The 144,179-nt window shown below is 38.8% G+C and overlaps 1 protein-coding gene across 1 annotated transcript; it reads right to left on the bottom strand.

Moving 5' to 3' along the window:
• Nucleotides 1-64,259: 64,259 nt before the first annotated feature.
• Nucleotides 64,260-116,852, bottom strand: LOC104226822 (uncharacterized). Its single transcript, XM_070163531.1, has 25 exons — nucleotides 116,763-116,852; nucleotides 113,219-113,370; nucleotides 109,763-110,002; nucleotides 106,679-106,825; nucleotides 105,955-106,033; nucleotides 91,783-91,966; nucleotides 87,713-87,778; nucleotides 81,081-81,311; nucleotides 80,097-80,303; nucleotides 79,600-79,940; nucleotides 79,422-79,455; nucleotides 79,114-79,303; nucleotides 78,864-79,057; nucleotides 78,427-78,795; nucleotides 77,663-78,251; nucleotides 77,020-77,600; nucleotides 75,988-76,972; nucleotides 74,730-74,781; nucleotides 68,244-68,343; nucleotides 67,437-67,572; nucleotides 66,961-67,016; nucleotides 66,583-66,882; nucleotides 66,369-66,491; nucleotides 65,507-66,196; nucleotides 64,260-64,652 (listed from the first exon to the last, which is right to left on the bottom strand). Exons 2-25 carry the CDS (start codon nucleotides 113,346-113,348, stop codon nucleotides 64,479-64,481), a joined length of 6,198 nt encoding a protein of 2,065 aa, XP_070019632.1. The 5' UTR covers nucleotides 113,349-113,370; nucleotides 116,763-116,852; the 3' UTR covers nucleotides 64,260-64,478.
• Nucleotides 116,853-144,179: the final 27,327 nt, after the last annotated feature.

The raw sequence follows: 144,179 nt of genomic DNA, 5'->3' as shown, positions 1-144,179 counted from the left end.
CCGCCTAATCCGATCGCATGTGTCGTCACCATTTGTGAGAGATAAAGATTCAAGTTTCAAACTTCAAAATTAACAAATCCACACAATAAGAATTCAAGAAATCAAAGTTTCTTAATAGGTTAGAAGCCTCTCGAAGATAAGTACAAATGTCTTTTTACCGATCCACAAGACTCTACTAAACTTGCTCATGACTTGTGAGACCTAAGCAGTGTAGGGCTCTGATACCAACTTTTTACGACCCAAAATCCAAAAGTCATGATGGCACCTAACCTAGCCCGCTAGGTAAGCCAACAATCACATGATTAACAATGAAAATGAAATAGCACAGTCTAATGACTCAATAGAAGAAGAATACCATAAAATATCTAAAAATAAAGTCAAATTGCTACTACAACCAATCCCAAAATCTGGTCTAAACAAATACACGAGCACTACTGAATAACAAGGTACGAAATAATTCCTCTATTACAATTGTCTGAACATGAAATTCACTACCAGCGAGTGTTCTTACCATGCTTCGTCTTCCCAGATTTCTACATGCAATTCTTCGGGTTATCAGGGGCAGTAGTTTCATCATAGGAGAGGTTGTTTCGAGTACGGGGACTTGAGACATCTCAAGAGGGATTGCGCTAGACTATTGAGTAGGGTTCCACAATAGAGTTCTCGGTCAATGATACCAGAACCAGTAGCTACACCACCCGCTCAACCATCTCGGGGTGGGGCATAGGAAGCTAGAGGTCGCCCTAGAAAGGGAGGCCAATCAGGTGGCGGATAGGATCAATGTTGTGCTTTCCCTTTTAGGCCAGAGGTCGTTTCTTCAGACACAGTGATCATAGGTATTGTCTCAGTATGCCATAGGGATGCTTTCACATTATTTGACCCTGGTTCCACTTATTCATATGTGTCATCATATTTTGCTCGTTATTTGGATATGTTCCGTGAGTCCTTAGTTTTGCTTATTCATGTATCTATGTCGGTGGGTGATTCTATTATTATGGACTGTGTGTGTCGATCATGTGTGTTGGCTATTGGAGGATTGGAGACTATATTTGATCTCTTAATGCTTAGTATGGTTGATGTCGATGTGATTCTGGGCATGGATTGGTTATCCCCAAATCATTCTATTTTTGATTGTCATGGTAAGACAGTAATGTTGGTGATGTCGTGGTTACCTAGGATCAAGTGGAGAGCTTATCTGGACTATCTTCCAAGTAGGATGATTTCATACCTAAAGGTCTAATAGATGGTTGGGAAGGGGTGTTTGTCATATTTGGATTTTGTAAGGAATATTGATGTTGATACTCCTTGTCACACCTCCTTTTTACTACACCCCGTAAAGGGTATAAATACAAGGGAGTTTTTCCAATTGAAGGACAATCGAAACGGGATTATTTATGTTAAATTCAGAGTCGCAACTTGGGAGATTTATGGCGTCCCAAGTCACCGTTTTAAAATCCCAAATCGAGGAACGGTTGACTCTGTAATACAGTCCGCGAATACAAAAATCTGGGTAAGGAATTCTGTTAACCCGAGAGAAGGTGTTAGGCATTCCCGAGTTCCGTGGTTCTAGCACGGTCGCTTTGATTATACTTGGCTTATTAAAATTGTTTAGTTACTGATTTTTAAAAAAATCCTATGTGCATTTACTTTCAACGCTTTTTAATTAAGAAAATTATTTTGAAACTGGTTATGCGCACGTATACCCCATTTGTTTGACGCGTCAAAAATCATGTCACACGAACGTGTCCACAATTAATAACGTTTTATTAATGTTAAGAAAATTGGGCCGAAGTTGCGTATATTCCGATTTTGCTTTTAGAATAGTAATTATGTTACACGAACATGTACGCAATCACGATAGTATTTTATTAAGATTAAGATTGTTTTGCTCAACATTGCGCGAACACATACGTTGGTCTTGATTTTGAAACCCGTAATCATGCCACACGCAACAGAAAAAGTTATTAAAAGGTTTTACGCCTATCAAGTTCTTTCTCAACCTATTCATTCTTAGAGTTTAGCCCAATAGACTTCTCTTTATTTCAATATCTACCAGATTAGATCACAAAAACAAACCAAATAATCATTCTAACAGGCACATCATGAGGTATTGAATTTAGAAGCTCTTTGTGATCAAATCACTTTGAAACTGCCTAGGAGGAATTAACAGCATATTGAGATTTGAGACCAAGAGAAGTCCGTATCGTTAAGCGTACGAAATCATTAGCCTGATTACTAAAGCTCAAGATTTTTTGCATCAATATGTAGTACATTAGATATGAGCAAGAATCAAAAATATATTTTCTTCCTATTAATTAGCAACCATCAAATTAAAGGGCCATAATTATTCGCCCAATTGGTATGGTAATCCCTTTTAAAGAAATAACTCAATTGATTTGTAACATTGGGGAACTGGGCTAATCTTAAAACGAAATTATACCAACCCCAACTAAAAGTGAAGAACCTTGTTTTGAAGTAAATAAAAGAAAACTTATGCAGCAGGGCCTATCACTTTCATTTCTTATTAATTTTAAAATTCTGGGCCCAAATTGAGCCCAAGCAGAAGGCCCAAATTCTTTTAAAGCCTCAGAACCAACACCAATTAGACTCGACATCGAGTCTGTATCGTGATCCAGTGATGGCTGAGCAACAAAAGTTCATAATGAACCTAAACAGCTAGTCACAACATACAAACACCTCCAAGATTCTAAAATAGAAAACAATTAAGGATCCAATTCTTGAGAAACTATACATAATATGATTCTAAATTTTCAAGGCCCTAAATTAACTTGAAATGCTGATATTTGAACCTTAACTAAACCTCACGTTGACAAAACTTGTAGAATTTAAAACAACCAAATCTGCTCAATTGACATACAAGCAACAATAGATAACCAGTGAATTATTTTCAACATAACTAAAATAACTTGAATTTCCCCTAACACTGATAGTCACCAAACCAGTACATTAGAATTTGGTTCTCTCATGAATTCCAGAAAATCATACTAAAGCTTTCAATATAATCCTTAGACATTTCAAACCCATTCAGGAGCAAATGTAAACACAGAACATGCTTGCAAAATACTTCGAACCATACTGATCTCAAATAAGAATCATACGTACATGTCCAGTTACCTATACATACAACTATTGAACATACACAACAAAATCATATATACATGTCCAATTACCCATTCATATAACTACTGGACATACACATCATTAAATGTGTAAATGATAGCTTAGATAACATCTAAAACTACATATCTATTACAGAATATTAAAGCAGTATGAGAAATAGGGAAAATTAAGTTCAAATGTAGCCTGCATCCAATTAGTATTCCACCTGATTTACATATTCAACAATCAATCATTATTCAAGAGCTAAAAAGGTACCTGAGATTGAAGGGACAAAGAAATTAAGATGGATCAGCAATTTTTAAAACAGCAGAAATCGACAGCAGCAACAACATAGCCCAAATTCAGCAAATGAAACCAGAAAATTGATTTACAATCCAATGGAACAGTAGTCTTTAACACAATTTGATCAAAACCTTCTCAAAAACTAGTATCAAATCAACTCAAATCCCATCACTGAACATTATTGTTTCCAGAGCTTAAAAGAATCAGGAATTACTGAGGCTCAATGGTACAGTAGAGAGTTTTCAGCTGATTGATTGGATTCTTTTTTCTAAAAAAAATCTGTATTTTTCAATACTTTCAGAATATTAGAATGTTCTTCTCCTCTCTGTCAGAATGTTCTCCTATGTGTTTCAGAGTACCAGGCTTTCTCTTCTATATCTCCATGTGTGTTGATTTTTAGCCCCTTTAAATAGGCATTCAGCTTAGTGCCTTCTCCATTACCAATTCACTTTTTAATTTCTTTAATCATCCACTCAACTGTCCACTCAATTATACACTCAATTATCCACTCCATTAGTGCAATCCTAACCCTACTATCCACTAGAAACTTCTTTAATTAGGCAAACACTTGAATTAAACTTACATTAATCAATCGATTATTATACATATTTAACTAAAATCAAGCTAATCCTTAATTTAACTGACCAAATTATGACACGAGATACGATTTCTAAATTCTAAACAAACTGACCACACAAACTTATGAAACCAAAAACAAATTTACAAAACATTCTGAAAAACAAAACAACGAATAGAAGATAGCTTATACGAGAAGATTGGTTGAGTTTTCAATTGAAATCGACCGGAGAAAAAAAAAAGATGGGGAAAGACAAATAATAGAATAATAATAACGAAAATAAATAAAAACTAGGAAAGAACTCACCGGCTAAACTTGAATTTACCCTTGATACTCTGACTCACCCCAAACTGATGCTAATCATTTGTTCTTTATCAAGAACAAATGAACAACATCAGTTTTGTAGTGAATCGATCTTCTAATCACGAAAAACTAGAGGCTTGGATCGATGCATGTCATCAGGTTCAACGGAAACTGATTTTGAACTTTTAAGGTTCGAACTTAGATTTAAAATTCGACGGGTTCCGGTCAGATTCGAATGAAACCAATGATGGATTTGGTATGAGGGAGTTATGGGGGTTATGTGGTGTTGATTTGGGGTCGATTGGGTAAGCTAAGGTTCAGGGATTTTGGGACCGGACAGCTTCGATTGTAGATTCGAGAAGTACTAGGGTGATTCGAGGGAAACTAACTACAGATTAGGGACGAGGGGACGTAGAGGGTCTTGTGGTGTTATTTTCAGGTGGGTAGGAGCCGGCGCCGCCACCGGAAGGTGGTGGGGAAGGGTGGCGGCTACTAGGGTTACTCGTCTCTGAAGAGACGACGTGAGACAAGTGAGAGGAGGGGGGTGTTTTGAGGGGGGTGGGGTCTGTTTGGACAAATATATATTGGGGGTGACGTTAAATCCAGGCCGTTCGATCAAACGAGATCAACGGCTTGGATTATTTGATTAATTTGAACGGTGTCATTTGTTAGGGTTAGACGTTGGATCGGGTTCAGGGGGAAACGGTTCAGGGTCGGGTTAAACGGGTAATGGGTTAAGTCCTGGCCGTTGGATGTGGGGAATGGACGGTTGAGATTGGTTGACACTGAAACGACGTCGTTTGAGTCGTCTTTGAGGTCTGAATTGAATGGACCGGGTATGGCATGGGTTTGGGCTGGTTTTGGTTGGGTATTAGGTGTGTTTGATTTGGGCTTGGGGATTAAATTGAATTGGCCCAAGAATTCTTTTCCCTTTCTTTTCGAATTAATTCCCCTTTTTCTTGTATTATTTTTTCAAAAATTAAAATCCTAAATTAATTTATAAAACCAAAATTAATCTTAAAAATACTAATTAACTCTAAGATAATTATCACGAATAATTAAATACTAAATTAAAAGAAAATCACACAATTTGATCAAAAATACAAAAATATGTTATTTTTTGTGAATTTTTATTTTTGTAAAACACCTAATTATTAATTAATTCCAAAAGATGTAAAAAATCAAATCTTAAATGCAAATGCTATATATTTTTTGTATTTTTAATGCATTAGTTAAACATGCATACAAATATATGCAAACAATCAGGAAAATCACACAATAATTCCTAAAACTAACACATAATTAAAGAAAAAACCTAATTTTGGGAATTATTTGAGAGTAATTCGTTTGAGGCAAAATCAAGTGCTCACAGCTGCCCCTCTTTGTCCAGAAACACGAAGAGTTTCCGTGCAAAGATAAAGTGAGCAGATACGAGCGATTTTTGTCTGTTTGAATACTCCGTGGGAAGCATTTTTTTGAAAGATTTGACTGAACCTCTGCTTCAAACGTTTCCTACATATCCTTGGCTATAAAGGAATCAGGTCAATGTAGTTCGGGAAGTTTTGGTAGCTGGGACTACCATGAAGCTACGGTTTTACTGTTGCTGCTGTTGTTGCTGCTGACACTGCCAACTGTCGCACCTCTTTTTTCCGCGCCCGCGAGGGTGCAGGGAGTTTTCTCCAATTAAAGGACAGTCGAAACGGGATTTGTTTGTTTGTTTCAGAGTCGCCACTTGGAATTTTAAGGCATTCCAAGTCACCAATTTTAATCCCTGAATCGAGGAGAATATGACTCTGTTTATTATTCTGCGAACCAGAAATCCCGAGTAAGGAATTCTGTTAATCCGGAAGAAGGTGTTAGGCATTTCCGAATTCCGTGGTTCTAGCACGGTCGCTTAACTATTTTTATTCTTGGCTTAATTATCTCGATTTTACATTTTTAATTGCATGATTTTGTTATCGCTTATGTTTAGATTGTTTACAATTAAAGACCCTTCTTCAAATCGAATCACGCATACATGTATTCGTTTTATATATTATATATTTTTTAACGTGAAAAATCGTGTCACGCGTACGTATACACAATGATATTGATAATATAATAATAATTTTTTTTTTCAAAATTTTTTATTATAAAAAAAACTTAAGTTCGAAATTGTGCTTAAAATAAAATTAAGAACGTTCGTCGCTCTTGTATAGTTAAATATTGAACCGCACATCTCGAGTTATATGAAATTAATATTGATATTCTCCGAAGAGCCCCTTTTTTATTAAATGTTCGTTCGAAGTTGCGCGAACGCATAATCCGAATTGCTTTTAGAAATATAATCAGGTTACGCGAACGCATCCCTAATCACGCAAAATATTCTTAATAGTAGTATAGATTTTCCATAAATTGTTGAATGTTAACCGCAAATTATATTTTTTGCGTAAGAATTATATTTCTCCAAGCCATTCAAATTTAAAAGGGTAAAAATAAACGTGGGATTAATAATACCATTTTTCCGTAAATACAATATATGCATACCCAAAAAGTGAATTGCATATAAAACTAGGAAAAAGAATTAATTTGATAAACAAACTAATAGTTTTCGAAGAAATTATATCTCCTTCTCATCTACTTGTTTTTAGTCCAAAGTTATAATTATTCGGTTAATTTGCTTATGATGACAGATAAAATCAAACCAATTTTTATTCTCGGCCTACGCATTCTATTTATAGTCACTAAATGTACCTTTGGTAAGAATTATTGACATTATTTTTTATACATTATTTTTAAGAAGTGAATTAAAATAGGAGGACCCTTTGTTGGTAAGAAAGAGAATTATTCTACAAGTTGATTCAATAAAATGACATCACATGCAACGTAGTGGAACGTCCGAACCATTCATCATATTCCAAAATCATAAACGAGACGGATTATATCAATTCACATTTCTACCATGGCTATTCACATAACCGTTATTATGCCATATCTGATCGAAATACCATTAACATTATCTAGCCTTAAACAAAATCTGATATTTGACAAAATAGGCTAATAATATAATTTTTGATATTTCTACACTATTCTTTACTTAGCTAATGACATCCCAAGATAAAATTAATGGCCAACTTTCTGCCATGTTCCCTATTTTGACAATTCAAATCATGACTTCACTTAATGAAAAATTCCGAAATAGATGATATTATTACAACACTTAAACGAACTTTAAGAGGTAACAATTATCTTATATTCATTACGCCAAACGTACTACTATATTAATCAACTGAAACAAAAACCAAATTTTTAACTAATGAACTTGAACGAATGGAAAACAGAATTATAATTCCCGAACTTCATTAATTTGTCATGTTGAAGCTTTTCGTGACATGAATTTACAGATATGTACCTGATATTGGAAGCAAAAGAAAATGAAGATGAGAATCAGCAGCAGTAATAACAGTACAACAGCAACAACTGCCCAGCAACAGTAACAACCCAGTAACAGACCGGTGGAGTAGTAATCCCAAAAACAAAAGCTTTAAGCTTTAAATGTAACAACAACCATTAATACTAATTTCAAACAAAGAAAGAAAGCAGTAGATTTTTTAGTTTTTATTTTTATTTTGAAAGCTTAAATATTTTTCGGAATTTTTCTCTCTTCTATTCTCTGTCCGTTTTTTTCTCTCTATCTGTATGTGTTTTCTGTCTCGTATCTCTCTCTATTGTTCTTCTTTCTTATTTCAAGACTTCATATATATAACCCATCCCATAAATCTTTCAATTAATTAAAATCAATACTTTTTCTCTACCCAACCCATTATCTTCCCACTCATCCCCATTACATTAAATAAACATATCACACCACCCCATTTCATTTTGTCCCCCATGCCTAACATAAAATAATGCAAGATTCCCCCTTTAAATTAAATCTTGTCCCCCCTTTATATTAAATAACCATATCACAACCCACCCCATTTTATTTTGTCCCCCATGCTTCATATAAACAATTACAAAATGTACAATTCCTAAACTACCCCTCTGACCCTATTGCAAATTACTATTTTACCCCCGAAAGTACTATAAATTACCAAACTACCCATCAGCTATAACACATCAATTAATCAAACTTAACCAAAATATAGACAATATGATCAATTTCTAACAATGTTCAAACAACAATATGAACACGGATGAACATCATAACAACAATATCACATGAACACGATTTTAACAACATTTCAACAACAAATCACATGAACACAAATTGAACAACAAAGAACAACTAAAATTTGATTGAACAATATTTTAGCAACAAACAATCCTATTTTCGGATTCAACAACAACAACAAACAAGTATATTTAGATTTCTAAATTCAATAATATTGAACTTAAAATCAACTACTCTAACAACATTACAACAAACAATTCCTATCTTAAACTTAAACAAGATTATGAGACAAATTCAAGAGATAATCATAAATGATAAACAAAAAATCAAACTATACACATTTCGGATTCAAGATCAAACAAACATAATATGAACATGAATTAAATCTAAAAATAAAAACGATGGATTCAAATGATTAAAACCAACATACTTCCCTTATTACAACTAAATTCTTTTAGGCAAATGACAAAACAAAACCTAAGAAGAAACAATTATGAACTTAAGCTTGAACTTAACAATATTAACAATTTCCGGAAAATACATAAAATACATGAAACAAATTGAAGAAACAATTAATTAAACTTCAATTTGTATCTAACTAATATTAAACTAACAAATATTCATTTAAACAATAATACAAACATGAAATAAACATGAAAACAACTAATTAAACTTCTATTTTGAAATCTGAAAATTAATTTTAACAAAGCACATGAACATGAACAAACTAGAAAAAATGATTTCAACGATAAACAACGAACAAAACAAGAATCAAATATTTAACGATTTTAACTTTTAGAAATATAAAAACGAAATATGGACAAAATAAAACTCAAAAACAACTAACCGGAGATGAATCAACGAAGAACTTTGATTGTAAACAAATCTGTCCGAGCCTCGACCAAAGCTCGAACAAATGACGACGAAGACGAAGAGAAGATGAAGCAGCCCGTAGCTACTGCCGCGACGAGCAGCAGCAGCAGTCCGTCCAACACCTACTGCGACGAGCAGCAGCAGCACGACGTCGAGACAGCAGCAGCGGCGGCAACAGGCAGCAGCAGCGGCGGCGACAGGCAGCAGCAGCGGCGGCGACAGGCAGCAGCACAACGCGGACAGCCATGGACGACGACATGGTCGACGTCGAAGCTCGTCCATGGCTGTGTTCGTTTGGTTGTTTGGTTAAGACAGAAGCAGCAGCGACGGGGCTTCGAACAACAGAAGGAACAAACAACGGGCTGGTCGACGCACAAGCAGAAGCAACTGGTGGCGACGACGGACTGTTTTGCCGGAGAAGATGAAGCTCGACCAAACGACGACGAACTAGAGCAACAATGGTGGACGAAGAAGATGAAGTGCTTGGGCAGCAGCTGTTTGGACGATGAGGGTGTGTCGAAGAAGAAGGTAAAGGGCAGCCATGGATGCTTGGTTGGAGCTTTGGAGGAAGAAGAAGAAGATAGGAGAGGGGGGGGGGGCGGATGGTTTAGATTTTAGGGTTTTCTTCTTTTAGTTTTTGTTTTGTTTTGTAAAATGTAAGACAAAAGGGGTTTGGGTCTTTTGGGTTATGGACTGGATCGACCCAGTTTGAAATGGACTGGGTCGTAGGGAAGATTGGGCCATTTTTTGGGCCTATGGCTTGAAATCGAAGAAGAGGCCCAATTCCGACTTTCTTTATATTTTCGCTCTTTTTCTTCTTTTATTTCTCTAAAACTAAATTATAAAAATACTTAAACTATTATTAAGAATTAAATTAAGTTATAAAAGCGCAAATTAACTCCCAATAACAATTAACGTACAATTAAGTAATAATTAAGCATAAAGTTGTATATTTGGACATTAAATGCTAAAAATACAAACGATGCCTATTTTTGTAATTTTTAATTTTTTGTAAACAAATTTAATTAGTAACAATTATAGAATTAAATCCTACATGCAAATGCGATATATTTTTGTATTTTTTTATTAATTTAACAAATAAACAAACACAGACAAATACAAATAATTATCCAAAATATCACAAAATCTCACAAAATTTCACACCAAGGAAAATCATTTTATTTTGAATTTTTTGGGAGTAATTCTCATATAGGGCAAAAATCACGTGCTTACAGCTGCCCCTCTTTGCCCGAAGACACGAAGGGTTTTCGTGCAAAGATAAAGCGAGCGATTTTTGCCCATTCGAGTACTCCGTTGAAGCATTTTTTTGAAAAAGATTTGACCGAACCTTTGCTTCAAAGGTTTCCTACATATCCTGGGCTAAACAGGAATCAGGCCAATGTAGTTCGGGAAATTTTGGTAGCTGGGACTACCGTTGGACTGCAATGTTACTGTTGTTGCATGCTATTACTACTGCTTACCGATCTCCTTGTTACACCGTGCTTAAAAGAAAACAAGAAGCTAAGCTATACTGCAATTTTTCTTGTTGCCTTGCTTTCTTGTCTGCTTGCATTTTTTCCGGTGCTTTTCTTCTTTTTGACACATGCACTTGAGTTTGTGCTGTGACCTCTTGTTGCAACCTTCTGTTTCCCGGTGCCGGGGAATTTTATTGTTTCCTGCTGGGGATTCCTATTGTAACCCTCTGTTTTATTGTCCTCTGACTTGATCTTGAAATGTATGCCTCTGTTATCTGGGCGGGCTCCCAACTTCAATACTTGAAAATTAAAGACTTGAAATGTATGCCTCTGTTATCTGGGCGGGCTCCCAAGTTCAATGCTTGAAATGTAAAGACTGCAATGTATGCCTCTATTGTCTGGGCGGGCTCCCAACTTCAACGCTTGAAATATAAAGACTGAAATGTATGCCTCTGTTATCTGGGCGGGCTCCCAACTTCAATGCTTGAAATGTAAAGACTGAAATGTATGCCTCTGTTCTATGGGCGGGCTCCCAACTTCAACAACTGAAATGTAAAGACTGAAATGTATGCCTCTGTTATCTGGGCGGGCTCCCCACATCAACAACAACTTTTAAAAATAAGCGTCATTCTTCTCTTCAGGCGGGCTCCTGACTTCAACAACAACTTTGAAAATATTCGACATTCCTCTCTTCAGGCGGGCTCCTGACTTCAACAACAACTTTTAAAAACGCCTTTCCTCTCTTCAGGCGGGCTCCTGACTTCAACCAATACATCGCCATTTCCTTTCTTTTATTTCAACAACTTTTAAAAATGCCTTTCCTCTCTTCAGGCGGGCTCCTGACTTCAACAACAACTTTGAAAATAATCGCCATTCCTCTCTTCAGGCGGGCTTCTGACTTCAACAACAACTTTGAAAATAATCGCCATTCCTCTCTTCAGGCGGGCTCCTGACTTCAACCGATAAATCGCCATTCTATTCTTCAGGGGGCTCCTGATTTCAACAACTTTTAAAAATGCCTTTCCTCTCTTCAGGCGGGCTCCTGACTTCAACAACAACTTTAAAAATAATCGCCATTCCATTCTTCAGGGGGCTCCTGACTTCAACCGATAAATCGCCATTCTATTCTTCAGGGGGGCTCCTGATTTCAACCAATGAATCGCCATTCTATTCTTCAGGGGGGCTCCTGACTTCAACCATTTTTTCAAAAGTGTCATTCCTTTCTTTGGCTGGCACAATTTTAACAACCTTTTTTTTTTTAAAAAAAATGTCTTTCCTTTCTTCAGGCGGGCTCCTGATTTCAACCAATAAATCGCCATTCAATTCTTCAGGGGGGCTCCTGACTTCAACCATTTTTTTTTCAATTCAAACTTCTTCTTTTTTTCAAATTATCCTAGGAGAAAATTCATCAGACTAGGATTTGATATCTTATCTTAGGAGAAAGATTCATCGGACTAAGATTTGATATCTTATCTTGGGAGAAAAATTTCATCGGACCAAGATTGTGACTCTAGGAGATAAATCGTCAGACTAGGTCCATTTTGTTGTGATCTTAGGAGAAAGATTCATCCGACTAAGATTTTATTATATTATCTTGGGAGAAAAATTTCATCAGACCAAGATTTTGACTCTAGGAGATAAATCGTCAGACTAGGTCCATTTTGTTGTGATCTTAGGAGAAAGATTCATCCGACTAAGATTTTATTATATTATCTTGGGAGAAAAATTTCATCAGACCAAGATTTTGACTCTAGGAGATAAATCGTCAGACTAGGTCCATTTTGTTGTGATCTTAGGAGAAAGATTCATCCGACTAAGATTTTATTATATTATCTTGGGAGAAAAATTTCATCAGACCAAGATTTTGACTCTAGGAGATAAATCGTCAGACTAGGTCCATTTTGTTGTGATCTTAGGAGAAAGATTCATCCGACTAAGATTTTATTATATTATCTTGGGAGAAAAATTTCATCAGACCAAGATTTTGACTCTAGGAGATAAATCGTCAGACTAGGTCCATTTTGTTGTGATCTTAGGAGAAAGATTCATCCGACTAAGATTTTATTATATTATCTTGGGAGAAAAATTTCATCAGACCAAGATTTTGACTCTAGGAGATAAATCGTCAGACTAGGTCCATTTTGTTGTGATCTTAGGAGAAAGATTCATCCGACTAAGATTTTATTATATTATCTTGGGAGAAAAATTTCATCAGACCAAGATTTTGACTCTAGGAGATAAATCGTCAGACTAGGTCCATTTTGTTGTGATCTTAGGAGAAAGATTCATCCGACTAAGATTTTATTATATTATCTTGGGAGAAAAATTTCATCAGACCAAGATTTTGACTCTAGGAGATAAATCGTCAGACTAGGTCCATTTTGTTGTGATCTTAGGAGAAAGATTCATCCGACTAAGATTTTATTATATTATCTTGGCTTTTTCCTTTGCGCTGCTTTGTTCTTGCTTGCTGGGGATAATACCACTGTGGGAGTCTTCTTTCTTCCCCTCCTTCTTGGGATAACGTTGTTGAGGATAACGCTGCTGGGGAATTTTATCCCTTCAAATCGATGCTTCATTCTTATGGAAGCTGCTGGGGATGATAATGGCTTTTGTTTTTCTGAGCACAAGTGTCATCCCTTTGTTATGTCTGCTGGGGAACAACTTCTCCATTGAAACTTATTATATTGGGGCAACACTGGTTCAAAGACCACTTCCCTTGAGACTGGTGTTATTTTTATTCTTCCTCGAATGGGTTGGAAAATTTTCTGCCCCAGTTTTACAATCTCCCTTATGGCATGCATTTTCCGACATCAATGCCATTTCTTTTACTTGTTTCAAACCAAAAAAAATTTGTTAGTTTAAAACCCGGTGGTTGGTTGTGATACTCCTACTGGGATGGTTCTCCCTTTCTCCTTCCTTGCTCTGCATCCCACAACTTGTTGGGGATGATATTATTTGCTGGGGATAATCCTTTTCTGCTGGGGACATCCCTCTTCTTTCGTGGCATGGCTCGGAAACTTGCATTTTCCCGACCTTTTAGTCTCGCATGAATTTCCTAAATCATGCTTATCGCTCTCCTTGTTTTGTCCACGGGCTTTGGCCTTGAGGTTTAATAACCTTTGATTTCGGCAAGGATATCCCTCTTGACACTCGTCAATCCTTTTGTCAATTCCCTTTTGCTGGGGATATCTTTCTTGACACTGGCCTTGTGCTCGTTCCTTGCTGACTATACCAATTGGATGTACTAGCCATATCTCATCTTGCATAATTTGAAAGCTGATGGCCTATTTTGAAGTCATTTCCCACTGGTTCTGACCAAACAGACTCTACTGGGGAATTTTCTATGAAAGGAGAAAGATAAAAAGGAACAGAATAAAAGACAAAGGAAAAAGATGACTCTTTAACAAAAGAAATTATAAATAAAAACCTATCAAACGCAGACACCGACTCTAATGGTCATGACATGCATATGTGGCCTATCCTCCGTCGTCAATCGTCTTTCAAGATCTTCCCTTGACTATCCTCCATCTGATTCCCAATCTTATTCGACTTGTAGTGCCCAAAAGGTTTTCACCATCAAGTCTCTCTCATTTTGGTTTTTCTCTCAGCTTTCATCGCCTTATGGTGTCCGTGAAGATTTTCACCGATAAGACTCTCTCATTTGTATCACTTTCCAGCTGGGGATTTGGAGTGTTGCCGGTATGACTCTCTCTGCTGGAGATTAGAGTCCTTTCTGCTGTGGAACAGAATGTTATGTTCGCCGGTAAGACTCTCATTTGTCTGACTTGGCATCTTTTGCAGACTGATCAGAAGGTCTTTCTTTGGACCGTAATGTGGGTTTTTTGGATAGGCTTAGAAAGAAAGGGTATTAAAGGCTCAAAAACAAATCAATTTGGGGTTCAAAATTACAACCTTCGGAACCAATTTTGCTTCCCACAAGCGCAACCCTTGCCCCAGTTTCTTGCTTGGGGATTATTTATTTATAATTAATTAATTAATTATTTTTTTTACTTTTTATTACACCATGCACACCATGCACACTATGCACACTGTGCACCCTATGACCGAGCCGTGAAGCGCCTACGTATCCTCTTTGAGGAATCAGGTAAAACGTAGTTCCCAATTCCTCTTTTTCATTTGACTTTCTTTTGTTTTTTTTTCATTTTTCTTTTTCTTTTTCGTTTTTCTTTTTTTTTTTCATTTTTTCTTTACCTTCCAGGCTCGTATTTCCTAGTCATTGCTATTGATTCCGAACGAGGGGTATGAAAGAAAATAAATAAGGCTCAAAAGGGGTAACGAAGGATAAAGTGTTTAGGTAGCAGAATAAAATGCCTTCGTCATTCCAGTCTTCAAAACATGCCAAGTGCAAACAACACAATTGAACATAGATTTATAGTCTCTTCCGATGGTGCTGGACTTGACAATTATGTTAAACACTTGCTTTTTCATTTGTCATTTCTAAAGCACTGCTGGGCGACACTCTCACTCTCATGCACGACCCTCATGCCAATTTGGCGAATCTTGCATTTAACGGTTTTCTTTATGTTTTACTTGCCCCAGTTCCACATGACTCGGGCTTCAAATAATCTCAAACTGTTCTTATTTCCCTTAAATGCTTTGATCACCTTCCCAGGGTTTTATGATTAACTTTTAAGATTAGGCCCAAACTGTGTGCGCATGTCATGTCCCTAGAACCGGCATTGAACAAGAATGACAAAAGGACCAAACAAAAAAGATGACTGAAAATAATAAAAGACCTGCTTTTGTATTAGACTACCGGTGAAATGGTTTGAATAACAAAACAAAAACAAACCGGAATAAAATCCTAAAACAACCTGGACAAAATTTAAACAAACTGATATGACAAAATGGAAAGATAAGAAGGTTTGACACAAGACAATATCCGGATTACAACCTTAAGAATAATCCGGACAACAGAAATGACAACAAAATAAGCCACCACAAGCTTCTCTCTTGCTAACCAAGGAACGGAGCGTCCTCCCATTTTATCAAAGTTGGCATCTTTAGCCACTGAGCTTTGCAGTATTGTCCAGACCATTTCCAACTTCGATATCATTATCATCAGTTAGCGGCTTTCCGGGATGACTCTAAAATCCCATGTTACCAGGTATCCTCCCCATAAAGTGTGCATCATGATGTGCAGGTAAAGGATTCTGCGCGATATTCTGGGTGTCATTACCTTGGATCACAATCAGATTTTCCTGGATCATCCTTTCTATTTCTTTTTTCAAATCCCGACAACTTTCAACATTGTGCCCCTGGGCATTGGAATGGTATTCACACCTTTTAGAAGGGTCAAAGCTTCTTGCACGTGTGTCCAGATGATTTGGAGGAATAGATGCAATCATGTCGTGATGCTTTAACCTCTCAAATAAGCTTTCATAGGACTCTCCTATTGGTGTAAAATTATCTTTCAACCTTCGTTCCCCTTTATACTTCTGGCTTGGATGTGGGTTATAGGGCACCTGAAAGTTATGTGGAGGCTTCTGGAGATTTTGTGACGCTCGTGCTCGCCTTCTGGGGCGTTTTGGTGGCCGGGCAACATACTGAGGTGGAACAATAGAGTGTTGTGGGTTCTGAGGGGGATAATATTGCTCAGGGGATTCATAGATAACTTTAGGAGGCTGCTCATACCTTCGAGATGTTCTCCTAGGACCTCTTCTTGACCCTGATGTCATCATGATTTCTTCAATCTTCTCATTTGTGTCGCAAAAATTATCAGACTCAACCCGGACAGCGTGAGTTGCAGCTTTAAAAACTGCTTGACTCATAATTTTTCCTGTCTTAAGACCATTCTCTATTATTTCTCCCATTTTGATTGCTTCCGAGAAGGATTTGCCAACTGCGGACATCATGTTCTGAAAGTAATCTGGCTCTTGCGCTTGAAGGAAGACAGTTATTAGCTCGTGGTCATCCATGGGTGGCTTAACTCGAGCTGCTTGCTCTCTCCATTTAATGGCATATTCCCTGAAACTTTCACTTGGTTTCTTTTTCAGGTTTGAAAGGGAAATGCGGTCTGGGGCAATGTCGACGCTGTATTGGAACTGTTTGACAAATGATTGTGCCATGTCGTCCCAGACATACCAGCGAGACGTGTCTTGATCCATAAACCATTCGGAAGCTACTCCCGTAAGGCTTTCCACAAAATAAGCCATCAACAATTCTTCATTTCTTCCCGCACCTCTCAGTTGATTGCAATACCTTTTCAGGTGGGCAATGGGATCTCCATGTCCATCGTACTTTTCAAATTTGGGAGTCTTGAAACCAGGCGGCAAGTGGACATCGGGGAACATACATAGATCTTTGAAGGCAACACTCTTTTGACCAGACAACCCTTGCTTGTTTTTCAACCATTGTTCTAAGTTTTTCACTCTTTGGGTCATTTCTTCTTGTACCATCTTTCGGGCAGGCTCTTCAATCTTTGCAGGAAGATCAAACGAGTACGGGTGGTACTTAGGAGAGTGGTACTGCTCTTGTTGTGTCGCAAATTGTGACTCATGACGAGGCTGTCCTTGCCCACTGGCCCATGTTTGACACACTCCGGTCATTTACTGTTTCAGTATTCTATTTTTTCCGGCACAGTAGACTCTTGTTGAACCCTCTGAACAAACCGACCAACTCAACTTTCTTCACAATTCAAAACAAAACATGTTAGAATGGACTCAGTCGGTTCTTATTAATAGTAGCAACATCTTTTTTTTCGATTTTTTTTTCTCATTTTTTTGTTGTTGTGGTCGAATCTTATGGAGATTGCCTACGTATCATGACCCCGTATGAATCAGACCTTGCGTAGTTCGGACCAATAAAAGATAAGCAATACTAATCATTTTTTTTCAATTTTCATATTGGGTTTCAAAGGTTTAAAAATGACCTACAAACTTGAAAATCAAACGACCCACATATTATAATCAAAAGTTTTACAAACTCCAAAACAAACGGCCAGCTTCCTTTCTCCGTTTGACAAATGCAACCAAACGGTTATTTTTGCAAATGTGACCCCTTTCAAATCTCACATGAATTTTGAGGCCGGGGAGGATTATTTTATGACACTTTACACACTTGTCCGTTCTTTTACGAAAATAACCTTTCGACAACTGAAAGATACTCTAAGGCTATTTTGGCAAGAACGGTTTAAGACGCGACCGAAGCTGGCTCGACTTATTTTGACTAAAAATCCACACGGTATTCACCTGACCGTTGACTCTTTATTTATTTTATTTTTTAATTAATTTTTTTTTCAAATTACAATAAAAAACCGGGTGTTGCAAACACGGCCCTTCAGCGCCTCGGGGACGAAGATTTTTTTAAGGCTGTGTGGGTCAACTGGATCAAAAAATCCTAAATATGACCCAAAAGGTGGCTGTTTATGCAAAGTCAGCCTTCCGGCGTCCCTTTTGGGAACATTCGGTTATGTCTTGATAAAACAGCGTCACCCGACTTCTTTATGACAAAATTAAAATTTGACATATATTTTTTTTGTTTATTTATTGGTTTTTGGCTATTTTAGCAAAAAGGGGGGTTGGACCCGATGAGGGTTGCCTACGTATCTCACATCCGGTGAGAATCAAACCCGCGTAGTTCGGGCAGGTCATGAATAAAGTAAATAAACTAATTTTAAATAATTTTTTTTTTGAATTTGTAAAAGAACTGCTTTAAAAGAAGAAATGAAATATATATATATATATATATATATATATATATATATATATATATATATATATATATATATATATATTTTTTGATTTTTGATTGATTTTCTTTTTGAAAGAAAGACTTCTAAGAATTCCTTTTCTTTTGATTTGGACTTTGAGGATTTCAAAAGTAAAAGGAAGATATTTTTTTGTTTTTTCTTATTCTAAGAAGAAAGAAAATATTTTTTTGGAATTTTACCTTTAATAAAAGAAATGCTTTCTAAAAAAATATTTTTTTTGAATTTTGAATTTTCTTTTCAATTTTTAAAGAAGAAGGAAAATATTTTCGAATTTGTTTTATTTTATTATATATATATATATATATATATATATATATATATTTTTTTTTAATAATTAAAAAGACTTTCTTAAAGAAGTCAATAATGGAAAATATTTTTTGGATTTTTTGTTTTGAAAATTGGGAGTCTAAAAAAAACTTTTCTAGACTTTGGCAGGACAAATATTTTTGCAACAAATAAAGATATATATATATTTTTTGGAAATAAAGAAAAACTTTTTGGATTTATATATATATATATATATATTTGCAACAAATAATAAAACCACTTTCAACGCGATTCTTTTTATTTTATTATTTTTATTTTTATTTTGGTATCTAAACAAATAAATAAATAAAAACTCATTTTAACAACAAGACTCTTTTTCATTTTCATTTTTTATGGCAAGACAAACAATTTTTTTTTTAATTTGTTTTTTTTTAAAAAAAAACAAGACAGAACAACGACTCTTTTTTTTTTCTATTTTTCCTTTGCTTTTAATAAAACAAACTAATAAAACATTTTTTTTCATTTTCTCAAAATTTCGGCAGAGTTTTGACAGTTATTTGGGCATTGGTTTTTTTTTTCCAAAAATAAACAATCAATTCCCTAACCGCTATTTTCTTTTTTTTTCAATTTTAAAATATTATTCATGATATTCAAAAGTCAGTCAACACACAAATCCGGATCAAATAAATGCGCAAGTAGCAGCAAGTAAGATGCATCAGGATGGTCATTTTTTTTGGTACACCTGTCCTAGACAGACCCAACCCCTGTGTTGAGTCTCCAAAGTCAAATGCACGTGATGCAAACAATCGCTCCTACTAGGGATCCGGCATGAAGCTGAGTTATTCTAAGTGAAAAAACCTGAGGCAGATTGTTCTAGACCTGGCTTACCCAAACGGACAGTTTGAGCCGAAGTGGGGGCAACGTACCGGGAGCACGAAAGTCTACCCGGCCTAGTTACTTGTCCCAACTTCGTCTTATTTGGTATGACTTTAACAGAAAGGTGGGTCACGCGCACGTGTGCACCATAAATTTAGAAGACTCAGAAAGAAGGGGGTTTCGTAGCAGTTGTATATATTCATAATTCAAATAATATTAAAGCGGTAAAAGTGTCATTTAGCACATTGGGCATATATCATGTAAAAAAATCAGATAATAAATAAAGCCAACTATAACAATTATTTTAAGCTCGAATTCGTGAACCCTGAACCAGTGGTTCTGGGTTTTGATCCCCAGCAGAGTCGCCAGAGCTGTCGCACCTCCTTTTTCCGCGCCCGCGAGGGTGCAGGGAGTTTTCTCCAATTAAAGGACAGTCGAAACGGGATTTGTTTGTTTGTTTCAGAGTCGCCACTTGGGAATTTTAAGGCGTCCCAAGTCACCAATTTTAATCCCTGAATCGAGGAGAATATGACTCTGTTTATTATTCTGCGAACCAGAAATCCTGAGTAAGGAATTCTGTTAATCCGGAAGAAGGTGTTAGGCATTTCCGAATTCCGTGGTTCTAGCACGGTCGCTTAACTGTTTTTATTCTTGGCTTAATTATCTCGATTTTACATTTTTTATTGCATGATTTTGTTATCGCTTCTGTTTAGATTGTTTATAATTAAAGACCCTTCTTCGAATCGAATCACGCATACGTGTATCCGTTTTATATATTATATATATTTTAACGTGAAAAATCGTGTCACGCGTACGTATACACAATGATATTGATAATATAATAATAATTATTTTTTTTTCGAAATTTTTTATTATAAAAAAAACTTAAGTTCGAAATTGTGCTTAAAATAAAATTAAGAACGTTCGTCGCTCTTGTATAATTAAATATTGAACCGCACATCTCGAGTTATATGAAATTAATATTGATATTCTCCGAAGAGCCCCCTTTTTATTAAATGTTCGTTCGAAGTTGCGCGAACGCATAATCCGAATTGCTTTTAGAAATATAATCAGGTTACGCGAACGCATCCCTAATCACGCAAAATATTCTTAATAGTAGTATAGATTTTCCATAAATTGTTGAATGTTAACCGCAAATTATATTTTTTGCGTAAGAATTATATTTCTCCAAGCCATTCAAATTTAAAAGGGTAAAAATAAACGTGGGATTAATAATACCATTTTTCCGTAAATACAATATATGCATACCCAAAAAGTGAATTGCATATAAAACTAGGAAAAAGAATTAATTTGATAAACAAACTAATAGTTTTCGAAGAAATTATATCTCCTTCTCATCTACTTGTTTTTAGTCCAAAGTTATAATTATTCGGTTAATTTGCTTATGATGACAGATAAAATCAAACCAATTTTTATTCTCGGCCTACGCATTCTATTTATAGTCACTAAATGTACCTTTGGTAAGAATTATTGACATTATTTTTTATACATTATTTTTAAGAAGTGAATTAAAATAGGAGGACCCTTTGTTGGTAAGAAAGAGAATTATTCTACAAGTTGATTCAATAAAATGACATCACATGCAACGTAGTGGAACGTCCGAACCATTCATCATATTCCAAAATCATAAACGAGACGGATTATATCAATTCACATTTCTACCATGGCTATTCACATAACCGTTATTATGCCATATCTGATCGAAATACCATTAACATTATCTAGCCTTAAACAAAATCTGATATTTGACAAAATAGGCTAATAATATAATTTTTGATATTTCTACACTATTCTTTACTTAGCTAATGACATCCCAAGATAAAATTAATGGCCAACTTTCTGCCATGTTCCCTATTTTGACAATTCAAATATAATTATACTAATGGAAAATTCCGAAATAGATGATATTATTACAACACTTAAACGAATTTTAAGAGGTAACAATTATCTTATATTCATTACGCCAAACGTACTACTATATTAATCAACTGAAACAAAAACCAAATTTTTAACTAATGAACTTGAACGAATGGAAAACAGAATTATAATTCCCGAACTTCATTAATTTGTCATGTTGAAGCTTTTCGTGACATGAATTTACAGATATGTACCTGATATTGGAAGCAAAAGAAAATGAAGATGAGAATCAGCAGCAGTAATAACAGTACAACAGCAACAACTGCCCAGCAACAGTAACAACCCAGTAACAGACCGGTGGAGTAGTAATCCCAAAAACAAAAGCTTTAAGCTTTAAATGAAACAACAACCATTAATACTAATTTCAAACAAAGAAAGAAAGCAGTAGATTTTTTAGTTTTTATTTTTATTTTGAAAGCTTAAATATTTTTCGGAATTTTTCTCTCTTCTATTCTCTGTCCGTTTTTTTCTCTCTATCTGTATGTGTTTTCTGTCTCGTATCTCTCTCTATTGTTCTTCTTTCTTATTTCAAGACTTCATATATATAACTCATCCCATAAATCTTTCAATTAATTAAAATCAATACTTTTTCTCTACCCAACCCATTATCTTCCCACTCATCCCCATTACATTAAATAAACATATCACACCACCCCATTTCATTTTGTCCCCCATGCCTAACATAAAATAATGCAAGATTCCCCCTTTAAATTAAATCTTGTCCCCCCTTTATATTAAATAACCATATCACAACCCACCCCATTTTATTTTGTCCCCCATGCTTCATATAAACAATTACAAAATGTACAATTCCTAAACTACCCCTCTGACCCTATTGCAAATTACTATTTTACCCCCGAAAGTACTATAAATTACCAAACTACCCATCAGCTATAACACATCAATTAATCAAACTTAACCAAAATATAGACAATATGATCAATTTCTAACAATGTTCAAACAACAATATGAACACGGATGAACATCATAACAACAATATCACATGAACACGATTTTAACAACATTTCAACAACAAATCACATGAACACAAATTGAACAACAAAGAACAACTAAAATTTGATTGAACAATATTTTAGCAACAAACAATCCTATTTTCGGATTCAACAACTACAACAAACAAGTATATTTAGATTTCTAACTTCAATAATATTGAACTTAAAATCAACTACTCTAACAACATTACAACAAACAATTCCTATCTTAAACTTAAACAAGATTATGAGACAAATTCAAGAGATAATCATAAATGATAAACAAAAAATCAAACTATACACATTTCGGATTCAAGATCAAACAAACATAATATGAACATGAATTAAATCTAAAAATAAAAACGATGGATTCAAATGATTAAAACCAACATACTTCCCTTATTACAACTAAATTCTTTTAGGCAAATGACAAAACAAAACCTAAGAAGAAACAATTATGAACTTAAGCTTGAACTTAACAATATTAACAATTTCCGGAAAATACATAAAATACATGAAACAAATTGAAGAAACAATTAATTAAACTTCAATTTGTATCTAACTAATATTAAACTAACAAATATTCATTTAAACAATAATACAAACATGAAATAAACATGAAAACAACTAATTAAACTTCTATTTTGAAATCTGAAAATTAATTTTAACAAAGCACATGAACATGAACAAACTAGAAAAAATGATTTCAACGATAAACAACGAACAAAACAAGAATCAAATATTTAACGATTTTAACTTTTAGAAATATAAAAACGAAATATGGACAAAATAAAACTCAAAAACAACTAACCGGAGATGAATCAACGAAGAACTTTGATTGTAAACAAATCTGTCCGAGCCTCGACCAAAGCTCGAACAAATGACGACGAAGACGAAGAGAAGATGAAGTATCCCGTAGCTACTGCCGCGACGAGCAGCAGCAGCAGTCCGTCCAACACCTGCTGCGACGAGCAGCAGCAGCACGACGTCGAGACAGCAGCAGCGGCGGCGACAGGCGGCAGCAGCGGCGGCGATAGGCAGCAGCACAGCGCGGACAGCCATGGACGACGACATGGTCGACGTCGAAGCTCGTCCATGGCTGTGTTCGTTTGGTTGTTTGGTTGAGACAGAAGCAGCAACGACGGGGCTTCGAACAACAGAAGGAACAAACAACGGGCTGGTCGACGCACAAGCAGAAGCAACTGGTGGCGACGACGGACTGTTTTGCCGGAGAAGATGAAGCTCGACCAAACGACGACGAACTAGAGCAACAATGGTGGACGAAGAAGATGAAGTGCTTGGGCAGCAGCTGTTTGGACGATGAGGGTGTGTCGAAGAAGAAGGTAAAGGGCAGCCATGGATGCTTGGTTGGAGCTTTGGAGGAAGAAGAAGAAGATATGAGAGGGGGGGGGGCGGATGGTTTAGATTTTAGGGTTTTCTTCTTTTAGTTTTTGTTTTGTTTTGTAAAATGTAAGACAAAAGGGGTTTGGGTCTTTTGGGTTATAGACTGGGTCGACCCAGTTTGAAATGGACTGGGTCGTAGGGAAGATTGGGCCATTTTTTGGGCCTATGGCTTGAAATCGAAGAAGAGGCCCAATTCCGACTTTCTTTATATTTTCGCTCTTTTTCTTCTTTTATTTCTCTAAAACTAAATTATAAAAATACTTAAACTATTATTAAGAATTAAATTAAGTTATAAAAGGGCAAATTAACTCCCAATAACAATTAACGCACAATTAAGTAATAATTAAGCATAAAATTGTATATTTGGACATTAAATGCTAAAAATGCAAACGATGCCTATTTTTGTAAGTTTTTAATTTTTTGTAAACAAATTTAATTAGTAACAATTATAGAATTAAATCCTATATGCAAATGCGATATATTTTTGTATTTTTTTATTAATTTAACAAATAAACAAACACAGACAAATACAAATAATTATCCAAAATATCACAAAATCTCACAAAATTTCACACCAAGGAAAATCATTTTATTTTGAATTTTTTGGGAGTAATTCTCATATAGGGCAAAAATCACGTGCTTACACCTACTGACCTCCTTATTACACCATGACAAAAATGAAGAAGCTAGACTAAGCTATAATCTATGCTTTACAAAGATTTATTTTCAAACTTGATTTTGTGACTGACGTTGCTTCGTTGACTTGTATTTTCCTTAGAAGTTCCTTTGTGGCTGACTTGAATGGTATTTTTTTTAAAATGTTTTCCCTTCTTCTCCAGGCGGGCACCTGATTGCTGAACCTTTTAAATGTCTTCCTTTGACTATTGTTTCCTTTCCTCTGTTTTCTAGGCGGGCTCCTGATTATTTGAAATTTGAATTGCTTCTTCCCTTTGTTCTCCAGGCGGGCTCCTAACTACTTAAAATTTGAATTGTATTCCCTTGTTCTCCAGGTGAGATCCTGATTGTTGTCCCTTGTTCTCCAGGCGGGCTCCTGGTTGCTGAAACTTGAATTGTATTCCTTTGCTCTCCAGGTGGGCGCCTGATTTCAACAAAATAGACAAAAGCAAAGAAACATTTCTGTCCCAGTTTGGTAGATGAGCATATATATGAGTGTAAACTAAATCATGTTACCAAATATCAGTAAGAACTTGAAAGCTAGGTCCCATTATCCAGGGGGGTCCTGACAACTCTTAACTAAATGACAATTTCAAAGCTAAATTATATCTACTGAAGGTATGTCTTATGCTAAATCTTGTTATCCAAACCAGTTTTAAACTACGTCCCATTATTCAGGAGGGTCCTGACAATCAAAAATCAAGTCTTATCTTAAGGGTGACAATTTTATGACCAAATTATACTCTCTTATAACAACACTTACTTATCTAGTGGAATGCTTAAAGTCATGTCCCCTTACTCAGGTGGGTCCTGAAAACTCTTATGCGGACTTTGAAGCCAACTTATATTTCTTTTGGTGCACATTTGTCCTATATTTACTACTTATTATCGTTTTAGGGTTTAACCTAGGTCCCATTTTCCAAGAGGGTCCTGAAATTTCGAATTGAGTCTTATCTTGAGAATGAAAACTTCATACCAATTTATATATTCACGAAGTAGAGCTTATGCTAGATCTTGTACTCATGAATGTTTTGAATTAAAGCTAAGTCCTATTATCCAGGAGGGTCCTGACATTTTCAAGTTAAATCCCATTATGCGGGAGGGTCCTGAGAATCTAAAATCAACTCTTATCTTAAGAGTGACAATTTTAAGCGAAATTATACCTCTTTATGGCAGAACTTATGCTACATCTTGCTATTTAATGGAATTTCTTAAGTTACGACCCATTATTCAGGAGGGTCCTGAAAACTTGCAATTAAATTGGTGGAAAAAGATGGTGTTTCTTCTTGAGGGAAAAAAGGTGGAAAAAGATGGTGTTTCTACTTGGGGGGGAGGGGGGGAAGGTGGAAAATTATGGTGTTTCTACTTGGGGAAAAAAGGTGGAAAAAAGATGGTGTTTTTTTTCTTTGTTATTATTATTTTTTTTATTTTTTTTCAGCCCGAAAGACTGGGGCTATGAGGGTCTCCCAAATTTTGCTAAATTCCGAGGCCTCTGGGGGTAATGTCCAAAATGTATCTCAAACATGCAAATTTCGGAGTTCCACTTATAATCCTTTGGGGTGCATTTGCGCTAAATTCTGCTACTCATGATTGTTTTGAATTTTAAACTAAGTCCCATTTCCAGGAGGGTCCTGAGAATTCTGTGATCAAACCTGCATGGTACTTGTTTTCCTTACAGGATGCTTCCTGAAGCCAATTCCATCTTTGCCCCTGTTTCAAATCAAAGAAAATCTTGTCAGTTTAAAACGTGGCAGTTAGTTGTGTCATTCTTGCTGGGGGTGGTTTTCTCTTTGCCATGCTTTGCTTCGTCCGACTGCCTTGAACTGGTCGAAAGTATTGTTTTGACCTCATGACTGATCCTTAACTGCAGGATCCCCAACTATTATTTTTCACTTCTGACCCTTTTATTTCTAACCATACATCTCTCATGACATTACTGAACCATTCCACCGATTTAACCTTTGCTTACACCCTAGGTCCCACTTTTCATCATACTATCTCCATCATGTCCTAGCCATATTTTGCTTTGTGCAATTTTGAATCTGGTAGTACACTTTGACATTCCTTCTTATTTGTTGGAATAAGGCTAACCTTGGAAGAGCTTTAGAGGAGTAAAAATTAACAACAATGAAATGCGACGATTTTGAGAATTAAGAATAAAGAAGAAAATCCAAATTTGGATGAATGTTGGAGATAGGAAAAATGAAGTTATTTGAGTGGAGTCACTGGCACCAATGATCATGGTATGCATTTTGGATTAATCAGCCCAGTCTATTTAACCAATCTCCTTTCCAATTGTTTTACTTTAGTCTCCAAGATTTCCACAACCCAATTTTACTTTCCGCCAACTTACGGACCTTGTTCGACTTGCAGTGCCCTGAAGGGTTTTCACCGACAAACCTCTCTCATTCGTTTGTTCCTCAATTCCTTGTCGCCTTATGGTGCCCGCCAAGGTTTTCACCGATAAGACTCTTATTTTTACTTTCTCTCAGCTTTCGTCGCCTCATGGTGCCCGTGAAGGTTTTCACCGATAAGATTTTCTCATTTTCATTACTTTTCCTGCTTGGACCAGAGTGTTATCCTGATATGAATCACCTCTATTTGCTCAACTTGGCATCTCTCGAAGACTGATCGGAAGGTCTTTCTTTGGACCGTAATGTGGGCTTTTGGATGGGGTTAGAAAGAAAGGGTATCAAAGGCTCAAAACAATTTGACATGGGTTTAAAATTACAACTCTTGGAATCACATTTCTTATTACAAGTACAACTTCTGCCCCAGTTTCTTGCTTGGGAATCTTATGATATTTTATTTTACTATGACCGAGCCGTGAGGCTTCCTACGTATCCTTAACAGGAATCAGGTCAAACGTAGTTCACACCATGAATTTCCTTGTTGTTATACTTTTTTTGTTTTTCTCTTTTTCTTTTCTTTCTTTTTCTCATTTTTTTTGTTATTGATTCCAAAGGAGGGGTATGAAAGAAATAAATAAAGATCAAAAGGGGGAACAAAGGGTAAAGTGTTTAGATAGCAGAACGAATTGCCTTCGTCATTTCAATCTTCGAAACAATGCCCGGTACAAACAATCAACAATTATAACAAAGAAATCATACATAATATCTCTTGACTGCATCGGAATTGATGGCCATGTCTATCCATTTTCCTTCGATATCTGTTAAACATAGAGCACCATTGGACAATACTCTGGTTACAATAAATGGCCTTTTCCAATTCGGGGCAAACTGTTAAACATACATAATACTCTAGTTGCTTTGTACCCCTTTTCCTTTTCACCCCAAGCCAACCGTTCTTGGATTTTGTCATCAAAGGCTTGAACGTGCGGTTTTTTTATGGGCCTTCTAGGATCAGGTTCTGGTGCATCATCCACAGGGGATCTTTTCTCAAACCACCTAGCATAACCCGGATTTATCTCGCCTTTCGCAGGATCTGGAACTTGGGTATCATCTTTCAAGTATCGACAACCATTCCAAATTTGCTGGATTAAAGCCTCAGGGAGAGTGGCTTCGGGGTGTAGCTCAATCACTTGCACACTCAAATCTTCATCATCAGGCACCACTTGGTATCTCCCTAGCTGTCTTAGAACTCTCTGTGGCGCATACGGCTAGACGCTTCTTAAACCCAACAGCAGCAAATAACTCTTTAAGGTTGACATGTGTATCACCCCTCTTACCGAGAGCCATCCCAAAGTCCACTCAATTTGACTTGCCATTAAAGATCTTAAATGGGATATCCATGCTTCCACCCCTTCTGGAGATTTATAATATTTTATTCTTTCTTCATAACTCTCGATAAAATTGTCCTTGCTTGGACCATACTGCATGAACTTGGGTGATGTCGGAGATGTTCAGTCAACCACATTTGCAACAAAATATTGCACCCTTCGAAGAATTTTGCCCCGGATTTACACAAAGTCAACGCCCGATAAATGTCTGAGAGAATGATCGGGGCAAGAGTGTGATGTTCTTTGGTAGTAAGGACTTGTACGACTCTGGCTATGCGAATATCAATCGTCCACTCTTTGTTTGGGAAGACCATGATTCCCAAAAAAGCCACCATGAAAGCAAAGCGATGGTGAATCTGCCAGGTGTCCTTGTTTTGTTTGTTAGTAAGGCCCTTTTCATGAATTTCAAATCCATCCAACTTTCTGAACCTTGAATATAGGAAGTTGAAAGAACAACACCCTTTGACAACGTTGCTTTTTCTGATTTGATTACTGATATTCAGAAGACTGATATTCAGAAGACCAAAGAATCGGTGTACTGAGGGAGCCTTTGGGAATATAAGATTCTGGTTTCTCAAATCTCCATCAAAACCGGAATATCCAGCTATTTCTTCTAATGTGGGAATAAGCTCGAAATCAGAGAAGCGAAAGACATTGTGAACAGGGTCCCAAAAAGTCACTAGTGTCGTAATAATCATCGCGTGGTTTAACTTTCATAATATCTGTGAAAGCTCCCAAATACTTAATGATCCATTTCTGACCATCTCCTCCTAACTCATACCACCACATCTCAAGCCGAAATAGAAACTCATCTACATCTGTGAACGGTGGGTTCTGGATGGTGCTCATTTTGTACCTATGAGTGATTTTAATTTAAAAAACCAAGATCAAGACTCATTTCGAAAAAATCATTAATATTTCTAAAAAAAATTCATATAAAAAACACTTCAATGAAGAAGATTTAAAGGCTGTGTTTGCTAACCGACAAAAAAAAAGTTTTGAAAAAAAACGACCAAAGGCGGCTGTTCTTGCAAAAACAGCCTTCCGGCGCCCTTTTGGGGACATACGGCATATTTTGGAAAAGAATGGCATCGCCTTACTTATGAAAACACAATGACATTTATATACCCACATTTTTATTTATTTATTATCTATTAATTTTTATTATTTTTTTAAAATAGTTGGGCCCGATGTGGGTTGCCTACGTATCTCACACCCGGCGAGAATCAAACTTACGTAGTTCGTAATAATAAAACTATTTTTAAAAGAAACACAACATTTCCTTCTCTCTTTTTTTCAAAATTTCGACAGAATTTCAAAATATTTTGGAAATTATTTTTTTTCGAAAAAACAGCCAATTTTCTTTCTCGGTTCTCACATTGATTTTCCTTTTCTAACTTTTTCCTATAAGCTGGTCAACATGCAAATCCGAAACAAATGAATGCACAAGTAGCAAGTAAGATGCATCAGGATGGTCTTTTCATTTCGGGTACACCTGTCCTAGACAGACCCAACCCCTGTGTTGAGTCTCCGAAGTCAAATGCACATGATGCAAACAAACGTTCCTATTACGGATCCGGCATGAAGCTGAGTTATTCTAAGTGTAAAACCTGGGGTATACTGTTCTAGACCTGGCTTACCCAAGCGGACAACTTGAGCCGAAGTGGGGGCAACGTACCGAGAGCACGAAAGTCTACCCGGCCTAGTTACTTGGCCCAACTTCGTTCTATTTGGTATGACTTCTAACAGAAAGGTGGGCCACACGCACGTATGCACCATAAATTCAGAAGACTCAGAAAGAAGAAGGGTTTCGTAACAGTTTATATATACAGTTCAGATAATATCAAAGCGGTAAAAAGCAAATTTTCGCATATTAAGCACAAACGTGTGAACAAAACTAGATAAAAAAAATAAAGCCAAATATAACAATTATTTTAAGCTCAAATTCTTGAACCCTGAACCAGAGATTCTGGGTTCGGTCCCCACCAGAGTCGCCAGAGCTATCACACCTCCTTTTTACTACACCCTGTAAAGGGTATAAATACAAGGGAGTTTTTTCAATTGAAGGACAATCGAAACGGGATTATTTACGTTAAATTCAGAGTCGCCACTTGGGAGATTTATGGCGTCCCAAGTCACCGGTTTAAAATCCCGAATCGAGGAACGGTTGACTCTGTAATACAGTCCGCGAATACAGAAATTTGGGTAAGGAATTTTGTTAACTCGGGAGAAGGTGTTAGGCATTCTCGAGTTCCGTGGTTCTAGCACGGTCGCTTTGATCATACTTGGCTTATTAAAATTGTTTAGTTACTGATTTTTTAAAAAAAACTATGTGCATTTACCTTTCAACGATTTTTAATCAAGAAAATTATCTTGAAACAGGTTACGCGCACGTATACCCCATTTGTTTGACGCGTCAAAAATCATGTCACACGAACGTGTCCACAATTAATAACGTTTTATTAATGTTAAGAAAATTGGGCCGAAGTTGCGCATATTCCGATTTTGCTTTTAGAATAGTAATTATGTTACACGAACATGTACGCAATCATGATAGTATTTTATTAAGATTAAGATTGGTTTGCTCAACATTGCGCGAACGCATACGTTGGTCTTGATTCTGGAACCTGTAATCATGCCACACGCAACAGAAAAAGTTATTAAAAGGTTTTACGCCTATCAAGTTCTTTCTCAACCTATTCATTCTTAGAGTTTAGCCCAATAGACTTCTCTTTATTTCAATATCTACTAGATTAGCTCACAAAAACAAACCAAATAATCATTCTAACAGGCACATCATGAGGTATTGAATTTAGAAGCTCTTTGTGATCAAATCACTTTGAAACTGCCTAGGAGGAATTAACAGCATATTGAGGTTTGAGACCAAGAGAAGTCTGTATCGTTAAGCGTACGAAATCATTAGCCTGATTACTAAAGCTCAAGATTTTTTGCATCAACATGTAGTACTTTATATATGAGCAAGAATCAAAAATATATTTTCTTCCTACTAATTAGCAACCATCAAATTAAAGGGACATAATTATTCGCCCAATTGGTATGGCAATCACTTTTAAAGAAACTAACACAATTGATTTGTAACATTGGGGAACTGGGCCAATCTTAAAACAAAATTGTACCAACCCCAACTAACAGTGAAGACCCTGTTTTGAAGTAAATAAAAGAAAACTTATGCAGCAGGGCCTATCACTTTCATTTCTTATTAATTTTAAAATTCTGGGCCCAAATTGAGCCCAAGCAGAAGGCCCAAATTCTTTTAAAGCCTCAGAACCAACACCAATTAGACTCGACATCGAGTCTGTATCGTGATCCAGTGATGGCTGAGCAGCAGAAGTTCAGAATGAACCTAAACAGCTAGTCACAACATACAAACACCTCCAAGATTCTGAAATAGAAAACAATTAAGGATCCAATTCTTGAGAAACTATACAGCATATGATTCTAAATTTTCAAGGCCCTAAATTAACTTGAAATGCTGATATTTGAACCTTAACTAAACCTCACGTTGACAAAACTTGTAGAATATAAAACAACCAAATCTACTCAATTGACATACAAGCAACAATAGATAACCAGTGAATTATTTTCAACATAACTAAAATAACTTGAATTTCCCCTAACACTGATAGTCACCAAACCAGTACATTAGAATCTGGTTCTCTCATGAATTCCAGAAAATCATACTAAAGCTTTCAATATAATCCTTAGACATTTCAAACCCATTCAGGAGCAAATGTAAACACAGAACATGCTTGCAAAATACTTCGAACCATACTGATCTCAAATAAGAATCATACGTACATGTCTAGTTACCTATACATACAACTATTGAACATACACAACAGAATCCTATATACATGTCCAATTACCCATTCGTATAACTACTGAACATACACATCATTAAATGTGCAAATGATAGCTTAGATAACATCTAAAACTACATATCTATTACAGAATATTAAAGTTGTATGAGAAAAGGGGGAAATTAAGTTCAAATGCAGCCTGCATCCAATTAGTATTCCACCTGATTTACATGTTTACAATCAATCATTATTCAAGAGCTAAGAAGGTACCTGAGATTGAAGGGACAAAGAAATTAAGAAGGATCAACATTTTTTAAAACAGCAGAAATCGACAGCAGCAACAACATAGCCCAAATTCAGCAAATGAAACCAGAAAATTGATTTACAATCCAATGAAACAGTAGTCTTTAACACAATTTGATCAAAACCTTCTCAAAAACTAGTATCAAATCAACTCAAATCCCATCACTGAACATTATTGTTTCCAGAGCTTAAAAGAATCAGGAATTACTGAGGTTCAATGGTACAGTAGAGAGTTTTCAGCTGATTGATTGGATTCTTATTTCTAAAAAAAATCTGTATTTTTCAATACTTTCAGAATATCAGAATGCTCTTCTCCTCTCTGTCAGAATGTTCTCCTATGTGTTTCAGAGTACCAGGCTCTCTCTTCTATATCTCCCTGTGTGTTGATGTTTAGCTCCTTTAAATAGGCATTCAGCTTAGTGCCTTCTCCATTACCAATTGAATTTTTCATTTCTTTAATCATCTACTCAATTGTCCACTCAATTATACACTCAATTATCCACTCCATTAGTGCAATCCTAACCCTACTATGTACTAGAAACTTCTTTAATTAGGTAAACACTTGAATTAAACTTACATTAATCAGTCGATTATTATACATATTTAACTAAAATCAAGCTAATCCTTAATTTAACTGACCAAATTATGACACGAGATATGATTTCTAAATTCTAAACAAACTGATCACACGAACTTATGAAACCAAAAACAAATTTACCAAACATTCTGAAAAACAAAACAACGAATAGAAGATAGCTTATACCAGAAGATTGGTTGAGTTTTCATTTGAAATCGACCGGAGAAAAAAAAGATGGGGAAAGACAAATAATAGAATAATAATAACGAAAATAAATAAAAACTAGGAAATAACTCACCAGGTTCAAAGGAAACTGATTTTGAACTTTTAAGGTTCGAACTTAGATTTAAAATTGGACGGGTTCCGGTCAGATTCGAAGGAAACCAATGATGGATTTGGTATGAGGGAGTTATGGGGGTTATGTGGTGTTGATTTGTGGTCGATTGGGTAAGCTAGGGTTCAGGGATTTTGGGACCGGACATCTTCGATTAAATATTCGAGAAGTACTTGGGTGATTCGAGGGAAACTAACTACAGATTGGGGACGAGGGGGCGTAGAGGGTTTTGGGGTGTTATTTTCAGGTGGGTAGGAGCTGGCGCCACCACCGAAAGGTGGTGTGGACGGGTGGCGGCTACTAGGGTTACTCGTCTCTGAAGAGACGACGTGAGACGAGTGAGAGGAGGGGGGTGTTCTAAGGGGGGTGGGGTCTGTTTGGACAAATATATACTAGGGGTGACGTTAAATCCAGGCCGTTCGATCAAACGAGATCAACGGCTTGGATTATTTGATTAATTTGAATGATGTCATTTGTTAGGGTCAGACGCTGGATAGGGTTCAGGGGAAAACGGTTCAGGGTCGGGTTAAACGGGTAATGGGTTAAGTCTTGGCCGTTGGATGTGGGGAATGGACGGTTGAGATTGGTTGACACTGAAACGACGTCGTTTGAGTCGTCTTTGAGGTCTGAATTGAATGGACCGGGTATGGCATGGGTTTGGGCTGGTTTTGGTTAGGTATTAGGTGTGTTTGATTTGGGCTTGGGGATTAAATTGAATTGGCCCAAGAATTCTTTTCCCTTTCTTTTCGAATTAATTCCCCTTTTTCTTGTATTATTTTTTCAAAAATTAAAATCCTAAATTAATTTATAAAACCAAAATTAATCTTAAAAATACTAATTAACTCTAAGATAATTATCACGAATAATTAAATACTAAATTAAAAGAAAATCACACAATTTGATCAAAAATACAAAAATATGTTATTTTTTGTGAATTTTTATTTTTGTAAAACACCTAATTATTAATTAATTCCAAAAGATGTAAAAAATCAAATCTTAAATGCAAATGCTATATATTTTTTGTATTTTTAATGCATTAGTTAAACATGCATACAAATATATGCAAACAATCAGGAAAATCACACAATAATTCCTAAAAATAACACATAATTAAAGAAAAGACCTAATTTTGGGAATTATTTTGGAGTAATTCGTATGAGGCAAAAATTAAGTGCTCACAGCTGCCCCTCTTTGTCCGAAAACACGAAGAGTTTTCGTGCAAAGATAAAGTGAGCGGATACGAGCGATTTTTGTCTGTTTGAATACTCCGTGGGAAGCATTTTTTTGAAAGATTTGACCGAACCTCTGCTTCAAAGGTTTCCTACATATCCTTGGCTATAAAGGAATCAGGTCAATGTAGTTTAGGAAGTTTTGGTAGCTGGGACTAGCATGAAGCTACGGTTTTACTGTTACTGCTGTTGCTGTTGCTGATACTGCCTACTGACCTCCTTATTATACCATGACAAAAATGAAGAAGCTAGACTAAGCTATAATCTATTCTTTACAAAGATTTATTTTCAAACTTGATCTTGTGACTGACGTTGCTTCGTTGACTTGTATTTTCCTTAGAAGTTCCTTTGTGGCTGACTTGAATGGTATTTTTTTGAAATGCTTTCCCTTCTTCTCCAGGCAAGCACCTGATTGCTGAACCTTTTAAATATCTTCCTTTGACTATTGTTTCCTTTCCTCTGTTTTCCAGGCGGGATCCTGATTATTTGAAATTTGAATTGCTTCTTCCCTTCTTCTCCAGGCGAACTCCTGACTACTTGAAATTTGAATTGTATTCCCTTGTTCTCCAGGTGGGCTCCTGATTGCTGAGACTCGAAATGTATTCCCTTGTTCTCCAGGCGGGCTCCTGATTGCTGAAACTTAAATTATATTCCTTTGCTCTCCAGGTGGGCGCATGATTTCAACTAAATAGACAAAAGCAAAGAAAAATTTCTGCCCCAGTTTAGTAGATGGGCATATATATGAGTGTAAACTAAATCATGTTACCAAATATCAGTAAGAACTTGAAAGCTAGGTCCCATTATCCAGGGGGGTCCTGACAACTCTTAACTAAATGATAATTTCAAAGCTAAATTATATCTACTGAATGTATGTCTTATGCTAAATCTTGTTATCCAAACCAGTTTTAAACTACGTCCCATTATTCAGGAGGGTCCTGACAATCAAAAATCAAGTCTTATCTTAAGGGTGACAATTTTATGACCAAATTATACTCTCTTATAACAACACTTACTTATCTAGTGGAATGCTTAAAGTCATGTCCCCTTACTCAGGTGGGTCCTGAAAACTCTTATGCGGACTTTGAAGCCAACTTATATTTCTTTTGGTGCACATTTTTCCTATATTTACTACTTATGATCGTTTTAGGGTTTAACCTAGGTCCCATTTTCCAGGAGGGTCCTGAAATTTCGAATTGAGTCTTATCTTAAGAATGAAAACTTCATACCAATTTATATATTCACGAAGTAGAGCTTATGCTAGATCTTGTACTCATGAATGTTTTGAATTAAAGCTAAGTCCCATTATCCAGGAGGGTCCTGACATTTTCAAGTTAAATCCCATTATGCGGGAGGGTCCTGAGAATCTAAAATCAACTCTTATCTTAAGAGTGACAATTTTAAGCGAAATTATACCTCTTTATGGCAGAACTTACGCTACATCTTGCTATTTAATGGAATTTCTTAAGTTACGACCCATTATTCAGGAGGGTCCTGAAAACTTACAATTAAATTGGGGGGAAAAGGTGGAAAAAGATGGTGTTTCTTCTTGGGCGGAAAAAGGTAGAAAACGATGGTGTTTCTACTTGGGGGGGGGAAGGTGGAAAAAAGATGGTATTTCTACTTGGGGGGGAAAGGTGGAAAAAAGATGGTGTTTTTTTTTCTTTGTTATTATTATTTTATTTTTATTTTTTTCAGCCCGAGAGACCGGGGCTATGAGGGTCTCCCAAATTTTGCTGAATTCCGAGGCCTCTGGGTAATGTCCAAAATGTATCTCAAACATGCAAACTTCGGAGTTCCACTTATAATCCTTTGGGGTGCATTTGCGCTAAATTCTGCTACTCATGATTGTTTTGAATTTTAAACTAAGTCCCATTTTTCAGGAGGGTCCTGAGAATTCTGTGATCAAACCTGCATGGTACTTGTTTTCCTTACAGGATGCTTCCTGAAGCCAATGCCATCTTTGCTCCTATTTCAAATCAAAGAAAATCTTGTCAGTTTAAAACGTGGCAGTTAGGTGTGGCATTCTTGCTGGGGGTGGTTTTCTCTTTGCCATGCTTTGCTTCGTCCGACTGCCTTGAACTGGTCAAAAGGACTGTTTTGACCTCATGACTGATTCTTAACTGCAGGATCCCCAACTGTTGTTTTTCACTTCTGACCCTTTTATTTGTAACCATACATCTCTCATGACATTACTGAACCATTCCACCGATTTAACCTTTGCTTACACCCTAGGTCCCATTTTTCATCATACTATCTCCAGCATGTCCTAGCCGTATTTTGCTTTGTGCAATTTTGAATCTGGTAGTACACTTTGACATTCCTTCTTATTTGTTGGAACAAGGCAAACCTTGGAAGAGCTTTAGAGGAGTAAAAATTAATAGCAATGAAATGCGACGATTTTGAGAATTAAGAATAAAGAAGAAAATCCAAATTTGGATGACTGTTGGAGATAGGAAAAAGGAAGTTATCTGAGTGGAGTCACTGGCACCAATGATCATGGTATGCATTTTGGATTAATCAGCCCAGTCTATTTAACCAATCTCCTTTCCAATTGTTTTACTTTAGTCTCCAAGATTTCCACAACCCAATTTTACTTTCTGTCAACTTATGGACCTTGTTCGACTGCAGTGCCCTGAAGGGTTTTCACCGACAAACCTCTCTCATTCGTTTTTTCTTCAGTTCCTTGTCGCCTTATGGTGCCTGCCAAGGCTTTCACCGATAAGACTCTCTTATTTTTACTTTCTCTCAGCTTTCGTCGCCTCATGGTGCCCGTGAAGGTTTTCACCAATAAGATTTTCTCATTTTCATTACTTTTCCTGCTTGGACCAGAGTGTTATCCTGATATGAATCACCTCTATTTGCTCAACTTGGCCTCTCTCGAAGACTGATCGGAAGGTCTTTCTTTGGACCGTAATGTGGGCTTTTGGATGGGGTTAGAAAGAAAGGGAATCAAAGGCTCAAAACAATTTGACATGGGTTTAAAATTACAACTCTTGGAATCACATTTCTCATTACAAGTACAACTTCTGCCCCAGTTTTTTGCTTGGGGATCTTTTGATATTTTATTTTACTATGACCGAGCCGTGAGGCTACCTACGTATCCTTAACAGGAATCAGGTCAAACGAAGTTCACACCATGAATTTCCTTGTTGTTATACTTTTTTTGTTTTTCTCTTTTTCTTTTCTTTCTTTTTCTCTTTTTTTGTTATTAATTCCAAAGGAGGGGTATGAAAGAAATAAATAAAGATCAAAAGGGGGAACAAAAGGTAAAGTGTTTAGATAGCAGAACGAATTGCCTTTGTCATTTTAATCTTTGAAACAATGCCCGGTACAAATAATTAACAATTATAACAAAGAAATCATACATAATATCTCTTGACTGCATCGGAATTGATTCCATGTCTATGTATTTTCCTTCAATATCTGTTAAACATAGAGCACCATTGGACAATACTCTGGTTACAATAAATGGCCCTTGCCAATTCGGGGCGAACTTGCCTTTTGCTTCAACCTGATGGGGAAGGATACGTTTCAACACTTGCTGACCCACTTCAAACTTTCGAGGACGCACCCTTTTGTTGTATGCTCTTGCCATTCTCTTTTGATATAACTGACCATGACACACTGCTGCCAATCTTTTTTCATCAATCAAGTTCAACTGCTCCAAACGGGTTTTGACCCACTTATCATCATCAATCTTAGCCTCAGCGACAATCCGAAGGGAAGGGATTTCAACTTCTACAGGTATTACTACTTCAGTGTCATATACCAACAAATAAGGAGTTGCACCTACCGAAGTACGGACAGTAGTGCGATATCCCAACAACGCAAATGGTAATTTTTTGTGCCATTGTCTCGAACCTTCTACCATTTTCCGAAGTATCTTCTTTATGTTTTTGTTGGCTGCCTCGACTGCTCCATTCGCCTTGGGACGATATGGGGTAGAATTGCGATGTGTAATCTTAAACTGTTGACATACCTCTTCCATCAAGTTACTGTTAAGATTAGCACCATTATCTGTGATGATCACCTTTGGGATTCCGAATCGACAGATGATATTTGAGTGAACAAAATCGACCACTGCTTTCTTGGTCACCGATTTGAAAGTTTTGGCCTCAACCCACTTGGTGAAATAATCAATGGCTACCAGAATGAACTTGTGCCCGTTGGATGATGCTGGTTCAATTGGTCCAATGACATCCATGCCCCAAGCAACAAGGGCCACGGTGCCGACATTGTGTGTAATTCAGATGGTGGAGAATGAATCAAATCTCCGTGTATCTGGCACTGATGACATTTGCGCACAAAATTGATACAATCTCATTCCATGGTAAGACAATAATAGCCTGCTCGGAGAATTTTCTTTGCCAACACATATCCGCTCATATGTGGTCCACAAACTCCCGAATGTACTTCGAACATGACAGTCGTAGCTTTTCTAGCATCTATGCATCTTAATAATCCAAGGTCTGGTGTTCTCTTATACAAAACTCCTCCACTTAAGAAGAATCCATTTGCCAATCGTCGAATTGTTCTCTTTTGATCCCCCGTGGCTTGCACTGGATATATCCTCATTCTGATGTACTCCTTGATATCGTGGAACCATGGTTCGCTATCAAGTTCTTCTTCAATCATGTTATAGTAAGCATGCTGATCTCGGACTTGAATATGCAGAGGATCGACATAAGCTTTGTCCGGATGGTGCAACATTGATGCCAGGGTAGCCAAAGCATCGGCGACCTCATTATGGACCCTTGGAATATGCCTGAACTCCACTGATCGAAACTGTTGATAAAGATCATGCAAGCATTGTCGGTACGGTATGAGCTTCAAATCTCGCGTTTCCCATTCTCCTTGAATTTGATGTACTAGAAGATTCGAGTCTCCCAAGACCAAGACTTCCTGGATATCCATGTCTGCAGGTAGCCTTAGACCCAAAATACAAGCTTCATACTCAGCCATATTGTTGGTGCAATAAAACCGAAGCTGAGCCGTAACAGGATAGTGATGCCCTATTTCAGAAATAAGCACAACTCCTATTCTAACTCCTTTCATGTTGGCAGCCCCATCAAAGAAAAGTTTCCAGCCTGGTTTTTCAATTTGCTCCAGTTCATCGATATGCATCACTTCTTCATCGGGAAAATAAGTTCTCAATGGCTCGTAATCTTCATCGACCGGGTTTTTGGCTAAATGATCGGCCAATGCTAGGGATTTCATCGCAGTCCGAGTCACATAGATGATGTCAAACTCTGTGAGCAATATCTACCACTTCGCAAGTCTTCCTGTCGGCATAGGCTTTTGAAAGATATACTTCAACGGATCCAAGCGCGAAATGAGGTAAGTAGTGTAGGATGACAAATAATGTTTCAATTTCTGAGCCACCCAAGTTAGGGCACAACATGTCCTTTCCAGATGAGTGTACTTAACCTCATAAGTTGTGAACTTCTTGCTAAGATAATGGATGGCCTGTTCCTTTCTGCCGGTGATGTCATGCTGCCCCAATACACAGCCAAATGAATTTTCCAAAACTGTCAAGTAAAGAATCAAAGGTCTTCCTGGTTCTGGCGGAACCAGCATGGGTGGGTTTGACAAGTATCCTTTTATCTTATCAAATGCTTCTTGACACTCATCAGTCCACTTAACCGCAGCATCCTTCTTCAGCAATTTGAAAATAGGCTCACAAGTTGTCGTGAGCTGAGCAATAAACCTGCTGATGTAGTTCAACCTCCCTAACAGACTCATCACTTCAGTCTTGTTCCTCGGAGGTGGCAATTCTTGGATGGCTTTGATCTTTGATGGGTCCAACTCGATGCCTCGTCGGCTGACTATGAATCCCAACAGCTTTCCGGATGGAACACCAAATGCGCACTTGGCAGGGTTAAGCTTGAGGTTGTACCTGCGAAGTCTCAGGAAGAATTTCCTCAAATCCCCAACATGGTAGGCTTGACGCTTTGACTTTATGATCACATCATCCACGTATACCTCAATCTCCTTATGTATCATATCATGAAACACAGTAGTCATTGCTCTCATGTAAGTTGCCTTGGCGTTCTTCAAACCAAATGGCATTACCCGGTAGCAATAAGTTCCCCATGGCGTGATGAATGCCGTCTTTTCTATATCTTCTTCATCCATTAGAATCTGATGATACCCGGCATAGCAATCCACAAAAGATCCTATCTCATGTTTGGCACAATTATCGATCAAAATGTGGATATTGGGTAGTGGGAAGTTGTCCTTCGGACTTGCTTTGTTGAGATTGCGGTAATCGACACATACTCTAATCTTGCCATCTTTCTTTGGCACAGGCACGACATTAGCCAACCAAACAGGATATCGAGTGACCCGAATGACCTTTGCATCCAACTGTTTGGTGATTTCTTCTTTAATTTTCACACTCATATCAGTTTTGAATTTCCTCAATTTTTGCTTGATGGGAGGAAACACTAGATCAGTGAGCAATTTGTGAACCACTAAATAAGTGCTCAAACCCGGCATGTCGTCATATGACCATGCAAAAACATTTTTGAATTTGATGAGTGCTTTGATTAACTCTTCCCAGATCTTTGGCTCGAGGTGGACACTTATTTTAGTCTCTCGGATATTATCTGTGTCTCCTAAATTGACGGTTTCTGTATCAGTCAGGTTGGGTTTGGGTTTTTCTTCGAAGTGAATTAACTCCTTACTAATCTCTTCGAAGGCCTCATCCTCATCGTATTCTGATTCATAATCACAATCTACTTCTTGAACTATTATTTCGGAATCAGATTAATTTTTAAGACTGGGCTGAGGATTCCTTATGCATGCCATATCATTAGAGCCAACGTAAAAAGAACTGTACAGAAAAGAAAAGAAAAACAAAAGAAAAACTATCAGGAATGAATAAAGAAAGGGAAACTGCATTTCATTGAATGATGAAAGATAACAAGGTTTGCACACTTTAAACAGACTAAAAGATAAAAATCTGGATTACAACCCTGGAATGATCCAGACAAACTAAAGGAAAATCAAAATAAACTACCAAGACTCCTTTCGAATGGGGAGAGGAGTGGATTTCCAAATATTAAGCTTTGTTTCTGGCCCAACGAATTGAATTTCTGCGTTGCTAGGACCTTCACCACTTTCCACCATGTTCACACCGTCAAACAACTTTTCAAATCTTTCAATTAACTCCTCGTCAGGATTAATCATAGAATTGGGAATTGTTGCTGCTGGGCGACTTCTGGTACCGAACTTGACAAATGATTTGGAAAGACGTCGGACTGGCTTTGGAAGGACCCATGCCTTCTGTTTTAGCTTTCTGGCCTTTCTTATGTCTGCGGCAGTGGGCTTGAATCCCAAACCAAATGTTCCCAAGTTTTCGGGAAGAGACACCGGCTATATGATGCCTTGCAAAGATGAGCCCAAACCTTTACTGAGTACAAAACCATTCTTCAGCATCTCATAGGCTACCATGACTGATGCGGCGGTTATCTTTGGTTTTGGAATGTATTTCCCCTCCGGAACTTTCTCTATCAACATCGTATCAGAAACCTGGTAGACCCATGGTCCCTGGTCATCTTCCACTTCAATGACTGGTACAATGGCATTGCTGCGAGCACATAAACTGTATTTCCCATGCACAACTATTTCTTGTCTATCCCATTCAAATTTGACTACTTGGTGTAGTGTTGATGGGACTGCTTTAGCGGCGTGGATCCATGGTCGACCCAACAGTAAATTATAGGAAACAGCTATATCCAGCACCTGAAACTCCATTGTGAACTCAACTGGCCCTATCGTCAGTTCTAGCACTATGTCCCCAACTGAATCTTTACCTCCGCCGTCAGATCCCCGCATGCAAATACTGTTCTTATGGTCCTCTCATCTTCTATTTTCAACTTGCTTAGAGTGGAGAGAGGAAAGATGTTTGCGCTTGACCCATTGTCAACCAATACCCGGGTCACCACAGAGTTCTCACATTTTAATGTGAGGTAAAGAGCTTTGTTGTGCTCAGTACCTTCTACAGGCAATTCATTATCGGAAAATGTGACTCTGTTTACTTCGAAGATTTTGTTGGCTATTTTTTCTAAGTGATTTACGGAGATCTTATCAGGAACGTGTGCCTTATTCAAGATCTTCATTAAAGCTTGATGGTGCTCATCCGAATGGATCAATAATGACAATAGGGAAATTTGAGCAGGCGTCTTTCTTAATTGTTCCACGATAGAGTAGTCCTGTAGCTTCATCTTCCTGAAGAATTCTTCTGCTTCTTCTTCAGTTACGGCTTTCTTTACTAGCGCTGGATTATTTTTAGCTCTTCTTAACTCCTCGGGAGTAAAACACCTTCCCGAGCGAGTCAAACCATGTACTTCACCGATTTCTTCTTTGACTTCCTTCCCTTTGTACATCACCGTTACTTGTTCGTAATTCCATTGAATAGCCTTGTTGTTGATTATTGGTAACTGGGTTGCTGGCTTGATAATAACCCGATCTACGCGGGCTCCTTCCACGATTATGATGGGTTTGTTGGCCGCTCCCGGTACAATCACCTTCACCCCTTCTTGTTTCGTTGCAACTTTGCTTAAAAGCCCCTTCTCAACTACCACAGATGGCTCAACACTCTTTTGCTCTACTTGAGCACCAACTTCTCATCTGCTGATTATTCATCTATCTTGACTCCACTAGACCGAATCATCATGACGGTCTGTGATGGCTTCTTGGGTTCTCCCTCCGCATGCACTGTTTCGATCATATTTGCCTCCTGATGGGTTGGCATCGGATTCCTGTTGATATTGGGTGCTTCGGGAGCTCGAACTTCAATTATATTGGTATCAATAAGCTCCTGTATCGCACTTTTCAAATGCCAGCATTTTTTTGTATCATGACCCGGTGTACCAGAACAATACTCATAGCTGACAGTATAGTCAAGATTCTTTGGAGGAGGATTTGGCAGTTTGGACTGTATCGGCCTTAGCATATCTAGCTGTTTTAGCCTGTGGAACAGACTAGTGTATGATTCTCCCAAAGGAGTAAAGGTTTTCTTTTTCTGCGACCTTTCACCCTTGAATGCTTGACTAGGCCTGAAACTTGGTCCGGGAGTGTTTTGGTAGGCTTGTGGATGTGGATAAGTATTTGGTAGGACAGGAGCACGCCATTGAGTGTGGGCAGGAGGTTTGTTGTATGCTTGTATATGGTGGACGGAAAAATGAGGTTCTGGTGGGGGATAGTAATGTTGGGGTGGATTGTGGTGATAAGTTTGTTGGTGGGGTCGAGGTTGATTGTAGTGGTAAGGTGAACCTCTGGATCCGGACCAAGTTCCTGAATTAACCATTGCTGCTTCCTCTCTTTTCTTCTTCCCAATCCCTCCTATGCCGCCCTAAATAGCCTGAGTAGTCGCTTTGATAGCCGAATAGCTCATGATTTTATTCAACTTGAGGCCTTCTTCTACCATGCCCCCCATCTTTACTACTTCGTTGAATGACTTTCCCACAGCTGAGACCAAATGGCCATAGTAAGTAGGTTCCAAAGCCTGTAGGAAGTAATCTACCATCTCACTTTCCTTCATTGGGGGATCTACTCTTGTTGCTTGCTCCCTCCATCGGAAACCATATTCTCTGAAGCTTTCACTGTGCTTCTTTTCAAGTTTAGTCAAGGACAGTCGATCTGGAATGATCTCAAGATTGTATTGGAAGTGACAAGCAAATGCTTGCGCCAGATCATCCCATGTGTACCATCTCCCATGGTCATGGCGGGTATACCATTCCAATGCTGATCCACTCAATCTCTGACTGAAATAAGCCATTAATAATTTATCTTTTCCTCCAGCTCCCCTCATCTTGCTGCAAAAACCCCTCAAGTGGGCTACTGGATCGTCGTGCCCGTTGTATAGATCGAACTTGGGCATCTTGAAACCTGCTGGTAATTGCACATTCGGGAACAGACATAGGTCCTTGTAGGCCACAATTACTTTCCCTCCCAACCCCCGCATGTCTCTGAATGATTGTTCTAAGCTTTTAACTTTCCTGAACATCTCCTCCTATTCGGTATTTTTGACTGGTTTATCAGCTTCTATCGGGAGGTCAAAGTGAGGAGTATAGGAAAGGGTTTCTAGAGCTTTGAAAGTGGGCTCCGAGGGGTAGTATTGGTTGTCCTGGGCCTGGAACATAGGCTCGCTAGGAGATTTGTGGAGTGTAGCTGGTGGAGATGCTACGAATATAGGAGTTACTAGTGGAGGAGGGTATGGAATTGGTTTAGGGGGTGGAGATTGTGGTGTATGATAAGTGGTGCCCCGGTAGTGTTGGTAAATGGGAAAGCTGGGGGATAGATCAGTGGTAGGATGATCCTAAGTTTGAGCTGGTGGTGGAGTGAAGGTAGGGTTAGCCGGGTAGGCGGATGGTGGTTGTCCTTTAGCCCAGGCCTGATACATTTTGGCCATTTGTCGTTTTAATTTGTACATCTCTTCTTTTATGGCGTTAACGTCCAACTCTTCTCCCTCAATGACACTAGTGTCTACATCTGGGATAGACATGATTATTTCTCCTTTGGATCTGGTTTAGTAGGGGTGAGTTGCCAGTATGCTTAGGTGTACTAACTGCGAATTCTGATAACAACAACCAAACTTGTTAGTGATAAAAGTTTTAACAAATAAACAACCACACATATGGATGCAATGCACCTAGGCAATTAGTCATTTCTACCATGTATTTGCTCGGTTGCTTGTGTCATCCTAGCTTTTCCTGGCCTTTCCCTTTTATTGTCACTCACGCCTATCTTTTATTTCCCTCCCCTTTTTCATTTTATTCCTTTCTTTTGGTTGTGGTCGAATCTTATGAAGATTGCCTACGTATCATAACCCTGCATGAATCAGACCGAGCATAGTTTTGGTGGAAACAATTATTATTACTTTTATTTATTTTAACAAATGAAACAATATAAAGACAGAAATGACATTACATTTGGACAACACTTTAAGAAAATGGTTTAAAAGACTCAACATGGACTTAAACTAAAACATGACTATTATATGAAAAGTTCCAACAACTATGACTACGCTTCACTCCACAATCTTTTGCTTTTAATCACTGGAACATCTGCTCACGGTGGGGCTTAACCCGGCTGACCTCCTAGTGTACGGTACATCCTCTCTAACTCCATTGCAAGATGACGGGCAAAAGTAGGTGCATGCTCTAGAAACCTCTCATAATCCATCCCTTGGCAGTTCATATAACTTTGAGAGGTGTAAACAGCCAAATCATGGATTTGTGCTCTGAAGTACTGGAGATTCTGGTCTTGGTTTTGTAGCTGTTGTTGGCGAGTGGTGGCTATATCTCTTATGTGGCCTTCACGATCTAAAGCCGACTCCAATTGAGCCCGAAGTCTGGCCTGATCGAGTCTTGCCTGTGCTCTCTCCCTATCAATATGTGCGTGCTGATGTTCTCTATTGTACCTTCTCATTTCTTCCAACTGTGCATGGAGTTGAGCTTCTGAATGTATCCAATGGTCCTTCTCTCTCTCTCGAATTGAGCCATTTCTTCTTCAAATCTCATTACTTGGCGTTCCTCACTAGATTTGGAATCCTCATTTAACTGTATGATTTTTTCCTTAGCTTTGTCTAACGCCTTTTCAGTCTTTGTCAATATGGAGTCATAATCTTGCATTTTTTCCATCAGATTGGCAATGATTTTTTGATCTTTCCAACTTCTCACTGGAGCTTCAGAGGCTTTCTTCATCTGTTGAAACTGAGCGCGGAGAGTTTTATTCTCGCTAATCAGAATCTTCTTTTCACCTTCTGTTTCTTGTGATAGTAAGTCTTTCTCCAAATTGAGGTTCCTCAGGCTTTCTTCTAAGGCATGAATAGTTGCTTTGTACCCCTTTTCCTTTTCACCCCAAGCCAACCGTTCTTGGATTTTGTCATCAAAGGCTTGAACATGCGGTCTTTTTATGGGCCTTCTAGGATCAGGTTCTGGTGCATCATCCACACGGGATCTTTTCTCAAACCACCTAGCATAACCCGGATTTATCTCGCCTTTCGCAGGATCTGGAACTTGGGTATCATCTTTCAAGTGTCGACAACCATTCCAAATTTGCTGGATTAAAGACTCAGGGAGAGTGGCTTCGGGGTGTAGCTTAATCACTTGCACACTCAAATCTTAATCATCAGGCACCACTTGGTATCTCCCTAGATGTCTTAGAACTCTCTGTGGCGCATACGGCTGGACGCTTCTTAAACCCAACAGCAGCAAATAACTCTTTAAGGTTGACATGTGTATCACCTCTCTTACCGGGAGCCATCCCAAAGTCTACTCAATTTGACTTGCCATTAAAGATCTTAAATGGGATATCCATGCTTCCACCCCTTCTGGAGATTTATAATCCTTTATTCTTTCTTCATAACTCTCGATAAAATTGTCCTTGCTTGGACCATACTGCATGAACTTGGGTGATGTCGGAGATGTTCAGTCAACCACATTTGCAACAAAATATTGCACCCTTCGAAGAATTTTGCCCCGGATTTACACAAAGTCAACGCCCGATAAATGTCTAAGAGAATGATCGGGGCAAGAGTGTGATGTTCTTTGGTAGTGAGGACTTGTACGACTCTGGCTATGCGAATATCAATCGTTCGCTATTTGTTTGGGAAGACCATGATTCTCAGAAAAGCCACCATGAAAGTGAAGCGACGGTGAATCTGCCAGGTGTCCTTGTTTTGTTTATTAGTAAGGCCCTTTTCATGAATTTCAAATCCATCCGGCTTTCCGAACCTTGAATATAGGAAGTTGAAAGAACAACACCCTTTGACAACGTTGCTTTTTTGATTTGATTACTGATATTCAGAAGACCAAAGAATCGGTGTACTGAGGGAGCCTTTGGGAATATAAGATTCTGGCTTCTCAAATCTCCATCAAAACCGGAATATCCAGCTATTTCTTCTAATGTGGGAGTAAGCTCGAAATCAGAGAAGCGAAAGACATTGTGAACAGGGTCACAAAAAGTCACTAGTGCCGTAATCAAATCATCGCGTGGTTTAACTTTCATAATATCTGTGAGAGCTCAATACTTAATGACCCATTTCTGACCATCTCCTCCTAACTCATACCACCACATCTGAAGCCGAAATAGAAACTCATCTACATCTGTGAACGGTGGGTTCTGGATGGTGCTCATTTTGTACCTATGAGTGATTTTAATTTAAAAAACCAAGATCAAGACTCATTTCGAAAAAATCATTAATATTTCTAAAAAAAATTCATATAAAAAACACTTCAATGAAGAAGATTTAAAGGCTGTGTTTGCTAACCGACAAAAAAAAAGTTTTGAAAAAAAAACGACCAAAGGCGGCTGTTCTTGCAAAAACAGCCTTCTGGCGCCCTTTTGGGGACATTCGGCATATTTTGGACAAGAATGGCATCGCCTTACTTATGAAAACACAATGACATTTATGTACACACATTTTTATTTATTTATTATCTATCTATTTTTATTTTTTTTTAAAATAGTTGGGCCCGATGTGGGTTGCCTACGTATCTCACACCCGGCGAGAATCAAACTTACGTAGTTCGTATAATAAAACTATTTTTAAAAGAAACACAACATTTCCTTCTCTCTTTTTTCAAAATTTCGACAGAATTTCAAAATATTTTGGAAATTATTTTTTTTCGAAAAAACAACCAATTTTCTTTCTCGGTTCTCACATTAATTTTCTTTTTCTAACTTTTTCCTATAAGCTGGTTAACATGAAAATCCAAAACAAATGAATGCACAAGTAGCAAGTAAGATGCATCAGGATGGTCTTTTCATTTCGGGTACACCTGTCCTAGATAGACCCAATCCCTGTGTTGCGTCTCCGAAGTCAAATGCACATGATGCATACAAACGTTCCTACTAGGGATCCGGCATGAAGCTGAGTTATTCTAAGTGTAAAACCTGGGGTATACTGTTCTAGACCTGGCTTACCCAAGCGGACGGCTTGAGCCGAAGTGGGGGCAACGTACCGGGAGCAAGAAAGTCTACCCGGCCTAGTTACTTGGCCCAACTTCGTTCTATTTGGTATGACTTCTAACAGAAAGGTGGGCCACGCGCACGTGTGCACCATAAATTCAGAAGACTCAGAAAGAAGAAGGGTTTCATAACAGTTTATATATACAATTCAGATAATATCAAAGCGGTAAAAAGCAAAATTTCGCATATTAAGCACAAACGTGTGAACAAAACTAGATAAAAACAAATAAAGCCAAATATAACAATTATTCTAAGCTCAAATTCTTGAACCCTGAACCAAAGATTCTGGGTTCGGTCCCCAGCAGAGTCTCTAGAGCTGTCACACCTCCTTTTTACTACACCCCGTAAAGGGTATAAATACAAGGGAGTTTTTCCAATTGAAGGACAATCGAAACGGGATTATTTACGTTAAATTCAGAGTCGTCACTTGGGAGATTTATGGTGTCCCAAGTCATCGGTTTAAAATCCCGAATCGAGGAACGGTTGACTCTGTAATACAGTCCGCGAATACAAAACTTTGGGTAAGGAATTCTATTAACCCGGGAGAAGGTGTTAGGCATTCCCGAGTTCCGTGGTTCTAGCACGGTCGCTTTGATCATACTTGGCTTAATAAAATTGTTTAGTTACTGATTTTTAAAAAAAACCTATGTGCATTTACCTTTCAACGCTTTTTAATCAAGAAAATTATCTTGAAACTGGTTACGCGCACGTATACCCCATTTGTTTGATGCGCCAAAAATCATGTCACGCGAACGTGTCCACAATTAATAACGTTTTATTAATGTTAAGAAAATTGGGCCGAAGTTGCGCATATTCCGATTTTGCTTTTAGAATAGTAATTATGTTACACAAACATGTACGCAATCACGATAGTATTTTATTAAGATTAAGATTGTTTCGCTCAACATTGCGCGAACGCATACGTTGGTCTTGATTCTGGAACCCGTAATCGTGCCACACGCAACAGAAAAAGTTATTAAAAGGTTTTACGCCTATCAAGTTCTTTCTCGACCTATTCATTCATAGAGTTTAGCCCAATAGACTTCTCTTTATTTCAATATCTACCAGATTAGCTCACAAAAACAAACCAAATAATCATTCTAACAGGCACATCATGCGGTATTGAATTTAAAAGCTCTTTGTGATCAAATCACTTTGAAACTGCCTAGGAGGAATTAACAACATATTGAGATTTGAGACCAAGAGAAGTCCGTATCGTTAAGCGTACGAAATCATTAGCCTAATTACTAAAGCTCAAGATTTTTTGCATCAATATGTAGTACTTTAGATATGAGCAAGAAGCAAAAATATATTTTCTTCCTACTAATTAGCAACCATCAAATTAAAGGGCCATAATTATTTGCCCAATTGGTATGGTAATCCCTTTTAAAGAAACTAACACAATTGATTTGTAACATTGGGGAACTGGGCCAATCTTAAAACGAAATTGTACCAACCTCAACTAACAGTGAAGAACCCTGTTTTGAAGTAAATAAAAGAAAACTTATGCAGCAGGGCCTATCACTTTCATTTCTTATTAATTTTAAAATTCTGGGCCCAAATTGAGCCCAAGCAGAAGGCCCAAATTCTTTTAAAGCCTCAGAACCAACACCAATTAGACTCGACATCGAGTCTGTATCGTGATCCAGTGATGGCTGAGCAGCAAAAGTTCAGAATGAACCTAAACAGCTAGTCACAACATACAAACACCTCCAAGATTCTGAAATAGAAAACAATTAAGGATCCAATTCTTGAGAAACTATACAGCATATGATTCTAAATTTTCAAGGCCCTAAATTAACTTGAAATGCTGATATTTGAACCTTAACTAAACCTCACGTTGACAAAACTTGTAGAATATAAAACAACCAAATCTACTCAATTGACATACAAGCAACAATAGATAACCAGTAAATTATTTTCAACATAACTAAAACAACTTGAATTTCCCCTAACACTGATAGTCACCAAACCAGTACATTAGAATCTGGTTCTATCATGAATTCCAGAAAATCATACTAAAGCTTTCAATATAATCCTTAGACATTTCAAACCCATTCAGGAGCAAATGTAAACACAGAACATGCTTGCAAAATACTTCGAACCATACTGATCTCAAATAAAAATCATACGTACATGTCTAGTTACCTATACATACAACTATTGAACATACACAACAGAATCATATATACATGTCCAATTACCCATTCATATAACTACTGAACATACACATCATTAAATGTGCAAATGATAGCTTAGATAACATCTAAAACTACATATCTATTACAGAATATTAAAGCTGTATGAGAAAAGGGGGAAATTAAGTTCAAATGCAGCCTGCATCCAATTAGTATTCCACCTGATTTACATGTTTACAATCAATCATTATTCAAGATCTAAGAAGGTACCTGAGATTGAAGGGACAAAGAAATTAAGAAGGATCAACATTTTTTAAAACAGCAGAAATCGACAGCAGCAACAACATAGCCCAAATTCAGCAAATGAAACCAGAAAATTGATTTACAATCCAATGGAACAGTAGTCTTTAACACAATTTGATCAAAACCTTCTCAAAAACTAGTATCAAATCAACTCAAATCCCATCACTGAACATTATTGTTTCCAGAGCTTAAAAGAATCAGGAATTACTGAGGTTCAATGATACAGTAGAGAGTTTTCAGCTGATTGATTGGATTCTTATTTCTAAAAAAAATCTGTATTTTTCAATACTTTCAGAATATCAGAATGCTCTTCTCCTCTCTGTCAGAATGTTCTCCTATGTGTTTCAGAGTACCAGGCTCTCTCTTCTATATCTCCCTGTGTGTTGATGTTTAGCCCCTTTAAATAGGCATTTAGCTTAGTGCCTTCTCCATTACCAATTGACTTTTTCATTTCTTTAATCATCTACTCAATTGTCCACTCAATTATACACTCAATTATCCACTCCATTAGTGCAATCTTAACCCTACTATGTACTAGAAACTTTTTTAATTAGGTAAACACTTGAATTAAACTTACATTAATCAGTCGATTATTATACATATTTAACTAAAATCAAGCTAATCCTTAATTTAACTGACCAAATTATGACACAAGATATGATTTCTAAATTCTAAACAAACTGACCACACGAACTTATGAAACCAAAAACAAATTTACCAAACATTCTGAAAAACAAAACAACGAATAGAAGATATCTTATACCAGAAGATTGGTTGAGTTTTCATTTGAAATCGACCGGAGAAAAAAAAGATGGGGAAAGACAAATAATAGAATAATAATAACGAAAATAAATAAAAACTAGGAAAGAACTCACCAGCTAAACTTGAATTTACCCTTGATACTCTGACTCACCCCAAACTGATGCTAATCATTTGTTCTTTATCAAGAACAAATGAACAGCATCGGTTTTGTAGTGAATCGATCTTCTAATCACGAAAAACTAGAGGCTTGGATCGATGCATGTCATCAGGTTCAACGGAAACTGATTTTGAACTTTTAAGGTTCGAACTTAGATTTAAAATTCGACGGGTTCCGGTCAGATTCGAAGGAAACCAATGATGGATTTGGTATGAGGGATTATGGGGGTTATGTGGTGTTGATTTGGGGTCGATTGGGTAAGCTAGGGTTCAGGGATTTTGGGACCAGACAGCTTCAATTGAAGATTCGAGAAGTACTAGGGTGATTCGAGGGAAACTAACTACAGATTGGGGACGAGGGGACGTAGAGGGTCTTGGGGTGTTATTTTCAGGTGGGTAGGAGCCGGCGCTGCCACCGGAAGGTGGTGGGGAAGGGTGGCGGCTACTAGGGTTACTCATCTCTGAAGAGACATCATGAGACGAGTGAGAGGAGGGGGTGTTCTGAGGGGGGTGGGGTCTGTTTGGACAAATATATACTGGGGGTGACGTTAAATCCAGGCCGTTCGATCAAACGAGATCAACGGCTTGGATTATTTGATTAATTTGAACGGTGTCATTTGTTAGGGTTAGAGGCTGGATCGGGTTCAAGGGAAACGGTTCAGGGTCGGGTTAAACGGGTAATGGGTTAAGTCCTGGCCGTTGGATGTGGGGAATAGATGGTTGAGATTGGTTGACATTGAAACGACGTCATTTGAGTCGTCTTTGAGGTCTGAATTGAATGGACCGGGTATGGCATGGGTTTGGGCTGGTTTTGGTTGGGTATTAGGTGTGTTTGATTTGGTCTTGGGGATTAAATTGAATTGGCCCAAGAATTCTTTTCCTTTTCTTTTCGAATTAATTCCCCTTTTTCTTGTATTATTTTTTCAAAAATTAAAATCCTAAATTAATTTATAAAACCAAAATTAATCTTAAAAATACTGATTAACTCTAAGATAATTATCACGAATAATTAAATACTAAATTAAAAGAAAATCACACAATTTGATCAAAAATACAAAAATATATTATTTTTTGTGAATTTTTATTTTTGTAAAACACCTAATTATTAATTAATTCCAAAAGATGTAAAAAATCAAATCTTAAATGCAAATGCTATATATTTTTTGTATTTTTAATGCATTAGTTAAACATGCATACAAATATATGCAAACAATCAGGAAAATCACACAATAATTCCTAAAAATAACACATAATTAAAGAAAAGACCTAATTTTGGGAATTATTTTGGAGTAATTCGTATGAGGCAAAAATCACGTGCTCACACTCCTACTATTTATTCTGTTCCAGTAGTGTGAGACTTTTCAGATATCTTTCCTGCAGATCTGCCGGGCATACCACCCGATAGGACATTGATTTTGGTATTGACTTGGTGTTGGGCACTTGGCCCATTTCTATTCCTTCGTACTGTATGGCACTAGCAGAGTTGAAGGAATTGAAAGAGCAGTTTCAGGAGCTTCTTGATAAGGGGTTCATCAGGCCTAGTATGTTATGCACCGATTTTATTTGTGAAGAAGAAGGACGGTACTATGCAGATATGCATCAACTATATAGGTAGTTGAACAAGGTTACAATTAAGAACAAGTATCCTTTGTCACGCATTGATGGCTTATTTGACCTACTTCAGGGAGCTAGAGTGTTCTCTAAGATTGATTTGAGGTCTGAGTATCACCAGTTAAAGATTCGGGACTCGGATATTCTGAAGACGACATTCAGGACCCGTTATAGTCACTATAAGTTTCTTATGATGTCTTTTGGGCTGACCAATGCCCCAGCAACATTCATGCATCTAATTAATAGTGTGTTCCAGCCATATCTCGATTCGTTTGTCATAGTATTTATTTATGATATCCTGGTGTACGCACAAGATCTGAGGATTGTACTACAGAGGTTGATGGAGGAGAAACTTTATGCCAAGTTCTCCAAGTGTAAGTTTTGGATCAGTTCGGTGGCGTTCTTGGGGCACGTGGTATCGAGCGAGGGGACTAAGGTGAATCCAAAGAAGATAGAGGTAGTTCAGAGTTGGCCCAAACCATCTTCAGCTATGAAGATTCAGAGTTTTCTCAGCTTGGCCGAATATTACAGTCTCTTCGTAGAGTGTTTCTCGTCCATTGCATCGCCTTTGACCGGGTTAACCCAGAAGAGTGCTCCATTCATGTGGTGAGGCGAATGTGAGGAGTGATTTCAGAAGCTCAAGACTGCCTTGACCACAACTCCAGTACTAGTTTTGCCTTCATCATCGGGTTCTTATACAGTGTATTGTGATGCTTCTCGAATTTGTATTGGGTGTGTCTTGATGTAGGCGGGTAGAGTGATTGTTTATGTTTCACGCCAGTTGAAGCCTCATGAGAAGAACTACTATGTTCATGATTTGGAGTTAGTACCATCGTTCATGCATTGAAGATTTGGCGGCATTGTCTCAACGGTGTGTCTTGTGAGGTATTTACGGATCAATGGAGTCTTCAGCGCTTTTTCAAACAAAAAGATCTAAATTTGAGGTAGTGGCAATGGTTGGAGCTGCTGAATGACTATGATATTACCATTTTGTATCATCTTGGGAAGGCCAACATAGTGGTTGATGCCTTGAGTAGAAAGGCAGTGAGTATGGGTAGCCTTGCATCTATTCCTATTGGTGAGAGACCGCTTGCATCAGATGTTCAGGCCTTGGCTAATCATCTTGTGAGGTTAGATGTTTCGGAGCCTGGTCGGGTTCTAGCTTGCGTGGTTTCTGGGTCTTCTTTATATGATTGCATCAGAGAGCGTTAGTATGAAGACCCCCATTTTCTTGTCCTTAAGAACACGGTTCAGCACAGTGATGCCAAGGAGGTTTCTATTGGGGATGACGTGGTGTTGCGAATACATGGTCAGATTTTTGTGCCTAATGTAGATGGGTTACATGAGTTGATTCTTGAGTAGGTCCACAGTTCACGGTATTTCATTCATTCGGGTGCCGCAAAGATGTACCAGGACGTGAGGCAACACTACTGGTGGAGGAGAATGAAGAAAGACATAGTGGAGTTTGCAGATTGGTGCTTGAAATGTCAGCAGGTGAAGTACGAGCATTAGAGGCCAGTTGTTTGCTTCAGAGGCTTGAGATTCCGGAGTGGAAATGAGAGCGAATCACCGTGGACTTCATAGTTGGGATCCCACGAACTTTGAGGAAGATTGATGCTATTTGGGTGATTATTGATCGGTTGACCAAGTTCGCGCATTTCATTCCAATTGGGACTACCTATTCTTTGGAGCAGTTGGATGAGATCTATATCCGCAAGAGATTTTGCTTTCATAGTGTGTCAGTGTCTATTATTTCAGATCAGGGCATGCAGTTCACATCACAGTATTGGAGAGCAGTGCAGCGACAGTTAGGCACACAGGTTGAGTTGAGTATAGCATTCCACCCTCAGACGAACGGACAGTCCGAGCGCACGATACAGATATCGGAGGATATGATGTGTGCTTGTGTCATGGATTTCGGGGGTTCTTGGGATCGGTTTCTGTCGCTTGCAGAGTTTGCCTACAACAACAACTACCAATCAAGTATTCAGATAGCTCTGTATGAGGCCTTGTATGGGATATGGTGTCAGTCTCCAATTGGTCAGTTTTAGCAGGGTGAGGCTAGGCTATTGGGTACTGACTTAGTTCAGGATGCTTTGGACAAGGTTAAGTTGATTCAGGATCGGCTTCACACGGCACAGTCTAGACAAAATAGTTGCACCGATCGGAAGGTTTGTGATGTTGCTTACATGGTGGGAGATAAGTTATTGCTTAGGGTTTCACCCATGAAGGGTGTTATGAGGTTTGAGAAGAAGGAAAAGTTGAGCCCTCGATATATTGGCCCCTTTGAGGTGCTTGAGAGAATTGGGGAGGTGGCTTACAAGCTTGCATTTCCACCTAGTCTGTCGAGTTTTCATCCAGTGTTTCATGTTTCCATATTCCGGAAGTATTTTTGTGATTCGTATCATATTTTGGACTTCGGCACGGTTCAGTTAGATGGGAATTTGGCTTATGCTCTGGAGCAGATGGCCATTTTGGATCTACTGGTTCTAAAGTTGCAGTCAAAGAATATAACTTTAGTGGAGGTGCCGTGGAGAGGTCAGCCAGTCCTGGAGGCCACTTGGGAGACCAAGAGGGAGATACGGAGTAGATATCCACACCTATTTGAGACTCCAGATATGATTCTAGACCCGTTCGAGGACGAATGTTTGTTTAAAAGTGGGAAAATGTACCGACCCAAGCAGTCGTTTTGAGTATTTTAGCCTTGTTCCCCCATTTATTGCCTATTCAGTGCTTGTTTGTTGTTATATGACTTGTCGGGTGGTTGGTTTAGATCCGGGTATGTTTCGGAATGGATTGGGACACTTAGTTCCAAGGTTGAAAGCCCAAGTTGTAAGAGTTGACTGGATATTAACATTTGTGTAAATGACTCCGGAATGGAGTTTTCATAGTTTCGATAGCTCTGTGTGGTGATTTTAGACTTGGGAGTGTGCTGAATATTGATTTGGAGGTCCGTAGGTGATTTTGACTTGAATTGGCAAAAGTTGGAAAAATAGAAGTTTGGAGAGTTGAGAAGTTTGCTCGAGAGTTGACTTTGTAGTTATCAGGCTCGGATTTTGGTTCTAAAAGTTGTATAGGTCTATTGTGTCATTTATGACTTGTTTGCAAAATTTGAGGTCAATCGAAGCTGGTTTGATAGGTTTCAGGCTTGATTGTAGAAGTTGGAAATTCATTCATTTCAATAGGCTTGAATTGGGGTGTAATTCGTATTTTTGATGTTGTTTGATGAAATGTGAGGCCGCGACTAAGTTTATATCATGTTTTAGAACTTGATGGTATATTTGATTGAGGTCCCGGGGCCTCGAGTGGATTTCGGATGGTTAACGGATTGGAATTTGGACTTAGAAGATTGTTGATTTTCTGTGTTCTAGTTTCCTTCTTCGCGATCGCGAGGATAGGTTTGTGATAGCGAAGGGTCTTTGAGGATTGTTGGATTTTTTTATTCGCGGTCACAAGGTGAGGGACGCGATCGCATAAGTTAAGGAACTTGTGCTTCCACACGTGTACAGTGGATCACGTTCGCATATAAGGAAGTGAGGTAGCTAGGGAGGCACGCGATGTTCTTCGCGTTCACGAATGTTGGACCGCGATCGCATAAGCTTGGAAAGGTGGTTATCCACGTTCGTGACTGGGTTCACGCGATCGCAAAAGAGGATTTGTGAGCTGGGCAGAGTTATTCTACGCGATCGCGATTGTTGGTTAGCGATCGCGAAAGCCAATAACTAGGCACCATAGATAAATTTCAAAAATGAGGGTTTGAACCCATTTTTCATATTTTGAGCTAGAGACCTCGGATTTGGGCGATTCTTGAAGGGATTTTCAAGGGGTTGATTGGGGTAATTGATTCTAACTCAATTTTTATTGTTACACATGAATCCATCATTATTTTTGCCATTTAATTAGTGAATGGAGTTGGAAAATTTGGGGGAAAATGGTAAAACTTCTTAGACTAAATTTTGGGGATTTGAGGTCGGATTTGAATAATTTTAGAATGGTTAGACTCACCATTGAATGGGTGTTGGATTACGAGACGTGGGCCTGGGGTTGAGTTTTTGACTTGGGTTAAAGAACTTAGCTTTATCATTTGGAATCAACTCATATAGCTTATATTAATAGTATTGCATTATTTTTTATTAGGTTTGAGCCTTTCGGAAATTGATATGCGTGGAAAGGGCTTGCTTATTGAGTGATTTGATTTGTTTGAGGTAAATATCTTAGTTAAACTCGATTGAGGCATTAGTTGCCTGAATTGTTGTATGGGCTGTGTGTTATTGGGTGCGCACATGCATGGGGATGAACCCATATGTGGGCACCGAGATTATGTATTCATGTTCGAGTTGTTCTCAGGCTCCTATAAGCCTTGAATTTGACTATTAAACCTTAAGCTATGATGCTTTGCCCATTTGTGACAATGTTGTGAACTATTTGAGCCATATTTGAGGCTACATAGGGGCTTAATTCTAGAATGAACTGATAAATGTTATTCTTTGATAAAATTGTTGGTTTGAGTTATAATAGTACACTTGCACATGCTTACTCTTAGCATATCGTTTATACTAGTCCCGGAGTATGAGATTTGTTATTCACTCATTTCATACATGTATACTTCTTTATTTGCTCCTGTATAATATGTTTGGACTGGGGGCCTGCGATCACACCAGACGGATTGTGTTGTTGTGCTTGTGACCATGCCGGGCGGATTATGTTGTTGGCACGTGAGTTGTCTGTGCAGGTCTATTTATTAATGTCATTACCGAGTTTATTTACGATACTTATTGAGTACATTGGGTTTGTTGTACTCATACTACATTCTGCACTTAATTGTGCAAATCTAGGTGTAGGGACCAGTTATTAGCAGTAGGTTGCTTTTTGGACTATCTGCTAGAGACGAGGTAGAGTTGCATCCTTGGTTGTAGTTTAGCCTGTCTTTTACTTTCATACTATTGCTATAGTTCAAACCGTATATTTAGTGCTTAGTTTTAGACTTGTATCTCGTTATACATAGTAACTCATGACTTCGTACTTACCAGTTTCTACGGGGGTTTACATTGTATTAACAGTTTTTATAGTATTGAGACTTCTGGTTTATGCTATTTCTATGAATTTTATTATTATATTGCCTTCGTTATCCTATTTCAGCTTGCCTAGCCGATGTGTTAGACACCATCACAACGAGTTGGGATTTTTGGGTAATGACACTGCTCTTGACCATTTTTCGTATCCATCATCAAATAGATATTCTTGCACCCTCTTATCAATTGTTTCAATCTCTGCCATTTGGTCACTAAACTCGTCAATTATGTATGCTTTGGCCATTTTGAAGAATATTTGCGTAAGTTGATTATGACTTTTCTTGAACTTCGCCTTAATGTTGTTCCAGAGGGGGAAATACAAAAACAATGGGGTACCTCTAGAAAGATAGTAGAAGCTCCCTTTGTGATACTCTCATGCATATCTGACACTATGTATATGCCATCCCTAAGGCCATGTGTATCCCTGAATTGGCTGAAGACTCATTCTTAGGATGCATTGTTATTGAATCAACTACTGAATAAGCAAGAGGAAGAATTTTACTTGTATAAAAAGATTTCAATTATTAAAAGTATATCATCAATTTAAAAAAATAACTTTATAAACAGTATAATATTTGATGATCTATATATTACCTGATGCATCTTGCGTGCAAGATGTGATTAAGGTTCCTCTGTATGATGCTTTCCAGAAAGTCTCATCAACTATTAGAGTAGGCCAATAATATAGCCATCCTTTAATTGTTGCATAAAGTGCCATAAATAGATACATGAAGCATCCATCTTCCGACTTGTGTAGCTTGGTAACAGGTCTTAGATTACTTACCTCCAACATATAAAGATATTTTGCCAATTTCCCATATGAACTACTTGGGTTTCCTCTCAATGGTCAAGAGTCTTTTCCTTTATTCTCCATGTTTGCTTGTTTCTCCAACAGTGTATACTGGCTTGGGTCAGTATACTTGTATTTTACCAAGTTCTCTATAACTATTGACGAATCCTGATGTGTATCAAACTTTTCATCAATTGGGCATGTGTGAAGTTTGTTGAAGCTTCTAACTTTGAAAACATGAGACTTCTTTAGCCTTGATACTTTAAAACCCCAAAAATAATTCTGATATACACAATCAATGAAGAACCTGACATTTATATAGGTATGGTGTTAGTTTCTAACATATGGCAATTAAAATATGATATACTATCATAACTCTAAAAGTTAACAATAAACAGTAAACCTAACTTGGTGAAACTAAGACAACAAAAACTACATTAGGCAAAGTAGATTACATTATTAGCTAGTATCTTTGGTGGCAGAGTCATGTGTTGGTAAACTCATTCAAATTCTAATCTCATACACACCTTCTCGAACATGATTTTCGAACATTAAATTGAAATTATTTTTGATTGCATGGTATTTCATCACATTACGTATGGTCTCCTTATCTTTGAATAACTGACCCACTTCAACTTTTTTGTGTAAAGTATTTGTAATTATATTCATATCATTGACTTCTATATTCTTATCACTCTCTGATTTCTCTGTTGTTAACATATCAACAGCTTCAATGTCATGGTGTGATGTTGCGTTCATAGTCATGCTTTGTATTGTTATCATTGGCGTTACAACTGATCTTATAGTCGAGCAACCCGCATATGTATTATTCTCCTTGAATGTAAGACATAGGGGAAAACGTCACATTTGAATTTGTCTCTTCCATTATAATATACATCTTCAAAATCATATCACTATTTACTGTTAATGGTGGATAACCATCTTAACAGTATACTTGACATCAATTGTAGACGTACACTTCTTATGAAGATACTTTACAATCTCGAACTGAAAATCATCGATATTCCAAATCGATTTGATCAACATTTCATCAGCTTCAAAATCTATAAATCGATTATCATCAGACATATACCCATTGTGTTGTAACAATGTAGGTATTTCTTCCATTGTTATATTTCAGCTTTGAATAAAAAAATTTAATCCGAAATTTGTCAGAGCGTCAATTTTCCTCAAAGGTTTTGCCCAAATTCGTCTGCTCACCAACAAACGCGCAGACAGTATGAAATCAACGTAGGTATTTTAGCCATTGTTATATTTCATCATTGAATCCAAAAAAATATCTCAAATTTGTCAGAGCTTCAATTTTCTCCCAAGTTCCTCTGCTCACCAATAAACGTGCAGAAAATAAGAAAATTCTTAGGTTTTATTTAGGTTTGCAATTTATATAATCCATAGGCAGCAAGAAGTGCGCACAAAATCATGTGTATATCACGTTGGGGGAAAGACGAGTATCAAGTGGACAGATTTTGGGGGTACCGACGGTAATTAGGAATTTTAAGGGTATGGCTTGTCATTAAGTTTTAATAGTAGGGTATATCTGCCCTTTCCCCAATTTTCTGTTTATCCAAACTGAAATGGGTTTAACATAAAATTTCAATTTTCGTGGCAGAGAAATAAATTTATGTTTGCAAAAGTTATTCCATTCCTAGCAATGGTAGGGAAATGACTTCAAGAAAAATATCAATTAGCAATGGCATAAAGATTATTTTTTTGGGGGGTCAATTGTAGGGATAAAGAGAAGAGAAAGAATAAAAAGGTCAGAGAGAGGAAGTCAATGAAGACTTGACGAAAGAAAAGAGGCAAAATGGCCTCGTGCCCTCCTCCCTTCTCTAACGTTTCCCCTGCTTTTCTTCTCCCTCGTCCTTCCTCTCCTCTTCTTTCCTCTTTCCCCATCCCAGATCGCCGGATCTAACCCCCCCTCCCCCCCCCTTCTCTTTATCCCCCCTGTTTCTGCCTCCTCTTTCTTCCTCCTCCACATTTCCTCTTCTCCTCTACCCTCATCTTCTTTTTTCCAGCTTTTGTGTTTTCTTTTTTTGTTTCTTGTTTTTCGTTTTTTCTCTGCCAACGCGTATCTCCGCCGGGAAGCGACGTCCTTCTTGGGTGGCTAGGCTTGCTTGGTCGTCGTCTGTCCTTTCCTATTATGCTGCTTGTTGAATGTTTCGCGTAGCAGCATCGGAAGAGGATTTTGTACAAGGGTAATTTTCTGGTGAGCCTTGAGAGGCTAGTGAGGCCCTGACGCGGGTAGCTGGAGGAGAGCGGCGCGTAGGTATTTTTAGACTGTAGATGTTGTTGGTCAACACCATTTTGGCATCTGTAGACATTCCAAGTTCTATCATTCCTGCTTCGTATTTGTATCTTGCATGTTTATAGCTTTGTTGCCTGCCTTTTTTCCTTGAGTATTGCACTAGTTGTCTGCCTTTGTGGCGTGCTTACCTTTCCCTGCCATTAGCTGCGTCACTGTATCTCTTGTGTGATTAAGAAAATGTTTTAGTCTACATTGAAGCTTTTCAACTTGTCTGCAATTGCAGTAGTTTTAGCCTTAATTTGTAGTCCTTAGTTTCTTATTGGTGGGGTGGCTAGTCGGAATGATGGTAGAGTAAGGTCATGTCCTCAGGTGGGGCGGGGGGCAAGGGTGGCAAGGGGGGTAAGAGATCTAGTAGGCTGAGAGTGGGGTCGTGGAAGATAGAGACACTGACGGGTAAGTCTATAAAGTTAGGGAAGATTATTCATAAGAGGGAGATTAATATAGTATGTGTTCAGGAAACTAGATGGAAGGGTACAAGGGCACGAGATGTTAACGGGTTTAAGTTATGGTATTCAGGAGGAGGAGCGGGCAAGAATGGGTAGGTATTTTAGTTGATAGGAATTTCATGGAGATGGTAGTGGCTGTTAGGAGGGTGAATGATAGGCTAATGACTATTAAGTTAGTGGTTGGTGGGTCACTTTTAACGTGATTAGCGCTTACACACCTCAGGTGGGCCCGAGCGAGGAGGTCAAAAGGCGCTTCTAGGATGATTCGGATGAGGTTATATGTGGTATTCCACACTCCGAGAAGCTCGTCATTGGGGGTGATTTTAATGGCCATATTGGGGTGACTGCTAGGGGTTATGACGAGGTGCATGGTGGGTTCGGTTTTGGAATTAGGAATGAGGTTGTACCTCTTTGTTGGATTTTGCTAAAGCATTTGGCCTTGTGTTAGCCAATTTGTGTTTCTAGAAGAGGGATAAACACTTGGTCCCTTTTCGGAGTAAGGTTACCAGGACTTAGATTGATTACCTTCTCTTTAGGAAGGGTGATCGGGGCCTTTATACTGATTGCAAGGTTATCCCGAGCGAGTGTCTGTCGATACAGCATAGACTCCTAGTAATGGACTTGGAGGTCCAGAGACTAAGGAAGAAGAGAGCAGTGTTTGGCCAGTCGAAGATTAAGTGGGGAGCCTTGACTAAGGCAAAGGTGCAGGAGTTGGGGGAAAAGCTGTTGGCCATGGGGGCCTTGAAAAGTAATGGGAACGCGAGTAGTATGTAGACCACGATAGTGAAATACATTATGGAAGCTGATAAAGAGGTGCTAGGGGTATCGAAGGGTTATTCGGGAGGTCACAAAGGGGACTGGTGGTGGAATAAGGAGGTCCAAGAAAAAGTGAAAGCTAAGAAAGCGGCATATCTGAAGCTAGTGGGGAACACTGATGAGGAGGAGCAGAGGATGTATAGGGAGCATTATAAGATGGCAGGGAAAGAGGCAAAATTGGAAGTCACAACAGCTAAGACTACAGCTTTTGAGTGATTGTATAGAAAAGGAGGCAATAGGAAGTTGTACAGGTTAGCCAAGATTAGGGAGAAGAAGGCTCGGGACTTGGATCAAGTGCGGTGCATCAAAGACGAAGATGGTTGTGTTCTGGGGGAAGAGGCGTGTATTAAGCGTAGATTGCAAGAGTACTTTCATAAACTCCTGAACGAGGAAGGGTGCAAGAACATCGTGCTAGGAAAGTTGGAAGAATCAGGGAGTCGGAAGGATTTTGGTTTTTTAGGCGTATTAAGAGCGAGGAGGTTGAGGGACCAATGCGGAAGGTGAGCAAGGGTAAGGCAACTGGGCCTGACGAGATCCTAGTAAAAAAATGGAAGGAAGTGGAGCGGGCAGACTTGGAATGGCTTACTGAGTTGTTTAATGTCATTTTCAAGAGGGAGAAGATGCCCGAGGAATGGCGGTGGAGTTTGATGATCCCGTTGTACAAGAACAAATGTGATATTGCAACAACTACAGGGGTATCAAGTTGCTGAGTTATACTATGAAATTTGGGAGAGGGTGGTGGAGAGGAGGGTACGATGTAGTGTTACTATTTTCATGAACCAGTTCGGATTTATGCTAGGAAGGTCTACTACAGAAGTCAGTCACCTTGTTAGGAGATTGGTGGAGCAGTATAGGGAAAGAAAGAACTTGCATATGGTCTTCATAGATTTGGAGAAGGCCTATGATAAAGTCCTGAGACAGATCCTATGGAGATGTATAGAGGCTAGCGGTATCCCGGTGGCGTATTTTTCCGAATTTTGAACAATGTTTTCGTTCAGATTTATCTTTATATGAGAAGCGGCTAAATTTCGATTACTTTTGAAACTGTGGCTATTTTTGAATGACCACTTGTAAATCTGACAATTTTTAAATTTCTCCCAGTATAATACTCAACAATCTGTAGGGAAGTACTATAATACACTATCAATAGAAGAAAAAGCAAAAAAAAAAAAAATGAAGTTTACTTGAGGAAAGAAGATTAACTTATGTGCAACAGCTCTGATTAACTTATGTGCAACAACTCTGTTCTTCAAGTAAAAGGATCTGCAGCCTAAAGCGGCTTTCACTTCAGCGACACGCTTTATTAAGTCAGAGTTCCAAATTTGATGAATTCCATGTGCTGAAAGTGAACAATGCAAATGATACTAAAGAAAGTCATCAATAATCACTCCTCCAAAAATTGGGACTTGTAGATATCAGCTCCAGTGGTTGCTGCAGTTTTTGGGAAAAACCTTATGGAGAAAGAGTATGGCACGGCTGGAATAAGGTATTCGTCATGAACACAAGGGGACCAGCTATCGTCTCCTCCCAGACCCATGTGCCGATGGTCAAGATGCACCTGAGATGCAGAAAATCAAAAAAATCCTATTACATAATTTCAAGTTTAATCTGCTACAGCAGCACACTTTTTTGATAAAAGAAAAATACTCGAATCATATTTCAGCATTTGATTGGATATACAAGTCAATGGCATGTATAGTAGCGTAGGGTGGAGGGTGCAGCATGGAGTATGCTGTTAGGTGAAAGAAAATAATGTTTACAAGTTGGTGAGAGAAAGCAACATGGGGTAATGAGAGTTGTACTACAAATGTTAACACCCTTATAGGACGTAAGATATTGATGTTGAATATTTTCTTCAAGAAACACATGTTCAAAAATATAAGACAACCAAACATCCAATAAAAAAATGAACAAGGGAAACATTGTTTTGAAATACCAAATGGAGCCTTTGAAACAATAGATTGTAAAAGGAGAAGTGGCCGCAACAAGCTAAGGGAGCTAGCATCCACCCCATCGCTCTCCCAGACACTCTAGGGAAACAAATACATTTTGTTTTTTTTTTCTTTTTCCCTCATTATGATTATAAACGCGGCGTCCTATTAATGCGCAACTTAATTCCAAATGCATCCTTCAACAAAAGAGGTACGGTTTACTCTGCTTATATAGTTAGTACTTTTCTGACCCTTGAATCCAATGGATGGATATTGTAATTCTTGTGTCAGAGACCAAAAAGAAAGATGCTCATTCTCCGAAATGGTCCAAAAAGTTGGTTTTGCTCCTCGACTAGTAAACCAAAAGCCTCGAGTAAATTGTTTTAAGAGGCAAAAATAGCCAGTGAAAGCTCAGATGAAGTGTACAAGAAAGTTAAAGTTGGAATGCAACAAAGCGTGCACAAGTCAGGAAATGAAGTACCTCGATGTTTTCACTTTTCTTGAGGTCCTCATTATGTGTAGTTCTCTCGAGCTCAGCGGTGCTGTAGTAGCTTGCATTCATTTGCATGGTTGGAGAGTCTCCATGCATGGAAGCATAAAGTCCCTCTCCATCTTTGTTTTCAAACGTCACCCATCTAACATCTGCTCTGCCTGAGCATTCCCCGGGAACAACATATGGCACATGCATTTCGCCAACGGTTTGCTCATAAATACCTAAATGAGCAGCAGATTTCCGGTCTGGGTAACATTCAAATGGCCCCCTTCCATACCATTTAACCTGGTCTATAGTTGAATCCAACTGAAATTCAACCCCCACACGTGGCAAAGGTGGAAGATCAGGACAGGGCTTTACATTGCACTCTAGCACAACATCTCCTGAACCATATATCAAATACGTCATGTCAACCTCAAACAGAACACTGGAAGTTGCTGCATTTGAAGGAGTTTGCTCCTCTGCTTTTGCAATGCCATGATAAGTAGCTGATATTTTGACTTCGTGACCGTTCATACTTTCAATGGAGCAACTTTTGTTCACAAAGATTACCTTGTCAAGATTAGCAGCCTTCCACCTAGATAAGTAACTCAGAGACCCTCCCCCTTTGTCATTATCTGTTGGTGCTCTCCAAAAGCAGGGATAGATGCCTTTATTCATTACTGAAACTCCTTTAACCTGCAATCATTTGGGGATGGGTTATTTCCACATATGGTCATGTACAACCCTCACTTCAAGAGCTAGCTTTTGGGAGTTAGACTCAAGGTTCATTTCTTTAAATAATCAAAACCATATAGTCTTTTGTACAATATTGTACAACGCTCAATTTATTGAAGCACAAAGTATTTACCTTCCAGCCCTCTATACCACCAGTTCGTTTGTTAAATTTCAGCTCCCAGTAGTTGTTCTGGCCAACCTTTACCATGTCATCAAGCACTTCACCAAGTAAAGTCGCATCGGTGCTTTTAATGATCTAAGAAAATAACAGTTCTTAAAATTGTCAGTGATGTCTGAGAAAAAAGACTACCAGACTCAAGAAGAAATCTAAATTAAGAGCGACGTACACGAGGGACAACTCTCCTTCTGTTAGGCAACAGAACTTGTGTGGACGAAATGAGGTGACCATTGTTAGCCCACCGAGTAGTGTGCAAAAGCTTTGCAGTAATTGTTAAACAAATTTCTGCTGCAGAAGATGAAGTCCATGCAGAAAACCATGGGCCAGATTCCCATTTTGTTTCATGGCTTCTCTGGGGTTCTATGACAGGTAGAGGGAGGATCCCAGAGCCAAGTTCACACCCATCGCCATGAAGTACCCAGTTAAACTCCAACGCTTGTGTAGTATCAAAGAAATGCATGTTTGTTATCTGAACAGAAAAAACTATTTATTGTGTAAAAGATATTGATGTAAGTGAACAGAAAGTTTAAGTGGTATACAACATTACCTTAACAATGCCTTCTTTAAATGAGACCTTGATTGGCTGGTAAAGAAACTTAACCTCTGACAGCAAAAATGTTAAACAGTTAGACATGTTCAAGTTTAGCAAGCACCAGTACTTTTGTGAAATTCAGGTTACATCGTCCAACGCAGATCACATGCTCAGGCGTGTTTGTACATGCTTTGTACATAGTGCCCAATTGTTCCCTCCTTCGCCCTCCCCATAAATTTCCAGACACAACGGAAAAACTTGCAAGACTCCCAACATGTTAAAAGCTTTACCCCTAAAAGTACGTAAGAGAATACACAACTGAAACAACAATTACTTATTCAACATTGCTTAATGTTCCATATTCATACCCTACACTTTTTGAAGAAAAAAAAAAAGGTTAGTTAATGTGACTTATTGCTATTACTCTTGCAAAGCTTTTTGTAAGACAAGGGGAAAAAACAAATTATTAAACAAGAGAACTGTCGACTCACCATGTAATGCAGGATGAGGACTTCGATCAGGCCATACAATGCCATTTAGGCAGAAGTTTAAATCATTAGGAATGTCCCCAAAATCACCTCCATATGCCCAGCACATTTTTCCACGTGGACCTTCCTTTAATAATCCCTATTGGAAGTGCCAAATGATAGTGTTCAGTTAAAGAGGAAGCACAACTGAAATAACGAAAGATATAACATCTCCACAACTACTACTTTCCGGGCAGGAGTTGAAGCTTTCAGCAACTGTGTAGGCTTCAAAATGTCACGCAACAATTATGCAGACAGATGGTTTTAGTGTGGTTCTCCGTGTGACAATGTTGCAAATAGCAACGACATGCCTTTCACATCAAAAGTTACCTTGAAGCACAAAATGCTAGATCCAAAATCAAAAACCTTGTGTCATCTAAACAGGATATGAACCAATTCTGCTTTTTGCAATATACACTAGACTAGAGGTACACCCACCAAGTTCCTTTTTCATCTAATTAGAGCAGGCATTAGTCGTAGTATTTGAATTTACATTCAACTATCTATCTTGATAGGAATCTATCTTACACGGGGTTTGCATGTCTAAAAGTAGGTCAATAAACATACATTTGCGTTTAACTCAAAGGAACAGCTTGAAGCCATAGAAACAGAGTAACGATAATGTTTTGGGAAACCAACAAACTGGGAAAGATGTTGAGGGAAACAACTGCAATGCAAAATTGTTTTAGTGACTGCATTAACTCCTCCAGGCAATCAATATTGTTAAAATATGTCCTAAGTTACAGGACCAATCCTAAATCATGAACAAACCTGATCAGCCCAATCCCATATAAAGCCTCCTTGCAGACCAAAGGTACTATCTATTGCTTCCCAGTATTTATGGAGATTCCCATTGCTGTTTCCCATTGCTCTTCATATCTCCTCTAATCCTGTATTTCACGAAAGGACTAAGCACATTGAAATAGATTGTCACTTTGTTCGTGAAAAGATTCAACAAAAGCTCATCTCTACAGGTCATGTTAGAACTGGAGATCAATTGGGAGACATTTTCACAAAAGCTTTGAATGGAGCTCGAGTTGAATATATCTGTAACAAGTTGGGCATGATCAATATATATGCTCCAACTTGAGGGGGAGTGTTGACATACAAGTTGTCTAGCACATGTATACACATGTACTACATCATAGCTAGCACATGTATATGAGTTGTATAGTAGGTGTAATACAAGTTGTGTAGCACATGTATACACATGTACTACATCATAGCTAGCACATGTATATGAGTTGTATAGTAGGTGTAATTAGGTGTATGACAACTAATAGATTAGGTGAATTAGTATTATAAATAGGCCTTGTAATCTTCTCTTCTAGATATGAAATATAGAACTTCTTTGGTTTTTAACATGGTATCAGAGCATTAAAGTTTTTTCATCAGTTTGTTGTTGGGAATTTTTTTTTCCCCGTTCGAATTATTTTTGTTCAGAACAGTTTTTCGCTGCTTTGATTCTATTTCACTATTTCCGGCCATTTTTCCTGACAACTTTCATTTTCCAAGATCACTGTTCACTGTTCACTGTTCAAATATTACTATTCACTGTTCACTGCACTGTTCAAATTTCACTGCACTGTTCTTGACTATTTGATTCTGCTATTATTCGGGTGCAAGATGACTGAAACGAAACCTACCGTTGATGTCATTCCGGTTATGTCCAAAATTACGGAGAATAAGTTCATGGGTTCCAATTACATGGATTGGAGTAAGACGATCCGTCTCTATTTGCGGAGCATCGACAAAGAGAACCACTTGGTTGATGATCCACCCAAGGATGAGACTAAATCAGTCTGGTTAAAGGAGGATGCAAAATTGTTTCTCCAAATCAAGAATTCGATGCACAGTGAGGTAAATGATCTAGTTTCTCATTGTGATTATGTGAAGGATCTAATGGATTATTTAGATTTTTTGTACTCTGGCAAAGGAAACTTGTCTCGCATGTATGATGTGTGCCAGGCATTTTACCATCCATCCATGCAAGATCGCTCTCTCACCACTTACTTCTCAGAGTTTAAGAAGGTGTATGATGAGCTTAATGTTATATTGTCGTTTAGTCCAGATGTGAAGGTACAACAGGCTCAGCGTGAACAACTGGCGGTCATGAGTTTCCTTTCTGGTCTTTCTCCCGAATTTGAAGGGGCCAAATCGCAGATTTTATCTGGGACTGCTATCTCTTCCTTGAAAGAGGCCATTACAAGAGTGTTGCGTACTGAAAAGTCTCATCCAGGTCCGACAGCCACGATCGATAGTGGTGCTCTGCTTAGCCGCGTCCAAAAGAATAGGAGTCATAGTAATCGCAATCGGAGTAGCGATAGTCGAGACCTAAAGCAAGGGGAAGTTGAATGTTTTTATTGTCATGAACTCGGTCATACCATACGTTATTGTGTGAAGCTTCAGAATAAGAACAAAAGATTTCAGTATGCCAACATCGCCACTTCCGAGACTATTTCACCATCTCAGTCATCATCTCCTCCTATCAATACTATCCCCGAGTCAGGTAAAACCACTAAGTGTCTCCTCTCTTCGTCATCCAAATGGGTCATTGATTCTGGTGCCACAGATCATATGACAGGTAACTCTAAACTCTTTTCCACTTTTCAGTCACATACCCAATGTTCCACAGTTACTTTAGCCGATGGGTCTACCTCATATGTTTTAGGGTCTGGCACTGTTAACCCAACATCTTCTCTTTCCCTTAGTTCCGTCTTAAATTTGCCTGATTTTTCTTTCAATCTAATATCTGTCAGTAAACTTACTCGTACTCTAAATTGTTGTCTCATTTTTTCCCAATTATTGTCTTTTTCAGGATCTTACGACGAAGCAGATTATTGATAAAGGTTCTGAGTCTGGGGGTCTCTATGTTCTTGAAGCACAGGTGCCGAAATCCATTTCTTGTTCAACTGTGTTGTCTCCCTTTGATGTACACTGTCGATTGGGTCATCCATCCTTGTCTAGTTTGAAGAAGTTATATCCTCAGTTTCAGAGTATTTCCTCTTTAGATTGTGAGTCATGTCAGTTTGCTAAACACCATCGCCTTCCTAAAGTTTCTAGAGTCAATAAACGGGTCGACTTACCTTTTGAGTTAGTTCACACCGATGTTTGGGGTCCATGTCCTATTATCTCTAAAACTGGTTTTAGATATTTTGTTACCTTTGTGGATGATCATTCTCGTGTTACTTGGTTATATTTAATGAAAAATCGTTCGGAGTTGTTTTCAATTTTTTGTGCTTTTTGTGCTGAAATAAAAACTCATTTTAATGTTTCCGTTCGTAATTTAAGGAGTGACAATGCAAAAGAATATTTTTCGGATTTGTTTAAAGATTATATGGCTACAAATGGTATTCTACATCAATCTTCTTGTGTTGACACCCCTTCTCAAAATGGGGTTGCGGAACGAAAAAATAGACATCTTCTTGAAGTAGGCCGAGCACTCCTCTTTCAAATGGAAGTGCCAAAATGTTTTTGGGCTGATGCCGTCTCTACAGCTTGTTTTTTAATAAATCGTATGTCATCTTCTGTACTTCATGGTAATATTCCTTACAACATTCTTTTTTCCTCTAAGCCATTATTTCCTATTGAACCCAAAATATTTGGTTGTACTTGTTTTGTTCGTGATGTTCGTCCACAGGTAACTAAATTAGATCCAAAGGCCCTTAAGTGTGTGTTCTTAGGGTACTCACGTCTTCAGAAAGGTTATCGGTGTTATTCTCCAGATCTCAAAAGGTACTTAGTGTCTGCCGATGTCACATTCCATGAAAATTATCCGTTCTTTTCTTCATATGTTTATAACAGTCCTGAGGAAGAAGATGATACTTTGGTCTACACTGTCACACATCCAGTTAGTTCTCCAACACCTCTTCCTCAATCACCCGTTTCCCTCGATCGACCATCCGAGCAGCCACCTGTTCTTCGTGTGTATACCAGGCGACAACAAACCTCAGAACCCGATCCTTTACCTACTCCTGCTTCGTCGGTAGATCCAACCTCCTGTGTTTCAGATCCTAGTTTGGATCTTCCTATTGCCATTCGCAAAGGTACACGACAATGTACTTATCCTATTTCTTCTTTTGTGTCTTATGACCATTTGTCTACTTCTTCTAGCTCGTTTATTGCATCATTAGATTCTGCTAGGATACCTAAAACTGTTCGTGAAGCATTGTCCCACCCAGGTTGGCATGATGCAATGATAGAAGAGATGATGGCTTTAGATGAGAATGGTACTTGGGAGTTGGCCGATCTGCCCACTAACAAAAAGGCTATTGGGTGCAAGTGGGTATTTGCTGTTAAGTTTAACTCCGATGGGACAGTAGCTCGCCTTAAGGCACGCCTTGTTGCAAAAGGGTATGCACAGACCTATGGAGTCGACTATTTGGATACTTTTTCCCCGGTCGCCAAGTTAGCTTCTGTTCGATTATTCATTTCCATGGCAGCTACTTATGATTGGCCTCTGCATCAGCTTGATATAAAGAATGCTTTTCTACATGGAGATCTTCAGGAAGAAGTATATATGGAGCAACCACCTGGGTTTGTTGCTCAGGGGGAGTGTGGAAAGGTATGTCGTCTTCGAAAATCTCTTTATGGGCTGAAACAGAGTCCCCGTGCTTGGTTTGGCAGATTTAGTGAGGCTGTTCTAGAATATGGGATGAAGAAAAGCAATTGCGATCATACGGTGTTTTATAAAAAGTCTGATGATGGTATTCTTTTATTGGTAGTATATGTTGATGACATCGTTATTACTGGAAGTGATATTACAGGAATTTCAACTCTAAAGTCTTTCCTTCACACTCAATTTCAGACGAAAGATTTAGGGCAACTAAAGTATTTTTTGGGAGTTGAAGTTACACGGAGCAAGAAAGGCATCTTCTTGTCCCAAAGGAAATATACTCTTGACTTGTTAGCTGAAACTGGAAAGTTGGGATCTAAACCATGCAGCATGCCAATGGTTCCTAACACACAACTCGTGAAAGAAGACGGTGAGTTATTCGAAGATCCAGAGAAATATAGGAGATTGGTTGGGAAACTGAACTATCTTACAGTAACTCGTCCCGATATCGCATACTCTGTCAGCATTGTGAGTCAGTTTATGTCTTCCCCAACAGTCAGGCATTGGGCGGCTCTGGAGCAGATTCTTTGTTATCTAAAGGGATCTCCAGGACGGGGTCTAGTATATAAGAATAATGAACACACTAACATTGAGTGTTTCACAGATGCAGATTGGGCAGGGTCAAAAGCCGATAGGAGATCCACGACAGGATATTGCGTTTTTGTTGGTGGAAACTTGATTTCGTGGAAGAGTAAGAAACAAAATGTCGTATCTCGATCTAGTGCGGAAGCAGAATACAGAGCTATGGCACAATCTGTGTGTGAGGTTGTATGGGTACATCAACTATTAAGTGAAGTTGGCTTCCAAACTACATTGCCAGCAAAGTTGTGGTGTGATAATCAAGCTGCTCTTCATATCTCCTCTAATCCTGTATTTCACGAAAGGACTAAGCACATTGAAATAGATTGTCACTTTGTTCGTGAAAAGATTCAACAAAAGCTCATCTCTACAGGTCATGTTAGAACTGGAGATCAATTGGGAGACATTTTCACAAAAGCTTTGAATGGAGCTCGAGTTGAATATATCTGTAACAAGTTGGGCATGATCAATATATATGCTCCAACTTGAGGGGGAGTGTTGACATACAAGTTGTCTAGCACATGTATACACATGTACTACATCATAGCTAGCACATGTATATGAGTTGTATAGTAGGTGTAATACAAGTTGTGTAGCACATGTATACACATGTACTACATCATAGCTAGCACATGTATATGAGTTGTATAGTAGGTGTAATTAGGTGTATGGCAACTAATAGATTAGGTGAATTAGTATTATAAATAGGCCTTGTAATCTTCTCTTCTAGATATGAAATATAGAACTTCTTTGGTTTCTAACATTTTATAACTTGACACATCAGGAAACAAGTGTGTTAATGTCTTTTGACCACCTAGATGATCCACTATAACACAAATATCACATGCAGGATAATAAAGTATATTACACACTTAGCCACTGGTCCTTGATTTTTACTTTCTTCAAGTGAGCATCCAAAACAGAACACTTGGAGTTAAAGTTCGGTGACGAGAATCGAAATAGGGACATGGTAGTGTCACTTGACAACCAAGTTTTCCCCAAGAAAGGAAGTTTCAAATACGTAGGATCAGTAATCCAAGGTAATTGGGAGATTGACGAGAACGTCACACATCGTATTGGAGCGGGATGGATGACATAGAGACTCGCATCCGGTGTTTTTGTGATAAGAATGTGCCGCCTAGACTTAAAGGTAAGTTCAACAAAGTGGTAGTTAGACGGACTATGTTATATGGGGCAGAATATTGCCCAGTTAAGAACTCATATATCCAAAAGATGAAAGTAGCAGAGATGAGGATGCTAAGATGGATGTGCAGACATACCAGGAGAGATACGATTAGGAATGAAGTTATTCGGGACAAGGCAGGAGTGGTCCCCGTGGAGGACAAAATGCGTGAAGTGAGGTTAAGATGGTACGGGCATGTGAAGAGGAGAGGCGTTGATGCCCCTGTGAGGAGATGTGAGAGATTGGTCGTGGTGGGCATGAGGAGAGGTAGAAGGAGGTCTAAGAAGTATTGGGGTGAGGTAATAAGGCAGGACATGGTATAACTTCAGCTTAATGAGGACATGACCTAGATAGGAGGTGTGGAGGTCGAGGATTAGGGTAAAAGATTAGGGGTAGTTGAGTGTATTCCTTTGTCATCCCAGTGGCAGTAGTATAGTCTTGTATTCTTTTTCTTTTTCTCTTTCTCTTTTTTCGTAGAGTTATATTTACATCTGTTATTTCTTTCGCTTCAGTTATTTTATGATATTGTTGTTGTTACTGCTTATAGCAACTGCTCCTTTTCATTTTTTCCTTGAGCGGAGGAGGGTCTTCGGAAATAGCCTCTCTACCTCCACAAGATAGGGGTAAGGTCTGCATACACACTACTCTCCCCATACCCCACTTGTAGGATTATACTGGGTATGTTGTTGTTGTTGTCAATTGAGCATCCTCCTGACTTGGTTCTCTAAGGGGTATTTACAAACATCAGTCAGTAATTTTAGTCATTCAGATATTTGTACTGTTCTGATCATTTTTTTTTTTGATAAGGTAAATTGTATTAATCCAATAGAAAGGGAAAATTCCCTTTTAACAGAGTTATACAGAAAAGTAGAGAATTTACATCAGAACATGATTCTCTACAAAAGACGCCCAAAGATCCACACAAGTGAGGGCTACATGAGTACACCAATAAGCAAGCAAAGATAAAAGACTATTACTAATATTTGAAAAAGGTGATTCAATTCCTTCAAAAACTCTCCTGTTTCGCTCCCTCCAAACTATCCACATGAGAGCTAGTGGTGCGAACTTCCACGCCTTTTGTTTTCTTCGCCTGCGTAGACCTGCCCAACTCTGTAGCATTTCCTTAACAGAGCTTGGCATCACCTATTGGACACCAAAAAGATGTAATATAACCCTCCACAAGGCCGAGGAGACACGGCAGTGCAACAAAAGATGATCCACATCTTCCCCTGCGCTTTTGCACATGTAGCACCAACTCAAAAGTGTAATTCCTCGCTTGCGGAGATTTTCTGTTGTCAAGATCACATCCCTCGCTGCTAACCATGCAAAAAAACACACCTTCGTGGGCGCTTTAGGGATCCATATCGATGAGTAAGGAAAAGTGGCCTCCCTCCTCACAAGCAAACTCTGGTAGAAAGACTTGACGGTGAACAAACCATCGGCACGCAACCCCCATCTCCAAGAATCACTAGATTGGTGGTACGTGCCTTGCCCATATAGTAGTGCCAACAGGTCTTGGAGTTCCTCGATCTCCCAATCTTGCATGTTCCTTCTAAAAGATAGGTCTCACACTACCACCCCTTCATGCTCCTTGCGAATCTATTGAACTGTCATTTCCTTCTGGTTTGAGACACTGAAGACGTTAGGGAAAGAGGCCCTCAGAGTATTCTCTCTGCACCACCTTTGATTCCAAAAGTTTATTCTCCTTCCATCGCCCATCCTTTAAGTTATGTTTGCATTGAATGCTTCCCAATTCTTCATAATGCTCCTCCACATGCCGCATCCGAAAGGCGCTGTGATTGCCTTGGTCCTCCAATCCCCTACTGTGGAATCGTACTTTTCTACTACTACCTCTCTCCATAAAGCGTTTTCTTCTACCCAGAATCTCCACATCCACTTTCCTAACAATGCTCTGTAAAATATCCTGAGGTCTTTTACTCCAAGTCCACCCCACTTATTTGGGGTGGTTACTGTCTCCCAATTCACTAGATGAAACTTTCTAGTGCCATCTGCCGCATCCCAGAGAAAGCTCCTTTGTAGTCGCTCCAGTTTTTCTATGATGTTCGCAGGGGCTTGCAACAACGACAAGTAGTAGATGGGGATACTCGATTAAGTGCTCTTAATGAGCACTTCCTTACCTCCTTTTGAAAAGTATCTTTTCTGCCAGCCTGCTAATCTTTTCTCCACTCTTTCGATCACTGGATTACAAACTGCAGTATCTTTGTACAAGGATCCTAAGGGAAGTCCCAGGTAAGTAGTGGGAAGGGAGCCCATCTTGCAACCGAGGACATAGGACAAAGCATCAATTTTAGCAACCTCACCAACCGGGAAAATCTTGCACTTGCCGAGGTTGATTTTGAGTCCTGATATAATCTGGAACCACTGTAGTATCTGCTTCAAGTTTGTAAATTGATCCATATTGGCATCACAGAAAACCAGAGTGTCATCGGTAAAAAGCAAATGAGATACTCTTCGGTCGCTGATAGCTCCAATTGGAGCTGAGAATCCTATCAAAAAACCACCTGCCGCCGCACGATCCATCATTCTGCTCAGGGCATCCATCACTAGAATGAATAACATTGGGGATAGGGGATCGCCTTGTCTGAGTCCCCTGGAGCTGCCAAAGAAACCGCACAGGCTACCATTTACCAGGACTGAGAATCTGACTGAAGAAATGCATAACTTGATCCATCCCCCCCATCTTGCCCCAAAACCCATCCGCATCATGATGAAATCCAGAAAATCCCAATTGACATGGTCAAATGCCTTCTCAAGATCCAGCATGCATAGTAATCTAGGTTCTCTATTTTTCCTTCTCGAGTCCACAAGTTCATTTGCCACCAAAGCGGCATCCAGGATCTGCCTACCTTCCACAAACGCGTTCTGGGATGACAATACAGTCACATCAAGGACCTTCTTTAGTCTGTTGGATAGCACTTTAGATATAATCTTGTAAATGCTCCCTACAAGACTAATAGGCCTGTAATCTCTAATAGAGGATGAGCCTTCTTTTTTAGGCACAATGGTAATAAAAGAAGCGTTGATACTTCGCTCGAAAACACCATTCTCGTGGAAGTATTCAATGGTTTCCAACAACTCCCCCTTAATGGTATCCCAACATATCTGGCAGAAAGCCATCGAGAAATCATCAGGCCTGGGTGCCTTATCACCAGCACAACTTGATACAGCATTGTGAACCTCATCCTCTCGAAACCCCTCTCTAGCCATTCACCGTCTCCCTCCCCTATGTGACTGAAATCTAGCCCGCCCAGAGTAAGCCTCCAGCTTTCTTCTTCTTTGTACAAATTCTCATGAAACCCCATTATCGCCTCTTTTCCCTCCTCAACCCTCACCCCATCCACATCTAAAGAATTAATGCAGTTTCTCCTTCGATTTGAGACCGCAACCCTATGGAAAAACTTAGTGTTTGAATCCACCTCCTTTAACCAGAATGCCCTCGATTTTTGCCGCCAACTAGTCTCCTGAGCTATTGCTAAATCGACTATTTCCCTCTTGACCTCCCCCAATCTCACTTTCTCGGCATCTTCTAACACCCTCGCCCTTTCCCCTCTCTCTAATTCCCCCAATTCATGCATGAGCTCCCTCATTCTAACCTCTACCCCCCCAAAGACCTCCTTATTCCACCTAATGATGTCTTCCTTGAGCAGTTTTAGTTTCTTTGAAAGGCGAAATGAAGGTGTTCCTATTACGCTGTAGCTTGTCCACCATTCTCTCACTTTGTCGAAAAAACCTGGCACTTTCAACCACATGTTTTAGAACCGGAAAGGAGCACGCACCCTCTCCCTCTACAACCATCTAGCATAATTGGCATATGATCCGAAGTCAGCCTTGGTAAAGGAAACTGAAGTGCATGTGGAACCAACTCATCCCAGGATGTCGAAATCAGAAATCTATCAAGTCTAGACCTTGAATTTGACTCCCCCGCCCTGGCCCAAGTGAATCTTTCCCCTGACAGAGGAAGATCAATGAGAAAGTGATCATTAATAAAGTCAGAAAACTCCTCCACGGCCCTCGAGATCAGATTACATCCTAATCTCTCCTCCGGAAATCTAATAGTGTTGAAATCTCCCCCTAGGACCCATGGAATGTCCCACTCCCCCATAACATTCGCCAATTCCTCCCAGAAAGGTGCCTTGGTCCCTTCTACCACCGGACCGTACACTCCCCCAAACCCCCACTCCACTCCATTCGCCCTATCTTTAACTAGGACTACTAGAGAAAAAAACCCCTTCTTAACCTCTTTTACCTCCAAACTTCTATCATCCCACATAAGAATAATGCCCCCTACACTTCCCACTGCTGGAACCCAATCATATTTTACCCAACTACCTCCCCAGACACTCCTCACAATCGCATCTGACAGAACTTCCATTTTCGTCTCCTGGAAACAAACTAGATTGGCACCCCACTCTTTAACTCCCACTTTGAGGATGACCCTTTTGTTTGGGTCATTCATCCCCCTCACATTCCATAAAAGGATCTTAACTTCCATAAGCAACGATGTCCCCCTTTCCCTCGGCCCCCCTCGCGGAACTCCCTTCCTCCCTGTCGCTCACCCGGCCCCTTCTCTGGTACACCACTACCTCCCCTAAATTTTGTTGCCTGGCCCCTTGACCCAACTCTTGCCCTTTACCATGAAAGAAAGACTGTTGCTCAATCTCCCTCAACAGTTTTAACACCCTATCCTCCTTTCCTTCAAAAGAAACACCCAAAAATTTCCCAAAGTTTAAAAGTTTTTCCTCCATCCAGAACGACAAGCCCCCTCCACTCCGTGTCGAAAGTGGACGTGCATCTTCGATAAGTACCCCTTTCTTGCTCCCATCCGAGGAATACAAGACCATAGCATTGCTGCTAGAATAGTCCTTAGGTGACGGAAGAGTCTCATTAGTGCTATGAGAGCCATCAACCTCTGAAATTAACACCTTCTGCTACAAGACTTTCCCGCAATGTCAACATGATGATGTGAAGGAAGGGAGCATGGAATATTTGGTGCCTCATTAGCTTTAATAGCGGCTGCGGTACTATCAACAGATGGGGCATTCACAGCAAGCTTTCCAGATGATTCAGGAGGTTGCATTGTTGCCGCAGCACTGCTTAGTACAGTAGCAGATGTAGGGGTGGTGATGCTGGATCTAGCAGTGGCTGTCGGTCGAGGAGTAGCACCATTTTCTTTAGCCAGTTCTGTCCCTGATGCATCGGACTCGTTGTAGGGCGTATGATACTAGAGCTTGGTGGTGAAATACCACTGTGACAACCAACATTGGCAGCAGAAGAAGGAATAGCTGTTCCCATATTCTTAGGAGCTTTATCAGCCGCAACATTAGATGAACTGGCCCCTGAGGATCGATTATGAAAGAATTGGGAAAAGTTGCAGGGCCCATTTGTGAAGGCCCTTGCATATGCCTGTTGGATAGTCGCCTTCTGATCATTAAACTATAACCAAATCTACCTAGCAATTATAGATGCAACCAATATATCAAACATGCCTTAGGAATGTTAGTGAAGTATATTAAAAGTTGTCCCTTCAGGGATGGTTTTGTGGCTAAACTACTGTTCCTCTATAAGTAAGAGATAAATTAATTCTCCTATAGCTCAAATGGGGAAAACTGAAGAGTAGCATCTGTTTTTGAAGTTGTGCCCACACGTATATGCACAAGAAGCAGTGTCCTTACATCCCTTGGAAAGCTTATTAGCACTTTACTTTTTGAAGAACAAAGGGTTCTTAAAACAGAAAATGGACAGTAAAAATAATGAAAAGGTATATACCAAAAAGTGCTGCATGATTCGGTCCATAGCTTGCCTCATTCCCTATGGACCATATTATAATAGAGGCATGATTTTTGTCCCTTTCAACCATGCTGACCACACGATCCATCATGGCAGCAGCCCAGCATGATTCCTGTGTAGGATGCTTATAATTTGGATAATCAAAAAAACCGTGTGTCTCGATATTGGCCTCATCAATCATGTACATGCCAAACAGATCACACAACTCATACCAGCGTTGATGCTGAGGATAATGGCTGTTCCTGACAGCATTAATATTGTTTTGTTTCATCAAAACCAAATCCTACAAGAAGTAACAGGATAGTATGATTTGTCTTCAACAGAAAATAGGAAGATATTAAAATGATAACCTATAAGTATGCCTGCAATTTGACAGTGAAGAGCAACATATCAAACGTTTAAACAAAAAGAAAAAAGAAAAAGGAACTAACAAACAAACCTTGACCATGCAGGACTCCAAGTTTGTCTTTCCAAGACGTGGATGGTGCTCATGCCTGTTCACTCCTCTTATTACTACTGGATGCCCATTTACTAGCAGCTGTTTTGGGGCTTTTGATATTTTTCTCATACCAACTTGGCATGATTCACAATCAACCAAGTTCCCTGATGCATCTTTTAGGGTCACAACAAGAGAGTAGAGATTTGGCTGTCAGCAGATAAATGAAATGGATAAGGCATTTCTTCAAATTTGCAGCAAGTGCATTAGAGTAAATTAAATCTATTTGAGGTCAGAGAGGACCATCTGAAATTCAGTCCTGATAAATTGAAAGACTGAGCTCAATCCCTAGAAAGAGATGATAATAGGGTCAACTTCTGCAACTACAAGCCAAGTCTCATCGTGCCTAAGCAATATGTCAAAGCTGACTTCCTAATACAATGTTAATTTTCAAATGTGAGATTGATATAATCATGGAGAAGGCTGTATATTCAGTATCATGGCGTACTTAAAACCCAATTTGCTAAGGGAATCTAAGAAAGAGTGAAGTTTATACACGGGGTATCAAAAGTTTTCCATCATTTCCTAGTTATAACTGGAAATACATCATGCAAATCTTAACTAAAGCTTCGGAATTCAATATATGACAGGGTCATTCAAAATGTAGAAGTCGAATTTCATGATAAAGCATACAGGAGAAAGATTCCTTGCACTCTAAGCTTCCCTGCAAGGGAGTGCAGGAGAAAAAGCAGACTACCAGATTATAATAAATGATTAACATTGTACTACTACTACTAATATGTAATGGAACATAGTATAAGTGCTAAACCCGAACCCTATTTCAAATGAGTTTTGAGTGTAGCATCTGATGAGTGTGCAATAATTGCGTTTAGAAAAAAAAATGCCCTATATAAAATATCAAACAAGGAAAACAGCATTGTAAAACATTATCATGGTTTGGATTTAAAGTTGAGAAAAATTACTTACTTGCTCTGCAGACCAAAGTTTAGGTACTTGCACCTTCCCCACAAGCATGTAGCCTTTAAATCCCAAACAAGGATCAGAAGACAGCACTAACTCTAGATCAGCAATGTTAGCAGAAAGCAAATCAATACGGTCTGAGCGGCTAAGCCAATTTCCGTTGTCATAGAGTGAAGCTTCAATAGTGAAGTCGACAATGTCTTTATTCTCGAAAGAATTATCAATTTTTACTTCCACCTGCATTATGGACAGAATAAGGTAAAATCAGCAAAATTATGTCACAAGCTTTCAATATTCCCTCCTTCCCATAAAAATGACATCCTAAAGTGATAAAAATTTCTCGTTGTAATGATTAAACCATTATAAGTTGTTGCCACTTTATATTTTGTTAAATATGGAAAGAATTGATACTATGTAAATATGAAAAAATACACAAATCCCTGTAATTAAGTAATTAGGAGATTTTGTAGGCTTGTAATTGTAGTCTTTCCTTATTTGTATTTCTGTCAAAGATTATTTAAACCCAACAACTTGAGGGAATAATCAAGCACTCTATTCACCATCTTTCTTCTCTTCTTCTTTCTCATGGTATCAGAGCTAAGGTTCTTAGTCCCTGCTCCATCTCATTTTTCTTCTTGAATTAAAAGACTATAGAAGAACCAGATCCTCTTTGGTCGACTCATCAGTTTTCTCTATTTCTTCCTATTTTTCTTGTTTTGTAGTTACTCTCATCCACTACTTTCAGCAGTTCCTGTGTAATAAATACAACAATGGGAGATGATAAAGCAGTTGAAAATCAAATTACTGGAAAGTCGATTCTTTCCTCTTCACCATCTCCAACAATTACTACTGTTAAGTTGGATGGTAGTGGAAATTATACCTCTTGGGCAGCTTTTGTACAACTGTGGTTTATAGGTCAAGGATATGAAGATCACTTGATCAAGAATTATACAGAGATTGGAGCATCTCATACACTCATACACCAACTGGAGTTAAAATAGATGCTCAATTATGCAGTCTTCTATGGAACTCTCTTGACAGTAAGTTACTTAAATCTTTTTCAGTCATGTAAGACATGTTGCAGGGTTTGGAATAAGGCCAAAACCTTGTATACAAATAACATACAACTTATTTACAAGGTAGTTTCAGACATTGTCCACCTGCAACGGAATCAACAAGACATGGCAAGCTATCTTGGCCAGGTAGAATCCTTAAAGGATCAATTTGATTCTCGTATGCCTTTTACTGACAAGTTGGATGATCAGGATAGACAGAGAGACAGATCTTTTATGGTTCTAGCCTTGATTGGATTAAGATCTGATCTCTCCTCGGTTCGAGACCAGATTCTTGCTAGCGCATCTGTTCCTACCTTGGAGGAAGTATCTGCCAAATTGTTGCGCATCACATCTACACCGGAGGTAAACTCATATGATACTTCCATAATGGTTGTACAAACTAACACTTTTCAAAATGGACTCAGAAAAGAAAAAGGGAAAAGCACTAAACATTGCACATACTGTGATAAGGAAGGGCATACACGTGATGTTTGTTGGTCGCTTCATGGTAAGCCTCCACGTAACAATGATCGTCCTCGACATGCAATCAATGTGGCTCACAGCGAAGATGGTATTCTACTTGCACCAGATGTCAAAGGATAGATCATCTCACTCTATCACTTTGACTGGAGCAGATTATAATGATCATCTTCAGTACCACACATCAAAGCAACAGTCATCTACCTCATCTACACCTTGCACAGTGCAACCTAGTAACTCTTTTGCCTATGTCGCACAGTCTTCCTTTCCTGGACCACGGATTCTTGACTCTGGTACTACTGATCATATATCTGGTAACAAAAATTTTCTTTATGTCCTTAATTCTCCATCTGTCTTTTCTACTATTACCTTAGCTAATGGATCAAAGACTGCTATCAAAGGAATAGGTGCAGCTCACCCTCTACCTTCTTTACCTTTAACTTCAGTTCTTTTTGCACTCGAATGTCCGTATAATCTTATTTCCATTAGTAAATTAACCAAGAACCTCAAGTGTCTTGTAATCTTCTCTGAGAATTCTGTTTTTTTGCTGGATCGGAGTACGAAACAGGTGATTGGAAGAGGACATGAGTCACACGGTCTGTACAAACTATCCATTCCAAAACCAACAGTTGCCTTCACTTCCGCTATTTCCTCTGATTTGCTTCATAGTCAATGGGGACATCCAAGTCTTTCAAAGCTACAGAAGATGGTCCCCAGTCTATCTAGTTTATCTTTGTTAGAATGTGAGTCATGTCAGCTGGGGAAACACACTCGTGCTTCTTTCCCAAAGCGTGTCAATAATAGGTCTTCCTCTTTGTTTGAAGTTGTTCGCTCGGACATATGAGGTCCAAGTCGTGTCAGTTCTTCACTAGGATTTCATTATTTTGTTACACTTATCGATGATTATTCTCGGTGCACTTGGTTATTTTTAATGAAAAACATATCTGAATTGTTCTCTATTTTTCAGAACTTTTGTACTGAGATTAGCAATCAATTCGGTGTTTCCATAAAGAAATTAATCAGTGATAATGCCCGAGAATACTTCTCTTCTTCACTTTCTTCCTTCATGCCATCACAAGGTATATTACACTTGTCTTCTTGTGCACATACTCCACACAAAATGGAGTTGCAAACAAAAGAACAGACATCTCATTGAAACGGCTCGGACATTACTTATTCACAATCATATTCCTTTACATTTTTGGGGTGATGCAGTTATTACTGCTTGTTATTTAATTAATCGTATGCCCTCCTTTGCTTTGCAGTACAAGAGTCCACACTTGGTCCTTTATCCAGAACAACCTATGTTCCCACTTCCTCCACGTGTGTTTGGTTGTACTTGTTTTTTCATGATCTTACCGTGGGAAAAGACAAACTTCAGCAAAAGGCTATCAAATGTGTCTTTTTAGGGTACTCTCGTCTACAAAAAGGATACAAATGCTTTGATCCCTCTAAAAATAGGTACTTAATCTCAGCAAATGTTACCTTTTTTGAGACTTCCCCGTATTTTTCTCCTAATTCATTAAATCAGAAGCCCATATCCATAGTTCTTCCAGTTCCAACCTTTTCGCCTCCCAACTCCAGCTCCAAATCCACCACTCCAAGTCTATTCTAGACGCCCTCGACCTAATTCTCAACCTACTAATCCAGTTGATGCTTCTGATCCTAATGCAGGTACACAAAGCCCACGGGGTGACTCATTGCCTTCTCCAGCAATGTCTCATGCTTTGGTTGAGCGCCCATCTGATGTCACTGATCTCCCCATTGCTCTCCGAAAAGGTACTAGAACTACTGTCAATCAAACTCCCACTTATACCTTTTTAAGTTATCATCATTTATCATCTTCATACCATGCTTTTATTACTAGCTTATCCACTGTCAAGGTTCCAAAGACTGGAAGAAGCAATGTCCCATCCAGGTTAGCGTCACGTTATGATTGAAGAGATGACTGTGTTGCACGATAACCATACTTGGGAGATAGTCCCTTTACCTAAAGGGAAGACCACTGTTGGTTGTCAATGGGTGTTTACAGTTAAGATAGGTCCAAACGGAGCGGTTGATCGCCTTAAAGCAAGACTGGTTGCTAAAAGGTATACTCGGGTGTATGGCGTTGATTATGGTGATACTTTTTCACTAGTTGCAAAGATGGCATCTATCTGTCTTCTTATCTCTTTGGCAACGATGAATCATTGGCCACTTTTTCAGTTGGACATTAAGAATGCATTCCTTCATGGAGAACTTGTTGAAGAAGTATATATGGAGCACCACCAGAGCTTGTTGCTCAGGGGGAGTCTGGATTAGTCTGTCGGCTTCGTCGATCTCTTTATGGTCTCAAGCAGTCTCCTAGGGCATGGTTTAGCCATTTCCGAACTGTTGTCCAACAATTTGGAATGACCCGAACAGAAGCTAACCATTCAGTATTCTATAGGCATTCATCTCATGGCAAATGTATCTTTCTAATTGTTTATGTTGATGATATTGTCATCACAAGTGATGATCATGAAGGTATTATCCAACTTAAGCAGCATCTTTCAAGTCAATTCCAGACTAAGGATCTGGGCAAACTAAAATATTTTCTAGGCATTGAGGTGGCACAATCTAACAGCGGCATTGTCATCTCACAAACGAAGTATGCCTTAGATATTTTGGAAGACACTTGTATGTGAACTGCAAACCTGTGGACAGTCCCATGGATCCAAATACTAAACTTGTTCTGGGACAAGGGAAGCCTCTAAAAGATCCAAGAAGATATCGGAGACTTGTTGGCAAACTCAACTATCTTACGTGCACGAGACCTGACATCTCATTTGTTGTAAGTGTTGTTAGCCAGTCTCTCCAGTCACCTTGTGACAGTCATTGGGATGCAGCAATTCGCATCCTAAGATATGTCGAAAGTTCTTCGGGGCAAGGTTTATTGTATGAAAACAAGGGACATGCAGACATTGTTGGGTATTCTGATACAGATTGGGCAAGTTCTCCCTCTGACAGGCGGTCCACTTCAGGTTATTGTATTTAATTGGAGGCAACCTAATATCCTGGAAAAGTAAAAAAGCAAGATGTGGAGGCTAGGTCAAGCGTAGAGGCAGAATATCGGGCTATGGCATTGGCCACTTGCGAGCTTATATGGCTAACGCAACTTCTACATGAGTTAAAGATTGGAGGGGACAAGCCGATGAAATTGATTTGTGATAATCAAGCCGCATTATATATCGTTTCAAATTCAGTATTTCATGAAAGAACGAAGCATATTGAAGTAAATTGTCACTTCATTCGACAAAAGATTGAGTCTGGGTGCATAGTTACGAGTTTTGTCAACTCAAAAGACCAACTAGCAGATGTCCTCACAAAATCACTCCGAGGATCCAAAATTGGCGATATCTGTAGCAAGCTAGGAGCATATGACTTGTACGCCCAGCTTGAGGGGGAGTGTTAAATATGGCAAGAATTGATACTATGTAAATATGAAAAGATACACAACTCCCTGTAATCACAGAAATCCCTGTAATTAAGTAATTAGGAGATTTTGTAGGCCGCTTGTAATTGTAGTCTTTCTTTATTTGTATTTCTGTCAAATGTTATTTAAAACCACCAGCTTGAGGGAATAATCAAGCACTCTATTTACCATCTTTTTTCTCTTCTTCTTTCTCAATATTTATTTGAATCAGAAGTGGCATTCTTTCCTTTTGTACTTTATACATTAGCAACTTTCTTTAAACTTCTCCTCAATATAACAATCTATTCAAATATTTCTTACTTCGTCAAAAACAAAAATATTAACAAAATAAAACAAGAACAATCTATTCAAACATTTTGCTCTTACAGTATTACAGTCTGTGCAAGTCAAAGTAACTCTATATATTAGGATGAAGCAAATGGATTTTAAAACTAACGGTGTAACAATAATTTCAAATTCATGAAATAACCATTGTGATTTATATGTTAGTAAAAAGTATAAAGAACTTCTAGTGCTTTTTGATTTAATTTTTATTTTAATTTGAATAATATTGGATTGAGATAAGCTTAAATGGAGCTACATATGGACAGTGAGGATTCATATAGCTGACACCAACTTGCTTAGGATTGAGGCCCAGTTGCTATTGTTGACTAAAGAGATCCAATCTTTGGACATGTCCATATTTTAAGACAACTCTGTTGACCAGCAGGATACCAACATAGGCAAGAGAATTTATTTACTTATTTTGTCAGAACCAACCGAAAAGAACAAAATAAAGCCAACCAAAAAGGGCTAACCTGCACTTACCTCCGCAACCTAGAAAAATAAAAGAAAATAAATTTTGCAAAAACAGAAATAAAAGTAAATGGAAAGAGTGTAAGTTAACAAAATAGAAGCACAAGACTGTAATCCTCTTCGCTAAGGAAACAATAACAAGGGAAACCAATTGATGGAAATTGGTTGTGTGCTGCATGACACAATGTGAACATAAAGACATAGCAAAAGTTATCCTTATAATCACTTCCTATATGGACTAACTTACATTTTTCTTCTAAGTCAAAACAAAATCATAATGTCCATACAAAAGAATCAGCCAGGAAATGAGGACCAACCGAAGTTAGTAAAACATTGGGTAAATTCTTAACCTGAGATGCTAGTAAAGATTGACAAGATATATTGGCACACAAAAACAACACTTTAAAGAAACACAGTAAAGCCCCAGGGCTTTGGTCTGGTAGTAAGAATGCAGCTTGTGGTATGTCACGAGTTTAAAACCTCCGACAAAAGCTTGGTATTTAAGTGGGGAAGGGTAGAGGGGCATCCATTATCCACTGAGTTTTGAACCATGCTCCACTAGTCCTCGGAGATTTCTCAGTTATCCAAAAAAACAAAAACAAATAAAGTAAAAGTCAAAGGTTCTATCAGGCTTAATATTTATTAGCAAAAATTCAGGTCTCTAGGCATTTTCTCACTCAGCCACTTGCCTCTCTACCTTCTCCGCATCTAGTAGGGTGATGATGGTTTCTAAATTCCAGCAAATTTTCCACAATTCGGTGACAAAACTGTATACATTTTGTATGATCTACTGCACAAGTAGGACAGTGAAAAAGAAAAGGGAATATAAGAAGCCATTGGCGTTCTATGATTACCTCTACGTCTGCATAAGAAAAATCTTCGGCCATGTTTGTTCTAAAGAAATAGTCAGCAATAAATGTCTGCATCAGAAAAGTTAGGTAAGAAGTCAGCAATGACCTATCCAAAACAGAGAAATTCCGATAAAAGACAGAGAACACTAAGAGGGAGAACAAGTCAGTCATAGTGATATAAAGAATGGTAAAAAGGAGATGAGCTGTTCTCAACCAAAACATTGCATAAAGTCTTAATAAAACAAACTTTCCACGGTTCCTATACACTTGCCAAAAGTGTAACTAAAAAGAGGAAAAACTGCACAGGATACACAGAAATAAATATGGTTCAAATGACTAGGACTGATTCTCAAGCTAAAAGAACTGCATCATTTCCAGATAGAGATAGCAAAACCTTCCGACACTTGATTCAAGGAGAGAAAAGTCAATCTTGACACTTCTGGTATTGCACTTTAAGCAAATGCAACATGCTATTGCTAATAAAGCATCTCATTAGTAAAATTCCTACTCCCTTTATCCCAAATTTAATATCAATATTTAACGGCATGGTCTCATGATAAAGTCCATTTTCTGAAAAGGAAAAGTCTATGCATTTTTTAACTTAAGAACTATTGGGTAATTGATTCTTACTATACAACAACTATGCCTCCCGAGCAAGTTGGGGGAATCAACTCTTACAATCTTACCATAGTTAACTTTAGTTTCCCATAACTTTTGCTTTCTAAAAACCAAACGGTAAGTAGCAGTCATAGCATATTCACCTATTTAGTGTGCCACATTAAAACAGGAAATTAATTTCATGGAAGGATCCCCATTCTTGCTACAGACGAAGTCACAGCAGCTAAAACTCATCAACTGAAGACATTTAAGGGGTCGTTTGGTTTAGATATGAGTTATGCAGGAATTAGCAATGCAGGTATTAGCAATGCAGTTATGCAAGGGATGTACTGTTGGAATATTTTATTTTATTTTTTGGATATTTAGCTTGATCTATTACAAATTAATATATTGTGTATAATTTAAAAAAAGAATTTACTTGCAAAGGAAAAGCTTGTTCACTATTATGAAGGTTAGTTTTGTCATTTTAATGTTTTAATGACATACTGGGTATATTGTTGTTGTTTTGTCATTTTAATGTTTTAATGACATACTGGGTAGTATTTAATACCCATAGGCTTATTCCACATTCTACCCCACGTAAAATACATAAATTTTTCATTAATTTATGTCGGTATTATGTATGAAGAAAAGAAGAAAGCCAACGAGCTAACGAAACATTATATATACTATGCTGGATTTTATACCAAGATTAACTCTCCTTAAAACACCAACCAAACAATGTACTATATTATGCTGATTTTTATACATAGATTAATTCTCTTACAACACCAACCTAGCGGCACCTAAATTTATGTATATATTGGGACAATGATTCTTAAATTTTTCGGAGTTATATTTTACACATTTAGAAGCTACATAAACATATTTAAAAAACACAATTTTTTAAAGTTTAAAGTATTCAAAAACTTTGAATTCTTGTAGTCAAAGAAATAATTGTTTTTTTATGAAGTGGAATATCATTAATTGAAAGCATCCAGTGGATGTAAAACTTACAAATCAAAGAAATAATTGTTTGACCCAAATGATAACATTAACATTCTTTCCTGGATGGAGTACAAACAAAAACCAGGTCAATCAATTTCAAATCCATTTAAACATTCCGATCCAGATGCAAAGATGTAATTTTGAGTTTTCCCTTTGAATTTTGGGTTTACTTTTCTTATACTAAACTTCTAATTTCTTGTGCTCACTAAAATAATCATCCATAACATTTTTTTACCAATTCATACATTACTTTGCTAGCTACATTGTTTAGTTCTGCCCTCCTCTATCAGATGGACTCTATGAGTGTTGAACCATTGGTACCACACACTGAAGTCCACCAAACCGAAGCGAAGCCCAGCATGAATTACACCTAACTTCAGGGTTTAAGTGTGCCTCGAGCACGTCATAATTCAAGACTTCAAGTCACATTTGTACTCTACCATGGCTAAATCCATACCTAGCCACCGGGGCGGAGCTACAGTAATGAGTGTGGATTCGGGCGAACCCGGGGGCTTTTTTCCGGACCCTGTAACTTTATTGAAAATTTCACTGAACTTATATAATCTTTGAACGCCGAACCCAGTAACAAGGAGGTTTTGGGTTCAGCGGTAAGGGCTCTGGGTTCTACGGTCACCCATGTGGGTTCGAGTCTCCCAAAATGTGTTGCCAACTGGTTCTTTTTAACGATGTTTTTCTTTTCTTTTTTGAAAAAGAACCACAAACCAATTAAGGCAAAGAAGAAAAGGACAGAATCTCCAACAAAGAAGGCCCACTCTCCCCGTCCTTCACTTCTTTGACAATTGACCATATCAAAATCAAAAGAAAAGCGAGTGAAATAGAGAGGGTTGTAGAAAAATTTTGGCATTGTTCAAAATCAATCTAAAGCCTCAGCTGGTCACATTTTTCTTCAAGGTTAATCCCTGATTTTTCTTGTTTGCCTTTCTTTTGTCTTTTGATTTTTACGTAGATTTTACTTTTATTTTAAAACTTTTGATTCCAAAGGTTGAATCTTATATTTGTATTATTGTGCAATGCTTCCCCTAAAATTTTAAACCGGTTTTTTCACTTTGTGTCTCACCATTGCCATGTGAATATGATTTGTGTATTAATCGGAGGCTAGGGACCATATATTTTATTCTTTTTCATTTCTGATTTTCATAAATTTTAATAGTTTATTATACATGGCCTCACAAGTTTAATGGAAAAATATTAAGCAATTTAAATCTTCAATTTTATTTTTATTTTTTTATTTTTTTGTCTTATGATGCAAGATCAAATTAAAGTGAGATATTCAACTTGTAAGGGTAGACTACAAATAGTTTTTCTTAAAAAAAAGGTCGTTTTGTATAGCAATATTTGTTTAGGCCAGAAAAGGATGTGCACATTAAGTTGGCGAGGGAACTTTGCACATCTGATAACTTTCTTCATATATTAGCTAAAACAGAACCTTATTCATATCAATAAGGAAAAAATAAAGGAAAGCAAAAAGTTTTTCTATGCATCTACTATCATATGCAGTGAACTATAAAATCAAATATGCACAAGATATGGAGACTTGTTTATTTGTTTATGTTTGCTATTATATGTCGCTAATGCAACGGTGAAAAGTGTTCTTTTTAAATGAAATTTATTAAAAATGACTTGCATTGATAATAACTTTTTAAATGATTGTTTAGTTTGATATATAAAGAATGAAATATTTGAAACTTGAAAGTGCCTAATGCTGCAATCATTTATCGGTCTACAAAATACGACAAGTCATCGAATGTAACTGTATGATAATACTAAAATTCATATATTATGTTTATATTATTCATTACTTATTGAATATATAATATTAAATATTGGTACTCGTTCCTTGTCTTGTTATTATTGTATATTAGTTTGATGTCGCGGTCCTGTCTTAAAATTTAGAACCTATACACTTAAAATCTTGGCTCCGCCTCTGCCTAGCCACCATTTATTTCTACCTCTACTTTTATTCAAATTCACGTTCATCGTTTTAATGATTCTTCCTTGTTATTCTATTGCTTGTATTTATTACTTTTTCTTTGTAATATAAGCAGTAACATTCCAAAAATTCAAGATACTAGATAATCTGAACTGAAACAATTGCTTTCTCAGGAAGCCTTTTGCAGGTTTTGGCAAGGAGAGTGTTTTAACTTTTTTTATAAGGAGAGATTTTGCCTTCAGCTAGGCGGATAAAATGAAAGAGAAAAAAACGGAAGGTGGTGAACACAAAGAAGGTGATCATACTGAAGGCAAGTAAGATAAGAAGGACAAAGTAGCTGGAGGCAGTGGATGTGAGGTAAGTCCTTAGCAAAAGAGGGTACAGTTGTTTTTTCTGTATTTATATCGTAACATTCAGAAAAACACCTTGGAAGTTAGTTTTCTTATCATATCCAGATTCCCAAAATATTCCAGAGAAAGAGGAAATACGAAACTCATTTAAAAGGAAAAGTTCACACCTTAGGCTTTGCTAGAAGAAGCACGTCGCGGTGTATGCCCGACAACCACCAATGATCCTGATCTTCAAGATAGGAACCATCACACCATCTCATCACTTGAACAGCCAGACAATTTCTTTCCTCCGACCCACATGGATGGCAAAAACCTGTGATCTCAAATTCGGCAGGGAGCCTGCTATCCTGACTGAACCATTCAAATAAAAGTTACATCAATCATCCATTACAAGGATCCATGTAACTGAGACTTTCGTCTATACTTTAGCTTCAAGCCTCTCAGTTCAGCATGAGATAACATCATAACTGTACCATGTTCGAAATCAAATGAAAACAAGTAAAAATCAAACAAAAGCAAGTAAATATCACCATAAGCTGAGAAATGGAGGAGTCGAGATATATAACATTATTGATAGCATAATGAAGAACCCCAGAAACAATCCATGTACTTGGAATGCGTTAGGAGTCAAAGTCAAGAGAGTAATTATCAATAAAAATACAAGAAATAAATGAATAGGGCATGCCTTTAAAAATTGATAAGTTAGGTATTTTATGGTTCTTTCACATCACAATTATCACTTTCCTATGCTTAGATTCATGATAACAACAACAACAACAAAATCAGTATAATCCCACATAGTGGGTCTGGGGAGGGTAGTGTATTGTGTACGCAGTCTTAACCCTACCTTGTGGAGATACAGAGGTTGTTTCCAATAGACCATCGGCTCAGAGAAGCATAAGCACCACATTAAAGAAGAGAAAAACAAGAAGCGCAACAATTAGAAGGCATGTAAAAGAAGCACAAATAACAACCAAATAATCAGGTGACCGCAATGAAAGAAATGACCGGTAGTCATAGAAATCTAATGCCAACAGAATACTAAAGTACGTACTAATACTACCGGTACGATGGGAAGAACACTAAACTAACTACCCTACTACCCTAATCTTCGACCTACACATCTTTCTATCGCGGGTCATGTCCTCGGTCAGTTGAAGTTATGCCATGTCGTGCCTAATCATCTCACCCCAATTCTTATTCGGCCTACCTCTACCTCTCCTTAGGCCTTCCAATGTCAACCTCTCACACTTCCTAACCAGAGCGCCTGTGCTCTGCCTCCTCACATGTCCAAACCATCTAAGTCTCGCTTCCCGCATCTTGTCCTCTGCTAGTTTGATAGTTAAATATTAGTAAATAACCCTAATCCCATATGTATTAGGAGTAGGACATGTAATATATATATAGGGCTCATTGTATCATTGTCAATATTAATTAACAATATATTTTTCTCCCATGCATTGTCACATGGTATCAGAGCAACTAGTGAGAAATCCCTGTTGTGCAGTTACCAGCGAGTCCGGGATAGTCACCATGCCATTTATCCGGTGACTTTCAGGCTCTTTTTTTGCGAAATCCCTCCGGTGGGATTTTTACGAAAAATAACACCACCAGCAGGTGCGAGTTTCTCAGGCGACCAAACCCCAGAAAACCACACCGGTAGAACAAGTCCACGCGCTCTCAAGCGCCTCCAGATCTTCTGACACCGGCGGCGCGTCAGACCCACGCGCCGGCGCGTGAACAGTGTTCCGGTCATCTTTTTGGAAAATTTCTTCAGGACAGTCCTATTTTCTAGTAATTCCGACCAGGCCCATACTGTTTTCTTTTTATTCCGAGCACTTTGAGATTTTTCCGGCGTGAACAGTAAGTTTTATGTAAAGCAGAACAGTAATTCCTTGAAAAATTTTGCTTTTTTCCGGCACAATATTATAATGGCATTCGTATCAGAAGCCTTTAACTCACAATCCGTTGGATCCAATGCATTGTGTGAGAAGGCACGGGAGAAAATATGATATATTGATATTGTGTGTTCAATACAATACAAGAGGTCCTTATTTATAGCTATACTATACAAGGACATATTACTCCTATTCCAATGTGGGACAAGACTACATTACGTACATATCTAACACTCCCCCTCAAGCCGGTGCATACACATCATATGTACCGAGCTTGTTACACATGTAATTAATACGAGAACCAGTAAGAGACTTAGTGAAAATATCTGCTAGTTGATCATTCGACTTTACAAACTTTGTAACAATATCTCCTGAAAGTATTTTTTTCTCTGACAAAGTGGCAGTCGATCTCAATGTGTTTAGTCCTCTCATGGAACACCGGATTTGACGTAATATGAAGAGCAGCTTGGTTATCACACACTAGTTCCATCCTGCTGATTTCTCCGAACTTTAACTCCTTGAGTAACTGCTTGACCCAAACTAACTCACACGTTGCCATAGCCATGGCCCAATATTCGGCTTCGGCGCTAGATCGAGCAACTACATTCTGTTTCTTGCTCTTCCACGAGACCAAATTACCTCCTACTAGAACACAATATCCAGATGTAGATCGTCTATCAAAAGGTGATCCTGCCCAATCAGCATCTGTGTACCCAACAATCTGCTCGTGGCCTCGATCTTTGAATAGTAATCCTTTGCCTGGAACTGACTTTATATACCGAAGAATACGAACAACTGCATCCCAATGACTATCACAGGGAAAATTCATAAACTGACTTACAACACTCACCGGAAAAGAAATGTCAGGTCTAGTCACTGTGAGGTAATTCAATTTTCCAACCAACCTCCTATATCTCGTAGGGTCTCTAAGAGGCTCCCCCTGTCCAGGCAGAAGCTTTTCAGTCTGCAACCCATCATGATTGACGTGCCACGTGAAATTTTCCATAGGAAAGTCAAGCTCCCAAGTGCCACTCGCATGTAAAGCAGACATCTCGTCAATCATAGCCCGTCGCCATCCAGGATGAGATAGTGCCTCACCTGTAGACTTAGGAATAGAAACAGTGGACAAAGAAGATATAAAAGCATAATGAGGTAACGACAGACGATGATAACTTAGACCAACATACTCAGGATTAGGATTAAGTGTGGACCGTACACCTTTGCAGAGTGCAATTGATTGACTAAGAGGAGACAAGTCCGCAGTAGGTGCAGAATCTAATGCAGGACGTGAATCACCTAGGCCTGATGTTGGATGTGGACAACGATGATAAGTCAAGAGTGGCGGAGCTGCAGAAGGTTGAACTGGATTATGTGGAGGAACTGGACCTATAAGTGATGGAATTGGAGCTATAGATGGTGGAACGGGAGCTATAGATGGTGGAGCTGGAGATGTAGAGGAAGATAGATGGGAGATAGCGACTGAATCTCCAAAAGAAGAGACTGGTAGTACCTCAGAAATATCTAAGTGATTACCTGGACCTGTGAAGTATGATTGGGTTTCAAAAAAGGTAACATCAGCGGACATAAGGTACCGCTGGAGGTCAGGAGAATAGCATCGATACTCCTTTTGCGTTCTCGAGAAACCAAGAAATACGCACTTAAGAGCACGGGGAGCTAACTTATCTGTTCCTGGGATTATCACTACGATTGATGAATAATCCCATGAGATTTCATAAACTGCTGAAATGGGGAAAACAAATACTCTCGGGCATTATCACTACGAAATGTGCAAATAGAAACCCCAAATTGATTTTGATTTTCAGCGTGAAAGGTCTGGAAAATAGAAAACAACTCAGGTCGATTTTTTATCAAAAATATCCAGGTGCACCTAGAATAGTCATCAATGAAACTGACAAAGTAGCGGAATCCTAATGTAGAACTGACCCGACTAGGACCCCAAACATCTGAATGGACTAAAGTAAAAGGTGACTTTGTCGATTATCAATACGTCGAGGGAAATGAGAGCGAGTATGCTTACCGAGCTGACATGACTCACACTCTAGAGCTGACAAGTGAGATAAACCAGGTACCATTTTCTGAAGTTTTGACAAACTGGGATGTCCAACCGTTTATGAAATAAAGCTGGTGAATCAGTAACAGGACAAGTTGGTGATGGAAGACAAGATGTGAGTCCATGTGATTTAGCAAGGATAAGGTAATAAAGTCCATTTGATTCACGCCCGGCACCAATGATCCTCCCTGTACTGCGTTCCTGTATAAAAACATGATCATCAAGAAATAAAACGGCACATTTAAGTGATTTGGCTAGGCGGCTAATAGCTATGAGATTAAAAGGACTATTAGGGATATAAAGAACTGAATCTAAAGGTAAGGAAGGAATTGGGCTTGCTTGACCTATTGCAGTTGCCATGGTTTGAGACCCATTGGCCATTGCGACTCTTGGGAAGAGATTGAGAATACGAAATAGTAGTGAAAAGAGATTTGTTACCAGAAATATGATTTGATGCACCTGAATCAATGACCCAAGACATAGAGGATGAAGATTGAGAGACACAAGTCACGCTATTACCTGTTTGAACAACGGAAGCTATCTCATAAGATGTCTGCTTACCTGTTTTGTACCGAAGAAACTCAATAATCCGCTAAAGAAACCATCCGACTATTCGAAGTATTGGTTCCCATGTCGCTACAATTAATAGTAGTAGGGTTAACTTGAAATAGTGGAAATTAGTAACTCCTTTGGGAAAACTGAAGAAATCGCTAAGAAAACACTGTTTCTCCACTGGAAACTTAACATTGTTCTGCGTGGAAAACACTTTTCATGCCAGAAATAATGTAGCAACCGGAAAAAATTCAAAGTGGTCGGAATGAAATAAAAATAGTAGGGTAGGATCGGAATTACTAGACGACCCAACTGTTCTGAAGAAACTTTTTCAAAAAATGGCCAGCAGTCCACTTCTGAAATCACTGTTCACGTCGGAAAAATATAAAAGTGGTCGGAATTTGGTGTAACCTGGATGGGTAGGCTCGGAATTGCAAGGGGAACAATCTGTCCTGAAGAGTCGTCGCCAAAAAATGGCCGCAAGGTGGCCCACGCGACGTTGGAACTTCGCCGGAAAAGTTTCTTCCGACAGCTACAGTGCCGCCGAAGATTTTCACTGGGGTTTGGTCGTCGGACAGTGACTACTCTTGTGGCAGTATTGGATTTTGCACAACACTGACCGAGACAAAGCAGAAGCAAAACAACTTTGAAAAATCGCCGGAAAAAAAGGGTTTCGGTGACTAATTTCACTTCCCGGAATCGCTGGAATTTATGCATAGTGATAAATCTCTCACGATAGCTCTGATACCATGTGAGACGGCACGGGAGAAAATATGATATATTGATATTGTGTGTTCAATACAATACAAGAGGTCCTTATTCATAGCTATACTATACAAGGACATACTACTCCTATTCCAATGTGGGACAAGACTACATTATGTACATATCTAACACATTGAATCCAATCCAGATGGTTTCTTTACCGGATTATATTGAGTTCCTTCAGTACAAAGCACGTAAACAGACATCTTCAGGATTAGCCTCCGTTGTTCCAACAAATAGTAGCATGACTTGTGTCTCCCAATCTTCAACTTCTGAGCAGTGTTTTGGAAAGCGTTAAGCGCAAAAAAGCGACGAGGCCTCGCTTCACCGAAGCGAGAAGCGCGAAGCAAAGCGAGAAGCCCGAAGCGAAGCGCGAAGCGCGCGCTTTTTTCATGTGAAGCGCAATTTAACACACAAATAAAAAAAAATAAGCATAGATAAATGGCTAAGAACAGTGAGCACTAGCAGAAAAATAGAGCAGAAAACAGAAATACAGAAAACAGAGCAATAAAACCAGAAAAACAAAGCATAGTTTTAGGGCACAAAAAATAGAGCAATAAACCAGAAAACAGAGCATAGTTTTAGGGCACAAAAACAGAGCAATAAAAAGTGAAAAAAATAGAAAGAAGAAGAGAAAAATAGGGCAGAAGAACAGAGCATAAATTAGATGTCTAGAACAGAGCAATATAAAGTGAAAAAAATAGAAAGAAAAAGAGAAAAAATGAGTCGAACAGAAGAAGAAGAAGAGAAGAAGAGAGAACAAGAAACTTACAGAGAACTGGAGAAGAAGCAGTCGTTGGAGCAGCAGTCGTCGCTGGAGTTGGAGCAGCAAAAGAGCGTATGTTTATTTGGAAACTGACAGTTTATTTGCCAAAAATTTTTAAAAAAAAACCCTAGCAGATGCCTTCACGTCGCTTAAGCACGCTTTTTTGCGCTTTTTCCATCGTGGCGCTTCTCGCTTAAGCGGTTAAAGCATGAGCTTTTTTTATGTGAGTCGCTTTTGTAGCAGAAAAACGATAGAACAGCGCCTCGCGTCGCTTCAGCTCTTAAAGCGAGAAGCGGGTGCTTTTAATAACACTGCTTCTGAGTCTTGGGTCATTGATTCAGGTGCATCTGATCATATTTCTGGTAACAAATCTCTTTTCACTAGTATTTCATATTCTCAATCTCTTCCAACAGTCACAATGGCCAATGGGTCTCAAGCCATGGCAACTGCAATAGGTCAAGCAAGTTCACTTCCTTACCTTTAGACTCAGTTCTTTATGTTCCTGGCTCATAGCCATTAGTCGCTTAGCCAAATCACTTAAATCTGTTGTTTTATTTCTTGATAACCTTGTTTTTATACAGGAACGCATTACAGGACGGATCATTGGTACCGGTCGTGAATTAGATTGACTTTATTACCTTATCCTTGCAAAATCACATGGACTCGCATCTTGTCTTCCTCCAATAACTTATCCCATTACTGATTCACCAGATTTATTACATAAACGGTCAGGACATCCCAGTTTGTCAAAACTTCAGAAAATGGTACCTGGCTAATCTCATTTGTCCACTCTAGAGTGTGAGTCATGTCAACTCGGTAAGCATACCTGCTCCCATTTCCAGCAACGTCTTGATAATCGAGTAGAGTCACCTTTTACTTTAGTCCATTCAGATGTTTGGGGTCCTAGTGGGGTCAGTTCTACCTTGGGATTCCGCTACTTTGTTAGTTTCATTGATGATTATTCCAGGTGCACTTGGATATTTTTGATGAAAAATCGATCTGAGTTGTTTTCTATTTAACAGACCTTCCACGCTGAAATTCAAAATCAATTTGGGGTTTCTATCCGCACATTTCGTAGTGTGATAATGCCCTAGAGTATTTGTCTTCCTCATTTCAGCAGTTTATGAACTCTCATGGGATTATTCATCAAATATCTTATCCGCACGCATCCCAACAAAATGGGGTAGCTGAAAGAAATAATAGACATCTTATTGAACTGCTCGTACCCTACTCATACAATCTCATGTTCCGTTGCGTTTTTGGGGGATGCAATTCTTACATCTTGTTATCTTATTAATCGTATGCCATCTTCAGCTATCCAAAATTAAGTTCCATTTTCTGTCCTGTTTCCCCACTTACCTTTGTTCTCTCCTCCACCCCGTGTCTTTGGGAGTACGTGCTTTGTTCATGACCTTACTCCAGGAAAAGATAAGTTAGCCCATCTTGCTCGTAAGTGCATATTTCTAGGTTACTCGAGAACGCAAAAGGGATATCGATGTTATTCTCGTGACCTTCAACGATTTCTTATGTCTGCTGATGTTACCTTCTTTGAAACTCAATCATACTTCACAAGTCCAGTTAATCACTTAGATATTTCTGAGGTGCTACCAGTTCCTTCTTTTGGAGATTCAGTCCCTATCTCCCATTCATCTTCCTCCATAGCTCCAGTGCCACCACCGAGTCCAGCGCCACCACCTAATCTAGTTCCACCAACTATAGCTTCAGTGCCACCACCTAGTCCAGTTCAACCTTCTACAGCTCCACCACTTCTGACTTATCATCGTCGTCCGCGCCCAGCATCAGGCCCAGCTGATTCACGTCCTGCACCTGACCCTGCTAATACTGCGGACTTGTCTCCTCTTAATCAACCGATTGCACTACGAAAAGGTATACGGTCCACACTTAATCCTAATCCTCATTATGTCGGTTTAAGTTACCATCGTCCGTCATTATTCCATTGTGCATTTGTGTCATCTTTGTCCTCTGTTTCCATCCCTAAGTCTACAGGTGAAGCACTATCTCATCCCAGATGGCGACAGGCTATCATTGACGAGATGTCTGCTTTACATACGAGTGGTACTTGAGAGCTTGTTCCTCTTCCTTCGAGTAAATCGACTGTTGGTTGTCGTTGGGTGTATGCAATCAAAGTTGGTCCAGATGGCCAGGTTGAACGACTTAAGGCTCGTCTTGTTGCCAAAAGGTATACTCAGATATTTGGACTCGATTACAGTGATACTTTCTCTACCGTGGCTAAAATTGCATCAGTCCGCCTTTTTCTATCCATGGTTGTTGTTCGCCATTGGCCTCTCTATCAGTTGGACATTAAGAATGTTTTTCTTCACGGTGACCTTGAGGATGAGGTTTATATGGAGCAACCACTTGGTTTTGTTGCTCAGAGGGAGTCTAGTGGCCTTGTATGTCGGTTGCGCCGGTCCCTCTATGGTCTAAAACACTCGCCTCGAGCCTGGTTTGGTAAGTTCAGCACAGTTATTCAAGAGTTTGGCATGACTCGTAGTGAAGCTGATCACTCTGTATTTTATCGACATTTTGCTTCAAATTTTTGTATTTATCTGGTCGTTTATGTTGACGGTATTGTTATTACCGGCAATGATCAGGATGGTATTAGTAAGTTGAAGAAACATCTCTTTCAGCACTTTCAGACTAAGGACCTGGGGAGATTAAAGTATTTTCTGGGTATTGAGGTCGCTCAATCTAGCTTAGGTATTGTGATCTCACAACGAAAGTATGCCTTAGATATTCTTGAGGAGACAGGAATGACAGGTTGTAGACCTGTTGACACTCCGATGGATCCGAATTCTAAACTTCTACCAGGACAGGGGAGCCTCTTAGCGATCCTGCAAGATATAGGCGGTTGGTTGGTAAATTAAATTACCTCACAGTGACTAGACCTGACATTTCCTTTCCTGTGAGTGTTGTGAGTCAGTTTATGGATTCTCCCTGTGATAGTCATTAGGATGCAGTTGTCCGCATTCTTCGATATATAAAACAAGCTCCAAGCAAAGGCTTATTGTTTGAGGATCGAGGCCATGAGCAGATCGTTGGATACTCAGATACTGATTGGGCAGGATCACCTTCTGATAGACGTTCTACGTCTGGATATTGTGTCTTAGTAGGAGGAAATTTGGTGTCTTGGAAGAGCAAGAAACAGAATGTGGTTGTTCGGTCTAGTGCAGAAGCAGAATATTGAGCAATGGTTATGGCCACATGTGAGCTAATTTGGATCAAACAGTTGCTCAAGGAGTTGAAATTTGGTGAATTAGTCAGATGGGACTTGTATGTGATAATCAAGCTGCTTTTCATATTGCGTCAAATCCAGTGTTTCATGAGAGAACTAAACACGTCGAGATAGACTGTCACTTTGTTAGAGAAAAGATACTCTCGAGATATCTTGCTACAAAATTTGTGAAGTCGAATGATCAGCTTGCTGATATTTTCACCAAGTCCCTCACTGGTCCTCGTATTAGTTATATATGTAACAAGCTCGGTACATATGATTTATATGCACCAGCTTGAGGGAGAGTGTTAGTTTGATAGTTAAATAGTAATAAATAACCCTAATCTCATATGTATTAGGAGTAGGACATGTATTATATATATAGGGCTCATTGTATCATTGTCAATATTAATTAACAATATATTTTTCTCCTGTGCATTCTTACATCCTCAATTGGGGCCACACCAACCCTGTCTCGGATAACTTCATTCCTAATCCTATCTAACTGTGTGCCCGCACATCCATCTCAACATCCTCATTTCTGCTACATTCATCTTCTGGACATGGGAGCTCTTGACTGGCCAACACTCAGCCCCATACAACATAGTCGGCCTGACCACTGCTCTGTAGAACTTACCTTTAAGTTTTGCTGGCAGCTTCTTATCACACAATACACCGGAAGCAAGTCTCCATTTTATCCATCTCGCCCCAATACAATGTGTGACATCTTCGTCGATCTCTCCATTCCCTTGTATAACAGACCCAAGGTACTTAAAACTTCCTCTCCTAGGGATGACTTGTGAATCCAGCCTCACCTCCCCTTCCACTTCCTAAGTCACCCCACTGAACTTACACTCCAGGTATTCTATCTTAGTCTTACTCAACTTGAAACCTTTAAACTCCAGGGTCTACCTCCACATCTCTAACCTCATGTTAATGTCGCATCGCGTCTCGTCAATCAATACAATGTTATCTACAAATAACATGCACCACGGCACCTCCTCTTGGATAAGCCACGTCAATACGTCCATTGCTAGGGCAAACAAAAAGGGCAAAGAGCCGACCCCTGGTGCAACCCTATCATGACCGAGAAGTGATCCAAGTCCCCTCCTATTATCCTTACCCTAGTCTTAGCTCCATCATACATGTCCTTAATCACCCTAATTTAAGCAACCGGTACACCTCTAGCCTCCAAACATCTCCACAGGACCTCCCTCGGGACTTCATCGTATGCTTTTTCTACGTCGTTGAAAACCATATGCAAGTCCATGTTCCTCTCTATACTGCTCCATCAATCTCCTAACAAGGTGAATGGCTTCCGTAGTTAAGCACCCCAGCATAAACCCAAACGGGTTCGACACACTCCTCCTCGCCCTCTCCCAAACTTTCATAGTATGGCTAAGCATCTTGATACCTCGATAGCTGTTGCAACTTTGGATATCACCCTTGTTCTTGCACACAGGAACCATTGTACTCCACCTCCATTCATCGGGCATTTTTTTCGTCCTTAAAATGACATTAAATAATCTAGTGAGCCATTTCAAGACGCCCTGCCCGTACTCTTCCAAAACTCCACCGGGATTTCATCTAGTCCGGTAGCTTTTCCCCTGCTCATCTTACGCATAGCCCCCTCGACCTCCTCAACTCTAATCCGCCTGCAATATCCAAAGTCACAACGACTCTCGGAGGATTCCAATTCCCCCAGCACGTCTCTCCACCTACAATATGCTTAGATTCATAATCTTGGAGAATATCTATGGGCAACTTTCCAATTATATTGAATATGGAATTCTAAGACGGAAATGAGCTTCAAAAGGAGGACTACCAAAGAAGAAAAGATCAACTTTACGGCCTATGCGAAGTTAAGAGTGGCTTACCTTCTACGGTGTTGATGGAACACAGTGAAAGAAAGTGAAACACTGCATTGGAAGAAGCCAAAACTCCACAAAGTATTCAGCAGCCATGATGTGGCACATTAGAAGAACAGTGAGGCGCCGTGTGATTGGACGATAGAAACTTCACGTCACTTTCATATATTATAGATGTCACAACATATAATGGTGAGGGACCCATCAGACGACAGAACATTTGAAGATGAATCTTGGATAGAACTGAAGCTACGCTAGAAAGGAGAGTCACGCGTTGCATGAAGAATAAAATTGTCCGAGCTAGCAAGGGAACTGATGTTGTTCGTGAAAAATTAGTATTTGCTATAAATAGAAATTTGTACACTTGTACTAAAAGATCAGTGTTGAGTCCCCCATCGGTGGGACTTGGATTTCTTTGTCTTTTTATATGGTCTTGGACAATCTACACCTCATGAACTAGCTTTTGAGGTTGAGTTAGGCCCAAGGTATTTAACATGGTATCAGAGTCATCCCAATTTATTTTTACCGATGGTGAGCCCCCATTTATGTTGTCCACGCTCCACTTTGCACGCCTGGGGCATGAGGGGGATGTTGAGTTCCACATCGATGGGATTTGTGTTTCTTGGTCTCCTTATATAGTCTTGGCAATCCTCACCTCTTGAACTAGTTTTTCGGGTTGAGTTTGGCTCAGGGTCCATTTAACAATCAGCTTTCATAGGGAAATGGTACTTATCAGTTGACAGTAAAGATTGAAGAAGTTTTCCAAGCATGGGATAATTAGTTTGCAATTTCTTCTCTCTTACTCATTGCCATTCATGGGATTTATATTTTGAATGCTTGTAATCCTTAATTCCATGAGTAGCTAAGCTTTGTGCTTAGGATTTATGATGAATCCTCGAACGTAACTATGTACTGAATGTGATGAATACACACAATTGTTAATGGGTATTTGATTAGATGCTCTATTTGGCATTATTAATTTGGTACGGGCTCTACTTGAAATGTTTCTAGACTATACTTGACTTGAGAAATGAGAATTTGAGTTGGAAATGGAATAGGGAAACTACACCAATTGATTAAGAGATTAATTAGGGATTTAGTGACTTTGATATACACACTTCCAAGCACTCCAAAGCGGCTCACTAGTCCAATGGACATTCCCGTCTTTTCTTCCTTGGTTTTAAGTTCCTCCTTTCCACTTATTAAAAAGCTCGACACCTGCTGCACCTTTTTTAGACATTATCGTCTTTTTTATAATATATTAGAGCAGTAAGAGTTTTCCTTCCTCTTCCATCTTTCCCCTTATTGAATTATGTAACTATCTCATCTAAAAGGTCTTCAACTTTTAGAGAGAGTATACCTTTATTTACTAAATTATGTCTTCGCACGGTCCTTTACGTGCGCGCATAATTCTCTTTCATTGATCAAGCATGTGAAATGCCTTTTGATAATGGGTGGTGGTGAAACTTGAACGCGGGACATTTGCCTGTTCTTATACCATGTTTACTTGTATGACCATCTCATCAAAAAGATTAAGTTGTTATAGAGCATATGTATGACCTTTGCTTGTTCTTATACCATGTTGACTTGTACGACCATCTCATCTAAAAGCTTAAGTCATTATAAAGCTATGTTTTTATTTACTTCATTATGCTTCAACACCCCTCGCCCTCTTCTCCTCCCTACTCCTTCCCACCTCATCTCCCTTTCTCCTCCTAACTCCGTCTTCTTTCTCCTTCTTCCTCTCCCCTTATCCCCATCTCCATCACCCATTTCCCCTCAAAAATCTCGGTTTGGAACTCCCAATACAACCATAGCCTAAACCATGCTTATCGTCTTCAATAACTACCGAATTGGGATTCTCCCTCCTCTGCTCTCAACACCTTAATCTTAGATACATTAGACATGCTACACATGACATCCCCAAAACCTCACATACGTTCCCTATCATCGCTAGAGATGTGTTGGAACTCCAGCTATGTTAATGATATAATCCACTCTCCTTTGTTGCCCTGGCTTCCACACATAAAGTTCACTTACTCCATTATCACAATTTTAAGAATTATCTCCCCATCCATCTTGGCCTTCATAGGACTCTGATGGCTTCCTTTTCATTGGCAAAGCGAAAGAGGAACCTGGAGTCCCTATCAGCCAGAACTTAAGGCCCCTTCTTAATTCTTCAAGCCTACATTGCCCAAAAGATCACAACTTCCGACGAACTGACCATTTAACGAAGCCTTCAACCAAGCAAGTTATCAAAAAAATTCTCTTTTGTGAGTATTCATGAGGCACATAGAAAATAGGTTCTTTTTCCAATTTTCTACAGCTTCCGTCCAAGTCTAGCACTAGCCATGTTAAAGCATCCTTGTATGTAAGTGGCTTGAGCTTGTGAGACATTAAAGGGAAAAAAACCATCCTTTCTAGCCATTTCATAAATCTTTGCTATCTGCTCGTTTTACCATGGGTAGACATGGGCGACGCCCAAATGGGTCAATCCATATGAGGAGTCAACATGCAAACAGTAAATACCTCATTGGAAAGTGGTTAGAATCTGACGCACAAACTGGCAAGTATAGTAAACTCGTCGAAGTTCTCTTCTCGGCATGTGAAGGAGCGTAGGGTCGCTGGTAGGGTTGAGCCTGGTTGGGTTTATGGGCTTAAGTTGCACCACTGCTCCGAGGCCGTTGCTGTGCCAAAACTCTTGTGATGCTGAAATGTTCAATTCATGTTACTGGAGAGTTCGCTTGTGTTCAGGTTCTCCCTCCTTCAAAGGTCATATTTTTAGAGCTCACTACACTCACCACAAAAGTACAACAATAAGCACAAAAGGCCCTAAACTTTAATGGATAAGTACTCATCACATAGCTTGGACGAAATAACCGCTTTCTTGGGATCAAGAACCTCATGTGGAATGGGTGCAATCTCAAGCTCGGGAACGTGTGGCTTTGGTTCTCTCGCAGGATTCCCCCGTAGTGAAGGAAAAGGATAAACTTGTGCTTATTTCACCAATGGAAATTACAAGCCAAAAAAGTAGAGTACATGACTCACCTCAATGTAGAAAACACCTATGATAATATGTTCAATAGCAAGACCACTAAAAAAAGAGAATCTAAAATAGGGATATCAAACAAGTATTTAATTAGAAAAGAGAAAAGGAGTCGGGAGATATCAAAGCAACACAAACCTGTATCCAACAGGAACTCCATTGACCCAAGCATAGAAGGCTGAATCAACTGCTTCAAAATGTAGAAATATCCTGCGACCTGTCAAAAAGCAGTTGAAGCTCACATAACATTATTGACAGCCAAATGAAGATAATGAAAATGCATCACATTTTACTTAAAAAGGGATAATGAAAATGCAAATGTCCACATACGCTTATTGTAATGAGTGTGATGAGGATTGAGGACAAAGGTGGAAAGATCAAACCTCAAAGGACTATTTAATAATCAATAAAATACCATAAAAAGGGACCAGAAAGTTTTACTCTCCAATTATCCCGCCTCGAGCATCTTTAACCCTTGGGGCCTTAGGTTTATTGACGAACATGGACATTAGATTGGATGGCAACCCAATCCAATGTCTGGTCACACGTAGGGCATGTGACTGAAGGGGGCAGCTCGTTCTCAACTTGGTTTATACCTGTCCTTGTTATTACTTAGCCATGAAGGGATTTGATTAGAATCTTTATTTTGTAATCGTACACTTGCCAAATGTGTACACTGTACACATTGTAATAGCTATAAATTGCTAACCAAGCTTGAGGGAATTATCATTCAAGCTTTTCTGTCTAATTCTCATTCTCTACAATATGAAATAGGTGAATCTATAAGAGAGAGATGAGATTGGAATAGGAAACAAGCAGTAAACTTTAGGGTGACACAAACTGAAGAAGCATAAAACCTCACCTTCCCACTCTTCTGGAAGGAAGAAAAAAGTTCTGTAGCAGCCAGTGGGATTATCATCTGGAACTGTAGGTGGATTGAAAGCAAATGGATATATTGTATTTGTGTAAATAGGCCGGTCGTACCCATGCATCTGCCAGTTCGAAGGAACTGTATTGATTAGAAAAACACAAAAGTCAGAAAGACAAACCCATCCAAAAGAAAAGTCAGAAAGAGAAAAATGGCTTGCTAAAGACAGATAAGTCTACTAGTAGGTAGTTTCCAGCGTAAACATGAATGTATATCATAAATGAACAAGAAAAAATTAAATAAACAATTAGAAGGGAAAAAAAAGATTACTTTTGTGAGGAAAAGTGTTTTGACAGCTTCATGCATTTGAAGATATTAGTTTTCAAATGCATTAAAATTGTTTCTATCATGCACAAATGTATGGCAACAACAACGAACCCAATGTATTCCCATCTATCAGGCACAGATGTATGGAGATCTATAATATTATGACAAAATTACATAATAATACACTCCATAAGTTGACCTTGCATTATTTTAACCCACTTACAAGTTTGCAAATGTGTAGCCAAATATCAATAATCTTAGATCTGAACTTTTTTTCAGTTTTTTTATTCTCTATATCTGCAAGCGAGAAACATTTCCATTCTCTTTTTTCCTCAAGTTTCTACATACCTATCACAACTACGAAAATTCTAAAACAGATGCGAGAAATCTAAAATCTCGTCTTCTTTAATGCTAATCTTGTTAAATTTTGTGAGAAATTTGGACTGGGTATTGTTTGAACTTATTATAATTAGTCTAAGTAGACTGTATACAAAATTTAGTCATTTAATGGAATTTTGGAATAGTTTTAATGAAGAATTGCAAGTGAAAATCCTACAAAAGGTTCGTCAGATGATACTTATACACTTTTATACAGTATTATATACTTTTATACAAAGGGGTATATTATATATATAGTTGTGTATAAAAGTGTATAAAGATGTATAAGCACAGTAGTAAAAATGTTAGTGATACACCATGTATATAGGTGTAGTAGTTGAAGAAGAAGAAGAAGAAGAAGAAGAAGAAATGTGAGAAATCCACCAAATACCTGTAAATAATGTACCAACCTTGTAAAAATAATGTATAAGAGGTGTTTATACATTACTTATACAATATTATACACTATTATACAAATGAATTATATTAATGGAGCTTCACGGGTTCTTCTTTTTCTTTGGGCATCTTCTAAAATTCAACTCAAATCTAGCTCAAATCTGCTCCAAATCACTTCAAATTTGAGTTTTGAACTCCCCTTGACGATCCCAATCAATTGAGCCAACACCCAATCCAAACAACTAACAAAATCGAAAAATCCAATTTCTGAAATTGAATGACCTTTAATGGTGACTCCAAAAATAATAATGCTCTTAAGTGGTATTTTTTCTTCTCATCTTAATAGTGATTATCAACTTTGAATCTGGAAGGAGAATAGAAGAATATATATAATGGTAGAAAATTTTGGGGTGCAAAGTCGTGAAAGAGGAAGAAGAAGAACGAAGAAAAGAAAAAAATAATTAAACAGGGTGGGGTAAGTGGTGAAAAATAATTTTTAGATTATGTACAACCTGGGGCATATCAGATAAGGGTTTCAAACGTAGGCCATTTTTTAATGAACTATTGGGCCAAGTGACAAGGAGCGTAATTCCCCCTAATATTATTCTCGTGGCTCGAATTAACAATTGACCAAAATAGCCTCTCTGTCTCTCTTTGATCTCATTACCCCTTTGTCACATTTGTTGAAAATTGTTTTTTTACACATTTCACCTTGTTTAAGTCCTTACTTATCTTCTCTCAGTCGTGCTAGTTTAAAAATTTCTTTCTCCCCTTCTCGTGTAACCCTAGCTTTTGTGTAGACTCTTTTTCAGAAAAAAGAGTGTTGATATTAGATCTATTACAAGGATCCTCTTTCACCGTTGACTATCGCTCCGGAGTTCAGTCAAAACTAACAGAAGTCCAAAACATACAGTAAACTTGAGTGAACATTATGAAAGCGGTAGGGCCTCTCAAGGCTCGTAATCCTCCATTTTGACAAATCTTATGAGTATCACCAAATCAAGCAGTCACAAGTTTTATGATCACCCAACACAAAATAAAAAGGGTAAAGGGCTTTTCTGGGATTAAAAGGTTAAGCAAGCTTTACACTCCATATCAACTCAAAAGCAAGCAGGCTAGCGGTTCCAAAGTAGGTCGGCAGAATGTCGAGGAAAAAAAACCATCAACTCCACAAGCAAAGGCAATACCATCCAATCATTTCTTGGTGATACACACTTCTTCTAGCAACAGCAATTGTTAATTGTTAGTTGTCAAGTCTGACCCTAGATGTGTGACTTACCACAGGATGGAAGTGTTAAGGAAAAAAATGCCATACATCAATCAACTTTAAAGGTGCTTCATAAGGATTTGCTGAGAGGTTTTTGGTTAACTTGTTCATGCTATTTCACTAAATGGGCCTTCCATGGTGAATGCCTTTTATAGTTTGTCGTTTGAACATATATGAGTGTGTAAATATAGCCGACCGCAACTTGTTTGGGATTGGGGCAAAATTGTTGTTGTTGTTGTCTGTGTGTGTTTTATTTTGTTTAATTCTCTTAAGTTAGGAGGAATGCAGATGAAGAAGACAGAGAAGGGCAGTGCAAAAGAAAAGCTAACAGGAAGCCGCATAATCCGTAAAAATGGTAAAATCACATTTGTCACTCTACCATCATTTTCTTTGAGGAAATCCAATGGTAGATCAGGAACAGCAGCGATTAGTTGTTTTATTTGAACCAAGTTGATGATACCTTAGAAGTTTGAGAGTATATTTGTAAAGTCCAACAATTTACATCTCCAAAAGCCAACATATCTACTATTGAGAAAAACATCCTAATAAAGGAAAAAATATGGAGGCTATCCGCAAGCAATAGAGGTACTAATAGTAATGGAGAAATAAGTGCTCAAAAAATTCAATCATTCAAGATATTGAAGATCAGTGAAGGGGTATGAGCTGAGCCAGGTACCATTTTTTTTAAAGTGAGTAGCGCTCTATCATACCTGGTATAGTTCCCCATGAAGAATCTTGAAATGAGATATCACAAAAATTCAATGGAATGTCACTAGGGCCAGGAGCCAGCCAGAATTTCCAAAAGCCAGACAAAGATTTCACAAAAGGTAAACCATTAACCCAGTAAGCAGCACAATCAAGAGCTCTAGAAACAGCATCATCATCCCAAACTGCTGATTTTGATGCCAATAGATCTACTTTGTTGCGCTCATTCCAGTATCTCAGAGATCCTAAATAGCAACAGAATATCATTAAAAGCTATGACGTAGGAGCATCAAAAACAATAATCCAATAAAGTAGATTTTAAAAATGATAATCAAGTCTATCAGTAAAAAGTCAAAAGGTGACACAACTTATGGTGTTTATATTTCTTCAACTACCAAACGTTTTTTTTTAAATCAAGAGAGAGAATTTCATTAAAAGGCATCAAGAAGATGCACAGCAAAAATATACAACATAAGAGTGTCTGCTCATGTACAAAAACTTATTGAATAACTAAGGAGCAGATACAATTACAGGGACCTGATTGGACCAACTAAAAAGGCTGATTATACTATTAGCTTTAAGAGTGTGAATAGGAGAGAAATCCCATCAAAGCATCTACAATTCGTCTCATTCCAAATGCACCAAAAAATAGAAGCAGACACCATTTCCCAAGTTTTTTTGATGGTCTTCCCAACTCTCCATGAACACCAGCTCTCATATGCATCCTTAATACTGTAAGGCATGACCCAGGCAAGTCCAAAAACTGATAAAAACATACTCCAAATGCCAGCTGCTACTGTACAGTGAAGAAACATATGTCTCACACTCTCAGATCCCCCTTGACACATATAACATCTATTCACCGTCGGAATGCTTCTTCTGCTAAGGTTTCCTTGAGTAAGGCAGGCCTCGTACAAAGTTGTCCAGGTAAAACGGTAAAACCAATTACTTTTATAGGGACTTTGGTCTTCCATATAAGTTTCCATGGCCATTTATCCATCAATTCCTTGTTGTAGCATAGATTGTCATATCCACTCTTGACAGCGTAGCTTCTATCTTTGGATTCTCCCCATTCCAACCTGTCCTGCACCTGAGAGTTTACCTTTTTTTTTTGATAAGGTAAATTGTATTAATCAAAAGGGAGAGAACTCCCGTATATTTATACGGGAAGTATACCAAGAAGTAGAGAATTTACATCAGAACATGATTCTCTACAAAAGACGCCCAATCTTCTATACAAGTAGGGGCTATATGAGTGCGCCAAAAAGCGATCAAAGATAAAAGTATTCTTAAGATGTGAAAAAAGGAGACTCAATCCCCTCAAAAGCTCTCCTATTTATCTCCCCCAAACAATCCACATGAGAGCTAACGGGGCGAACTTCCACACCTTTTGCTTTCTTCTTCTACGGAAACCGGCCCAGCTATATAACATTTCCTTTACAATGCTTGGCATCACCCATTGAATCCCAAAAAGAGTTTACCTTAAAATCTGATAGTTTTGTAAGCTAACTCAGCAGATCATTTAGCTTCAGCTAACTCAACAGGTCATTTCATCTACCACGCTTATACGAGCCAAAATCAAAATCAGGCTTCATCTACTTTCCTAGAACATAATGATCCCGGGATTGCATTATGGTCCTATTTAACATAAACAGGAGAAGAGTTGTAAGCACTATGACAGTTCACAATCTTCATGACGGGTACTATCAAGAACAGAAGATTTGTTCAAAGACAATGAAGATGGAAGAACATGAGACATGGCAAGTGCAAGGACTCTGGAAGCGCCAGAGACCCTGATATCTTAGGCAAGTTTCTAGCATGTTGTGAGATCATTCAGTCTTATCCGTTAATTGTAAAAACACTGCTTGACAAATAACAAAGGTTTGGGTGTGTGCAGCTTCCAATTGATCTTCATGGCTACTATTGGAAGACTACTTATCTGTTACTCACGGATTATATGGGTATTAGCAGGTCGCAGCAAGCAAACTCACTATTCAACCTAACAACTTTCTTTCAAGAGGATCAGAACATCAGAACTGACTATTTAAGCAATCAATACAGCTTGAAGCAATTGAATGGAGAATTCTGCTGTTTCGGGCAATCAAAAGCGACCAATGGCGAAAACTCAACCATGTATTTACGAAGCCACCTTATAGTTAGTTATGCCAAGTGAGTCAACTGTCCAAACTATGGCCTCCATGTTCTTGTTTCATGTATCAGATCTCAATTATTATCAGGATTAGAAGTGAGGAAAGCAAAACCAGCACTCCCTATAGGATTTTAATGACTACCACAAATTCTGATTCATCAATATATTCAAAGCAACAAAAGGAAAAGAAAATTCAAAATTTGAAGTCCAATCGATCATCAGTGCAATCAGCAATGTATTGTCTGAGCTCATCACAGTAATCCAAAATATTTCTTATGATAATATCTCAAAAGTACATTTAAGTTCATCTCAACACTAAGCTAACCTGAAGAGAAGCTCCTTAAATCTATCATAAAGGTATTTAGATAAATCCTATTTGGAAAGGGGACAGTAAAGGATGCTTCGTTGAAAAATCATTCTACAAGTTTCTATCAACAATAGAAAACCAAGCTAACGTTGGTTTTGGATACATCGATGAAGGATAAAAGATTCCTTATAAGATATCTTGTTTTACACATGAGAACCTTCAGAAAAGAGGCTATCAGTAGATGTTACTTGTGTGACAAAAACCCAGAAAGTAGTCATATAGTTTTGCTTTGTCTTGTTACACTTATTTCGGCAGCTTTTTTGGAACATCCTGGGATTCTGCTTGGTAATTCCTAAAACTGCACAGGACCTACTCAGATGCTGTAATAGAAGAGGCCTTAACCAGGGCATGCAACAAAATATGGAATACCATCGCTGCTTGTATATGGTGGACAATTTGGAAAGAAAGAAATTTAAAATCTTTTGAAGACAAAGCCAATTCAGTTCTGAAAATAAAGTTTAACTGTATGGTTTTGCTGTATTTTTGGAAACAGGAAACGATGAATGAGGAAGAATCGGTTTTAGAATTCATAGATTTCCTCCAAGGATAGATAGGGAGGCTTTTGCCTTTTGGGTTCATTCCTGTACACTGTATAGTGTATACAGTACAGCACTTTGCCACTTTCTTAGTGCTGATTGGTTCAAAAAAAAATTATAATAATAATAATAAACCTCTCAGCTACTTCTTGCGATTTCAAAAAAATAATAACAACAAATCTCTCAGCTACTTCTCTCTAATTAACATCTAATTTCACTGCAATAGGAACATAAACTGCAACAACCCCAAAAAAAAAAAGTATCGACAAAATAAATGAACAATACAGCTAGTTATTTGTCACAATAACATTGTAAGCTTCAATTCTACTCATATCAGTAAACAAAATCATTGATAGGCATAAGAGCAGAACTCAAACAAGAACACTCCTTAGATGCAATTCAGCATTACCTTCAACTGATTCATGGCAATGGAGTGGGACATGAGAATCTCTTTTCCTCCACTTGAAAAAATTAGGATCTTCCCATGCCTTGTAACCATTACTTGATGGAAGAACCATTTGACTGATTAAAGAAGACATCACTTTATTTGGAGTTACACCTCTGCAAATACAGATTTATGTCTTTAGCCTTGAAACTCTGAATAAAACAAATGTACAGGATCTCAGCTATTGATGAATCTTGTAAGATGGATCTTCTCATAACCAAAACAAATTATGAATAAAACACATGTACAGATTTATGTCTTTAGCCAGGAATAAAGATCTTCCCATGCCTTGTTAACCATTCCCAGTGAAGATATACCTTCACATGTTTTTATCTATGTAAGTATTTATGTATATCCATGTTAACTGTAAAGTCCACAATAAAAGACAAACTTATAATTTTATTTTATTTTTTTTTGTTTTTGATGAAGTAAGGGAATTTCATTAAATGGCATCTAGAAGATGCATAGCAAAAATTATAAAATAAAGGTATTGTCCGCTCATATACAAAAACTTACAGGACAACTAAGGAGCAGACAAAATCCAGAAACAGTTCAACACTAGTTACAGGAGCCTGATTGAACCAACTAAATAAGTTAATTAAATAAGTGGCTTTAAGAGTGTGGTTGGGAGTTGAAATCCCATCAAAACATCTACGGTTTCTTTCATTCCAAATACTCCAAAAAATAGCACCAGGTACCATTGACCAAGTCTTTTTGATGGATTTCCCAACTCTCCAAGAACACCAACTCTCATAAGCTTCCTTGATACTGTTTGGCATAACCCAAGCAAGTCCAAAAACTGATAAAAACATACTCCAAATATCAGCTGCTACTGAACAATGCAAAAAAAGATGCCTCACACTCTCAGATTCCACTTGGCACATATAACATCTATTCACAGAAGGAGTAACAGTCGGTATACTCCTTCTGCTAAGATTGCCTTGAGTAAGACAAGCTTCATACAATGTTGTCCACATAAAGCCAGCTACTTTTGAAGGTAGTTTGGTTTTCCATATAAGCTTCCAAGGCCATTTGTCGATCAATTCCTTGTTGGAGCATAGATTGTCATATCCTCTTTTGACAGTATAGGTTCTGTCTTTTGATTCACCCTATTCCAACCTATCCTGCACCTGGGAATTGACATTAGCACCTGATAATTTATTGAGCAAACCCAACAGATCATCCAACTCCCAATCTTGGATGTCTCTTCTGAAATGTGGAGCTCAAGCACTATTTTGCCAAACATGTGAGATAGTTGCATCTTTATTACTAGCAAGTAAAAATAAAGCTGGAAATTCATCATTCAGGGTCTTTGTTCCTAGCCATTTATCTTTCCAGAAAGATATATGAGCCCCGTTCCCTAACTTGAGTGATGACTTGAGCTTGAATTCTCCCCAAAGCTTTGAAATGTGTTTCCAGGGGCCTGAACCATGTGGAGCTCTCCCCCGCCTAGTGCACCAGTTGTTTGCCACCCCATACTTTGCTTGAATAACTGTTTTCCATAGCCCTGAACTTTCCATGTTGTACCTCCAATGCCATTTCATCAATAAACTCTTGTTATGCAAGGCAAGATCCTTTATCCTTAGCCCTCCATGGTTCTTAGGAAGAATAACTCTTGGTCATTTAACTAGATGGAACTTGTGAGTGTCATTGTTGCCTTCCCATAAAAAATCTCTTCTTAATTGACCAAGTCTCCTTTGTACCTTAGCTGGGATTGGGAATAAGGACATGAAATATGTTGGTATGCTATCTAGCACACTATTGATGAGTGTAAGTCTGCCTCCAAAGGATAGGTATTGCATTTTCTAGGAAGCCAGTTTCTTTTCAAATTTTTCAATCACTCCATTCCAGATGCCTTAAGACTTGTATCTAGCTCCCAATGGAGCCCCAGATATGATGTAGGGAAAGATCCCACTATACAGCACATAACCTCTGCAAGCTCATCCAGATTTGGGACTGTGTTAACCAGATAGATAGTGCTTTTCAGCATGTTCATGTGTAGGCCTGAAATAGCTTCAAAGATCATCAGCGTGAGATTAAGATATAGAACTTGTGATTTTTCAGCTCCACAAAAAATCAGAGTGTCGTCTACATATAGCAAATGCGACACTATCACAGAATTGCCCTCTTTATTGCCCACCTTAAAACCCTCTAGCCAATGGAGCTGGTTAGCTTTGTCTAACATTTTGCTTAGGCCTTCCATAGCAAGAATGAACAAAAAAGGTGACAGTGGATCTCCCTGTCTGAGGCCTTTTTGGGGAGAGAAAAACCCAACAGGTCCACCATTGATTAGAATTGAGTACTTCACTGTGGTAATACAAAATTTAATCCATCAAATCCAGCGTTCTCCAAATCCATCTAGCTTTGTCTAACATTTTGCTTATAATTTTATTTTATTATTGATAACAAAGAAATCCCTGAGGCCCAAATGGCACACGGTTTGAACTCGATGGATAATAGGCACCATTCTCTACCTTTTTGCGCTTGAGCTTTTGTCCGCGGTCAGTGAGAGGCAGAATTTCCATTAAGGGGGTTCAAAAAAGAAAAAGTTTAAAAATTAAAAGAGATTGTGGCTAGTGGAAATTGAACCAGCAACTTCATAAAGGTTTGAACCCCCTTAACCACTTAGCTATGTTTTTGAGTTGTATCAAGGGGATTCAAAATATAATATATAGAGGCACAAAACGGATTTTGCTTTATATGTACAATGATATTTTTTTATGAATGGGGCCCCCTTGAGCCCCCTTAAATCCGTCCCTGTCCGCGGTAGGGTTCGAATTTGAATCCATCACATACACCTAACTCACACAACACGGGTTGTGCTCTTACCACTAGACCAATGCCCTTGGGGCAACTTATAAATTTTTAAATTGGGCGGTTGGAGCTTTATGAAGGGGAGCTTTGGCGTAATTGGTAAAGTTGATGTCATGTGACCAGGAGGTCATAGTTCGAGCCATGGAAACAGCCTCTTGCAGAAATGCAGCGTAAGACTGCGTACAATAGACCTTTGTGGTCCGACCCTTCACACTGACTCTGCGCATAGCGGGAGTTTAGTGCACCGGGTTGTTGGTGCTTTATCAGGTGGGTATATATGTAGTGCACAAATAAGAACATAGCTTAAAAAATTTATACTGCATATTATACAAGCAATATACCCATTTTAGGGATTACATTGACCAATACTCATAAACGTCTTCAAATGGACCATATATCATTAAGTAAATCTCTGTAGACACATAGTATTAGACAAAGGCACACAGAAAATGGGTATTAAAAATTATCCAAAGGATATGAAGTATGGATATACACTTCTTCTTGAAGTTGCCACACTGAATAAGAAAATTGCTTCGTGTGTCAGTACAGGCAAGTGATGAAAGTTCTTAATAGACCATCTAAATTGTTCATAGTTCTCAAAAAATCAAAATAAATCAAGAACAGTTTCAATGGATATTTAAAAGTAAAAGTAGGGACGAAGACTGCTATAGATCTAACTTATTGAGATTCTTACCCAATAATTGAAAATAGCAAAACTCAGACGAATTAGAGATGGGATATTGTGGGGAAAACAATACTAATAGAGAAAGTTGACACTTACCAGTTGCCACTTTGGAAGTGGGGGGCATAGCAGGTGTATGATGGAATATACTGAACGGGTGGCATATGCAAGTTAAACGACTTGTTGCGTGGGTGACCCCACTTTAATATATGAAATTAAAAAGATTTAAGGATAATACATAAGTTCTTTTTTCACTTATCCGAACTTTTTTAGTGAATACCCTAAAACACCCTAATTAGTTACCTATTTAGCTAGCGTTTGGCCATAGATTCTAAATTTGTTTTGAAAATTTTAATTTGGGTGAAGTTTGGTTTGAAGATGAAAATGTGTTTGGACATACGTTTTCAAAACATATTTTCCAACTTTATGTTGGAAAAACATGTATATAATTCCCAAATTTTGAGATTTTGGCCCAAAATAAGCAATTGGGGTGATTTTGGAATTTGGGGTTTGGGATTTGGGATTTTGCCAAAATGTGGGCAAAATTTATGGTCAAATATGAGTTTTGAAAATAAATCCCAAATTTATTTTGGCCAAACGGGGACTTAAACTATTCGGATCCTCAAAACCCCCTTAAACTATATTTTTCTAATATATATTAAAAAATACGTCGTTATTTAAACAGTACTATATTTTTCTAGTATATATTCGTTGAACTCTTAGAAATATGTTGGGTACATGCTCTTAATAAACTAAAAACGTGTCATATGGTACTACACGTAGCTATCTAACTCAGCCTAAAATCCTTCAAAACTATCTTCTTTATTAGTTACCTACTTAAACTATCTAGTGTCCCCAGATTTTCTGAACTATATTCATGCATATAGTAAACCCACACTAAAGGTGTGTGTATAACTATATTAACTTGTCTTTTATACTAAGTATTTGGTGTAGTTTACTCGTGGTGTATTACTCTTGAATGACTGATTTTGGGCTTTAGCCAAAGTAGGATCTAATGCAATGTGTTGTATAACTATATTAACTTGTCTTTTATACTAAGTATTTGATGTAGTTTGCTCATGGTGTATTGCTCTTGAATGACTAATTTTGAGTTCTAGCCAAAGTAGGTATAATGTGATGTGTTATTATTAGTTTTAATTGTGGTTGTACTTTGTGTTAGATTCTTATTGAATAAATATTTGTTTACATTCACTTTACAGAAGAAAAATAAACAAATCTTATTACATTTTTTGAAAAACCATCTTATATTACACAAAATTATATTACACAAACAAAAAATCAATCAGCCAGCACGTACATTCTCTAATTTTAGATTACACAAATAAAGTCCAAGAAATTCAACTCCATTCACTATAAAGTGTTGGATTTAATAACATGATTTAAAATGAATATTCTTTCAATAATATGGATTAAAAATGAAAGATGATTAAAGCAAGAAAGAGAATAATAATTTCAGAGAAAACGTGAGAGAGAGAGAAATTCAAGAGGAACCTATGGAGAACGGAAGAAGAAAGGTGGAAAAACGAAGAAGAAATGTGAGAAAATAAAGAAAAAATATTAGAATATTAAAAGAAATTAAAAAAGTTTAAAAAATAATTTTTCTAACAGGTAAGCTTAGTTAGTCATTACATACGATTAGGTGAGGCCATGTGATGGCTATCTTCATCCACCACGCGCCTTTTGGCTAGTCATATATTTTGCTAGATAATCAACGGAGAATTTTTAATATATCGGAGAATATAATTTAGGAGTGTTGACGGCTAATTTTGGTCCTCCCTTTTAAAATTAATTTATTTATATTTAATAATTTACAATAAATATTTTGAAAATATTTTCAATTAACAAATACCTATTTTTTACAAAATTAACTAAGTATTAGTAGTTGTGAAATTAATAATTTAGTATTAGTATTATGTAATTACAAATATACTTACTATTTTAAGATTATTAAAATAACTTTTATATACATCACATAGGATTTATAATTAATTTAACGAATTACTTCTTAATTCTAGTTAATTAGACCACTATGTTAATAATTCGAAATTATTGCCATACTTTAGAAGACAAAGTATTTACAAATAATTAATTACAATAGTCGTATATTTGATAATTATAATTTTACTACTCCCTCTGTTCCAATTTATGTAAACCCATTTCCTTTTTGATCCGTTCCAAAAAGAATGACCCCTTTCTAAATTTAGAAACAATTTAGCTTAAACTTACAATTCTATCTTTAATAAGAAGCTTTTATAACCACACAAATACTCTAGACCCCTTTTTAACATGTTTATGACCACAAATTTCAAAAGCCTTTATTTTTTCTTAAACTTTGTGTCCAGTCAAATATGTTCATATAAATTGGAACGAATGGGGTATATTTTGTTGAAAATAATTAAATTTATTTCAAAGAGGTTAAAGATCAAATGTTTATAATTGCAATTGCACTCCTAAACGGGGCATTTGCATCTATACCCGCTTTTTTGGTCACGTTTTAACTTGTGCCCGCTTTGTAAAAAAAATTACAAGTGTACCCACTTTTTCGCGTAACTTCAGCATACGGGGCTGAAGTAGCAAAGGCAATCACACAAAACTTCAGCATTCTAGTAGACGCGGCCTGAAGTAGCAAGTGTGATGAACCAAGTGTGTTGAAGTTTTTGTTTGTAATTGTTGAACTTAAGCATAGTAGCTGAAGTTTTGTTCTCTATTTTCTGAAGTTTTTGTTTGTAATTGCTGAACTTAAGCATAGTAGCTGAAGTTCTGTTCTCTATTTGCTGAAGTTTTTGTTTGTAATTGCACTAAATAAGCTAAAGTTTTTTTTGTCATGGATTCATTAGTAGCTTTTTCAAAAACTTCAACAGAAGATGCTGAAGTTATTTAGTTCATTTATAAAAACTTCAGCACTAAATAAGCTGAAGTTTTTTTGTCCTGGATAAGCTTTTTCAAAAATTTCAACAGAAGATGCTGAAGTTATTTAGTTCATTTGTAAAAACTTCAGCACTAAAAGCTGAAGTTTTTTTGTCCTGGATTCATTAGTTTTGTCATAAAGCTTTTTCAAAAACTTCAGTAGAAAATGCTAAAGTTATTTAGTTCATTTGTAAAATCTTCAGCAATATATAAGTTGAAGTTTTTGAAAGCTTTCTAACATACTAGATAAATAATCAGATTGCCAACAGTATCTAAATCATAAATTTTGGAAACAATAAACGTGAAAAGAACAGAATTATCATTGTCTACTAGCTTACGTACTTGAAAATATTCACAAATTATTGTCTACTAACTTACGTAATTATTTATAATTTATTTTTAAATAATCTGATAAAAATATTTATGGCAATCATCCCATGAATTAAAGTTTCATAGCAGCACAAATAGCAGCAGAAGAAAGAAGAAGAAGAAGAAGAAGAAGAAGAAGAAGAAGAAGAAGAAGAAAACGAAGGAGGAGAAGAACAAAACGAAGGAGGAGAAGGAGGAGTAGGAGAAAGGGGGCTGAAGTTGTTTAAAATGTGGGTACTAGTTAAAACTTTTTAAAAAATGGGTATAGGTTAAATGGGGGCAACCAAATAGGACGCCCCGTGCAATTTTTACCTCCTAAACACAAATTGGCCATTTTCTAAATTAAAATTGGCCCAAACACAAGCCCAATCCGCAATTAACCCAATCTAGGTCCACCTTCACTTTTCACCTTGGAAATCCACAACCTCTTCTCTAAGCCAATCCGCTCATGCCACATCATCTCTGCATAACACTCACAAAAGAAGCACAATGGATCTAAACCATATGTTCCTTAGATCAACGACTCACAATTTATCTCCATTTTCTCTTTAATTTAAAACACTCGTCAGATTTCATCCCACCGTCAAAATACATGTAACGACCCGGCCGGTCGTTTCATAAGTTACCGCTCTGTTTCCCCCATTTCTGCTTCTTATTGCTTTGTTTATCGGTTCTATATGTGATCGGGTTAGTTGGCTCGGATTCGGAGAGGTTTTGAGAAGGTTTGAGACACTTAGTCTCTTTTGAGGAAGCTTAACTTGGAAAAGTCAACTGGATGTTGACTTATGTGTTAAAGGGTTCGGATGTGAGTTTTGATGGTTTGGATAGCTTCGGTAGGTGATTTGGTACTTAGGAGCGTGATCGAAATGTGTTTTGGAGGTCCGGAGTGGATTTAGGCTTGAATTGGCGAAATTGGAATTTTGGCATTTTCTGGTTGATAGGTGAGATTTTGATATAGGGGTCGGAATAGAATTCCGAAAGTTGCAGTAGGTCCATTGTGTCATTTGGGAGGTGTGTGCAAAATTTCAGGTCATTCGGACGTGGTTTGATTTTGATCGAAAGCGGAATTTAGAAGATTTTGGAATTCTTAGGCTTGAATCCGATGCGAATTTGGTGTTTTGATGTTGTTTTGAGCGTTCCGAAGGTTGGAATAATTTTGAATGATGTTATGGGATATGTTGGCATTTTTGGTTGAGGTCCCGTGTGCCTCGGGTGAGTTTCAGATGGTTAAACGAACCATTTCAAGTTATTGGAAGTTGCAGAAAAATCTGCTGAAGTGTTGCAGACGGTAGTGCTTCGCGTTCGCGAGTGGACCCTCATGTTCGTCAAGGGTTAGCAGGAGAGGCTGAAGATTTGGCCTTCGCGTTCGCGAAGGGCTGGGTCATTGAGCTACGCGTTCGCGAGAAGGGGAGCCGCGTTCGCGAAGGGTTGGAGTCAGGAAGCATGGCGTTCGGGGGAGGTCAGACGCATTCGCGAAGGAGGAAAATATGGTCAACGTCAGTTGTGCTTCGTAAATGCGAGACTTTGACCGCGTTCGCGAAGAAGGTTTTGAATGCCTGGGCAGAATGTTTAAATAGCCATTGTCCGCGATTTTGGGGCTAACTTTCATCATTTTTGGGCTATTTTGAAGCTTTTTAAAGAGGATTGAAGAGGGATTCAAGGGGGAACACTTGGAGGTAAGATTTATGGACTTAATACTCGATTCTAATGTGAATTCTACCTAATTAATCATGGAATTTAAGCCTAACATTGAAGAACTAAGACTTGTAATTGGAGACCTAGAATTTGGGATTTGAGGGGTCGTTTGTGGTTGGATTTTGATGCTTTTGATATGAATGAACTCGGGGAGTGATAAGGATTCTATTGATGTAATTTTTATCGGAATTCGAGATGTGGGCCCGGGGGTCGGGTTTGGCCAATTTCGGGTTTTGTGTTGTAATTTGATTACTTTCGAGTGGGCTTTATTTTCTTAGCATATTTTGATAGCTTTGCACTGATTTTGGTTATATTTGGAGCATCCAAAGGTCGATTCGAGAGGGAAAGGCATCGCGGGCTAGAGATTTGGACCGGATGGAGGTGAGTAATGATTATAAATGTTGTCCTGAGGGTATGAAACCCCGGATTTCACATTGTTGTGCTATATTAAGGTGGCACACATGCTAGATGACTAGCGTTGGGTCGTGCACCGTTGGGGATTGTGACTTAGTCTATTCCGAATAACTGTTTTACCGCGTATTTGATTGAAAACTATTTGCTATCATCATGTTTTAGGATAAATACCATATCTGGGCCTCGTGCCAACCATTTGGACCATTAGGGGATTTTTACTGATATTTCCTTACTGTTTTGACTTTATACTTATACTCAGTCATGCTATATTCTACTGTTTTCATAACTCAGCCATGTTTACTCTATTTTAACACATTAAATGATATTCTAAATGATAATTTGGGCTGAGCATCATGTTTTACTGTTGCCCGAGTGGCTTATGAGGTTTTGACTGAGTAAGGTCGAGGGCCTGTGTTGTGAGGATACACTGATTTATGATTATGAGGCCAAGGGCCTGAGATTGTACGCCACGAGGTGGCTTGTTGATATGAGGCTGAGAGCTTATTGATTATGCCACGAGATGGCTTGATATTGCGCTTGAGCCATAAAGGGCCCCTCTCGGAGTCTGTATACCCTCAGTAAGCGCGGGTACCCATTGTGATATGAGATATAGCCCGGGGCTGGTGTTGTTCCATGATATTGCCCGAGGGGCGGATTTCATGTGTTTATCTGTTCTAGATGCTTTTCACTTAATTGTTTAACTGTTAAAAAAGTGTTTTAAAGAAGCTTCTTCTGAACTAAGGTGTCTTTATTTGTTTTCACTGTTTCATTGCTTTTACTAGTTTTATACTGCTTCTTTATAGCATGTTGATGTGCTTTTACGTGATTTCTTATTGCTCAGTCTTCATTTATTATTATTACTCACTGAGTTTGAGTACTCACTTTACTCCATGCACCCTGTGTGCAGATTCAGGCACTTCAGGTCCCGCTAGCGAGTGTTGATTCTTCCATCTCAGGCGGATTCGGAGATTCAGTAGGTAGCTGCTCGACATTCGCAACCCAGTGCTTCTCCCCCTATCTTATTTTCTCTTGTTTTAGTTCTGTAATAGACTATGTAGACTCTTCCTATTTTTAATCGGTTAGTTAATACTCATGACTGGTGACACCCCGATGTTGGGCTATGTCTATTCCGCAAATTGTCTTATTCACCTTTAGTTTAGGGTTATTATTATGTCAAAGACTTAATTTGTATTATTTTAACTGCTTAAAATGAATTGTGTGTGTGTCGGTTGGCCTTGTCTTCACGAGAGGTGCCATTACGACCGGGTCCGAGTTTAGGGCCATGACAATACAATAATCTGACGGCCACCAAAATTCCTCTTCAAAACCCCTTAAGTGCCCAAATTGTCAGAGCTGTTGATCATCATATCCAATGGCCCAGATCTCATCTCCCTATGTTAACCTAAGAGATGACCCCAATTCCCCCTAAAATCATTTCTACTCAGACTCGGCCGCCCCTTATTTCCCCTTTCCGCTCTATTCTCTCAACTCCCATCACCCTAATCAGTCAAGAAAATCTTGCACAAATTCGTGTAAGGTCTCAAATCGCCGAGAAATTATCATTTCTGTCTTCATTACCCACGATTCTCGCTGAATGTTTGCCTATTTCGTCTTTGAGATTCAAACGCCCAAATCGAAAAAACTTAGCATACCAATGAAACATCAAATCGTCAGAATTTTCTTACACACTGTTAAATCTATGACATGCATGGCTATATCTGTAACAATCCAGTCGGTCATTTTGAGTGTTGTATCCCCGCTCCCCTATTTACTGCTTATTTTGTGCTCAATTATTGCTATGCGACTTGTCGAGGTGGTTGGTTTGGTTTCGGGGATTTTTCGGAATGGGTTGGGACACGTAGTCCCATTGTTGGAAACCTAAGTTAAAAGAGTTGACTGGATATTGGCTTATGTGTAAATAGGTTCGAAATGGTGTTTTGATGGTTCTAGTAGCTCTGTAGGGTAATTTTAAACTTAGGAGTGTGTCCGAATATTGATTTGGAGGTTCGTAGTCGATTTTGACTTGAATTGGCGAAAGTTGGAAGAATCGAAGTTTAGAGAGTTGAGAGGTTCGGCCGAGAGTTGACTTTATGATTATCGGGATCGAATTTTGGTTCTGAAAGTTGGAATAAGTCTGTTATGTCATTTATGACTTGTGTGCAAAATTTGAAGTCAATCAGAGTTGATTTGATAGATTTCAGTATCAATTGTTAAAAGTTGTAAGTTCATTAGTTTCAATAGGTTTGAATTGGGTGCGATTCGTGTTTTTGATATTGTTTGACATGACTTGAGCCTCGACTAAGTTCATATCGTGTTTTGGGATGTGTTGGTATGTTTGTATGGGGTCCTGGGGGCCTCATGAGTGATTCAGATTGGAATTTAAACTTAGGGAAGTGTTGTTGCTAGTGATATCTAGTTCAATCGCACCTGCGGAGGATTGGTCGCAAGTGAGGGACCCCAGAAGCGACCAAGGGGTTGTAGGTGCGATTATGGGTGAGCTATGGCATTTGTGCAGGTGCGAAGAGGATTCCGCACCTGCGAGTTCGCATATGTGGAAGGAGGATCGCAGAAGCGAAAAGAGGACTGGTGAGGTAGGTCCGCAGAAGCGGAAGGTTTCTCGCAGAAGCGCACCTGCAAATGCGGGCTAAGGACCGTAGGTGTGCGAGGTTGGGTGTCTAGTGTTTGTCTGCAAAAGCAAAATTTGACCGCAGAAGCCGAGAAAAGGGTCGCAGGTGCGAGATGTCTTGACAGAATTTAAATTCGAAGGGTTTGGGGCTTTTTTCATTTTTAGACTTTTGAAGCTCGGTTGGAGGCAATTTTTTAGAGAGGTTTCGCGGGATTTATTTAGGTAAGCCACTTTTGTTTAGTTATATTCAACAATATTGATTACCCATTGAATTTTCCACCTAATTTATGTATTTTTAAGGTGGATTTTTGGGATTTTTGGGCTAGGGATTGAAGAGTAAGAATTCGGAATTTGAGTGGCGATTTGGTGTTGGATTTGAATAATTTTTGTATGGTTGGACTCGTGGTTGAATGGGTGTTCGAATTTTATAATTTTGTTGGATTCCGAGAATGGGCCCGGGATTGACTTTTTGACTTTTGTTAAAAATCTTAGATTTGTCATATGGAATTGATTCCTATAGCATATGTCGACTGTATCGAGTTGTTTGTGGCTAGATTAGAGGCATTCGGAGGCAAAGGCTTATTGTAGTAGAGATTTGCACGGTTTGAGGTAAGTAACACTTCTAAACTTGGTTATGAGGTTATGAATCCCTGAATTGCGTGTTATGTATGTAAGCACGTAATTTTTGACCCGCATAATTTTTAAGTTAGTTGTAGTATTTTAAATATTTACTTGAGTTATTATTGATTTTTAATCCATTTTTATTACCACTTTATTAGTTTAATTTTATTGTTTTAGTATTTAAAAAATTAAAAGAAAATACAAAAAAAAGTTTCAATTTTTATATTTAGTTTTATTTTAGTAGTTTATTTTGATTAATTAAGAGTGATTTTTATATTTTTATAAGTACATTACATTGTTTTAGTCTTCCTACCATATTTAAGCCCAGCAAGACAAAGGCCCATTCTTCCCAACCCATTAGCCCACTCTTCACTTAAAATGCAAGTTTAAATCCTAGCCATTGATTTCCTTCTAATCCAATGACTATCATCCCTTCCCACCTCCATATAAAATACTCAATTATAGAAACCCTAACCTAATTCCTAAGGAGAAAACGACAGACCTCTCATTATCCGAAAGAAATTGGCCATATCTCTCTCACTGGAGTGAAAAGAATTCACACACATAGATAGAGAAATTTGAAAGTTAATTGAAAAATCACTTGATGTGCAGTGGAAACAACATTGTTAAATCCTAAGAGCTTTCCCTTACGGAAATTTTCAGAATTAGAGATACTTATCATCTTTGTTGACTTGTTCAATTCCAATTCCATTTGACCGTCCCCCCTTCTATGCAAAAACTATTCAATCTAGAAATCCAGAGATGTTAACGCAAAGAGAGAGCCGCACACCTTAGCCATTTTTCACACACAAACATAGGAGAGATCGAGGAATCTGGAGGCAAATATCGAGAGAAAATGAGGATTGACGCATAGCCGAAGCCTTCAAAATTTCCATCTTTTTCTCGCTGGCTTCACCTTCTTTAAAGCAGCTCAAACTCAGATGAAATCACTCATATTCCTCCATGTTTTTTTCTCCATTTTTGCCATGCAAAAGCTTCACTAAAAACCAGTAGAGACAACTTTGAAAAATAGCTGTAAATCCACTATTTCAGCCATGAACTCTACGAAATACAACTGCAAAACAGTCCTAAAAATCAGCCTTCCGATTCCAAACACCGAGAACATAGAACAAGTTACCAACGAGTTCGAGTTGAGGTTGTTCGAGGTCATCAATTCCAGTTCAAATTCTGATCGATAAGCTCATTGGAGAACTTTCGGAGCTCTGTTTCTTGTTGTACACATTGGGGAACATATTCCATAATAAAGGTTCAATTTTAATTCATCTCTTTATTTATTAATTTATGTTGTGCTTCGGTACTTTCGAATTCATTGTTGTTGCAAGTTTGGGTAATCTTGTCACATGCTATATGAATTAATTTCTTTATTCCCAAAGAACGTTGTACGCCATTTGTGCCGCTTCCTTTTTCGTTGATTCAATGATTGAATTTCCAAGGATTGTTGGTTTTTTAATTGGTCATGGGAATTTGGGCGGACCATATATTTGGGTTTAAGGGAATTAATTATAACAAAGGGCACATGGGCAGAGCAAGTTTCATTTGCCAAGCCTAATGATTTCAATCAGTAAATTAAGAACTGGCCCACTCCTTCATAATAGATAAATGTCTCATAATTTCAAAGATAGAGTAGCGAGTTGTAAACCCCTTTAACACGTAGATAACTTTTCAATACTCTAAATAGCTAAAAAAAATTGACTTCCAGTAACTTCACATTCATAAATTCTTTGCCTTCAAAATAATCTCAAAGTCAGAAGAACAACTTATGAACACCGTAGTTTGCTTTAGGCGCGCTAAATAAATAAATCATCGTGACTATGGGTACGACTCCCGTGGCATAGTCACGATACGTAACTCCAACTCGAGTGTGCATTTCACGTGACTCGACCACAACTTTGAATAATAATAAAAATTAACATGTTGTAAATCGCGGGTGGGTTTCACGTGGCGCGATTCGCAATATATACAAAAATAAATGAGTGCGCGACATCGCGACTTGTTCAAATAAATTCCATAAATACTAAAAGCGGTTTAAGAGGTAAAAATGCACAATATATTTCAAATATGTATTAATCAGATAATTAGGTCAATTATCAATAGTTGAGCGACCATGCTAAAAGCCTAAAACCACGGAATTCGGGAATGTCTAACACCTTTTCCCGGGTTAATAGAATTCTTTACCCGGTTTTCTGTGTTCACAGACTTTAAAACAGAGTCAAATTTCCTCGATTTGGGATTTAAAATAAACCGGTGACTTGGGACACCATAAATTATTCCAAGTGGAGACTCTGAATCTAAATAAAAATTCCATTTCGATTATTATCACTTAAATTGGAAAAACTCTCTATCCCCCCGGGAAAAGGAGGTGTGATAGCTCTGGCGACTCTGCTGGGGATTAGAACCCAGAATCTCTGGTTGAGGGTTCAGAATTCGAGCTTAGAATAACTATTATACTAGGCTTTCGTTTATTATCTGATTTTTACTTGTTTGAGCCTAATGTGTTAAATGCCGCTTTTTACCGCTTTGATATTGTTTGAACTATATATAAACTGTTACGAACCCTTCTTCTCTCTAAGTCTTCTAAATCTTCTGGGAAGTGCACGCTGGCGTGACTTCTTTTCTGTTAGTGTCACACCCTAATTTAGAACGAGGATCAGATCAGTTACAAAGTCGGATGGCCTTTTGGTTACCGGTACATTCCCCCCCCCCCGGCTCGAGTTGTCCGATCGGGTAAGCGAGGTCTAGAACAATACACCCAGGTTTTAAATTTAGAATAACATAGCCTCATGTTGGATCCCTAGTAGAAATATTTGTTTGCATCACGTGCATTTGACTTTGGGGACTCAACACAGGGATTGGGTCTGTCTAGGATAGGTGTACCCGAAAAAAGACCATTCTGATGTATCTTACGTACTACTTGCGCATTTGTTTGTTTCGGCTTGCATGTTCACTGGCTTCTCGAATAGGGAAACAAAATTAAAAGAAAAAAAAAACAAAGTGTGAGAGGCAGGTATTTGAAATCCGAAACTCTGCGGAAATTTCGAAAAAAAAGAGAAAAGAAAATAAGCCAATATTTTCAAAAAGTCATGTTTTCCTGTTCCGCCAAAACTGACCGAACTACGCGGATCTGATTCTCACCGGGCGTGAGATACATAGGCAAACCCCATCGGTTCCGGCCCCCAATTTTCAAAAAATCCAAAAATATTTTCCTTTACTTCCTTCTTTAGAAAGTCTTTCTTTTAGACCTCAATTTTTAAAAATCCAAAAATATTTTCATTCTTCTTTAGAAGTTTTTCTTTCCAAAATGGAAAAAAAAATTCAAGATTCAAAAACATTTTCTTTAGAAGTCTTTCTTTCATAATTTTAACATAAAAGACAAAAATCCAAAGATATTTTCTTTCTTCTTTAGAAGTTTTTCCTTCGAAATTCCAAAAACAAAATCGAAATAAAAAAATATTTACTTTCTTCTTTATAAGTCTTTCTTTTGAAAATTAAAAAAGAAAAAATATTCAAAATCCCAAAAAAAAAGAGAAAACATTTAGTTTATTTCCTTTATTTTTAATCTTCCCGAACTACGCAAGATCTGATTCATATTTCTGTGATGATCCGGCCAGTCGTCTCGTGTTTCTATGAGTTTCGATGATTCAGATAGCTTTGAGAGGCGATTTAGGACTTAGGAGCATGATCAGAATGAGTTTTGGAGGTCCGGAGTAGATTTAGGCTTGAATTGGCGAAATTGGATTTTTGGCGATTTTTGGTTGATAGGTGAAATTTTGATATAGGGGTCGGAATGGAATTTCAAGAGTTGCAGTAGTTCCGTCGTGTCATTTGAGATGTGTGTGCAAAATTTCAGGTCATTCGGATGTGGTTTGGTTGGGTTTTTGATCAAAAGCGTAATTTAGAAGATTTTGGAATTTTTAGGCTTGAATCCGATGCAAATTTGGTGTTCTGATGTTGTTTTGAGCATTCCGAAGGTTGGAACAAGTTTGAATGAGGTTATGGTATATGTTGGCATGTTTAATTGAGGTCTTAGGGGCCTCGGGAGAATTTCGGGTGGTCAATCGAACCATTTTATGTTGTTTGGAATTGCAAAAAAACTGCTGAAGTGTTGCAGAGAATTAGACCTTCGCGTTCGTGAAGGGTTAGCTGGTGAAGACTGAGATTTTAGCATTCGCATTCGCAAGGAAGGTGTCGTGTTCGCGAAGGGCTGGGCTGAGGTGCATCGCGTTCGCGAGGTAGAGTCGCATTCGCATAGAGGAAATTGAGCAGCTGGGTTGGAAGGTGTTTTGTTCATCGCGTTCGCGAGAGAGGGAGTGCGTTTGCGAAGGGTTAAGCGGAGGAGACATCGCATTCGCGAGTGACTGGCCGCGATCGCGAAGAGGAATTTTTTGTCAAAGTTATTTCGTGCTTCGCGAATGCGAGGCGTTGACCGCGTTCGCGAAGAAGAAATTGAGGCCTGGGCAGAATGTTTAAATAGTCGTCTTGTCCGCGATTTTGGGGTTTATTTCCACCATTCTTGATCGATTTTGGAGCTTTTTGAAGAGGATTGAAAAGGGATTCAAGGGGAAACACTTGGAGGTAAGATTCATGGACTTAATACTCGATTCTAATGTGAATTCTACCTGATTAATCATGAAAATTTAAGCATAAAATTGAAGAATTAGAGCTTGAAATTGGAGACCTAGAAATTGGAATTTGAGGGGTCGTTTGTGGTTGGATTTTGATGCTTTTGGTATGAATGAGATTGTGGGGAGATAAGGAATCTATTGATGTGAATTTCATCGAAATCCGAGATGTGGGCCCGGGGGTCGAGTTTTGGTAATTTCCGGATTTATGTTATAAATTGATTATTTTCACTTGGGCTTCGTTCCCTTAGCATATTTTGACGTCGTGATTCTGATTTTGGATAGATTCGATGCGAGTGGAGGCTAATTCGAGGGGCAAAGGCGTCTCGAGCTAGAATTTGGACTGGATTGAGGTGCGTAATAATTTCAAATGATGTCCTGAGGGTATGAAACCCCATATTTGCACATCGTCGTGCTATATTGAGGTGACACACACGCTAGATAATGAGCGTGGGGTCGTGCACTGTTGGGGATTGTAACTTAGTCCGTCCCGAATGATTATTTTACCGCGTATTTGACTGAAAACTATTTGCTATCATCATGTTTTGGGCTGAATGCCATATTTGGGCCTCGTGCCAACTATTTGAACCCTTAAGGGATTTTTACTGATATTTTCTCATTGTTTTGACTTTATACTTGAACTCAGTCATGCTATATTCTACTGTTTTCATAACTCAATCATGTTTACTCTGTTTCAACACTTAAATGATGTTTTAAATTATATTTTGGGTTGAGCATCATGTTTTACTGTTACCCGAGTGGCTTGTGAGAATTTTGACTGAGTAAGGCCGAGGGCCTATGTTGTGAGGAAACACCTGATTATGATTATGAGGTCGAGGGCCTGAGATTATACGCCATGAGGTGGCTTGTTGATATGAGGCCGAGAGCCTAGTGATGATTCCACGAGATGGCTTGATATTGTGCTTGGGCCGTAAGGGGCCCCTTCAGGAGTCTGCACACCCCCAGTGAGCGCGGGTACCTATTGTGATGTGAGATATAGCCCGAGGGGCTGGTGTTGTTCTATGTTACTGCCCGAGGGGCGATCCTTTATGTGTTTATCTTTCTTAGTTGTCGGTCATTTACCTGCTTAATTGTTAAAAAGGCATTTCATAAAGTTTAAACTGAACTAAAATGACTTCACATATATTCACTGATTCACTATTTTTACTGGTTTTTACTGCTTCATTATAGCCTGTAATGTGCCTTACGTGATTTCATATTTCTCAGTCTTTATTTATGATTATGACTCACAGAGTTGGAGTACTCACTTTACTCCCTGCACCCCATGTGCAGATTCAGGCGCATCAGGTCCCGCTAGCGAGTGCTGATCTTTCCAGCTCAGGCGGATTCGAAGATTCTCTAGGTAGCTGCCGGCGTTCGCAACCCAGAGCTTCTTCCCGTATCTTATCTTATCTTTGTCTGTTTTAGATCTGTATTAGAATGTAGACCTGTCTTGTATTTTTCGGATTTCTAGTTGCTCATGACTAGTGACACCCTGGTATCGGGCTGTGTTGGGTTTTATTTCCGCAAACCGTAATGTTCACTGCTATCATTTTGGGATTATTATTATGATATTTAAGACTTAATGCTTATTATTTTAAATTGCTTAAGATTGAAATGGGAATATGTCGGCTGGCTTGTCTTCACGAGAGGCGCCATCACGACCGGGTCCGGGTTTAGAGTCGTGACAAGTTGGTATCAGAGCCTAGGTTACATAGGTCTCACGAGTCATGAACATGTTTAGTAGAATCTCGCAGATCGGTACAGAGACGTCTGTATTTATCCCCGAGAGGCTGCAGAACCTTTAGGAAAACTTCATATTCTTGAAATTCTCGTCGTGCGAATTTGTTGATTCGAGTACTAAACTTCTGTTATTCTATTCTCTCCCAGATGGCGAGGACACGCGCTACCGGTCAGGACGGATGACCACCAGTACCACCTGCTGTGGCCACTAGAATCCAAGGACGCGGTCGTGGTCGCGGTAGGGGCAGAGGTATGGCCCGCACAGCAGCTAGGGCAGTACCTACAGATCTACCAGCCACCCCAGTTCAGGATCAGGTCCTAGTTGTGGACGCTCCAGTAGCACCAGATCAGGCACCAGCTGTCCCATTTTGATTCCGAGTCTTCAGGAGGCCTTGGCTCAGATTCTGTCAATATGCATTGGCCTAGCTCAGACAGTCTCAGTTACTATAGCCGCAGCTACTTCTCAGGTCGGGGAAGGCACTCAAACTCCCGCCGCTTGCACGCCTGAGCAGGTCGTGCAGGGACTTCAGACACCGGGGGCACATCTAGCCCAGCCGGTTGCAGCTGCTCCGGACTATGTAGTTCCTGCCATGCCAGAGGATGAGCAGCTGTGACGACCCGACCCGTCATCTCATGAGTTACTTTCTCGTTCGTCCCATTTTCTGCTTCCTCATGTTTCATTATCGGTATTGGGTGCATTAGAATTTATTTGGAGCAATTTTGATAAGAAATGAGACATTTAGTCTCTTTTAAGAAGGTTTAAGTTGGAAAAGTCAACCAGACATTGACTTATGAGTTAGAGGGCTCGGATGTAAATTTCGACGGTTCGGTTAGTTCCGGGAGGTAATTTGTGACTTAGGAGCAGGACCAGAAGTAATTTTGGAGGTCCAGTGTTGAATTAGGCTTGAATTGGCGAAGTTAGTATTTTGGCGAATTCCGGTTGATAGGTGAAATTTTGATCCGGGTATCGGAATGAAATTCCGAGAGTTGATGTAGCTTCATTGTGTCATTTGGGATATGTGTACAAAATTTCAAGTCATTCGGACATCGTTTGGTCGGGTTTTTGATCGAATTTGTATTTTAGAAGTTTTAAAAGAACTTAGGCTTGAATTCGATATAATTTGATGATTTTGGCGTTAGTTGAGGTGTTTTGACGATTGGAGCAAGTTTGGATAATGTTTTAAGACATGTTGGTGCTTTTAGTTGAGGTCTCGGGGACCTCGGGTGTATTTCGGAAGGTTAACGGATCGATTTAGGCACGAAAAAAATAAAGCTGCAGCATTTTTTTACAGCACTGTGAACAGTAGTTATGAACAGTGCCCATGAACAGTACCCATGAACAGTGCCCCCGTAACAGCATCCGTGAATAGTGCCATGAACAGTACCCCGTAACAGTATCCGTGAACAGTACCCCGCAACGATATCCGTGAATAGTGCCGTGAACAGCACCCCGTAACAGTATCCGTGAATAGTACCCCGTGAACAGTAACACGGGGTGAACAGTAATTCCGAAAAATTTTGGGCAGAAAGTTTACATTCATTCGCGAAAAACACCCCATTTCTCCACCATTTTTAGTCATGTTGAGAGCTTTTGAACGGGGATTGAAGGGAGTTTCAACTAAGATCGATTGGAGGTAAATTTTATGAGTTAAATACATGATTTTATTGAAGAATAATCCTAGAAATCCATGAAAATATAGCCAAATTATAAGAAATTAGGGCTTGAGATTGAAATTCTAAATTTGGGATTTGAGGGGTCAAATGGACTCCGATTCTTGTGAATTTGGTATGTATAGACTCGTGGCGAGATAAGGAACATTTTGATGTAAAAATTTCTAGATTTCAAGACCTGGGCTCGGGGCTCGGGTTTTGCAAATTTCGTGTTTTTTGATATTTTTCGAGTCTTTTCGATTGGGTTATATTCCCTTAGCCTATTGTGATGTATTCGTTGTGGTTTTGGCCAGATTCGACGCGCGAGGAGGTCGATACGAAAGGAAAGGGCATCGCGGAGTAGTATTTGGCCGGCTAGAGGTGAGTAATAGATGTAAATGCTGTCCTAAGGGTTTGAAACCCCGGAATTTCACATCGTAACGCTATATTGAGGTGACTTGCACGCCGGATAACGGGCGTGGGGTAGAGCACCATTGGGGATTGTGACTTGGTCCGTCCCGAGAGATGTTTTTACCGTGTTTTCTACTTGAACTAAATTGAGAATCATCCTTACTTGGATTTAATTGTTACATTTGGGCTTCTTGCCAATTATTTGAATCCTTCAGGGATTGATATCACTGCTTTCACATATTTTGCATATCATTTGACCCCAGTCCAAGGTTTTAAATACTGTTTTGCAAACTCAGCCATCTTTCTAAGATTTGAAAACTTAAAAGATATTTCTAAATGATATTTTGGGTTGAGAACTACTGTTTTACAAATGTCCAAGGGGCTTATGATGATTTTTGGACTGAGCATGGATCGGGTTGCGCGCCGCAGCAGTGTTATATTAATATTGAGGCCGAGAGCCTGGTTGATTACGTTGATATTGAGGCCGAGAGCCTGGTTGATTACATTGATATTGAGGCTGAGAGCCTGAGTGATTATACTGAGATTGATATGAGGCCGAGGGCCTAGATTTGATGCCACGAGATGGCTTGATATTGCGCTTGGGCTGTAGGAGCCCCTCCGGAGTCTATACACACCCCTAGTGAGCGTCGTCGACGATAAAGAAATATGGATGGCTCGGGCTGCACGCCGCAGTAGGTATCGGAGGGTACCGTCATATGCATTGCATTGCACTCATGCATTTATTCTTTATCTGCATTATCTGCCATAATAATTATGTGCTCTTATTTCATTGACTGGTTGCTTTATACTGTTCTGAGCCTGAGGGGCTGATACTGTTCTGAGATACTAAGCCCGAGGGGAAGATTTCTACTTATTATTTTGATACTGAGCCTGAGGGGCAGATTTCTAATTTTTATTTTGATACTGAGCCCGAGGGGCAGATTTCTACTTATTATTTTGATACTGAGCTCGAGGGGCAGATTTCTAGTTATTATTTTGATACTGAGCCCGAGGGGCAGATTTTTACTTGTTGTTTTGATATTGAGCCCGAGGGGCAGATTTCTACTCATCATTTTACTGCCAAATTACCTGTTTTACTGGTTTAAATGAAATTTCACATGATGTTTCACTGAATTGTTATTTTAAATGATTTCACTGCTTCTGTATAGAATGTTGTGTGTCTTAACGTGTTTTCTTACCTTCAGTCATTATTTATATTTATTACTCACTGGGTCGGAGTACTCACATTACTCCCTGCACCATGTGTGCATGTACAGGTATTCCTGAGGCATAGAGCGAGTTTTCTGCTGTTCAGTTTTCATCGGAGTTATCGAGGTAGCTGCATGGCGTTCACAGACCCGTTTTCTCCCTTATCTTCTGTTATTTATGATATCTTCAGACTTTGTTCCTAATTCCATACTTTGTAGAATTTTAGTAAACTCTGTAGTAGCTCATGACTTGTGACACCCCGGTTAGGGCTGAGTTGAGTTGGATTTCCGTATTTTATCTATACTTTCTGCTATTGGATATTATTAAACCATGTTTATACTATAATTGTGTTAATTAAATGTCTTAAAAGGATGAATTGGGTTGAATGGCTGGCCTTGTCTTCATGAGAGGCGCCATCACGACCAGGTTCGGGAATTGGGTTGTGACAGCAGCGTAGGTTGGAGAAGTTTGGTAGACTTCAGCCTCCGAACTACAATGGTGCAGAGGGCGAGGATGCCCTGGGTTTCTTGGATAAATGTCAGAGGATGCTTTGTACAGCAGGTATTTTGGAGACCAGCGGGGTCGCTTTCACTACTTATCAGTTTTCTGGAGCTGCCTTCACTTGGTAGGAGACTTTTGAGAGGCGTAGGCCTATTGGTGTAGCACCCTTTACCTAGCAGCAGTTCTCCGTTCTCTTTCTGGAGAAGTATGTGTCGCAGTCTCACATAGAGGAGCTGCGCAGGCAGTTTGAGTGGTTGAGTCAGGGAGAGATTACTATGACGCAGTACGAGATGAGGTTCTCTAAGTTAGCTCGTCATGCTATTTGGTTGGTTTCTACAGATAGAGAGAGGATTAAGAGGTTTGTTGATGGCCTCACTTATCAGCTTCGTATTCTCATGACCAGGGAGAGGGTGACTGGCGCTACTTTCGAGGAGGTGGTGGACATTGCTCGTGAGATTGAGTGTATTCGTCGCCAGGAGCGAGAGGAGAGGGAGGCCAAGAGGCCTCGAGGATCTGGTAGTTATAGTGGTGCTCCTTCGAGAGGTCAGTTTCAACACGGCCGAGGCCGTCTATTCAGGCATGCTCTGCCAGCTTGCCTAGGTTATCGTGGGGCATCATCGGGTCATGGTTCTCATAGTTCTCATCAGGGCCAGTCATCACTTAGTGCCCTTCCAGCTCAGAGTTTGTCCCGTGCTCCATCAGTTCAGGGCTATTCTATGCCAGGTGCATCTGCTAGTCATTCTGGTGCTATGGGTTCCCTTCAGTCCCCTTCTCCAGCACCTGGGAGTTGTATGAGTATAGAGAGATGGGTCATATGTGGAGGCAGTGTCCTCATCGTCTTGTGAGATCATCTCAGCAAAGGAGTCAGCCATCGGTTTCAGCACCAGTTACTTCCCCACAACCCGCTCAACCAACTAGGGGTGGAGGTCAGTCAGCTAGGGGTCGCCCTAGAGGGGGAGGTCATCAGGTGGTGGTCAGGCTCGTTTCTATGCACTTTTAGCTACACCCGATGCTATTGCTTCTGATGCTGTTATTACAAGTATTGTTTCAGTCTACCACAGAGATGCCTCTGTATTATTTGATTTCGGTTCCACCTTTTCTTATGTGTCATCATACTTTACTCATTATTTGGGTACACCTCGTGAGTCTCTTGCTTCATCTGTTCATGTATCTACTCCGGTGGGCAATACCGTTGTTGTAGACCATGTGTACTGGTCATGTGTGGTGACTATTGGGGGTCTGGAGACCCGAGTGGATCTATTGTTGTTATGTATGATGGATTTCAATGTTATTTTAGGCATGGATTGGCTATCTCTGTGTCACGCTATTTTGGACTGTCATGCTAAGACAGTAGCATTGGCTATGCCGGGTGTGCCACGAATTGAGTATCGAGGTTCAACTAATTATGCTCCCAGTAGGGTAATTTCATTCTTGAAGGCCCAGTGTATAGTTGGGAAGGGTTGTCTTCCGTATCTAGCCTTTGTGAGGGACATCGGTGCAGAGACTCCCAGTATTGATTCTGTTCTAGTTGTAAGGAATTTTCCCAATGTGTTTCCTGCAGACTTGTCGGGCATGCCACCGGACAGGGATATTGATTTTGGTATTGACCTGGTGCCTGGCACTCAACCCATTTTTATTCCACCATATCGTATGGCACTAGCGGAGTTGAAGGAGTTAAAGGAGCAGCTTCAGGAACTCCTTGATAAGGGGTTCATTCAGCCTAGTGTGTCGCCTTGGGTTGCACCGGTTCTATTTGTGAAGAAGAAGGATGGCACAATAAGGATGTGCATTTATTATAGGCAGTTGAACAAAGTAACTATTAAGAACAAGTATCATTTGCCTCGCATTGATGATTTATTCGACCAGCTTCAGGGAGCAAGAGTGTTCTCCAAGATTGATCTCCATTTATGTTATCACTAGTTGAAGATCAGGGACTCAGATATTCTTAAGATAGTTTTCAGGACCCGATATGGTCATTATGAGTTCTTGGTGATGTTTTTTGGACTGGCCAATGCCCTAGCAGCGTTCATGCATTTGATGAATAGCGTGTTCCGGCCTTATCTCAACTCGTTTGTCATAGTATTCATTGATGATATTCTGGTGTATTCGCGTTGTCAGGAGGAGCACGCAGAGTATCTGAGAGTTGTGTTGCAGAGTTTGAGGGAGGAGAAACTTTATGCAAAATTCTCCAAGTGTGAGTTTTGGCTTAGTTTAGTGGATTTATTAGGGCACATGGTGTCTAGCGAGAGTACTCAGGTTGATCCGAAGAAGATAGAGGCGGTTCAGAGTTGGCCCAAACCGTCCTCAGCCACAGAGATTCACAGCTTTCTTAGTTTGGCGGGTTATTATCGCCGGTGTGTTTAGGGATTCTCATCTATCGCATCGCCCTTGACCAAGTTGACTCATAAGGGTGCTTCATTTGTATGGTCGGATGAGTGTGAGAAGAGCTTTCAGAAGCTCAAGACAGCCTTGACCACAACTCTAGTGTTAATTTTGCCATCAGCTTCAGGTTCATATACCGTGTATTGTGATGCTTCAAGAGTTTATATCATGTGTTTATTGATACAGGAAGGTAGAGTTATTGCCTATGCTTCTCGTCAATTGAAGCCCCATGAGAAAAACTACCTCGTTCATGATTTAGAATTGGCTGCCATAGTTCACGCGTTGAAGATTTGGAGGCATTACTTGTATGGTGTGTCTTGTGAGGTATTTACTAATCATCGTAGTCTCCAACACTTGTTCAAGTAGAAGGATCCTAATTTGAGGCAGCGAAGATGGTTGAAGTTGCTAAAGGATTATGATATTACTATACTGTACCATTCGGGGAAGGCCAATATGGTGGTCGATGCTTTGAGCCGAAAGGCATTGAATATGGGGAGTTTGGCATATATTCTAGTTGGGGAGAGACCTCTTGCAGTTGATGTTCAGGCCTTGGTCAATTGGTTCGTAAGGATAGATATTTCGGAGCCCAGTCGGGTATTGGCGTGTGTGGTTTCTCGGTCTTCCTTATATGATCGCATCAGAGAGCGCCAGTATGATGATCCGCATTTGCTTGTCCTTAAGGACAGAGTTTAGATAATGATGCCAGAGATGTGAACATTGGTGATGATGGGGTGTTGAGGATGCGGGGCCGGATAGGTATGCCCAATATAGATGGGCTTCGGGAGTTGATTTTAGAGCAGTCCCATATCTCGCGGTATTCCATTCTTCCGGGTGCCGTGAAGATGTATCAGGATCTGAGACAGCATTATTGATGGAAAAGAATGAATAAAGACATTGTGGGATTTGTGTCTCGGTGTCTCAATTGTCAGCCGGTGAAATATGAGCATCAGAGACCGGGTGACTTGTTTCAGCGGATGGATATTCCAGAGTGGAAGTGGGAGCGGATCACTATGGACTTTGTAGTTGGACTTCCATGAACTTTGAAGAAGTTCGATGCTATTTGGGTGATTGTGGATCGGCTAACCAAGTCTGCGCACTTCATTCCTATATGTACTACTTATTCTTCAGAGCAGTTGACAGAGATCTATATTTGGGAGATTGTTCGTTTGCATGGTGTCCCAGTTTCCATCATTTCGATAGGGGCACTCAATTTACTTTGCAGTTTTGGAGGTCTATGCAGCGAGAGTTGGTACTCAGGTTGAGTTGAGCACAACTTTTCACCCTTAGACGGACGGGCAGTCCGAGCGCACTATTCAGATATTGGAGGACATGTTGCACGCTTGTGTCATTGACTTCAGAGGGTCATGGGATCAGTTTCTGCCATTGTAGAGTTTGCTTATAACAACAACTACCAGTCGAGTATTCAAATGGCTCCATATAAGGCTTTATATGGGAGGCGGTGTAGATCTCCAGTTGGTTGGTTTGAGCTAGGTGAGGCTAGGCTATTGGGGACAGACTTGGTGTAAGATGCTTTAGAAAAGGTGAAGGTAATTCAGGAGAGGCTTCATACAACGCAGTCGAGGAAAAAGAGTTATGCTGACAGGAAGGTTCAGGATGTGTCCTACATGGTTGGTGAGAAGGTTCTGTTGAAGGTTTCGCCCATGAAGGGTGTTATGAGATTTAGGAAGAAAGGTAAGTTGAGTCCTCGATTCATTAGGACTTTTGAGGTGCTTCAGAGGATTGGGGAGATGGCTTATGAGCTTGCTTTGCCACCCAGCTTGTCGAGTGTGCATCCGGTATTTCATGTTTCTATGCTCCGAAAGTATATTGGGGATCCGTCTCATGTTCTGGATTTCAGCATGGTTCAGTTGGATGGTGATTTGACTTATGATGTGGTGCCAACAACTATTTTGGAGCGTCAGGTTCGAAAGTTGAGATCAAAGAATATAGCTTCAGTGAAAGTGTAGTGGAGAGGTTGGCCCGTGGAGAAGGCCACCTGGGAGACCGAGTGGTAGATGCAGAGCAGATATCCTCACCTATCTGAGGCTTCAGGTATGTTTCTTGACTCGTTCGTGGACGAACGTTTGTTTAAGAGGGGGAGGATATGATGACCTAGCCAGTCATCTCATGAGTTACTACTCCGTTTTCATCATTTTCTGCTTCTTATTGCTTTGTTTATCGGTTCTATGAGTGATCGGGTTGGTTGGCTCGGGTTTGGAAAGGATTTGGTAAAGTTTGAGACACTTAGTCTCTTTTGAGGAAGCTTAAGTTAGAAAAGTTAACCGGATGTTGACTTAAGTGTTAGAGGGATCGGATGTGAGTTTCGATTATTCAGATAGCTTCAGGAGGTGATTTAGGACTTAGGAGCATGATCGGAATGAGTTTTGGAGGTTCAGAGTAGATTTAGGCTTGAATTGGCGAAATTAGATTTTTGGCGATTTTCGGTTGATAGATGAGATTTTGATATAGGGGTCGGAATGGAATTTCGAGAGTTGCAGTAGTTCCGTTATGTCATTTGGGATGTACGTGCAAAATTTCAGGTCATTTGGATGTGATTTGGTTGGATTTTTGATCAAAAGCGTAATTTAGAAGATTTTGGAATTTTTAGGCTTGAATCCGATGCGAATTGGGTGTTTTGATGTTGTTTTGAGCGTTCCGAAGGTTGGAACAAGTTTGAATGATGTTATGGGATATGTTGGCATGTTTGTTTGAGGTCCCGGAGGCCTCGGGTGAATTTCGGGTGGTCAATCGGACCATTTCATGTTGTTTGGAATTGCAGAAAAATAGTTGAAGTGTTGCAGAGAATTAGACCTTCGCATTCGCGAAAGGTTAGCTGGTGAAGGATGAGATTTTAGCCTTCGCGTTCGCGAGGAAGGCGTCGCGTTCGCATAAAGGAAATTGAGCAGCTGGGTTGGAAGGTGTTTTGTTCATCGCGTTTGCGAGAGAGGGAGTGCATTCGTGAAGGGTTAAGCGGAGGAGCCATTGCGTTCACGAATGGCCAGTCGCGATCGCGAAGAGGAATTTTTGGTCAAAGTTATTTTGTGCTTCGCGAACGCGAGGCGTTGACCGCGTTCGCGAAGAAGAAATTAAGGCCTGGCAGAATGTTTAAATTGTCGTCTTGTCCGCGATTTTGGGGTTTATTTTCACCATTCTTGAGCGATTTTGGAGCTTTTTGAAAAGGATTGAAGAGGGATTCAAGGGGAAACACTTGGAGGTAAGATTAATGAACTTAATACTTGATTCTAATGTGAATTCTACCTAATTAATCATGGAAATTTAAGTCTAAAATTGAAAAACTAGGGCTTGAAATTGGAGACCTAGAAATTGGGATTAGAGGGATTTTGATGCTTTTGGCATGAATGAGCTCGTGGGGAGATACGGAATCTATTGATGTGAATTTCATCGAAATTCGAGACGTGGGCTCGGGGGCCGGGTTTTGGTAATTTCGGGATTTATGCTATAAATAGATTATTTTTTGCTTGGCCTTCGTTCCTTTAGCATATTTTGACGTCGTGATTCTAATTTTGGATAGATTAAACGCGAGTGGAGGCTGATTCGAGGGGCAAAGGCATCGCGGGCTAGAATCTGGACTGGATTGAGGTGAGTAATGATTGTAAATGATGTCATGAGGGTATGAAACCCCGGATTTGTACATCGTCGTGCTATATTGAGGTGACGCACATGCTAGATAACGAGTGTGGGGTCGTGCACTATTGGGGATTGTGACTTAGTCCGTCCCGAATAACTAGTTTACCACGTATTTGACTGAAAACTGTTTGTTATCATCATGTTTTGGGTTGAATGCCATATTTGGGCCTCGTGCCAATAATTTGGACCCTTAGGGGATTTTTACTGATATTTCCTCACTGTTTTGACTTTATACTTGAACTCAGTCATGTTATATTCTACTGTTTTCATAACTCAACCATGTTTACTCTGTTTTAACACTTAAATGATGTTTTAAATTATATTTTGGGCTGAGCATCATGTTTTATAGTTGCCCGAGTGGCTTATGAGAATTTTGACTGAGTAAGGCCGATGGCCTATGTTGTGAGGAAACACCTGATTATGATTACGAGTCCGAGGGCCTAAGATTGTACGCCACGAGGTGGCTTGTTGATATGAGGCCGAGAGCCTAGTGATGATTCCACGAGATGGCTTGATATTGCATGTGGGCCGTAAGGGGGCCCTCTAGGAGTCTGTACACCCCCATTGAGCGCGGGTACCCATTGTGATGTGAGATATAGCCCGAGGGGCTAGTGTTGTTCTATGTTACTGCCCGAGGGGCAATCCTTTATATGTTTATCTTTCTTAGTTGCCTGTCATTTACCTACTTAATTGTTAAAAAGGCATTTCATGAAGTTTAAACTGAACTAAAATGACTTCACATATCTTCACTAATTCACTGTTTTTACTGCTTTATTATAGCCTATAATGTGCCTTACGTGATTTCATATTTCTCACTCTTTATTTATGATTACTGCTCATTGAGTTGGAGTAATTACTTTACTCCCTACACCCCGTGTGCAGATTCAGGCGCATCAGGTCCCGCTAGCGAGTGCTGATCTTTCCAGCTCAGGCGGATTCGAAGATTCTCTAGGTAGCTGTCGGCGTTCGCAGCCCAAAGCTTCTTCCCTTATCTTATCTTTCTGTGTTTTAGATCTGTATTAGACTATGTAGACCTTTCTTGTATTTTTCGAATTTGTAGTTGCTCATGACTAGTGACACCCCATTATCGGGTTGTATTGGATTTTATTTCCGCAAATCGTAATGTTCACTACTTATCGTTTTGGGATTATTATTATGATGTTTAAGACTTAATGCTTATTATTTAAATTGCTTAAGATTGAGATGGGAATGTGTCGGCTGACCTTGTCTTCACGAGAGGGGCCATTATGATTGGGTCCAGGTTTAGGGTCGTGACAATTTCCACATGATACGTAGGCAACCCACTTCAGGTTCGATCGACCATTTAAAAAATAAAAAAAATGAAAAAAGAAAAGTGACTAAAAAATGATGATGATAATAATAAGGACTGACTGAGTCCATTCTAACGTGTCTCTTGTTTTGAATTGTGAAGATAGTTTAAGGTGGTTGGTTTGTGGTAAGATAGCAACACAAGATCCAAGGGAAAAATGTCATTGACAACTAACATCGAAGCTGTTACAAATGCTCAAGAGACTCAGGGTCAGAGAGTTCAATAAGAGTCTATTGTAGTTGAGGAAAATAGATTACTAAAATAACAAATGAACGAAATGTGTCAAGCATGGGCCAATGGTCAAGGACTGCCCTTTTTTATTCATGGTTTCCTAGAGTTCACACCCATCTCGACACCATTCCGGTCTCATTATCTGATCAATCCTATCCACCTGGCTCAGTCTTTATCCCAATTGTACGACTACAGCTAGAACTTCTGTTGCGCGGTCCCAAAGTGTGCCATTGACAACTAATCAGATAACCACTACTGTTATGCCCGTTTTCACCATCCCACAGCCAATGGTGGTGCAGAGAAAAACTCATGAGTCACAATTTGCTACCCAGCAAGAACAGTACCACTCTCCTGAGTATCACTCGTGCCTATTTGATCTTCCTGCAAAGATTGAGAAGCCTGCTCGAAAGATGACACATGAAGAAATGACCCACAAAGTGAAAAGCTTAGAACAATAGTTGAAAATATGTAAGGGTTGTCACGTCAGAAGAGTATTGCCTTCAAGGATCTATGTATGTTCCCCGATGTTCATTTGTCACCTGATTTCAAGACTCCCAAATTTGAAAAGTATGATGGACATGGAGACCTCATAGCTCACCTAAAAAGGTATTGAAGTTAGCTAAGAGGTGTGGAAGAAAAAGAAGAACTAGTAATGGCTTATTTCGGGGAAAACCTGACAGGGGTAGCCTCTGAATGGTTTACTGATCATGACACCTCTCACTAGCATGTCTGGGATGACATGGCCCAGGTCTTTGTCAAACAGTTCCAATACAACATCGATATTGCCCAGACCGCAATTCCCTTTCAAATCTGAAGAAGAAACCAACTGAAAGTTTCAGAGAATATGTCATTAAATGGAGAGAGCAAGCAGCTAGAGTTAAGCCACCCATGGATGACCACAAACTAATCACTGTCTTTCTTCAGGCTCAAGAGCCAGATTATTTTCAAAACATGATGTCCGCAATAGGAAAATCATTCTCGGAAGCAATCAAAATTTGGGAAATGGTTGAGAATGGCCTTAAGACAGGCAG

Source organism: Nicotiana sylvestris, chromosome 12 (genome assembly GCF_000393655.2).
Source record: "Nicotiana sylvestris chromosome 12, ASM39365v2, whole genome shotgun sequence".
NCBI classification, from domain to species: Eukaryota; Viridiplantae; Streptophyta; class Magnoliopsida; order Solanales; family Solanaceae; genus Nicotiana; species Nicotiana sylvestris.
The sequence above is the reverse complement of the archived record's forward strand: the minus strand, read 5'-3'. Positions and strand labels throughout refer to the sequence as shown.

Coding starts and splice junctions, on each gene's coding strand:
- LOC104226822 (XM_070163531.1), bottom strand. CDS start 113,348: ATGTCTTCTTTAATCAGTCAAATGGTTCTTCCATCAAGTAATGGTTAC. Junction 79,456..79,599: donor ATTTTTACTGTCCATTTTCT/GTTTTAAGAACC, acceptor TTTGAGCTATAG/GAGAATTAATTTATCTCTTA. Junction 78,796..78,863: donor CCGCTATTAAAGCTAATGAG/GCACCAAATATT, acceptor GTCTTGTAGCAG/AAGGTGTTAATTTCAGAGGT.